This window comes from Phyllostomus discolor, chromosome 7 (genome assembly GCF_004126475.2).
Source record: "Phyllostomus discolor isolate MPI-MPIP mPhyDis1 chromosome 7, mPhyDis1.pri.v3, whole genome shotgun sequence".
Taxonomy (NCBI): domain Eukaryota; kingdom Metazoa; phylum Chordata; class Mammalia; order Chiroptera; family Phyllostomidae; genus Phyllostomus; species Phyllostomus discolor.
The window spans coordinates 128,711,960-128,855,471 of NC_040909.2; the positions used below are offsets into that span (position 1 = coordinate 128,711,960).

At 48.2% G+C, this 143,512-nt stretch overlaps 1 protein-coding gene across 1 annotated transcript; it reads left to right on the forward strand.

Annotated features, from left to right (window-relative positions):
- The first annotated feature begins 14,687 nt into the window (after positions 1-14,687).
- Positions 14,688-113,707, forward strand: FER1L6 (fer-1 like family member 6). Its single transcript, XM_028533829.2, has 40 exons — positions 14,688-14,795; positions 19,395-19,515; positions 22,139-22,193; positions 22,342-22,473; positions 25,923-25,985; positions 29,421-29,499; positions 30,708-30,864; positions 31,450-31,636; positions 32,622-32,814; positions 35,320-35,672; positions 40,465-40,573; positions 41,560-41,743; positions 46,515-46,635; positions 47,226-47,326; positions 50,563-50,653; positions 53,906-54,025; positions 55,455-55,607; positions 59,711-59,888; positions 62,284-62,408; positions 67,700-67,834; positions 70,714-70,863; positions 77,345-77,455; positions 77,709-77,870; positions 79,021-79,201; positions 80,167-80,384; positions 81,867-81,989; positions 83,441-83,480; positions 84,674-84,789; positions 85,809-85,940; positions 86,864-86,989; positions 90,204-90,331; positions 94,126-94,296; positions 98,644-98,804; positions 100,554-100,696; positions 102,932-103,020; positions 103,458-103,556; positions 106,284-106,525; positions 107,932-108,095; positions 111,471-111,571; positions 113,106-113,707. The coding sequence occupies exons 1-40, from the start codon at positions 14,723-14,725 to the stop codon at positions 113,287-113,289; spliced, it is 5,571 nt and encodes a 1,856-aa protein (XP_028389630.1). The 5' UTR covers positions 14,688-14,722; the 3' UTR covers positions 113,290-113,707.
- Positions 113,708-143,512: the final 29,805 nt, after the last annotated feature.

Sequence of the window (143,512 nt, forward strand, 5' to 3'; positions counted from 1 at the left end):
AAACAGAGATAGGGCGCTGCTGGGCGAACACTCAGACAGGGCATTTCCTGGGAGGCACCGCCCCTTGGGATGGGGCAGCCCGGTACCCACCCCACTGGGCCACAGCGTTCTGGGCCAGGAGCCTTTCTCCTCCGGAGACTAGTGCTGGGCGCCGTGCCTCCTCCCCCGCTGACCTGCCTCAGGTCTGAGGAATCAGTGAGTGTGAGTCCTTCTGGGCACGGCTGGGAGCCCTCGCTGGTCAAGGTGAGGCCCATTGCTCTGCTTCTTATTACTGAGTTTCCTCCGCACTCTCAGCTGCAGTCTGGGCTCCCAGCTGCCCATAGGGGGTGGGGCAGGGCCGGTAGCATGATGGGGGGAGGGGGAGCTGCTCCCCTTGTTCTTAGAGACCTGGGCCATCACACGGGTGAGGTCCCAGACAGTGAGCAGAGCACACAACACAGGGCGCAGTGTGGCTGTGGGCAAGTTCCCCAGCCTCTCTGAACGGCAGTGTTCAGCGTCTGAGAAGGTGGGCACTGCACAGGACCTCTTGTTAGGTGCTGGGAAACTGTGGCTCTGACCCACGTTTGCCAGGCAGCACGGACTGGAGGCCTGTCAGGCCAGAGCTCAATTGCAGCTTGTGGCCATGGGGCCTTAAGCAGGTTACTAACCTTTTAGACTTCAGCTCCCACATCCGTAAAAGAGATGGAAATGTCAGTGGCTACTGGGGTGGTTAAATGAAAAAAAAAATGTAGTGGAACCTTCAGGCCAATGCCTGTCTCATCCTGCATGCGCAATGAACAGCAGCTATTATGCCTGTCCCGGAGCACTTTGAAGACTGATAATTAAATAATTGAATGGATGAATATAGCGAATAAATTATCCATCATCCAATGAATAGCTCTTTGCTGGCTCCATCTCAGTGTGGTCTGGATGGACCGTGAGGGGGCCTGGCCGCGCCCCAGAGTGGCGGCTTTCTAGCCGGGCGACTTCGAGCACGTCGCCTAACTGTTCTGAGCCTCGATTTTCTTGTCTAAGGAATAATAGTAGCTGTTTTCTCTCATTTGCCAGGAGCTGCTCTAAGCGCTTTGCCTATATAAGCCCACTTAGTCCTTGATACTCTGTGAAGTAGGGGTTCGTGGATACCCGTCTTGCAGAGGAAACATGGGGGCGCAGGGAGGTTGTCCAGTTTGCTCCCGGGCACGTGATTACAAGTGGTATCACGGGGCCACAGTCGGACCCGTGCCCGAGTCTTACCCAGGGCACTCTGGAAATGCCACCATCTTCCTCCCCTCATGGGGTTTCTGTTGGGGTCCCACCTGCAGCTCAGTGCTCGGGGGAGGGTAGACCGGCTCACAGGTAGAACACACAGTCACCGTTGACATCCTCAGGTCTGGGCTGCATCCCGCTTCTGTTCAGTGCGGGCGGCTTACAGGGCTTTAAGCAGGTATGTGTATGGACACGTCGTGGTTACATGTAAGTTCAGTGTAGGGGCTCCTGCAGCTCTGGTGTTGCTGCGGCAGACTGGGGGTCAGTGAGGGTCCCCTCGCTGTGTGTGTGGAGTCGTCTCCCCCGAGAGTCCCCTGAGTCTGAGGCCCAGGACCAGCCCTGGCTTTGGAGCCTTTTCTTCGGTGTTTCCAAGTTGGGGGAAGGACAGAACGGGGCTGGGGCACCTCTGCGTGTTTGGGACTGCACACACCTGGGTCCTGAGTGGCAGCTGAGACCACATGGACAGTTGCCTCTGAGGCGTTCCGCAGGACGGGGCGAGCGTCCTCCTCCCACCCGACAGGCCCCAACTCCAGCGTCTGCAAAAGTAATTTCGGAGGAAACTGAGCAGAGGCCTCAAGAGCCTCTTGGCTGCGTGAGGGAGAGAGGGTTTGATGGGGCTCTGTCGTTTCTGAGACCCTGTATAAGTCTCACAGAAAAGGCTTCCTCGAGACGAGCTGCTTATCAAGCCTCCCCACACGGCCTTCTGAGTCAGGGTTGGTTGCGTGCATGATAGAGGGGCCCTCGGATTTACTCCTTCTGTGACGGACGTCGGTGAAAACTGGAGGAATGTGTTTCTGGTGGGGATTTTTTTATTTTACATTGAGATCGTGCCCGGGGTGTGGATGACTGGAAGCTGATTGTAATTGCAATGAGTTACCTCATTATATTTCAGGGTTGGACTGATGAGAGAGCTTTGTTTGATTTCACTAATTAAAGTTTTCACTCTCGGAAGTAATCAACTCCGAGTGAAGTAGATTTTTCCTCCTCTTGGCTGCAGAAGCCATTAAGGAACTCAAGCATGGAAAGGACATAAAATCCTTTGTGGGTCATATTTGAAACACCATAGCTTTTTTTTCTGTCAGTAGTGAACTACTTTTGCTCTTCATAGATGTGAATTTTCTTTCAGTTTTTTTCCCCGTTTTTATGTATACAGAGAAAAGTCACTTGGCTATCATATTTAAGCCCTTGGAGCATGTTATGTAATACCCAGGAGTTGGGAAGGAAAGCTCTGTTGAGGGAGAGAGGGAACTCTTAGATGAATGGGATTTAGGTGCCTGTTATCGGTGAGCCTGGCCTGAGTTGCAGGAGCTGGTGCTTGCTGAGGCCTCAGTAGTCCTACGGGGCGAGCACAGGACCAACAGGCACCCAGACGGCACAGCAATGTCAATAAATGGGTGTCTGACCTCGATACTTGGTCCATTTCCTACATTTCCCTGGGGCTCAGTTTCCCTATCTGTTGAAGGAATAGGTTGATCTTGATTAGTGGCTTTCAAGCTTAAAAAGTTCATTTATTACTTGAACTCCTCAATATATAAAACTGATGAGAATGGGTCCTCTTGTTGGGTTGAAGGGGTGGGGGGAAGGGTGGTGGTCATGTTGGGCTACCTTGTCATCTCCTCGGTCTTCCCTTCCTTCCTCTGATCCCTGAACCCATGAGCAGACACCTGGGCTTGAGGTCATGGATAACCCCTCCCATCGAGTATCTGAAATTCGTCTTGCAGCCCCTATTTCTGTTCAACCTCTTTTCTTTAGTCATTCTGCCGAAAATAGACATGGGAATCATGTCCTATTTCTTATTTCATCTCTTTTGGACCAAAATCGCATCATTCTATTATGATTCAGTCTGAACTCTTTTGCCTTGGAGACACTAACATAAGTTCTCCTTTCCCCTTGTTGCGTGTTTGGAGAGTATTCGTGGTCATCGGTCTATGGGGTTGCCAGGTAGTAAGCTCCTCGTCACTGGGAGCTAACGGGCCAGGGCTGCCTTGTCGGTTGACAGCGTTTTACGTATTTTATTAAACAAACACCTCTCGAATACCCAGCATGTGCAAAACAGTAAAGTGTATGCCACACCTGGCCTAATGGCGGAGAGACGGACACAAGCAATAGGTGAGGGCATGGCCTGCTTCGTTAGCTTGCGTTACAGACAAGTCACACTGTCTTTGACCATTCCGAGCAATTGCTTAAGCAACTTACAAGAATGTTCAGCTCGTCTTTTGTGAAGGCCTGCCTTCCTACTCTCAAGTTTCTCTGGAAGCACAAAGAGCAGTAGACAAAGGGACAAGATCATTCTATTTGTAGTCACAGATTTTGCTTCTGTCACTCAAAAATATATTTCATTGGAAAGGGTCCTTCTTTGACGAAGACTGGTCCTAGGGCTTCCACAAGCTATAACCCCCTGGTTTGAACTTGGATGCTCAGCCCTTATAGTATCAAGGCTACATTGAGTTGGGAGGGGCTTCCAACCTCGGCCATACCCTGGACCAGTGCTGGTCTTCTCCATAGCCATGGTATTGGCTTGGTTTTGGGCACCGACCACCAAACCAGACTCACTGATTTTCATGGTGAATCCCCCTGTCCCTCCATCACCATTCTGGGGTTCCTTGTTTTCTTTCCAGCCCATGAACCTCAGTCAGAGACAAACATCATCTATCAGAATATTTCTAATAACACTGCACCCAAAAGGGTCTCTATCCCTTTCCTCCAGGTAATGCCCAGGCCTCCATCCAGGTTTACCTGCTCCTCCCAGGCAGCCTCTGAGATCTGAGTAGTCAAGGGCATGTGGAGGCAGGATCTTTGCCAAGACACAAAAAGACCCCGTTCCCCTGAGATGTCTCACCTTATAGCTGCAGGACTAGGAGGCACTGGTCAAGCCACACGTCCTCGGGGAGCATCTGCTGCAGGGGCCTCGCTGGGCCTGTCTAGTCAGAGGAGCGACTGGCAACTTATGACTGACAGCCTAGTGATGTTTCGCCTGGCTAAGTACTCAGCTCAGACTACGAGAGGGGTCCCAGGTGTGACTGTTAGGGGAGAGTGGTGGGATTGTGGAGAGAAGGGGGTTGGATCCCTAGACAGGGAGAGGATGAAGTACCCCTGTTGAACCCTTAGTGACCTTCTGTTGCTCTTGAGGTAAAATGAAGTCCCTTTCCGGTGACTTGAGTGCCTGCACGATCTGCCGGCTGCCTGCTGCCTGCTGCCTGCTGCCCACCTCTCTGGCCCCATTGCTCTCCTCTCTTTCCCTCCCCTCTTTGCTCTGGCCATGCAGAGGGGCATGTTTTATACCGCATGCCTCCGGATTTCACACTTGCCCTCCCATCTTTCTAGAACTCTGGCAGAGTGGAGAGGGATGTTTGTGAATGCCATCTCAGGGGCTGGGCAGGAGAAGGTGTTCTCCAGGCCTGGCGGAGGGAACAGAATGGCGAAAGGCCCGTGTGACCCTTGTGCACGAGCCTGGTGCCACGTGGCAGAGACCTTCCAGAACATTTGAAATGCAGTCAATCCCGAGTTGCACCAAGCCCCTTCCAAGCCTGTTACCCACTGCTGTTCCAAGGCTTCCTGTCCCGCTATGTCCTACTGCTGGCCTTTTGCTGAAGAAATGCCCTCAATTTTATTCCCTTACAAAGTCAGGTAGCTGCTGAAACATTAGAGCTTTCTCTTGATTGAGTGTCAAACATCCAACTGAAGGTATACTTGAACCTCTATCTACTTTTTCAGAAAGGAGAAGGGAGGGAGAAAGAGAGAGAGAAAAATCAACATGTGGTTGTTTCTCACACACCCCTCACTGGGGACCTGGCCCTATAACCCAGGCATGTGCCCTGAATGGGAATTGAACCAGCAACCCTTTGGTTCACAGGCCAACACTCAATCCACTGAGTCACACCAGACAGGGCTTTATCTACTTTTTAAAAATGTGACTAAAGTAGCTGGGTAGTTAGAAAGTTAGTGGATTATTCATCTTCAGAGATATTCAAGCGATGATAATAATAGTTTGGAGTTAATGGAGATGTATGTAAAGGAACTCAAACATTAAATGGAGCAATGGATGATTTTAAAGACACTTTTCAGCTCTGGGATGTTTTGCATTTCAAGAAGATTAGGCAGAATGCACGGACTTTTACAATGTAGTTTATCTTGCTGTTTGGCACCTCAGAGAAACCTCACAGACGTGGAAAAACACCCACTACCATAGGGCCCTAAGGTATCTGTCCAAGCCAGAGGGGTTGTTTTCTCAGATCTGATTTTGCATCTCTCAGTATAGAAGGTTTGCTAGGATTTCCAGTTCTTGGAAAGACCCTTAATGTCATCAGAGGAAGCTTTGTTGAGTGTCTGTGTGTGTGCTGTCCCCCTTGTCCACTTAGCTAGTCTGAACTCTGTCTGTATCCATGAGTGGCCTGTCTTAGTCAATTTGAGCTGCTATGACAAAAAGATACCATAGACTGGGTGGCTTCAACACTAAATACCTATTTCTCATAGTTCTGGAGTCTGGGAAGTCCAGACACCAGAGGTGTCTGGTGACAGTCTGATGACTGTAATGAGAGTCTGATGAGAGCATACGGCAGAGAGAGAGAGAGAGAGAGAGAGAGAGAGAGAGAGAGAGAGAGAGAGAAAGAGAGAGCGCCAATCCTTTCATTCTCTTATAAAGGCAACTACCCCAATGTGAGGGCTCTACCTCCATGACCTCATCCAAACCCAATTTCCTCCCAAAGGTTTCCCCTTCAAGTACCATCACATTGGGGGATTAGGGCTTCAGCATATGGATTTTGGGGGACACAGACATTAAGTCCATAGCATGACCTAATCTCTCTAATTCAATTTCTCCTCTTTAAACTGAAACGAATATTGTCTTCGCTCAAGGTCGTTGTGGTCCTTCAATAAATGATCACATGTGAAGGGATTGAACACAGAGTAGTGTTCAATCCATGTTCATTCTTTCCACCCAGTGCTTCTCTGCTTCCCAGGATCTTATTCTTTCTTTAAGATCAAACTAGAGTGTCATCTCCTCTGGATGCTTTCCTTGGCCCTTCTTGACCCGAGTCAGGCATTCTTCCCTCTGTTTTCTGAAGCACTTCGCACCTGCCTGTGACAGCACTCCTCTCCCATGCTCATAACCACGCACCCACACCGTGAGCCCCTCCAAGGCCGAGGGCCTTGCTAGGTTTCTCTCGGTACCCCTGTGCCAGCACACAGATAAGCTCCATGTACTTTTGTTGAATCACCACCCAAGGGACTGGTGGTAGAGAAAGAACCGACCAATAAATAAGAGATATTTAGACATGATAAAGAGAAAGAGAAAGGAGGATGCATCAGGAAAGGGAGTGATTTTAAGAAACGGATGGAGAGGAAGCCTGGATGACAGCCAGATCTGATGCACCACTTAACAGAGGATAAATGGTTTATCAGGCCCCAGAGAGAATAATTTCCACGTTCTTCACAGCCCCGAGGTAACTATTAGGGCAAGGCTTAGCAACGGATGTTTTGAGTTATTCCCTTCTCTCATTATGCTCTCAGTCTTAGAAGGGCCTTAACTCTTTTCTGTCTGCTATGATACATTTTTAAAGAGAGACAAAGTACTTCCAGTGAATTCTTGTGGGGCTTTTTCTATGAATGCCCTATCTGTCCACCTATCTATCCAAGCGTCCAATAGTCATTGAGCCCTGCTATGTACCGGGCATTATGCTAGTTGCTGAAGGTATAGACATAAATAGGCATGGTCACTGCCTTCAAAAGCTCAGCATCTAATAAAGGAGAATGACCATTTTATACTGCTACAATCCATGTGATAAATGCTATCATAGAGATAAGAACCAAGTGCTAGTGAAATCCAGAAGAATGAGTGACTTGTTCCTATTTGCAAAACTGGAGAATCCATAACATAAATAAAGTAGTTGAGTTGGGCTTAGAATATAGGCTTGAGTGTTGACAGGTAGAGATGGGAGAGGTCACCTTCAGTGGAGGGCCTGGAGTGAGAAAGGGGTCATGGGCAGAAGACTGCGGTGAACTCAGGAGGAGCTGCCAGTGAAGCTGGAGTGCAGTGATCAGGGGGGTCGTGTGCTGGATGGGAGGGCGAGGCTGGGTTCTGGGGAGCCCCCCAAGGGACATTCGCAGAATGTTGATCCTGTTTTTCACTCTAATGAACATGTGTAGGACATAACACTTTAGTGTTCACAAGCAGAATGTTGCATTTTTTACCTCATTTGATCTTCACGACAGCCCTCTAAGGGAGACAGAACTTATGCTCCATTTTACAGATGAAGAAACAGAGGTGAAGAAAGGATAAGGATTTGCTCAAGATTACTTAATTAGCAGGTGGCTGAGCTGGTAGGCCAAGCCATGGCTTCAGATCCCAAAATCTATCCTTTTAAAGAATTAAACATTTTGGCCCTGGCTGGCATAGCTCAGTGGATTGAGTGCGGGCTGCGAACCAAAGTGTTGCAGGTTCGATTCCCAGTCAGGGTACATGCCTGGGTTGCAGGCCATGACCCCCAGCAACTGCACATTGATGTTTCTCTCTCTCTCTCTCTTTCTCTCTCCCTTTCCTCTCTAAAAATAAATAAATAAAATCTTTTAAAAAATTATAATTAAAAAAAAGAAAACACACACACACACAAAATTAAACATTTTGCTGAATTGCCACATATACACACAGCACACACAATCATAAATGTATGACTTAAAAATAATCACAAAGTAGAACTAGTAAATAATAATCTCTAAATCAGGTTGGGGAAGTTTGACATCTTCCCAATATTACACTTTCTCATTCATGATCATGGAATATCATTCCATTTATCTTATTTTCTAATTTCCAGGGTAGAGATCTTGCTTGTATTTCTTAGATTTATTCTTGAATTTTTGAACTTCTTGATGCTGTTGTAATATCTTTATTTACAGTTTCATTTTATAGTTTTTGGGTAGAGAGATGTGCAACTGAATTTTGTATATTGCCCTTGTGTCTTAATGCCTTGTTCAGTTCACTTATTCATTCAAATAGCCAAAGCGTGTTGGACCGAGGCCGTGTTGAATAGGAGGAGCGATCGTGCACATCCTCATCTCACTTTTTTTAATCCTGGGGGAAGTCTTTCAATATTTACTGTTGGTATCATGTTAACTCTGGGGCTCTCATAGATATTCTTTATCACGTTAAGGAAGTCCTCTGTCTCCTGGTTGGCAGATGTCTGCAGAACGGACACTAGTTTGCAGGGAGGAGGGGTGCAGAAAGGCCAGTTGGGCACTGCACTGAACTGGAACAGGAGCCGGGTGGAGGCAGCGGAAGAATTAAACTGGAACACGGGAGACGTGTCCTGGGATCTCGATTTCCCCGGTGCTCCTCCCTTGATCACTGCTCACCTCCCGGAAGTCTGAAAGGAGAGAAGAGCATTCACTATAAGTTGCCAAGGTTCTCTTTCTCTGGGTACCGCGAGAAGTGTCAGGATACTTGATGTTTCGCGATACAGGTGTGATCCAATTAATCTGGAAAAACACGAATGCTGTTATTATCCTCCTAGAGAGCCACAGTGAGCATCAGCTTATTAAAGGCTCAGAGAACACATTACAGGAAGGGTGGTTGCTTCGTTTAATTTCACACAAGATCTGTCTTCAATATCCATGGCAGCAAGAAATGAGGTTTGGGAGAAATTTCATCAGACCTTCCTTTTACCCATTATGGAGTTTAATGATTCTCACTTGCAACAAAATGTGCTATATATCAGTGTACTGGTGCTCCTAGGGCAATTACCGTACCCTTCTCTTTCCTGCATGTGTTTAAAACCCGTCAAGAAGCTGAGAACAAGGCGTCATCTTTATGGCTAGCACAGCTAGATGGGAGGAGGGGGGGATGGACTGGCTTGGCCTTTAAATACTTCACTGTGAATGAGACGGACTCGCCCACCCGGCTGCAGGGAGGGGAAGCCCTGCCTCTGTGGCTTCCTTCCACTCGGAAGTAGGGACAGAAAGCACAACAGGGATGCTCTGTGGGGAGGTGGACCTGGAGAAGTGAAGATGACGTGGGCATAGGAACCTTGCACCTTAACCTTAGCCAAGTGGAGTGTCAGTCAGTGGGTTTCATGTTCTGCCAACAGATAATGGGAAGAGAAAGGTTTGGGGAGTAAAGAAAAGCAAGGGGCTTAAAAGGGTGGGCGTTTGAAGACCTGTTTATGCTGAGACGCAGGGAGAGAGAGCTGCTCATTCCAAATGTTGGAAAGCTGTCTGTATTCTGTTTCGGCTTCAAGGTTGATTGTTTTGTCTTTAGGAGAACAGAGATCAGGACTCGGGTCAGCCTGGCTGTAAAGAGGATGGGAAAGGAAAACCAGACACTTTCTCAGGGTCCCAGGCAAGAGAATGTTTTGGCTTGGAGAGGATCCCGCAACCTTAATTGTATGGAGTCTTTGGCACCATCTGCCAGTATTGTTTCTCTATTTTCCTCGCCCCCAGCCAACCCGGTTGTGTGCTGACCTTAGCTGTAGAGGAAGGGGCATGGGATAGGAGGGAGGCCGGTGGTCAGAGGTTGAGAAGGGACCCCCACCCTTGGGAGATGGCATCAAGAGTGGGCACCTTCACTGGGCCGCAGGGCAGGGGAGATGCATGTGAGGGGAAAGCCCCCATTTTCAGGGGTCAGCCCCATAGTGGCGCCATCCTACGGCCTCACCCTTGAACATTCAGCAAAGATCTCAAAAGACTGGCTTACCCCGGGCTGGCTTTACACAATGTGGCTCTGAATCGTTCCTGAGTTATCCTTGAGGCAGAAGAACCCCAGGAGGAGGGTTCCTTAGCATCCTTGGAGGTGCATTTCCAATGCGTCTCAGCCAACCGTCTCAGGTGAATGTCAAGGCTCTCGGTGATAATCTGCTGAGTTGGTGACATTTGAATCTTCTTATGATGGCCAGTGTACAAAATGGGGACCTGATGGAGAAACACCCACGTACCTCAGTGAGGTAGCAGATTCCAACTTGCAGTGAGCGGGAGTGAACTGGTTGCATGAGATTGGGAGCCATTTATTGAGGCCACTGCCTGGGACACTGTGCACTCGGTTCCTCCAAGACTGGGCCGACCTTGTGCACAAGCAGAAAAGGCAACCAATTCTCTGGCCTCATTACCGGGATGGAGATTTTAAATGGAAGAGAAGTTGGGGTTGGACAATAAAGTGAATTCAGCCTACTGAAGTATATCCATCAAGTATTCAGAATGTCCTCAATGCCATTTTTCCTTTTGGCTATAAAATGATTTTTTTAACTTTTAAAAAATATAAGCCTTTTCTTTGAGAAGACAGCTCACTGTTGCTGAAGGCTTAACCTCAGGGGTTTGCAGCCTCGCTGCCTATTAGAATCACCTCGGGGACTCTCGAAAGCACCGAGCCTCAGCTCTGTGGCTGAACAATGAAATCAGGCTCCCCAGGAAGGGGCTGGCTGTGGTGTGGGGACAGCTGGGAAAGCTGCCCCATGTCAGTCCGATGTGCAGGCAAGGGGGGGCATCAGTGCCCTAAGGAAATAGGGTCCCAAACAGGTGAGTGGTGACGGGAAGATCACGGGGAGTGAGGAAGAAAAGTGGCAGGGTCTGGACAGAGGCAGGCAGCCGCACAGATGTTTATTTTTTTTTAAGATTTTATTTATTTATTTATAGAGAGGGAAGGGAGGGAGAAAGAAAGAGAGATAGAGAGAGAGACATCAATGTGCAGTTGCTGGTGGCTGTAGCCTGCAACCCAGGCATGTGCCCTGACTGGGAATCGAACCTGTGAAGCTTTGGTTCACAGCCCGTGCTCAATCCACTGAGCTACGCCAGGCAGGGCACAGATGTTTATTTTAACATTCCTCTGTCACAGCCCACCTTGAGGCTGTTTCTTTGTTTGGTGGTTTGCCTTTGACACGCGCATCCTAGTCTTAGGAGTAAGAGAAGCACACGGATGGGATATTTCCCAGAAGGCATTTGGGGACTTACTCAGGTCTCTTTAGGTACCTTCGAATGGTGCTGAAGCTTGCTTTTGTTTGGTTCTTAGAATAACCTGTTATATGCAAATTTATTGTTAGGATAAAGACATGTTATTAACCATATAATTAAACATAATTTATTTTTGTAAGTTTGTAAGCGTTTTCACGTGAATAAATTCACAAACCATCCAAAAATGTTTTCAAAGTACTGGGGATTGTGACTTGGTTTCGAGGGCGAGGTGCCCAGGCCACCTGTGTCCTGCGTCCTCTGAGGAGAGTAGGAGAGCAGCAGGGGCCAGGACTGGTCACCCCTGTGGACACAATTAACTTAGCATTTTGTCCTTTGGCTGGATACGCTTCCATTCCCCACTGAAGGCAGAAAAGGTGAGCCCGGCAGGGGAATTTGGTGACACAGTGGGAAGCCACAGGAGACCCGGCTTGCAAGCTATTTTCTGACCCCGGCTCCACTGAGCTTTGAATATAACGTTACAGTAGCTCTCCGTAGCTAATGGTAGTTGTGGAGCTCAGTGCTATGGTTCAGCATGGGGGTTCATGAAGTCACATAAATAACATCCCAGGGAGCAGAGGAGCCTGGAGCGGAGAGAAGCCCTGTGACCAGCCGGTGACAGAGTAAGAAAGGGTAGAGGAGACCCAAACCCCCATTTGTCCAGCTCCACTTTGCGTGTGCCGGGCAGGGAGGGCCCCGGGACTCCCCACGGAGCACCGCCACCTCCACAGACGTGCGGAGGCGAGTCTAACACGTGCACTGTCTGATGCTCTTGTTGTTTGGATGCAGATACCGGAGTCACGGTAGCTTTCAACCAGAGGAGACCAGGTTGGTATGGGGGTTTCTGTGTGTCTCTCCACTCACCCCGGGGTGGACCTGGGGGGAGATGCGGTAGACCCTAAGCCCGAGTCTCAGTCGTTTTGGGAGGATGGAGGGTTCCCACGCTGGAATCCTGGGCGGACTGGGGACGGGGGTGCGGTGGTGCCTGCCCTGCAGACTTACAGGTGAGTCTTCCTGGTTTACTGGCTGATGCCAACACCTGGGCTGGAAACCCCTGACAACCTCTTGTTTGTAAAACCTCTCATTTGTAAAAATCTGCCTGGTGACACGTTGTAGGAAGCCTAGGAGACAATGTATGTGAAATGGTGTTCCTGGCACGTAGTGAATTTCTATACGTTTGTTTAAAAATTTTACATGCGTTCAGGGACATAGTCTAACCCATTTCCTTGTCATCAACACTGCAATAACTTGTAGCATTTTACAAGCATCATTTCCTATTTTAATGTCGCCCTGCAAGTCGGGTCAGAAGCGCCCTTGTGCCGCCTGTGATGGAAACGTGCTCCTCTGGCCCCCACGTTCCAGCGGATTAAAGCCAGCCCCTGAGCTGAGTCTCGTGTCATCAGCTTGCCCGGCACGCCAGTGGCACGGTCGTTCTGGGCTGGTGGCTCTGTGTCCTCTGTGTGGTGGATGTCACGGGGCCCGGGAGGAGACATCAGGTTTTATCAAGAAGGCTTTGCACGCTGGGCTTCAGGCCGGGGGTGCTCCTGACGACTGACTTGGGTTCGGGCCAACAACCTCCTGTGCTTGTGAAACAAACATTAGCCCACCCAACACAGCCGGTCGTAAATCCTTGGGCAATCCCGAAGCGTGTCTCTGGGCCCCCAGAGCAGGGGTCCGAGCGGCACCCAGATCTGGCCTTCTTGGCGTGGGTCTTCTCCAAAGCAATTCCAGGTTTCTCAAAGTGACCCCAGGCATCGGGATCTTTTCGGCTTCCTTGGGGCCTCCAGTGGGCAGCAGGGCCAAGGGCTCTTGGTTTTGGAGACGCTGGAGCACCTGTCTGGAGGAGGTGGGTCGCCTCTCCCTGCTTCCTGCCTCGGCGGCAGCAGTTTCGGGCATGCCCCAGCGCCTCGCTCACCAGCTGCCCAGCGGGAGGCTCAGAACGCTGAGGCCGTGGATGGCCAAGATGTCCCTAAAGGAACCCGATGCCTCCCTCTGGCAGATGCTGCCATTTGTTAGGAGCGATGTCCTGTTTGAGGGGGGAAGTAGCTCTGCCTTTTCAAGTCGCCTGCAGGGACCGCTGGCCAGGCCCCCCCCCCCCCCCCCCGGGAACGTCTGCCTCTGCCCCCGAGAAGTGGTCGTGGTAGTGAGCCCTTGGGGACCGCGGTGGGAGATTCAGGGTTTGGAAGGCGCTGGCCGTGGGGCGACTTTCCTTGGAAAACAGGGTAGCAAGAACTACTACTGGAAGTTTTCTTTAAGAAATTTCAGGAAATGGTAAAGTGAGGGATGTCAAGTGACCTGTCCAAGGTTGCCAAGCTCACGCTAGGGTTGGAGCCCAGGCAGGCTGGCTGTGGAGCTCTTGACCGTGGCCTCTGTGCCCTACCCCTCCTCCTCGTCCTGGATGTGTAAGCAGAATGGAAGAGTCTGCTGGTCGGTCTGTTGGCCCGGGCCCTCTCCTCGCTTTGCTCCAGGATGGCAGAGATGGAGGTGGACAGGGTCCGAGCCTTTGCTGCTCTCTCCTCCCCGGCTCCTCCAGGTCTCCGCTGCTCTTTCACCCCCTACCTCCGTGGCTGCCCCCCCCCCCCCCCCCCCCGCCCCCAGCCGGCCAGCTCAAGGCCGGGACTTTTCCTCTGAACGGTGGCTTTCCGCCCCTCCATGCAGAGGCGGCTGCTCTTCATTCCGTCCCTCGGCCCCAGAAGGGGATTCTCCTGGGAGGTCAGCGGAGTGTTGGGATGCGTCTATTGTCTGTTAGAGACTGCGGACTAGGCCCTTTTCCAGAGATGGGAGGGAGGCTCCCAAACGGCTTCCAGCTCAGGGCTAATGATAGCAATAATAATAGTAGCTGGCCTTCGGGTCCTATACCCTGTGTTAGCTTATGTGTGCTTGTGGCGTGACCTCTGTGAGTTCAAAAGGGCCTCTTGACCTTGGGAATGGTCTGATAGCTGCCTCTGGAGAGGGTGTTCATGCTGCTCAGGGGAACCAGCAGGCCACCAGGTTAGAGCCTGGGCTGTGCAATCAGACAGCCCTGGGTTCCAGTGGTAGCTCTGACTCGTGATGCTGTGTGACCTCAGAAACGTTACTCACCCTCTCTGGGCCTTGGCTCCTCATGTGTCAGATGGATAGGGGAGGGTTGCTGATGGGCATTGTGAGTAAATATTGTCATTTATTTTGTGTGTGTACACAGGTGAGTGAAGAGAATTGGAGAAGTACTGGCTAGTGCTGTTAGTATTAGGGTTAGGCCTCATTTAAGTGCAGTTTCTTTTCTTTCTTTCTTTTTTAATGATTTCTGTTCCTGCGGGGTTTTCCTGGTCTCTAGACGAGTGGAACTAACTGCCTGGATCCCTGGGTGGGTCGTCCCGACCCCTGTCTTTCGGTGTCCGTCCTGGGTAGATGGGGAGGCTGGTCGGCTTCCAGGAGAACTCAGTGTGTGCGTGTGCATGTGTGTGCACGTGTGTGTATGTGCGTGTGGGGGGGCATTTTCTCCTAACATGTCTCAATGACTCAAAGTTACTGTGACTGTGTTTATGTTTTTCTTCATCTTTTCAGAAAGGGGATGTTTGGGAAGCTGAAGAAGAAGAAGAATAAAGCAGAGAAGGGGTTGATCCTAGCCAACAAGGCTGCCCAAGGTGAGGTTTCCATGGGGGTGGGGGCCTGACCACTGCCCTGGGGTCTGTGGGCCTCGGCGAGTGGACGGACCCCTCCTTGGCTGAGAACGCGGGTCGCTCTCCTTAGGGGTGAGGCGGGAAAGGTGCTGCCTGCTGGGTCTTCAGACTCTGCCAGTCACAGGTGTGGGCCAAGGCAACCTGCCCCGGGGGATGGCTGGCCGCCTGGTCTTTGGACCAAATGGGTGGAAGGGACCCATGAGGCAGCAGCAGCTGGATTCGAGCTCCTGTGTCTGTTCTGATGTGCTCTGTGGCCCAGGATGCGACACTCAGCGGCTCCGAGTCTCCGTGTCCCTTTGTCAAAGGGATGTGGCGTGGGTTGCTGGGCTGACCTAACACGGCCAGACAGAGCACTTATTCACTCAAACTAAAGGTGTCAGGGAGTGGGTGGGAGAGGCTTGGGGTCTTTCCTGGCGTCCTTGGAATTATGACACTATGGTAGGTCCGGGGGACACATGCTTGAATAAGGCACAGTCTCTTCCTTCAAGGACATTATGAAAAATAGTAGTTATGACACATTTAATGAGACCGGGATGCTTTCTACTTGACATTCATCATTCATTACTCTGACATGTAGATTCCTCTGCCCCTGGTTTACAGCAGAGGTTCAGAGAGGGCGAGTGGCTTGCCCAAAGCCACACAGCTAGGAAGTGGAGAAGCTGGCTCCTGAGCCCGGGCTCTCCCGCCCCCTCCAGCTGGGAGCCCTCACTGTGCAGGGGCAGGGGCAGAAGGAGCAAGCGGGCCGAGATTCAGGGCAGCCGACCACAGGTGTTCCGGGGGAGCTGGCTCCTGTGGCCCATTCCAACAGAGTCTCCAGCCCACAAAGCAAACAGGGCAGAGAGAATCAGCCCCCTCCTGCAAAGTCAACAGCACCCATCCTGCTGGCCGGGGGCCGCCCTGCGGGAGGCTGACCAAACAAAGGCCATAGAACGCACTGGTGTTTCCTTGTTGGGCTGGCCTGGGAGCTTAAGAAGACTTTTCTGCGTGAAATGTTTCAAGATTCTCAAAGCCTGTGACTCTTCTATTTGTGTATTTTGAGGCATACTTGGCTGTACGTTAATTTTATAGAATTCCAGTTACCTCAGCTTCTCTGTTGATTGGTTGCCCCACAGAGTTCTTTGGTACCTCCCACGGTCACCCGTTCATTCATCTGCTCTCAGGAAGTGATAGAATGTTTACTGAGGGCTGGGTGCTGGGCTGGGTGCTGTGCTGGGTGCTGTGTTGGGTCCTGGGTGTATAATGGTGAACACAGGGTAGTCTGGGGGGGACAGCTCTGTGTGGGACTCTTCTGCTGGCCCCTCCAGATCTACTGTGCACCCTTCTCCACCTGTTCTCTGTCCCAGGAGGCTAACTCCTCTGGATGCTCAACCCAGGTCCCTTCCCTCTGGGGCGCCCTGGGAGGGCGTCTGAGAGAGGGAGGAGCGTGAGGTCACGACTGGGGTTCCTCAGCTCAAGGCTGGGTGCTGCTCCTCATGGGGAAGCTGAGTGAAACATCCAGGTTCTGGTAGCTGCTCTCTCTCCTCACTTTGCGGGGGGGCCTCCATGGGGTAGCAGCTTGCAGCCGTGAGCCCCAGCGAGCCACAACCGTCTGTGGTTTTCCCACGCCCACGCCTTTGCAAAACAAGCTCTCAGGTGGCCCCGTTCTGGATGGGCCGTTTGCCATCTATCGGGGTCCTGATGCAGGAACTGCGTTGCAAGTTGAGAACAGCAGCGTCCAGAACATAGACAGTGGGCTGCATCAGAGGCTACAGACACCCTTTTTCGGTGCGGCCGGAGAGGGGTTCTCTGGGGAGGTACCATTTAGGCTGACACTTCAAGGGGGAGAAGCTGCGCACCAGGGGTCGGCAGGGAGCGGCAGCTGAGACTCAGACAGAGGGAGGCCTGTGGGGACAGATTCCAAACGGGAGAGAGTCTGTTTTCAGTTCCTGTCTAGCCTCATAGGAACTGAAACAGGCCTGCGAGGCCAGACAGCAGTGATGGCAGGACAGGGGGACAGGAGGGCTAGGAGGAGGAGGAGACGGAAGCCAGGCAGAGCAGCGAACTCCAGCTTTATTCTAAGTGCAGTGGAAAGCCCCGGAAGGGTTGTAAGAAGAGAAGCCACCTGAGGCGAGTTTTGTTCAGAAGGTCTCTCCGCATGCTCTGTGCCGAGTGGACTGGAGAGAGATGGTGGGAACTCAGTGAATGAATGAATGAATGCATGCATACGTGCCAGCCCTAGCAGAGGCGGACTGCCTTCCTCCCTCCCTCCTGGTCCGTGCCACCCTCCAGCAGGTGACTTAGGAGAGGGGTCCACGTTTTGTCGCGCCTTCCATCCTTGGCATCCAACCGAGCACAGTTGCTGGCATGTGGAGGTGCATAAGCATGTTCCCTGCTTACAGTTGGTCCCCATCCTTGAGGCCTCTGTTGCCAAGTGGAGGAGAAAGACTTAATTTTCTCTGGCTGCTGCCAGAGAGCAGCCAGGCGCTGGCATTTCGTCTGGCATCTCCGCCGGCTGCCTCGTCTGTTGTTTCCCTGGCGAGAGGAGAGTCCGAGGTGGCTGCGTTCATTCGGTCATCCTCTCTGTGAGTGCTGAGCGCCTGCACAGGCCCGTGTCCCCGAGCTCCTCTGGCCCGTGGGGTGCATTACCCCACCTGCTCTCTGGCTTGGCACTGTTTTTCCTGGTTGCTGATTAAAATAGGAGAACCAAAATACTTTAAAACTGGAAGATGTTTCGAGATGATTAAGTTGATGGGTTGGCAGGTCCCTGGAGCCCAGGGTTCTGAGAAAGAGCTTCAGGGCGTCTGTAGAGGGTGGGGGGGAGGCCCGTGGGAGGCCCCCTGCCTGGAATTTCACTCCCTGGCACCTAGACTGTGCCATGGTGTGCATGGACTTGTGTTATTTATTGAAGACTGGTATAAAATTACATTTGTGAAAGGGTTATGTTGCTTTTAAGAGGTTTAAAACCACTTTTCTTATCTAATCCTTTCATTGCATAGGCAAGGGGGAAAAAAGCCAAGAAATTCTGAGTGCCGTACCCCAGTCACCCGACTTGAAACCCACACAATGCATACTCACCGTGTTTCTAGCCAGTGCGGTGCTAGGGGCTGTCCGCAGTTTGTTTAATTTTCCTAATATCTTCAGGGTAGATAGCACTACCATTGCTTTGCTTTAGGGGCGAGGAAAACAGGGCTGAAAGAAGCTAAGTAAGTTGTCCCAAATCTTAGAGCCAGAAAGTGACAGAGCTGGGATTTGAACCCAGACCTTTTGGAGTCAGGCCTTTGCACTACACCGCGCAGAATCTCTTCGTGTCGGGGAGTGTTCCATCCCCTTTTTAGTTTTCACCAAAAACCTGGTTGAGACATGGTTCTCAAGATTTGCCACACAATAAAACGAGCTGGAGAATTAAAAAAAATCTGATATCTAGGCAACATTACAGATAAATTAAGTCAGAATCCTCTTGGTGGCGGGAGGGGGACATGTAAAGAATATGTTTGGAAATGTTCTTAACATGTGTGTATTAGTTTTCTATGGCTGCTGTAACAAATACCACCAACTGGGTGGCTTTGTTTTCCAGTGGAAACGGAGACCAGAAGTTCACCATCAGCCCTGGCTGGTGTGGGTCAGTAGATTGAGTGCCGGCCTGTGAACCAAAGGTCACCAGTTTGATTCCCAGTCAGGGCACCTGCCTGAGTTGTGGTCCAGGTCCCCAGTAGGGGGGCGCATGAGAGGCAACCACACATTAATGTTTCTCTCCTTCTTTCTCCTTCCCTTTCCCTCTCTCTAAAAATAAATAAATAAAAACCAAAGAAAAAGAGAAGTCCACCATCAGTGTCACTGGGACAAATCAAGATGTTGCAGGGCCCCGCTGCCTTTGGAGAACCCATTTCTTGCCCCTTCTGGCTTCCGGTGGCGGTGGCCGTCCAATCTCCACCTTGAGGTCACATTGCATTTTATTTTTGTCCCGCTGCCTTTCTCTTCCAAGGGTACCTGTGATTGCTCTAGGACCCACCTGTGTTAAGTATGCAGGATAATCTCCTTATTTCAAAGACGCTTTTTCTAAATAATGTCCCATCTACAGGTTCCAGGGACCAAGACCTGCTATCTTTGGGGAACATCATTCAGCCTACACCACCTTGCTACTCAAAATTGGCCCCCAGCTGACCTCGCTGTTAGAAAGCCCAGACCTGCAGAATCAGAATCTGCATTTTAAGGGTTTCCCAGGAGATCCTCACCCACATCAAATGTTGCCAATGAGATTCAGAGGGAATAAATTACTCATCTACCTCTCACTGTGGCAAGCTTATGACTTGAAAACACATCTTTTGATTCATACTGAAGTTTTCTTTCCATAATACTATGCATTTAAATACACTCTTTATTTGGGAAACAGAAGGTGCATATTCTTTTCGAGAATTAAGATATGTGTCTGGCTTTCTGTCAATAATGTGTTAAGTTTCATGCTAGCAAGGACTGTCTTCTGGTGGCCTTGTACCCTTCTGGCACAGCGCCGGACACAGAGTGGAGACTCAGGTCACCACTACCTGTGTACCTAACCGGGTTTTCTTCCTTTTTTGGCTTCTCTAGATGGTCAAGGTGAAGCTGAAGCACCGGAGGAGCGCCCTTCTCACCAGGACAGAGCGGGAGGAGATTTGATTTATGATGACACGTCTATCCCTCCTGTCCCCTCAGCAACTCCAAAGAGAAGGTAGGATGTGGGTGCGGGCACTGAGCACACACACTTGCTGAGCTCCTCCTCTGTGCCAGGCATGCATGCAGGCTCTGGGGGCGGAGACCAGCACCTCAGCACTGTCTGCAAGGAGCCAGCGGTCTAAGGAAGACAGAGTGTGTGTCCTCACCTCCAGCTTTGTCTGTGGCAGTGCCGGCCTCTTGATCCAGGGCAGCCTTTGGGGCCCAGCCAGGGCCCTGGCTCTACCCACTTCTGGCCTTAAATCCCCTGAATTTAGGTCTGAGTGTCCCTCATAGTTTGGGAATGACAGCCCCTACAGGAGACAGACTCAGGAGCTGTCCCTCACCTGCTCTTTAATTCATCGATACGCTAGGTATCTCAGCTCTGTGTCTGTCCCCAAGGAGAAGGTGCTTCTTCTCCTTGACAAAAAGTCAGAGCAAGCGGGCTTTCTGCATGCAATGTGCGGTATCAGTTAGCTATTGACACGCACCAATAACCCCCAAATTCCGTAGGTTCACAAAAGCGGCATTTATGATGGTTCATGAGTCTGTAAATTCGCTGGGTAGTTTTCCAAGTGCCAGGCAGTCACAGATACATGGGTTGTGTGTCTGTGGTCATTCGGCAGCTCTGCGGGTTTTAGTCTGGGGGTTGGCGGGTCGTGCGCTTGGCCCAGGTTTGCTTCAGCTGGGACCCCGGGCTCTCCTCCAAGTGGCATCAGATCCTCCGGCAGGCTGGTCTGTTCCCGTGGTGGTGATGGCAGTATTCTGAGAGGGAGTGGGAGTGCACAGGCCTAGTTTGGGAGTTGGCAAGTCAGTGCATTCTGTTGGCCAGCGCAGGCCACAACGCCAGCCCGCATCACGCTGAGTTTCACAGCAGAGAGCACGGACACAAGGGAGCCGACAGCCAGAGCCAGCAGTGCTTTCCATCCACCGCGGTTGTTTACGCCAGTTTCTTCTTCGTGGTAATTCCTCGTGCCACCCCATCTTCTGTCTCAATTGGTGCCTCTCGGTGTGGCAGACCCTGAGTTGTCACCACAACGCCATGGCAGGAAGGCAGTGTGTGTGTGTGAGGGGCAGAGGGCAGGTGGCCGATGGGAATCAGAGAAGGTGGTGCCGCAGAGGCCAGACGTTAAGTTGGCACAAACACACTGGCTGCAATATCTCCTTCCCCCTGCGTGGCCTCATGACAATGCCCAACGCCCAACCCCTGGGGTGGGGAGAGATTTCAATTATTTTTAAGTGGCTTTGAAGGGCTCACTCGCCACCTATTTCACCAGGTAATGGCACTGAATGGAGGAAGGCAGGACAAAGGGAAGTAAGGGGCCATAGGCTTTTATTTTCCCCTTGGCCAGAACATTCTCCATCAGTTCAAATTCTACCCACCGTCGGATGCTCAGTTCAGGTCCAGCCTCTGTAGGGACGTCTTTGCTGCTGACCCCGGCTCTCAGGAATGTCTCTCTTCTCTGAACTGTGGCGTTTTTTTTTTTTTTTCTGTGACACATTTTATACTCACCAGCTCTTTCTTTATGTGCTTTGCTTTGGTCCTGTCTCTTGAATACACTGCTAGCTTTTCGAGGGCTGCGGTGGTGGTTTTCATCCTTGTTTTTCCTCTGAGGAAATCGGAGAGCTTTCCCACAGCAAATGATTGATAGAAATTTGCCATTTTATTCACAAACACACACTTTGTGATATCTTCCCTCCCCTACACGCATTATCCCCTTGAATCTCCGAGTAGCAGGAATTATCATTTCCGCTCTCGGATGGGGAAGCTGGGGAGAACGAGCATTGTAATTCAAATCGGCGTGACTGCAAAGCCTTGAGATTTTTGCTCGTTTACTCTGTTCTCTACTGGACTCAAGGATCAGGAGGAATGGGATGGAGTCAGATGCAAGGTGGAATTGTTAGAAGACAAGAGAATGAATTTAGAAGGAACTCAGGTGCAGTTCATTTCCTGCCTGTGGCTGCTGCTTCGGGGACAGGATTCTTCACCCCTGTCTGCTGTTAGCCAGTCTCCGCACCCAGGTGTGGCACAGCTGTTTCCAATTCCTTACGACAGCCCAGATACAGGAAACCTTCCGGGATGTGAAATCTCATTGAGGCAGCATCTTGGTTCTTCCTTCCAATTTTCTCTTTTATCAGTTTTTTCAAATGCAATCTTGGAACTCAGAACCATTATATCTAAGGGAAATGACAAAGTAGTCCCACGGAAAGGATCAGGCAGGAGCCACAGTGCATCCTGAGGGAGACCCAGCTCTGCCACCACCTTGCTGAGAAGTTGCGGTGTCTTATTCTGTAAAATAAAAAATAAGGAGTACTGGCAATCACACGCACAATAAGAGTTGACGTGTATTCCTGCCAGGTCCTGGATTAAATGTTTACCTGCATTATATCTTTAAATTCTAGCAATCACCCCATGCGGTTAAGTGCTATATGATTAGCTCCACTTTTAGGAGGGGGAAACTGAGTCATGGAGCAGTTAAGTCACGTGTCCATTTATACTTCCCTCCCCCAGAGATGTAAATATGTAAAGAGGATATGTGACACAATATAAATAGAAGTACTAGGGAAATATGATCACAGCTGACGGATCTAAAATATGTTCCAACCCGATGAAACATATATGCTAAACTTTCTTACAATAGATCAAAACTGATGACTAAGATCCACGATGGGGAGGTCAGATCCCAAAATTATCAAGTAAGTGATTGACTCTTCCTACCAGCCCCGCCCTGCCCTCTCCGCTGGCTCCCTCCCCCCCCCCCCCCCCCGCCCCCTGCCGTGCTTCCTGTGTGACAGGAGAGCCAGGTCCCCAGCGCCTACGCCGCCTTGTCGCCTTGTGTCCTAGATCGCCATAACCATCACCGAGGCCCGCCAGCTGGTGGGCGAGAACATCGACCCGGTGGTGATCATTGAGGTTGGGGACGAGAAGAAGCAAAGCACAGTGAAGGAGGGAACCAACAGCCCATTTTACAATGAAGTAAGTCCCGCGGGCCACCAGCGTCCTCTCCCTGCGCTCTCCGCCGCTTCCCTCTGGTATGCCTGCGCCAAACAGAAACCCCGCGCCCCTCGTGTCTGCTTCCTAGCACGCACCTAGGCCTGCCGCAGACCCTCTGAGCCGCCTTAACAAACAGCCCCCATAAAGCTGAACAAAAAGATAAGGAGAAGGATAGGTGAGAAATTCCTATACATTTTAAATACATTACTATATTTTTAATAAGACCCATTTTCATATTTCTTGCAAGAGCATCTTCATCCGCTATAAGCTCTGGGTTTATATTAAAAAACGAGTTCGATATTGGTTCATGAGAAGGTATACATTCTTTTGCAGAACAGAGACCCTGGAAATTTAATTATTATGTTTGAAACAGGCATGCTCCGTGGGAAAGTGAAATAGGCATATTTTTTAAAGCAGTGTAAAAATTGTAAAGGAAACCATCAAAGAGGGATGTGAAGCTTCTAAATATTAAACACACAGACATTCTCTTTGGAAAGTAACAAGATTACACAGTATAAAAAACGTAAAAGATACCAAGAGCGTAAAATGATATTTGGTGAAAAATACGTGTCCCACTTATCTCTGATCCTTTTTTTTAAAACAGAATTTCTTTTTTTTTTTTTTTAAGATTTTATTTATTTATTTTTAGAGAGGGAAGGGAGGGAGAGAGAGAGAGAGAGAGAGAGAGAGAGAGAGAGAGAGAGAGAGAAACATCAATGTGCGGTTGCTGAGGGTCATGGCCTGCAACCCAGGCATGTACCCTGACTGGGAATTGAACCTGCGACACTTTGGTTCCCAGCCTGAGCTCAGTCCACTGAGCTACGCCAGCCAGCGGGTATCTCTGATCCTTAATTGCCGAGTCCTCCCGCCCCCTGAGGAAAGCCATTCTTGGCAGGCATTTGTATGTCCTTTCAGAGATGTTTCAAGTGTGCACAAGACAAACATTGTAACCAAATGGGAGCATGCTACACACTGTCCTGGCTGTTTTCACCAAACAGCGGGGACTGGCGATTCGTCTACATCGAGTCTACATCAGGGTGTGCGGTTCAGTCTCATTTTCTGCTGTTTGCTGTCGTTCCCCACTGCATCGATGTGCTGTAATTTACGAAGCCAGTCAACTTCTCATTGATGGATATTAAATTTGTTTCCGTCTTTGGCTACTACTTGTAATAATATTTATGTGGTGTAACTGGGACAAAGAGTACGTGCATGTGAAATCTTGACATCTCCAAATTGCCCTCCAGAGAGGTAACAAGTTACCCTCTAATCGTGTTCAAGAGTGCTCATTCTCCCTTAGACACCGTGAATTATCAAAAAAATGCTCCAAATTACCTTCCTGATGGGAGTGGAAGTTGAAGAGGAAGGCAGAGAGAGTGTGGCTAATGAACTCCATAGAAAGTGGGATTTGGGAAAATCCCATTAGAGCTGTTAGCTCCCTTCCTCTGCGCCCCCTCCTGCCTCTGAGCATTTACCAGGAGTTAGAGAGGCAGCTGTCGCCTTCCTGGTCCTCTCGCCACCCCTGTAACAGCTTTGGCACAGATGTGATGTGAACTAATGTGCGTGAAAACGATTTAATGCAAAGCTCTACAGATATGTCATTTATTATCATTCATATTTGCCTTATGCATACAAGTCCTGGGTCTAAAGGACATCAGCTTTGGCCTACATGTAATCGGTTGGAAATCAGATAAAAACGAAGAAGTGGAAGTAAAAACCTTTGTTACAGCTCCTGACCCTGATTTTCGAGCCCCAAGTGCACTAGATGTTGAAGGAGCTGGTTAGTTGGGCCTGGGGAGTGTTTCCCAGCTAGAGGAATGTGTGCGGGCTCCGAGGTCTCGGGCCCCTGTGTGCGGCAGTTGAGTCTGGAACGGGGAACTCAGCGGAAGGCAGTAACCTTTGGAACTAATTAATGTATTGGTCCAAAGGAACCCGCAGCACCTCGTATTTCAGGGAGTGAAGGACTTCATGTAAGTGAATTTTGCACATAAAAGAAACTCTGGCACAAAACTTTAAAAACGTTTGAGCATGTGTATATGAAAGACTTCCTAAAATGTCAGGCGTTTTTCTGTTTTTGAAGAGAGGACAAGGCTACGCTGCAGCCTTTCGTTGCCACCCGAGGACGGCCGTTGAAGGGCTCACTGTCCCTCGGGATGGCGTCGCCCAGTTTTCACATTTCGGTGTTTCTGTTTTGCCCTGATGTTGCCCGGACGCTTTTCTGGTATCAAAAACAGGCCGTCAGCGTGTCAGCGGTCCCTTCCCGCTTTCCTAGTGCTGTCGTGCTCATCGCCGGTGTCCTGGGTCGTTCCTCCATCCTGCAGCTAAAATAAAATAAATAAAATAATAAAATAAAATAAAATGAATGGAAGGAAGAAAGGAAGAAAGAGAGCAGAATAACTTCATAGTTCCACCTCTCCCATCACCCATCAGTTCTCAAAACAAAAAACCCATAAATAAAAAAAAAACTTCTCCAGTTTTCTGCACCTGAATGTCATATGCTCTCACACGTACAAGGTGCTCAGTAAAGTTTGGATAATGGAATGTCTAGTCACTGAGCCCCTTGTGGGACAGTCCCAGGGGAACCCAGCTTTGGTCCTAGGCCCAGCAGTAACTAGCTTTATGTCTCTAGGCCTGTCTCTCTCTTTCCTTTTTTAAAAGTTATTTTACTTTATTTTTATTTTTCAATCACAGCTGACATTCAGTCTTATTTTATATTAGTTTCAGGTGTGCAGTGTGGCGGTTAGCATTTATACAATCTACAAAGCAATCCCCTCAATAGCTCTGGCACCCACCTGACCCCAGACATAGTACAATGTTACCGGCTACTGCATTTTGCCGTGTATAATGCCCACTTCTTTGCCCACATTTTTGAGGGAAAAATAAGGATGAGCATTATACATGGGCAGCACCTAAACACGGGTGCATATTATCGACAGCAAAATATGGTATATTCCACACCGGGATGCTCTTTTCACCCATCATTCTATATAGGTCCATAAATAAAAGATTTGAGAATACCAAGGCCTGCAAAGGTGTGCAGAAGCGGCTGTTTTTCTGCGCTGCCAGTGGGAATGCAAAGTGACTTAGCTCCCTGGGAAAGAACCTTCACGCTGCCTACTAAATGTTTACATGCAGGCCCAGCATGGCCCAGCAACCCCACTTCTCATGTCCTTTCTAGAGGAAAACTCACGTATGTCCCGTGGGAAGGTGCAGGTGATGGCATTCTCTATTTTTTTTTATTTGAAAAAACAAAAAGGAAAACAAGTTAAATAACTTTCCATAGGGGGTGGCCCATCAATTGATGATATAAATTCATGCCATTGAGGACCACACGGCAGCTGGTTAGATCAATCCAGATTGAAATCTACTCCAGGGACAGGGTTCTGAAATGCAAGGCTGGGATGTATGGTCAGAATGAACTTTATGTTTTATAGTACTTTGTCTTCGACTTCATTGGGCCCCAAGTGCATCTTTTTGACAAGATCATCAAAATCTCAGTAAGTATACCATTGGTCGGGGGGCGGGGGGGGGGAGGGATTCCAGGCATCGGGAACCTTCTAGCGCAGCTCAGCCTGCTTAGGGGAGAACAGATTCAGGAGGGTGAGTCTGAGCTGGTGAGTCTGAAACCGAGAGCACAGAACTTGAAGTGACCAGAACAGGGGAGTTCAGGAAGGAGAACCTTTTCAAGAAAATCTATGCTTGTTGGAAGCAAGATATAACCCACTATCGGGCCATCACAAATTGAACTGTGCAGCTTACTAATGTGGGAATGAGAAAAATATGCTTCGAATGATGATGGATTGCCTTTTCCAGTTGGCTTCTGTCTTTTTAATGAAGCAAATGTTAATGTTTCTCTCTTAGATGGATATCTACATTGATGATAATTCCTCTCCTAGTTAGTAATACATAGAGAAATGGAAAGAGCGAATTCGGAAGGGACCAAATATATCATAGGATCAGAAGATGTGTATAATTTTGAGCAAGTGGTTACATTTGGCTTCTTAATAGTAGTTGCCTTTGAGTGTAGACCTCCAGACCTACCCATGGGGGCACTGAGTTGGCTGCACAGACCCTGCCTCAGCCCTGGCAGGTGAATTCCTACCTCCACAGATCACGTCTGAAAAGTAGAGACAGAGAGAACTTTCTGGTCCAGTCAGGTGACTTCTCCAGGTTGCCCCAACACCTGGAGGACAGCAATGGGAAGGGCAAATGCCCACGCTGGAGCTGTACTAGCCCACAGGAGAGAATGAGAACAGAATCACTCCCAACCTCACACCAGCGTAAGGGGCAGAGGTCAGTGGGCAACAGGCGGCATCTGTCTCACCGGTTTGAGAAATCGCAGCTTCTCGCACGGAGAGGGTAGTGAGGGTGTTCGCACCTGGAAAGGGTGGGGTGGGGGTTGCTGGTTACAGGCTCTCTTCCAGATGGCTCTCAAAGAACAGTATTCCTACTTTACGCACCAACGTAAGACGTGTGGAGAACGAGGGGATGTTTTTCTAACAGTGACACCAACTCTAATGAGAATTGCCAAGATGGTAAAACTTAGACTTCCTTGCCTTTCTTTATCATTTACTCATCTATATGTTAATATTATGTTACCTATGTGTATATATGTATATTTACATATAACATGTTATATACCAGTCTTGTATGAGGCTTAGTACTGGAAATTATGACATTATCTTTCCCAAGGCCACTTGAAGAATGTGACTCGTGAAGAATGAAAAGTCATCAAGAGCCAAACATTCTTCATGTTTAAATTTCAGGCACGATGACAAGTGGTGCAGAAGGTATTTCGGGACCTGGGACATTGCCCAGGACTTTGTTACATTGCACAGCTCAGGCAATGACTTGTTTGCGAGGCTGGCTTTGTAGCAGGCTCCCACGGGACTCTCGAGCTTCAAGATAAACAGTTAGTTGCTAGACTTTCATTCTGTGTCATTGACAAGGGTCATGCCTCCCTGTGGGGCAAGTGGGTTTTTAGACAGAGGATCAAAGCTGGTAGTGCCCATCTGTGGTCTTCTAACTTAGAAGAAGAGGATCTTTGGTCTCCATAAATGATCCTTTGGGACAGAGACCAAAGATATTAAAGGGAAAAATTCCCTTAAGGGGGGAGCATTTAATCCGAGCTTTCTGCTCATTCAGGAACTGTAAGTCAGCATGCCCAGAATAAATTCAACATGAAAGAAGAAGGAGGGGTTGCCCTAAGCAGGTTCCATTGGGACAGACCACTGTAGCAGACCCTGGTGGTGCCGAAGACCATCTTCCCTCTGTGGTGGTCCCAGGCACTCAGGGTCTCCCACACTCTGTGTGTCAGGTGCCCCAGGGTTCTGCTCACCTCATGCCTGCCTGCCCCAGTTGCTTGGCGCTCACCCCAGGTGGACGATCTGAGGAGGCCTCCTGTGTTATTTAAAGGTCTGTTTGGGGCTGTTGCGTCCCATCATGTCCACTGGGACCCAGATGCCTTTGACCTGAGAGTAGCTTGAGTCAGCCGTGTGATCTTGCTCGGGCCTTTGGGGAGCCACAGTAGCGACTGCAGCCCTGGAGGGGCTGGACTGAGCTTGGCGAGCATGGCCTTAAATAGCTGCTCGGCTCGGGCCAGCTGCCCCGGCTTCCCCTCGGTTCTCTAACGCCCTCGCAAAGTTCGGGCAAGGGAGAAAGAGTGGGAAGGGAGCTGGGAAGGGCTGTACGTCTTCATCCTTGACGGCAACTGAAGTTGTTTCTTCTTGCCTCTACCGAAGGAGCTGTGTGGAAGCTACAACAGTCTCCCATTCATTCATCATTCGACCAGTCAATCATTCATTAGTTCACTCAGAGATTATCAGATACCTATTGGGAACAAGTTCGTACGGTCGGCAGAAGAGAGTAGGAAGCTGTCCTGGATGCAAGGGATTCATAGGGTTTTATGATTAGGAGAGAATTTAGAGATCACCTCGTCTAACTTCCAGTCAGTGCAGGAATTCTCATCTACAACCTCCATCACATGAGGTTCTCGGGCTGTACTTGATTACACCCAGGGACAGGGTGGTCACTGCTTCTCGGAAAACCCATTCCACTGCTGGGGAGTTCTAACAATCGTCCTTACGGTGAGCTGAACTCTCTCTTCCTGTTGCTCAGGGGCCACACTGGAAACCCACCCCCTCTTCCAGATGGGGGTTTTCCAAGAGCCAAAGACATTCAAGTTACCATTGCCCTTCCTCCACATCCCCACTTTTCTCCTTTCTGGGTTAAAGGCTAAACTCCTCCTGACTCTTTAGCAGTGTCTCACATGATGTTGTTTCCGAACCCAGGGCCAGCTCTGACACTTTCCTTTAGAACTTAGCTCTTCTTATAGCATTAGCATCAAAATGCACCGCGGTAACCAGCCAGGCACTCTGCTGTCTTCTGATTAGACAAAATGTTGAGGGTGGCCATCTCCCTTGTCTGACTCTTGTACATGTCCAAAACTTCTCAAAGCAATATGTGATGAATTCATTGTCTGAGAAAGTTGTGAGCAAAATACTGTGGGAGGTTAGGGGAGAAAGGGAATACTTTTAGCGGTGGGAAATCAGGGAGGGCTGCTTGGAGGTGGCAACATTTGCTCTAGGCATTGAAGGATGAGTAGAGTTTCAACAGGTAAAGATGGGTGTTTAAGGGTTGGCTGCATTTTTGTTAAATGAACTTTTGTTTGTCAAATGCCGTTTAGGCAGTGGGATTTGTTAGGTGCCCTTCCGTAGAGGATTAGCTGAAAGCCTGCTAGGAGAAAGGGGTACCCCTGGATACCCTTTACAGCCCTGAGTTTTGGTGACCAAATATCACTGTGCTCGGAGGAGAGGAAAGGCCAGACAAGGCTCAAGACCTAGCGTGCGCTTTGAAGGGTCAGAAACCCATTTCGCAAGCTTGTCCTCAGAGAAACGTAGTTCCGCTGGACTCCCCGCTCCGTCTCGCCGCAGGTTCTGCACCACAAGCTGATAGGAAGCATACTGATCGGGGCCTTCAAAGTGGACCTGGGCACCGTGTACAACCAGCCTGGTAAGGAAGCTCCCAGAATCTCTCTCACGTGTCTCCCGCGGGCCCCGCCCAGAGGTCAGCTGGGTGGGCCGCTCACTGGTTCAGCCATCCGTTCCGCAACACGGAGCACCGGTCATAGGAAGGTGACTAAAGATACGGCTCTTTGTCTCAGTTTAGGAGCCAATGGTAAAATTATCTTATATGTCCATACTTCCGAGCAGTTTTTTTTTATTATCACAAACTCTGTCTAGTTTAGTGCTGTGAGACATCAGCAGTAAAGACAGGAAAGTATAGAAGTTAAGAATATGGACTCTGGAGCCAGACTGTCAGGGTTCAAATTCTACTCTGCACTTTCCTAGCTGTGCAACCTTGGGCAAGTGACTTCGCTTCTCTGTGCCTCCGTTTCCCCATCTTCAAAGATGGGGATAAAACAGTACTTTTCTTATCGGGGTTTGGGGGGATTAAGTTAGTAAATACATATAAAGTGCTTAGTGTAGGGCCCAGCGGAGAATAATGACTGTGGATATTGCGCGCCATAGAAGGATCTGCTATAATAATCATTATTATCCCTGATTTGTAAGAAATGAAACTCAGAGAAGTTAGGTGATTTGTCCAAGGTCAAGGTCTAATGAGTAATAAACCAACAACAAACATAGATATTCTCATGAAAGTCCTCTTCTCTTCAACTGGGATTTAAAGTCACGTGACCAAGGGTTCAGGTCATGTGAGTTTGAAGAAGCTCTACTGATTCGATTGGGATTGGCATGTACTCAGCTCCTCTACCATCTGCTGTCTGTATTGCCTGCTCTAACAAATTCTTTTTATGGATAAGCCAGAAGCATAGATTTTTTGTATGAGATTTCATGTTTGGACATACAGTGTAAGCCAAAACAAAAAACAAGAAAATCCATGAGCCACATTTACAGCCTGTGAAATAGTATGTGACTTCTGTGCTCCATTAATGTCATCCTATCCCATCAAAGCTAGAATCCTGGCTAGGGAGTTTCCACTGGGCTGAAGGCTGGTTACAGAAAATGATGGGGAACAGGATGGGAAGTAAAGGATAGGAGGGAAAAGGGGACGGGGGGCACCGTGAGACTTGGAAGTAGCCCAGATGAGCTACCCCCTCAGTGGAGTGTGGGGGACCCTGGGTATGGGAGGGGGAGCACTGGGTGGAGCTATTGGGTCCAGCCGCGCAGGGCATCTGAGCTATCAGGACGCTTTTACAGGTCATCAGTTCTGCGACAAGTGGGCCCTGCTCACAGACCCCGGTGACATCAGGACTGGCACGAAGGGGTACCTGAAGTGTGACATCAGCGTGATTGGGAAGGGCGACGTCTTAAAGACCAACCCGAAGACCCCCGATGCTGAGGAGCAAATAGAAAAGTGAGACCGATGCCTCCAGGACTCTGCGACGGAACTGATACATCCCTATTTCCACGTCTCTTTTCCTCCCCCTCTTTCCCCGAGAGCACATGAGAATGGCCAAGCACACGGCTTGTCCGCCTGGGGTTCTGCTCTGTCGGAGGCACCACGCTGTGCCTTACCCAAGGCGTAACTATCCGTCGGGCAATCAGATTCTCCGACAAGAAAATCCTGTCTTCCTGTAACAACCTATAACGACAAGCCATTGCTGAGCTCGCCTGACTTATTTGAATTTAGCTGATTTTCCTTTGAAGGAGTTATAATTTCCAGCACTGGTTTGTAAAATGGGAAGACAATGAACCTCTTCTAAGGTGCAGTGTGGGAGGCAGTGTTTATTGTATTCTCGTAGGACGCAAATGAGTTTGCGTTCGCTCTAATCATACCCTTCGCTGTCATTAAAGTAGGAAGAAAACTCATCTTAGCAACAGATCCTAATCATTTCAGATCTTGATCGTGCGTCAGGGTCCTTCTTTATGCTTCCAAACGGATTCCAGCTTTTCTTTCTATTCTTTAATTTTTGTTTGTTTGTTTTTGTGCCCCTCGAAGGAACCTTTTGATCCCTCAAGGCTTCCCGTCAGAGAGGCCCTGGGCCAGATTCTACGTGAGGCTGTACAGAGCAGAAGGGCTGCCCAAAATGAACTCCAGCATCATGGTGAATGTCACCAAAGCGTTTGTGGGTGACAGTAAGGACCTCGTGGATCCCTTCGTGGAGGTCTCCTTTGCTGGGCAGATGGTGAGGAACTGTTGTCACTAACAGTGATTGGCCTGGGACAGAACCCTGCCCTCGGCCTGGGGCATCTCTAGTCAAAGGAAATTAGGTGAAGAACACACTTAGGAAGTGCCTTGAGAAACAAAGCTAGCCACAGAGAGGCACGGAGTCACGTGGCAAGAAAGAAGGGGTGGGTTACTCACTCACTGTGCCCTGGAGATGACAGAGAGGAACTGCGGGGGACCATGGTCTAGGACCCAGGCCCTTACCCAGTCCCCAGGCCTGCAGAGTTACCACCCCCCTCCTCCCAGGCCGCTCCCCTGTCTGCCCAGGGAGTTCTTGTCCTGGTGAGCCCGGGCACCCCTGTTCCCAGCCACTCCCTGCTCAAGAGCCATTGACAGTGCCAGGGCCTGGGCACAGGGCCGGGGCTCCGTCCTGGGCGGCTGGACTTTGAAGCTTCAGCTGACACACGTATTGTCTCTGCCCTTAAACATATGTGTACCCTGGCCCCTCCACTCGGCGGGGTGACCCCTGGAGTATTTTTCATTGGAACTGCCTTGGCGGTCATGTAGGACATCACCTCCATTTCGTGGTGAGGAAACTGAGGCCCAGGCTGGGGAAATGGTTTGCACAGAGTCCTACTTTTGGAGAACAGTGAACTAGAGCCAGGGTCTAACTCTCATCGGCTGCCTTCCCGGAGGGGCATGGTGCAACTCCTGTTCATAGCCCAGGTGTGAGTTCCCCGCCCCACCGTCCCAGTGTGATGATGAGAACTTCCGGAGGGCAGAACCTGAGACCTACTCACCCAGCCCCCGATGCCTGGCGGGGTGTCTGGCGCAGAGTAGGACTTCAGTGATGTTCGCTGTGTGTGCCTGATTCTCACAGGTGTCGGGTGGAAGAAGGTGCATTGTCTTTAACAACTCGCTCCGTATTCCCAGTGGATTTGACGGGGTTTCTCGGGTCAGTCAAGGGCCTGATTCATTCCGCATCCTCCCGGCTCTGTTTCCAGGGGCGAACCACGGTGCAGAAGAACTGCGCCGATCCCGTGTGGCACGAGCAGGTGGTCTTCAAGGAGATGTTCCCTCCCTTGTGTCGGAGGGTGAAAATCCAGGTGTGGGATGAAGGCAGCATGAACGATGTAGCCCTGGCAACCCATTTCATAGACCTGAAGAAAATCTCCAATGAACAGGATGGAGATAAAGGTGAAGTCTCACCCGTCTCACTCGGACATAGGGCCTCAGAATGATTGATTTGGAGCCTGCATCCTTAAAACGGGGGGCTTGGGGCAGGCACTGTGTTAGGCCCCTCCCGTGTTCTGTGTGGTCTCTGGCTTCGGTCGGTTCAGGGCAGTGGGTGGACCCAGACTCTGGGAGCCAGGAGGCTGGGTCCCCATCCCAGGTCTTCCAAGAGCGTACCTGTGTGGCCTTGAGGCCGTCACTCCCTCTTCCTAGGCCTTAGATTTAAGTGTTTGGGGTGGATCGGAGGTGGGCAAACTATGGACCACGGGCCACATGTGGCCTGCCACATATTTTTGTGTGGCTCATAAGCTAAACATGGTTTTTACATGTTTAAGTGGTGCCCCCAAGTGACTCATGGGAGCAGGAAGCATGAGTAGTGCGGGGAGGCACTGCTTACAGCGCACTCAGAGGGCCCAGGAAGGAATAGAGTCCCAGCTCACCCACCGAGCCAGCCAGCCGGAAGAGCTTCTACCCAGGATAAAGCTCTTTCTTCACAAAACCAAAATCAGTAGGTGATGACTCTCTGAATATCCCAACAACCGCCCCCTTCCTTTAAATCCAAAGCAGTCTTTCTCTGCAGGACAAATGTGAGCTAACTGATGCATACATTTGTACATGTGTGTGCACATACGTACATACACATACGTACTGAAGGCTTGGCATAAGCAGAGGTCAAGGTTGCATTCTCGTGCCCCTCACAGAGCAGCACCGTTGGAAGGCCTTCATAAATATCTGTTGCTTAACTGTTCACACTGCGGAGGGGTTTGCACAGGATTGCTTAGTGCAGAGAGCACTCTCCGCCTGTCTACAGGATTTCTCAACTGGACGTGAACGTGTGTGACCCACAGCTTTCCAGGAACATCTTGGTGGCATTCAGGGAGATGTGTAACAGTGTTTAGAAAGTAGATCTTTCTGCTCTTTTTGACACAATACCTCTGCTTCTTACAGCTGACTCAACAGAAGGATGCACTCTAGACCCTGGGGCTGTGGGGGCAGGGCGAGGAAACATTTAGGCACAAGACTATTGATAGTAAATGGAAATATTTACTTGTCAACAATGGGGGACTTGTTAAGCAAATTATGCTACGTATGTTTACTAAGAATAATGGTTAATATTCTTCAGCTCTTCCTGAGGGCCTGCGTGAAGCACTTAATAGGTATGACCCCCTTTAATCCTGACAGGGGAGCTAAGTGCCACTAGCATCTTCATGTTGCAGTTGGGGAAATGGAGGCACAGGGAAGTTATCAAACCTGTCTGGCAAACTGGAACATTCTGTTGCCAAGGAGATGTTTGCATAGATGCTGTGTATTTTCCCAGACGCTAAGTATTAAGAAAGGAAAATACTTAGGCTAATAGTAAATTACAATCATGAGGTCTTTTCAGTTTTACGTTTAGAGCGGATCATAGAACGTCTCCTTCTCTCAGTCTCCACTGCCGTCACCCTAGGAGCCATCGACTTTAGTCTTTAGTTTTGGTGACGATGCAATCCCCAAGCCAGTTTGCCCACATCCATTCTCATACCTACTCACGCAGCAGCCAGACTGATCTTAAAACACACATCTGATGGCGTTTTATCTTTACTTGAGACCCTCTAAAACACACCCATGATTTCTAGCGTAAGGACCTCATCAAGGCTGCCAGACCCAGTCATTTCTCTAAACTGTCTCTCACAGCCAGCCCCTGTGCCTTCTCTTCCAGCATCTTCTGTCCCCAAGCTCCTTTCCGGAGGCACGTGCTGCTCCCTCTGCCTAGAAATGCCTCTCTTATCTCCCTTCTCTCTCTGCCTAGCTCCTCTCCAGGCTATGTCAGCCTGTTCTTTGTTCCTGCAGCACCGGGGATATCTCCTTCATAGTGCGCCTATAATGTCAATATTTGTTTAACGTTTGTATCTGCTTTGTTCTCCACTGAGCTCTGTGCTTAGAGCCTAGCATGGGGCCTCTGCATGTCAGGAGTCAGTAAACATCTGATGAAGGAACGAACAGTCAAGGATGCATAGCAACATTCATAATATTATTTCAACTGTGAGCGAGGATAAACATTTGCATGGAAGAGAGACTAGAGAGAAATGTAGCAAAATGGTACTTAGGGTTGTCTATGGTGATACAAATAACCTGTCAATATTTTCTCATCTCATCTGTGTATTCTACATTTCTTTTTTTATAGAAATGTTCTCCTTTTTTTAAAAAAAGATTTTATTTATTTATTTTTAGAGAGGGAAGGGAGGGGGAAAGAGAGAGAGAGAAACATCAATGTGTGGTTGCTGGGGGCCGTGGCCTGCAACCCAGGCATGTGCCCTGATTGGGAATTGAACCTGCGATGCTTTGGTTCACAGCCTGCGCTCAATCCACTGAGCTACACCAGTCAGGGCCATATTCTACATTTCTAAGTGAATGTGTACAGCTCTCATAAAGCAAGACATAATCCATTTGCGAGCATAAGCAGGCAACTAAAGTCTGGGATCTCTCTAGGCTTCCTGCCTACCTTCGGGCCCGCCTGGATTAACCTGTACGGCTCACCCAGGAACCACAGCCTGATGGACGACTACCAGGAACTGAATGAAGGCTTTGGAGAAGGCGTGTCATTCCGGGGCCGAATTTTGGTAGAAATCGCTGTGGAAATCCTCTCAGGAGGGGCACAGGAGTCTAAATTTTCCAAGGCGCTCAAGGACCTCAAGCTGTCTTCGAAAGACAAAGACTCGAAATCTTCCAAGGGCTCCAGTAAGGACAAGGGCGACAGAACTGATGATGCGAAACCCCAGCCGGCTTCGGACAAAACCAACTCCACTGATGTTGAAGTAGAACCTTTTGACGTACCCCCAGAGGTAAGTCGGGGCCCGGCTTCACCGCACGCACCTGGGAGGGGAGCCCGAAGCAGAGCGGCACCTGCGGCGGGTTCCCAGAGGCCTGCGGGGGTCTCACTCCCCCTGCAAATGTGGGCTGGCTCAGCCCCACTTTTCCGGGGCAGATCCTCTGCCTCTTCCCGCACACATCACAGCCATCTGCCCATGATAAATCTCTTCAGCGTCCCCCCCCCGCCCCAGACACAATCCCCATAGAAACCAAAGTCATGGAGAAACAGAAGTTCTCTGGAGGAGCTGGTGAGAGTGGGCGGTGGGGTGATCGACTGAACTGTGTCTGCGGCCCAGGGTTGCTTTAGCTTTGTTACTGTGCTCTGGATGCGAGGCCATGTGGGAGGAGGGATGAGAAGGAGCGAGAGTGGGCGGCAAGCTGGGACACGGGTGACGGACGAGACACCTGTTCCTCTGCCCCAAGCCCGTGGGGAGATCAACTCCAGGGAATGCTCGTCTCTGCTTGTTACTCAGCACCGAGCCCATTAGCATTTTCCAGCCTGGCTCCGTCGTAGGAAAGGGATCTGGGCTCCCAGGGGAGCACAGGTGGTGAATGACCTCTCAACTGTTCAGTTTCGCAACAGCCCTTGGTACTTTAAGCAAAGGGGAGAACTTCATGTTGTGTTGGCAGGAGGGGTGGGTGGGTGCCAGTTCTCGGCGTGGGGGATTCTGCCTCTGGGAGTATGTATCTCAGGTCACCCAGACAGTCTGTTCAGGTGGGGGAGGGAGGGGATGGCTGGCCTCCCAGAGCTGCCCATTCCTAGGAGAGACTAGGCAGGCTGATGGGTTGTAGCGTGGGTCCCTTTAGCCTCGGAGGGCCCGCTTATTTTTCCTGCTGGGATCTCATAAATCTTAAGAAACTGTGGGGGAGGGGTTGGAGCACATGGCTGAAAATCTCGGGGGCTGCTTTTATTCATGGCTCGGATAGTAATAACACCTCCTTGTGTTTCGGTTTACTCCTCAACAAAATGGGGTGGTAGTAGCCCCTCTGTGATAGGCATCTCCTGGGGGTAAGTGAGGGAGCTCCTGTAAAAACGGTCAGCGGGGTTCTTAGCACACCCAACAAACACATTCGCTGTTGTTACCGATGTTGCTATGGTTTGCTCCCGCCACCAGGGGGCAGCTGTTCAGAGCTCTCCACCCCCTTGTTGGTGACCTAGTTTGGGTGTTTTGCCCACCTCCCCAGCTCCCCCCTCTGAGATGATGTGTTGGGAGCTTTCTCTGGAAATGTGTGCTGTCAGCTTGTTGTTAACACTGACACTGCCTTGATGGGATTGTGTTTATGTGCATTTCTTCAGAGAGTGTGTCAACTTTGGAAACGTGACTTTTTGGGCTTTGCCAGAAATTGTGGGCAGTTGAGCAGCTCCCCAAGCGAATATCCCCTGTACATGACCTTGTGTCAGTCCCTTCTGCCGTCAGGACTGGCCGTCCTTCTCTGAACAGGGATTGCCAAGCAGAAAGGGGCTGGCAGAAGATTTCCTTAACCCAGGTCAGCATCCCCAAGACATTTGGCTGAGGTCATCTGAAAAAGCTAATTCCAGCAGAAAGCAGGAGTGGCGGGGAATTCATGTAGAGAGGGTGTGCATTGTTCTTCAGGGCCCAGGTGGGCCATGTCTGCTACTGTGTAGAAGGTGATAGGGGAGGGGGAAACTCCGGCATCATTCAAACCCTTCTCCCTCCTCCCTCCTCTCCTCCTCTTGGATTCATGTTTGTGGTCAGTGTTTTCTGCAAATTACCCCAGCATTTAGCAGTTTATAACAACACACATTGATTTTCCTTGTGGTGAGGAATTTGGGAATGACTTAGCTTAGTGGTTCTGGCTCAGAATCTCTATGAGGTTTCCATCAAAATGTTGGTAGGGCCCTGGCTACTGTGGCTCAGTGGGTTGAGTGCTGGCCTGTGAACCAAAAGGTCAATGGTTCGATTCCCAGGCAGGACACATACCTGGGTTGCAGGCCAGGTAGGGGGCACGTGAGAGGCAGCCAATTGAGGTGTCTCTCTCACGTTGATCTTTCTCCCTTCCCTTCTTTCTAAAAGTAAGTAAATAAAAATCTTTAAAAAAAATGTTGGTAGGGGCTGCAGCCCGTGGGAGGCTGGGCCGGAGCTGCTCACCTTCCAAGATGGCGCTCCGACACTGTCCAAAGGCCACCAACTGGGAAGCAGCAGAGTTGGGATTTAAAGAGGGTTTGTCCGGCTATGGAGCCTGCTGTCACCCTTCCAGGCCAGAGAGCCTACATTCCCTCCAGCTGTCTGAGTCATTTGTACCCTCCTCCCAGAGAGTACACCTGGCCTGCGGCGGGCGAGATAAGTGGCCGGTTTACAGCCGCGGATGCAGCGGCTGCAGGTGGGAGGGGTGTGTGCTCTGTGACTAAGGGCCCGCCCCGGGCCCCCACCCTGTCCAGTGTCTTCTGGTCCACAGAGACGGTTCCTGCTGCTGTGAGAACACAGGAGGCTCCTGTGGGAAGGAAGGGGTGACCTTCACCTAATGGTGTGGAAACCCTCTGGCTCTCTGAGCGTCAGGGTTTGTGGTTCTTGATTGAAAGGGGCTCTTAACCTCTGAGGCCACAGTTGCTTTAATCCTTAGAGGACTCTTATTGTTTTTTTCCATGGAATATAATAAATCCAGCCACAAAGCCAGGAAGCACAGACTACAGGCCTCTAGCTCATTCAGCCTCTTTGCTCAGAATGTGATGCTATGTCCCCATGTCCCAGCCTGTTCCATGTTAATAGGAGTCATTTGTAAATAGTTCTGTGTTATCTTGGGAAGGCTCCCGTCTTGGGACCTGTGGGAAAGGTTGGCGTGAGTAGAGCCATTTTTAAATGGAGTCAGGGGAACAGCTTCCTACGTCTTATTCCTTCCCTGAACCTTAGGAAAGTTTGAATTGGGCAAGATAACCTTTGGACTGGGCCAGAGCAGCACTGTCTTCCAAATGAATGTTTGCGGAACTAACAGGAAAGCAGACCCCCTTATCACAGGGACTGGGAAGGGTGGACATCCTTTAGTCTCAGTAACCAGCATGTACAGCTAGAGAGTAACTTAGGTTATTCACAGCAATAGAAATCCCTTTCTTCTGTGTATGCAATTATTTCCCTTCCCTTTGTCTTCAAAACCCTTGGCCTCCACCCTATAATTGGAACACTAGTTGGGTTTCTGCTTGAATGAGGCTTCCCAAAGTTGCAGTTCTTTTGGATCTCGAATAAGCACTTGTTGCCTCTCGTTTTGGCTTTTTATTTTTAGGTTAACACCTGCCACAGCCCAGTCTTTCAGAATGTGGGCAGTCTTTAACTTGCTGTGTGATCTTGGCAAGCCCCTGGCTCTCTCTGGGCTCCAGTTTATTCGGGTGAAAGGTGGAGGTTGGAGCAGATGAACTTGGGGGCCCTTTTCAATGTAAAAGCAATCTACATGGTCGTGCCTCTGGGGCCTGGACCCCTCAGGGCAGCAGCCACAGCGCACATAGCCCACGCTGGACGCACTTGACCGGCTGATACTTGTGTGAGTGCCTAACCCTCCACCCCTTTAATCTGGACTTTTTGTCATTTCTGGGAGTAGAGTCTGACTTTGAATCAAGCACCAAGACATTGATTTAACACATGTCAGAATTCAAAGAGGGCTGGGTTTTTGGTCAGAATACCTGGGAAGGTTACTGACTCAACCTCAAGCTTTAGTATCCTCAGTTTTCTTGTCTATACAATGGGAGCAATCCCAATGTTAACCTCCCAAGGTTGTTCAGAGGAACACCTATAATGCATGTGGCCCTCCTGTATAATCCATGCAACTATGCTCCAATGTAAGAGTTTAATCCTGAGACTCTGAGTATCTCATGTTTGGTTTTCTATTTTCTGAATGCCCGCCCACCAGCAGGTGAGCCCCTGTCTCTGGTTCACAGCAACATCTTAGAAAGATACAAACGCCAAGCTTATCCTTTAAAGTTAAAAGGATGTCCATCAGTAGACATTGGGTAAAGAAGATGTGGTTGTGTGTACAATGGAATATGATTTCTTGTAAAAAGGACTGGAATGTTACTATTTGTGACAACATGGATGGACCTAGGGGGTACCATGATAAGTAGAATAAGTCGGACAGAGAATGACAAAGACAAATACTATATGATTTCACTTTTATGTAGAATCCAAAGAATAAAATAAACAAACCAGCAAAATTAAAACACACTCCTAGATACAGAGGACAAACAGATTGTTTTTAGAGAGGAGGGGGGTCGGAAGGCTGGGTGGGAAAAGTGAAGGGATTAGGAAGCACAAATTGGCCGTTACCAAGCAGTTGTGGGCTGTGAACTGCAGCACGGGGAACGCAGTCAATAATATTGTAATAACTGTGCACGGTGCCAGGTGGGTGCTAGACTGGGCAGGGGGGTCTCTCTGTAAATTACATAAATCTCTAACCACTATGCTGTACCCCTGAAGCTAATATCAAATAATATTCAATGTCAACTGTAATCGAAACATTAAAAACATAAATGTCGAAAAAGACTTTTTATTGCAAGGCAGGAGCTCTGAAGGTGGAGACCACATCATTTTAGATAAATGGCTGAATGTTGAGTGTGTGCTTTGCAGGTCCTCGTTCCTGCTCGTCTGACTAGTGAGGAAATGAGGTGCCATTTCAGGCTGATGCTGAGACGCAAATGCCTGTAAATGACTCTGCACCAGGTTAGCCTCGGCCCCCTGGTGATCAACACACACACACACACACACACACACACACACACACACACCAGGCCTGTCTCACCCATGTCTTCTCTTTCTATAGATTGTACCAGAAAAATATGAGGAATTTTTACTCTTTGGAGCATTTTTTGAAGCTACCATGATTGACCGGAAGATTGGAGATAAACCCATCAGCTTCGAAGTTTCCATTGGTGAGTGCAGGCCAGCACAGTGCCTGGCACAGGGCCGGGGCCTTGCAGCCATTTCTGGAGTGAGTGAGTGAGTGAGTGAGTGAGTGAGGGCCTTACCTGTGAATGACAGTGCTCAGAAAACAACAGTTCCTTCCCACTCTTGTGTCACTGCATAAGGGATAGATTTATTTTCACACTTTAGAAAATATATTATTAAGGGTCCTGGCTGGTGTGGCTCAGTGGACTGAGTGCCAGCCTGCAAATCAAAGGGTTACTGGTTTGATTCCCAGTCTGGGCGCATGCCTGGGTTGTGGGCTAGGTCCCCAGTATGGGGTGCATGAGAGGCAACCACACGCTGATGTTTCTCTCCCTCTCTCCATCCCATCCCCACTCTAAAAATAAATAAATAAATATGTAAAAGTAGATAGATAGATAGATAGATATATAGTTTGGATTCAGACAGATTTGGGCTAGTCACCCTGGCTCCATTATCTGAGGCTCACTTAATTTCTCTGGGTCTCAGTTTCTCCATCTGTGAAACAGGAACGATGATACCTTCTCACAGAGCTGTTGCAAGGGTTCAGTGAGTCAGTGCAGGCAAAGGGCATGCATACAGTAGAAGCTGTTATTATAACCCCTGCAGTCTCCCTGGGCTGATGCGCAAACCCATTCTAAGAGAGGACATTCCCTCACAGAAGGCTTTGATCACATTTGGGAAGTTCTGCTTCAAAACTTCCCAAAAGTTTTGAAAGAAAGGGAGATGGAATCCGGTTAATTTGTAACTCTTTTTTTTTTCTTCCACAAATGAGAACATAGCATGGATGTCGATGTTGGCTCATTGTCATTGTCAATCTTCTTTTTGGTCTGACCAAGCTCTTCCCACCTGCATAATGAGATCTAATTGCTGGGCCCTGGGAGGACGTGAACTTGGGTTTCTTCTGTCAAGCAGCCTGGTGCTGCTTGCAGGCTGACACCTGGCCCTGCTCCCCCCGCTACTGCCTCTGCAGGTAATTTTGGGAACTTGATCGATGGAGGGTCCCATCACGGGAGCAAGAAGAAGTCGGCGGAGTCGGCTGAAGAAGACGCCCTTCCGCTGCTGCAGGAAGGAGAAAGGGGCGCAGCCCCCGAGGCGGCCGTCCCCATGGCCTCCACCACTCGCCCAGAGAAGCCCCTCGTGACGGAAGGGAACAGGTAGGAGGCACAGCAGACGCAGCGGTTCCCGCCGGTGGGAGTCCCACCGGTTTCCGGCAGGGTTCGTTTCAGTGCTTCCCTGAAACGGGAAGCATGGCTATTTTTTATTTCGGTGATGGGAGTAGGCACAAATCTGGGCGACACGGTAAGTACCGCTTTACCGAATGCTTAGTGACATGTCAACAACTCTCCAAATGACACATCGGTAACTCACGTCGGGGCAGAGCCACGAGGATGGTCGGCATGCCCAGATAGATCTGTAGCTCCCTTTATTCTAGAACGATGATGCGCAGTAGGGTAGGAAGGTCAGAATTTAGCATTTGAGTCCACATCCTATTAACAGTTGTTATATTCATCGGAGCTCTCTGCTGTTATGTAAACTCAGTTTACTGGCATTATTAAATACAGCATCTCTTATTTTGTTTTGCCACAGTCCAACTGAAGAACTAAAAAAACAAAACACAAAACAATTGCTAGCTGCCAGAAAAGACTATTTCAGAGAACCGTGGGGACACCTACGTGTATCCTCACTCACCTTGAATCCATATAAAATTTCAATGTGCTGAGAGAAGTAAGATGACAGAGTTCTGTTTTCAGAAGGGGGTTCAAGCACCAGCCAAGTGACTTGCGAGAAGGGAAGGCCACCCACAGTGAGGTCCTCTGTGTCTGAGCCCCGTGCTAGGAGTAAAAACGCCCCTGTCTGCATGATTTCCATAAGAGACCATTGTGTTTCTCACTGATGTGCCAGCAGCCTGGACCCGCCTCACCGGCCCGCTCCTCTCTCTGCTGCTCTATTCCATCCAGACTCTCGCTCCGGCATGGGCCATGGCTTTCTCACCTCGGTGAGGAAGACTCGGGCTCACCATCTCTTTCCCCAGGCGGCCTTCCTTCCTGAGCAGCAGCAGGCCCAGACCCCTCCCCTCGGGGGTCCCCATGCATCGTCCCCCAGGCTCACTGTCAGCACAGGCAACGTTGCTTCTCTCCCCGACTTTCCCAGCTCACGGGTGACCCCGCTGCCCTCCTAGTCCTCAGAGCTGCAAGGTTGTCAGTTGTTCTGCTGTCCCTCCCCGCCCACGTCCAGCCAGAGAGAAAGCCTGGCTGACTCTAGATCTTAAGTATTGCTTGTATCTGTTGCTGTGTCTTTCATCCTGGCAGTCGGCACCTTCTCCTGCATTATTCTAAAAACCTTTCACCTGCCTTGGATGTTCGAGAATTTACCAACCTGTCTATCTGAAGCAGTGGCTCCCCTCGCTGACACCATCCTTTGGCTGCCAGTGGCTTTCGGGACTAATGTCAGGGCCACGACTTGGTGTTTCAGTCCCCATCTGCTTTTCTACCTTCTCCTCCAGCCACCCCTCCCCACACCCCACTTCTTCTCCAGCCGTCTGGCGGCCCTGGCCGTCCCCCCGACTGCTGCTTCTGGTCCTTTCAAACCTGCCCTTCCCTGTGCCAGGCCACAGGTCCCCTTCAGAACCGCTGGCTCCCAGGGACCTTCAAGAGGAAGGTCAAGTTCCCTCTCCTGAATCTCCAGTCTGATTTGAACTTTATACTCACCTCCACCGAGCGCCACGGACACGGCAGGAAGACCTGCTCTCTGCCGGTCTGTCTCCCGGTTAGACCGGGAGCACTCTGAGGGCGGGGCCCACGTTACCCCTGTGCACCTGCGCGTCTCCGTGCTGACTCACATCCCCGGCTCCTGGCAGCCCCTGACTGTTTCAGAACGAGTCAAGGTGTTGCTCTCAGCAGGGTGGGCGCAGGGCACTCTGGAAGCACAGAGGGGGAGTGGGTGGCTGACTCTGCCTTGGGAGGAGGTGACGAGTTGGGGAAGGTCACAGAAAAGGTGACATCCTAAAGGGTGAGAAGGGGCTTAAGGGATTTGGAGAGAGTGTTTGGGATGAAGTAGGAAGGAGTAAGTGAAAAGCTGTTGCCCTCTTGTTTTTGAGCATACCCCACGTTTTCTAACGAGGTCCTGTCCCTCTCATGGACCACTCCCCCTCCCAGTGACCACCTTACCCCCTTTCCATGGGCCCTCTTCTTTGGGGCCTTTTCTGGCTCCCATGTAGCCACGCTTGGCTGTCTATCCTCCTTTACACACCCCCAAAAGAACCCCAAATCCCCCAGTCCCTTAGCTGCTTCTCTGTCCACTTTTAAAACTGAGAACGTCAATGGTGGATCCTGTAACGGGATCTGCCCCCCCTCCTCCGAGACTCCTCGGAAGTGCCCTGCGTCCTTTCACCGGGGCCAGGCAGCGAGAACCTCCCGTGCCTCACGGGACCAGCCTGTTCGTGACCACTGATGACCGTGTCAGGGGGTAGAGTGTGGGAAGGGCCAGGGAGCACAGCAGAGGTCCCCAGGCACCCTTGGATGCACTCACATGAGTGCTGGCCAGCTGGCTCGAGGAGACCAAAAGAAGTCATGTTGGTATTTTGGGGGCTTTCCGTGTATCTCTCAGTCACCGCATTGAGGTTCTGTCTGCACAATGGCAAGCCAGAGTAGCGGCAGCTGAATCAAAGGGGCCTATGTTTATAATAGACCTCTACATAGGTGCGCACACACAAACATGCATGCACATACATACAGTATTTTATATACTATACATACGCATATACACGATTTATTTGACTGTTGCTTCCATTAAAATACCACCTTGTAAGGGGTGGTTTAACGTGGCACTTAAAACACCACTGTGTGTGTGTTCGGGGCTTCCCGGTTTTGCAAAGCGCGTGCATTCACACATAATTTACGTGTTGGGCTGGAGCTCAGGAATGAGGCTGGAGCACAAGACACCTAACGATGGGTGATCATTTGATTCTCAGGATTCCAGGCCTACCCTCGCCCACAGTCAGAAGTCTGGTCGTGTGTCAGGGCAGCTGCTCAAACTGGCAATGTGGTGCCCTCCCACCTGCTGCCCTCCATCTGCACTGTAATTTACCTGAGAAGCCACAGCATCCTGGTCCCTGCAGACACAGTAAGGCCAGGAGGACCCTGGGAGCCAAAGGGACAAAGGCCTTGAACATCATTAGCACAAAATAATCCAAACCGAAGAAACCTTGAAACAAAGTACAACGCAAGAGGGAATTTACTCAGTCACAGGATTCTCAGTGGAGTCATTTTAAAAAGAGACAAAAGCAATTTTGATTCTAACCTCCCATTTTATTTTTTGTTTTCTTGCTGTAATAACAACCTTAGTTTCTGCCAAGAATTTATTTGGCTTCTCTGCTGAATGGACACCCGCTGGTTTATTTTCTGCAGAACAGATCACAGGGCGTGATCTCCAAAAGAAATCTGGGTTGAAGAGCTAAAAAAAAAAACAACAATCGTGCATTCTTTCAGGCTAACATTCTCTTTAGCTTTTTGGAATGTAAATGAAACAACTTTGCCTCCTCTTCCTCCTCCTCCTCCTTTGTTTCTCTCTCTCTCTCTGTCTCTCTCTCTGTCTCTCTCTCTCCCTCCCTCTCTCTCCCCCCTACCCCCATAAACATGTGACTGCAAGCACTGTCTATATTTATCACGGCCACCTGTCTGTCCCACCACACCCATTCCTAGAAATTTGCTTTGGCCTTTCCTCCACATTTTTTCACACAGACCTGGGCGTTTGTGGGAAAGTTGCAGGGGTGTGGGGGGAAGCCTAGTTAAACATGTAGCTGTCACGAGGCAGGGAACTTCACCTTTTTGCTACCACCTCTCCTACCCCAACGGCCTTCACTCTCATTCCTTGCCTCCTTGGGAACTAGAATTTACAAATTCGTTCCCTCTCTCCTGTCTTCAGTCTCATCCTGTTAACTGTCTTTTTCTCACCCACATGGAAGCGTACCCAACTGTCACCTCCAACATTCTCTGTAGCTCTACGTTTCCCCTTCTAGCTAATTCGACATCTCTCTTGTCCCTTCTTAGCCAACTGAGTCAGCTATATTATTAGCACTAATGCCTGGTAATGATACATATCAGATGGAGGGATAGATAGATGGGTGGGTGGATGGATGGATGGATGGATGGATGGATAGGTGGATGGATGGATGGGTGGATGGATAGGTGGATGGATGGATGGGTGGATGGGTGGGTGGATGGATGGATGGGTGAGTGGATGGGTGGGTGGATGGGTGGGTGGATGGGTGGGTGGATGGGTGGGTGGATGGATGGATGGATGGATGGATGGGTAGATGGATAGGTGGATGGGTGGATGGGTGGGTGGATGGATGGATGGATGGATGGGTGGGTGGATGGATGGATGGATGGATGGGTAGATGGGTGGATGAATGGGTGGATGAAAGAATGGCAAGCAAGCCATGGAATACTGAAGTTTAAGGCACATGCCTTAATCCTCCTTAATACTATTATTACCCTCCTACATTTCTCTGGAAATTTCAGCTTACAAAATACATCTGTTATTTTAAGTGATCCTTACCCATTGCCTAGCATATAGACATTAAAGGGAAATGTTAGTCGCCACCCCCCCACACACACACTTTCCTCTCTCAGTTAACAACCTACTTCCTTGAAGAAGGCTTACCTGATGAATCCTGCCCTCTGGTGATGATTTCTAAGCTTTGCCCTGGGTGTGATGGCAGTAGTTGTTAGTACCGTCCATTGTGGCCACATACCTGTTCCTTGGTTATTGTTCATGAGTCCCCAAGTATAGGCTAAGTGTGGAATTAATAGTTTGATAGTTTCGTCCACCCCATAGAGAACATACAAAACATGAGTAGGTGGCTAGAATTGCCTGAAAAATGCTGATTGCCAACTAATGTCCAGACCTAATGTATATTCACAGGAATTACAACTACTTGCCATTTGAGGCCAGGAAGCCCTGCGTCTACTTCACCAGTTCCTGGGGGGACCAGACGTTCAGGCTGTACTGGTCCAACATGCTGGAGAAGATGGCAGACTTGCTGGTAGGTGACTGCCTGCCAGGTGATGGATTGGAACATTGGGAAGCTGGAGGTAGAGAGATTTTTTCATCCACCCAGGAGAAGGTCTAGACCTCGGTTTAAATACAAATACATTGGGGTTGTTGCATTTGGAGGACACAGGCCTCTTCCACCACATGGACCCAGAGGAATGAGGATACATTTTGCAAAGTGCCTGGACTTTAAATCAGACTATCCGAATTCAGATCCCTGCTCTGCTTCTTACTGATGTAGGACCTAAGGCAGACTGTACTCCTGATCTCCACAGGGCAGGTGTTGACAGCTCTCTCACGACACTGGTGGAGCCTGGCTTCAACTAGTGTAAAATCCTGAGTCCCTCACATGGTGGACAATTTTCTACAAGATCAGGCCCAAATCCAGTGAAGAAAAGAAAGATGTAGAGTCAGCCTGCAGTAACATCTCCCAGTTCAGGCATGAGAAAACAGAGGAAATCTTCGTTTCTAAAATAAACAAAAAAATAGCTAAATACTGTTTCTGGGATGTTACAATGGGCATCTCCAGCACGAGGTCCCATTCCCATCAGTCCTCTCTCCACCTCCGTGGTCTGTTTCCAGGAGGAAAGCATAGAAGAGGTGAGAGCCTTGGTCAAGGTTTCGGAGGAAGCACCGGAGGAGAAGATGAAGACGGTGCTCGGCGACTTCATCAGTCAAAGCAGGTACCAGCTGCGTGTGGGTGCTGAGCTCGTATGGAGTCGGCTGTTAATTATCTTCGAAAATGGTCCATTTCACATGGATTCAGATGGGTTACACCCATCTTTATTTTGTTCGGGAACTTAGCGTGCACTAGAGGGATTACGGTTGCTTCCTGAGACATTAGCAACTGAAACATAAAGCAAAGGGAGAAAGAAAGGAGAGATCAGGACTTACTGCTGAGATGCTTTATGAAACAAGAAAAACGCCAGCAGTGCCCAGCATGGTTCTTTGCATCTGGTAGATGCTCCATAATTATACCAACAGTGAGGTGGATACGCTATATCAAATACTATTTAATAGAACTTGTCATATAACACATTAATAAGGAGCAATTAATGACTCTTTTTTTTTTTGGCCAGGAGGTGCACAATACAATCAAAGATGCAAAAGTAGTGTGTCAGCACTAAATACTGACTAACAAGTAACCTTCCAAGTTAGTGACTTAACACAGGATTTATGATCTCACAGCTTCCATGGGCACAGCGGGGTCCCTCGCCCCGAACCTCTCACAGACTGCCTTTGAGGCCTTGACCGAGTTCGCTCAAGGCTGGGCCAGGAAGGATTTGCTTCCAACAGCGCTCACTTGGTTACTTGCAGAATTCCGCTCTTCACAGACTGTTGGAGGGAGGACTTCCGGTCCTTTGTAGTGGACGGTTGGAAATTGGCCTGAAGTCCTTGCCCAGTGGGCGTCTCCAGCCTGCCTCTCCCGACATCGTGCAGTGGATGGACGGCACAAACTAGTACATAGGGGACAGCAAAATTCCGGTGTTCTGTTTTTTATTTTATTTTTTTAATTGTTGTTTAATTACAGTTGTTCCCATTTTTCCCCCATTGCTCTCCCCTGCCCTGCCTACCTACCTCCCACATTCAATCCCCGCCCCCCCCCCCCACACTGTTGTCCTTGACCTTGGATCCTTTATACGCTTTCCTTGACTTGGCCTTTCCCCTGCTTTCCCCTGCCATGGTGTTCTGCTTTTTCAGTTCTAGCTTTCCTGATATCTCAACTACCCAAGCATTTTTACTTCCAAAAAAAAAAAAAAAGGAAAGCAAACAAATAAATATGTAGTTTTTTTCTATTTGAATTTCTTTCTTGTTTTACACTGCAGAAGCAGTGTATATGTCAGTGCTACTCCTGCTGTGAGCTAAATGCCGCCCGCGGTTCCTTTTAAGCATCTTCAAAGAGCTTCACGAGCTCATATTTTTAGACACTGTTTCTGGGCAGATTAATAGCTCAATAGCTTTTCTATGTTGGGGGTTCCTGGGGGCAATGATCATTCCTCTTTCACGTCTGTAATCAACTTAAAAATATTCACAGGGGCCAGGCAGAGATGAAAATGTTAGTTTTGGATTTGGTAAACCTGGGTTGAGAAAGCAGCTTGGACCTGCGGCCAGGGCGGGCTTCCTGGTCCCCATAGCCCATTTGGGGTGGGGCAGCTGGCCTTTGGGGCTGTCCCCTGAGACAGACAGTTTGCTGCATGGAGGCGAGGAGGCTGCCCCCTGCTGGCAGCAGGCTGGGTCTGGAAGAGGAGTGACCAGAAACTCGTGCTGCGGTCATCTACCCCGATTTAGATGAGGAAATAAGCTGTTTCCCCTGCTGCGAGGAAGGCAGAGAGACAAGTCAGAAGTGCCCCTCACACCGCCCCGGGCTGGTCCGTCCTGGAGGTGGAACGGACCGAAATTCCTTGTGCCTCTAGGGGAGGTGGACGTCTGAAAACAAGACTCGCTCCTCAAAATATAATCCTTTTAATTCCTCTTAGAAATTAAGAGGAAATGTGACTGGACCAGAAATCCAAAGAGACTTTCCAGTGAGGCCCCCGTTGCCCACAGGCAGGGCTCTGGTGCAGGGCCTGCACTGGCAGGGGCGGCAGCCTGGACTTGCCCTGTCGTCTCTTTTGTAACGGACTTTTTTCATCATGGAAGCACTACAGGCCCATCTTACAGAAAAGGAAAAGTGCGGGAATGTAACCAGTAAAAGTTCCCTCAATTATTTCTCCAATCCCACTCCCCAGAGAGGAGTGTCAATTTTCCTCTTGTATTTTTTCCTGAGCACTGGCAAACATGTACATCCATAAAAATACTCTGTTTCTTCACGAAAGATAGCATGCACGTTGTTCAGCAGCTTGCCTTCTGGCCCAACGATACATCACGGGCATCTCTCTAGAGCAGGCTGTCCCTGTCACCCTCACTCGCTGCGTGTTGACTAGTCCCTGAGATTGGAGTTCTTGCCATCTCTTTGCCCCTGTAAATGATGCCCCAGTAAACAGCGCTTTGTAAACATATACTTACAAAACTGTTCAGGTATTTTTGAGGGACAGAATTCTGGTGAAAATTGGAATTAAGTTATGTAGACATTTAAACGTTGACAGGTGCTGTAAAATCTCTTCTGAAACACCCTAACAATGTACCTGCTCAAAGGATGGAGGAGAGTGACCGCCTCCCAGGTCTTCACCAGCCTGGACGACCATCATGCTTTTTTAACTTTTCTTACTGTTGTTCAAGTACGGTTGCCTCCATTCTCCCCCACCACCCCCCCACCCCAGCCATCCCCACCTCCTCCCCTTGATCCTACCCCCCCTTTGGTTTTGCCCTTGTGTCCTTTATGGATTTTTAATAGATGGAAATGGTATTGCATTTAAGTTATCTCTGATTAGGGCACTATCTCATTTCTCCATTTTAAAGCCATTTGTGTCTCTTCAGCTGCATTTGTAACTTTTACCATTTTCCTACTGAACACATTTTTAACTCCATTCCTCAAAATGACTATTGAGTTCTTTTTACAGTTTTAAGAAAACATGGAGACAGATCCCAGTATTGAGTCTAAGATATTTGCTTTACAAACAAATTTTCAGGCACCTTTGGTGTGTGTTAAACTTGTAAGATCAAGGCAAACCGATTTATTTTGTGTGTGTTGATATGGACTTGAACAGCAGTCACAGCAGATACGTACTGAAAGAAACTGGAAAAACGAACATCTGTCCTCCGGTGGGGTCTAGGCATCATTTTTTCCCAGATAAGAGAAAGAATCTCATTTTGTTGCTCAGAGGAGTCCGTGCATCACTGCTTAATCTGAAATGAAAAATCTTGGTTCTGTGACTTCATCGACTGTGCCATTATGTTGCAGAAAGTATATTTACAAATCTCAGGAATTATATAAATGAATTTTCCCTAAGTAGGTTTCAAAATTGTTGTTCTCTTCTAGTGCCTTTATCTCTGAAGCAGAGAAAAAGCCCAAGATGCCGAACCAAACTACTTTAGATAAGAAACGACTTACGCTCTGTTGGCAGGAGCTGGTATGTGAAAATCTATTTATACTTGGAAGAGAATTGAAACGTGCTTTAAAAATAACCCTCACGGATAAGGCATAGGTCAGAGGCTACCTGAGGATAAGGTGTTCAAGGTTATGCACTTGTGTGACATGGAGGCGTAAGTGAGAAGGAAATGTGACCTGCAAAGGAGCTAGCATTTACTGGATGTTTACAACAATGAGCTGGAAGCCCACCAGTCCTGTGTCCTAGCCTGCTGCATTTCCCCTTGTTCGTTTTCTTGGTATTTGTATTTTGTCAAAGGCTGTAGACTCTTTCCCTTGACCTTCTGTCTCATAAGCTGAGAGAGCAAAAACAACAACAAAGCAAATAACTATGCTTCCTCTTCTTGGTTTCCTCCCATTAAGAACAGAGTTGTAAGCATTTCTTGGAGTGGTGCGCATTTGCAATGGCACATGAATCAGCCACAAAAAAGAGTGAAATCGTGCCATCTGCAACAACATGGACTTAGAGGGCATTGTGCTAAGGGGAATAAGTCAGACAGAGACAAATGCCAGATGATTTCACTTACATGTGAAATCTAAAAAGCACAATAAATGAAGAAGCAGAACAGAAACAGGCTCATAGACACAGAGAACATTTTGGGGGTGGCGGGGAGGTGAATGAAAGAGGTGAAGGGATTAAGAGTTACAAACTGGTAGTTACAGAATAGTCACAGGGATACAAAGTACAGCATAAAAATGCAGTTAATATGGTAATAACTGTCCGTGGTGCCAGGTGGGTGTCAGACTTATTGGGGGTAATCATAAGTTATATAAATGTCTAATCATGGGGTTATACACCTGAAACTAATATAAAATTGTACACCAGCTATAATTTTAAAATAAAAAGTATTTTTTAAAAAGGTGGAAGGACTTCTTGAGAACGGGGATGTAGCTGGTACCCATCTCTGTCGTGGAGACCCCCCTGCACGGTGTGGGGTGCCCGATGGGTGCTCAGTCCCTGCAGAATGAGGGGTGACCGAGAAACGCCAGACCAAATCAGGCCCTGGCTTATCTCACCTCCTGCCTTCAGTCCAGCGATGGCTGCAAGGGACATTTTATAGGAGGTCGTGGTAATTCTGCAAAGAAAAATTACTCAGTGTCTGACTCACCAGGAATTGTTGAAAAATGTGAGTTGTATTCAGAGAGATTCAGTGATTTTTAAAGGTCACAGCTAGTTGCTCATCATCTTGAGACTCATACTCAAGTCTCAAAACTCCCGGTCCCTCCTTCTCTCCAGAAATGTAAGTGGAGGTTTGTGCACTCATGTCTGTGCCTTAGGGAGGCCCCCCCCCCCCCACTGTAGGGGGGATCTGCCTCCAGGCCAGTTCCTCAGCACCCTGACCGCCCTCCCTGTCTGTCAGCATCATCCCTGCCTGTCGCTCACAGAGCCCTGCTGTCTTCCCAGCGTTGGACAGTCCTCGGCCCGAGCGAGTTCATGGTTGCACTGTCTCTGTCGTGGTCCAGCCCTACCTCCTCATCTCCAGACCTGTATTTCCAGCCTCCCAGCAGGCATGCCCCTTGCTTGTCTCATAGCACCTCACACTCAAAAATGCACATGTCCTACTCACCTTCCCACCTACCCTGGCTCCGCATCCTGAATCGGCACTGCCCGCTACACTTGTTGCTCTGAAGAGAAGCCTGGGAATCCCCTTCAGATCCTTTCCTCTCACCCTAAACAGCCAGTCTGGCCCCAGGCCCTGTTGATTCTGCCCCTTAAGGGCTCTGGGACTTGTCCCACTTCTTCATTCCCCAGGATCACTGCCCAAAGTGAGCACCTTTGTGTCTCCATTGTGGACTGCTTTAGTAGTCTTGATTTAATCCCTCTTCCTAGCCATGACCACAACTGCTTTCTAAAACGCAAACCTGACCAGGGCCCTGTCGCTTTCAAAGATCACTGGCGATCTTAATCATTTGCAGGACAATGTCCAAATTTCTCAGAGGGGCAGGGCTGTCCACTCTCTCATTCTGACCTAGTACCCCAGCCTTATCTCCCATTACTCCCCTTCCAAACATCTACGCCCCCCCCCATTTTGGACCCTCAATTATTAGGTGATGTCTTATGTAATTGCTCCCTCTGTCTGACCCGTCATTTTTCTTCTTGGCAATTTATTGACTGGCTGGCTCACTTAACAGACATTTATTTTAACACCTGCCATGTGCCAGGAGAATGCCTGGTAAGAACAAGGCAGAGGAGGTCCCTGTCCTAGTGAGGTTCACACTTTAGTGGGGAAGACGGAGGTAAACGGGGAAGTAATAGATAAAGAAAATGACTAGAGGTTAGATAGTGAAGGAAATTCTTAAAGGCGCTGTAATGCCGTGGTGACATTTAAGCTGAGGCAAGAGAGGAAACCAGCTGTGCAGAGCCTGGGAAGAACATCTGAGGGAGAGGGAACCCCCAGCACCCCGGTCTAGAAGAATAAACCACACTCGGCGTGGTTCAGGGCAGCCCGGGGCCCACAGAGCGAAGCCCCGTGGGAGGAGCAGGGAGCAGGCAGGGCCAGCTCACACGGGGCCTTTGAAATCCCCGTGAAGTGTTTGAGACTCTTCCCTAAGTACACACATGCGGGCTGAGCGAAGGAATCAAAGTAAACACTCTTAGATGTTTCAATCACCCATACGGAGCTCCTTGGCAGAATTTCTCATCAGAATTTCTCAATGATGCCGCCTTGGTCTGCCAGCATCCGCCAGGCCTCTAGGAAGAGGTGGTGAGAAGCGTTAACTAAGGGCTTGGACTCTGGGCTCAGCTGGAGGTCAACTCCAGCTCACCTCTCAGAGCCGCATTACTCTATGGCCCCAGCTGTAGAATGGGAATAAGAGTACCTACTCTCGTTGCTAAGGTTGCTGTGGTGCCAGGAGGATTCATACAACAGTAAGAGCATTGTCCAGCCCAGAATAAGAGCTCAGTACATTTTAGCTATTTGTATAGTTGTCGCTAGTATCAGAAAACCTAGATTTGGACCTTGCCTACCAGAGCTATGGAACCCTGATAAACTTCTGACTTTTCTGAGCCTCAGCTTCTCATCTGTTTAAGGAAAGTGAGATGATATTCACGGCCTCTGCACTCCTATGAAATTTTTATTAAAGGAGCAGCATGCTCAGTGGGGGGGCCCCGAAACAGCCCCCATGAGTGGCTCACTGTGGAGCTCATGCGCACTTTCAGGACCCTCCAGCAACAGGGCAGTGCCTGATGTCCAGACTTCTAGAAAGATCTGCACTGATTCTTGTCTTGTTTTAGGAGGTGATGGCCAAGAAGGCCAAGGGGATCATTCAGCAGCAGAAGAAAAAGTTATCACTCAATGAAATGATCCATGAAGCCCAAAATTTTGTGGAAAAAATCCGCTTTCTTGTGGATGAGGTAATGAACTCCAACAGCAATCCTCATTTGGAAGGTCAGACTGGATGGCTTCCTGGCGGCATTTGAGTGTTTGACAAGGACGAGAGATGGAGCAGTGTCGTCTCCTGAACCCTGCAGGGCCGAGCAGGCGCCGTTGGTTGAGGGGTGAAAAATGAGATTTTAAAATTAAGCCAACTAGCTACAGCTTTGTTGCTGTTTTTAAAAAACAAAGCTTGAATATTCAGCAGAAATAAAAAGCATGTCCCTTAACGGACTCAAGAGAAGTCCTTAATGGACTCAAGAAAAGTCAAATTTGCACAGGATCCTTGATAAGTGTTCAACAGAGGATTTAAACTCACGGCCAGTAAAGGTTAAATCAGCTTTTCATTTTTAAGTTAGTTGTCACCAGTGTCTTCTGGGGATTTCTAGAATGATCTAACAGTGATATTTGCTTCTGTCAGACACAGGGCTTTGTGTGGGAAGGTTGCAGGAAGAGATACAGGTTTACTGCTTCTGTTGTTACCAAAAGTTGTATTTCTTGTAAATCAGCCATTCTCTGCAGGCGTAATAAACAGTGAGACAGGCAGTCATTCTAGCAGATGCAGGGACTTTAATAAACACCCAGAAGGCTCAAAGCAGGCATCAGGGCTTCAGGTCTGTGACTGACCAGCCCTGGGGCCAGGAAAATGTTTGCTTCCACATCGGGGGAGAAGGGATGCCCCAGGAGGATGCCACTTACACCGGGATGTCAACATACAGAGCAACCGCTTCCAGCCCAGCAAGGCTGCAGCCTAGTTTAGGACATTGCATTTCTCTTTTGTCTCGGTAGCTACGTGGGTTCGGAAATGTACATTTCCAGCTCTCATATCATAATAGGCCTCTTGGCAGGGATCTCTGCAATTCCTATGTTGACTAGCTCAATTCTAAAATCTCATTTTCTGTGCAATTTAGTCAAGTTTTTCCTGAATAGCCACTTAAAATGGAGCTAAAATGCTTGCAATCCTATTTTAGGTATAAAGTCCATGTGGAATTGTTTTCCCTTCCGAGAGTAAACGGAAAGACATTCATAGAATTTTTTAATTTGAATGTTCTGGAAATGTTACCTGGTTCTTAGGAGGCCCAATGCTTGAAGATAAATCACTATTACAAGATTGGGGTGGGGGGGGGGCGTGGAATCCATGGGAAAGTGTAGAAAATGTTTGTTCTACAGATGGAGAAAAGCAGGCCACTAAAGATGCCAAACCTTTGGTCCAATTTGCATATCGTTAAAGTACAGTGAGCATTTGGCAAATGGTGTTGACATGGATTGCTAATTCACGACCCAAAGCTTTCTCTTGTCAAAGAAGCTACATTTCACCGCTCGATTGCAGAGGTGTTTTAGGATCAGAGAACTGTGGGCATGCGCTTGTTAACCCCCGGCCCATCAGATCCACCCCCTCCACCCCTACAGCCGCAGCACACCATCCCCGACGTCTTCATCTGGATGCTCAGCAACAACAAGAGGGTCGCGTACGCCCGCATCGCCTCCAAAGACCTGCTCTACTCCCCCGTCAGGGAGCAGATGGGCAAGTACTGTGGAACCATCAAAACTCATTTCCTCAAAGTAAGTCTGCCCTATTTTTGACTCAAAGATGGGAAATCTCTGGGGTTTTTTCCCCCGGTTTGCTCAGCATTCGTAGTGTGTGTTCATATCTCTGACTCTTCCCCAAAGCTTTCAAAGGTCTAAAGAATACAGTTTAATCCATAACAGAATGCCAGGCTTAATACTTATTAACTGTGTGACCTTGAGTAAGTTATGATAGTTAGCATTTCTGCGTCTCCTGTTCTTCAGTCAAATGGGGGGGGGTGTTGAGGACCCCCCCCCATTTGACTGAATAAGTGGGTGCCTGCATATAAAGAACACAGAGCGTGCATCACCCAGAGTCATCACCCAGTGACCATGGGCATTCAGACAGATGGGCACCCCCCACCCAGAGGACATTCCTGGATTCTGTCCCCTTCGCACCCAGCGTACCTGGGGGTCCTTGTGCTGTTATCTGTCATGCGTGGAAAATGACTTGAACAATTCTGCCCCTGTAATGATTGTAACCGAAAAAGGACACTTTTTACCCAAGTTACTCATCACAAACATCAGGATTTTTCTTCCACTTGCTCCATCCAAGAAATTCTGGGGTCACAAGAAACATTTATTTGTCTTAAAAATAGCAAATCATTTTAGAAAGGCTCTATGCTAAAAATACGAGAAAATCAGCAGCATGCTGCTCGCCTCCTAAATACTTTGATGCATCCTGGCGTTATTTAAAACGAGAACAAAGAACAGAGTGCAAATGAAGCCAGAGGCTGCATAGCTGACTTCTTTATCTGTATTTTGCTTTCACCACCCAGATGGTCTCGGGTGATAGATAGCTTTGTAAATCCTGTTGAATTCAATTGTCCCGACAGGATGACACATCTCAATAAGATGACTCAGCAGAACTATCTTTAGTCCTGTTTTGATCATCACCCCATGCCTTTAACTCCCTTCCTGCCGACTGCGGGGATGCTCTTCTCCTCACTGAATCAGTCAATCTGAAAGAAAGGACGAGCCACACCAGGGAGACAAAGTCTTCGCACACCTGCCATCCACCCCTGTGTCTCAGCTGGGTGTCAGGAGGCGCAGTAAGACAAAGGAGGGCAATCTGAAACCTCCAGGCCAGAGGTGTCTCAAAGTTGGTTCCAGGGAACGACTGTGGTTCAAGTGGTTCTATAAACATTCCTTGTTCAAGCACCTCTGGGGGTTGTAGTTAGTCCATCCCTTGGAGTGCCACTCATGAAGGCTCTGAGAAGGCCTGCAGTCAGGGAACACCTTCAACAGCCCAGGCCTGCTGATCTGATTCGCCTAGGAGAGCTGTGCGTGAATTTTAGGAAGCCACCATTCTCAGGGGCCCAGTCTGGGGACTATTAATCTAGAGGAAATGAAGGTGCCTGCTTCTCCGGAGCTTGGCTAAATAATGGTAAATCTGTAATGGCAACCAGGGTTTGATGGTCCCTGGTTTCATGGTCTTCCTTTTTCTCTAATTTAAATATACTCGCAGTGCTACTAACAATGCTGGAACGGAATTCGTTGAGCTCAGCCCAATGCACCATCCCCCAAAACCAGTCTCCCGGTTCTGTCTCATGCCCACAACGCCCCTAGTGGCCAAAGGGCAGGAAAGGACATTCATTCATCACTAAAAGGAAACTTCCTGTGCACTCAGAGCCCAGCCGGAAGGTGACGCTCAGCCTTCCTTTCCTTTTCTCCTGGAGTCGCCTCTCTGTGCTGGTTTACCCGACGTTAACTCCAGACACCCCTTCTCATTCTCATTGCCATCCCTCTCCTGGCTTCTGCTCCGCACCGCCGGGTCAGTCTCTTCTTCTCAGGCCTCCAGTTTTCCATCCAGCTCTCCCCTGGATGCAGCAGGGAGTGAAACTGCTGCAGGACAGACAAACCTTGCTCTTACTAATACCGATGGACCAGCTTCAGCATCTTCCTCTCCCTTTTCTGACTGGCCAGGATTCCTCTTTGTTTTAGCCAGCTGGCGTTGGCCAGCCCCCCAAAGGAGGTGGGCGGGGCATGGGAGAGGTGAAGACTTTAGCTTTCTGTCTCACGCAGTTTTTATCCACGGGTGATCACAGTGTTTCAATGCACGTTTGCAGTCTTTCCTTATTTTTTCTCATTTGTTACCCCTGCCTTGCCAGGCTATTCTCAACAAATGTTGCCGGGGTCGGTCAGGCTAGAGCGGCTCATGAGAGAGAGCAGAGTGGGGAAGGGGGGAGGCGGGGAAGACACACCCAGGCTAGAAATGCCTGTGAAGTTAAAAATATTGTTACTATTATTATTATCAGAAAAAAATAGATAATTCAACAAATATTTACTGAGTACTTTCTGGGTGCCAAGCCCCCTTTTAGGCACTGGGGGCGGCACTGTGAACTGACAAAATTCCTGCACGTCTACAAATGGCAGAGGGGTTGCTTTTATTACAACAAAATAACCTTAGGCTCTCAATAAATATTTGTTTTATTAAACAAGTGCTTGATGCATCTTAGCTATTATTATTATTATTATCATTAAAGTGATGAACTGGGAATTATTTGTCTTACAAATTTGAGAACTGTAAGCTGCAGAGTGGTTGTCTTTACCGACAACAAAAGGACCATTTCTGCTATTTGTAAGCTGGATGAAGAACGCATCCCATCCCCTAAAGAATCAGATCCAAACCCCTCCACCTAACCAGCAGGTTTCCTCAGCCTCGTCTGGGTCATTGTCCGTCCCAGCTTGCTCTTTTCTGAAAGCTCTTAGCAGAACCAGCCCTGGCACAGAGCAAGCACCCACTCACTGAACATCGGCCCGTATTACACTGTGAGTTCCTGCCCCCGCATCTTTGTTCTGCACTTTCCTCTCCCCGGGGTGCCTTCTCCGCTGGCCCAGCTCCATAACACTGATTCAAGCCCAGGGAAATATACGAGTCTTAAAGAAAGGATGGAAGCATCTACCGCTTCTTTTCTGCTCCTGTAGCATTTTCTCTCTTACACTTGACTTTGCATTTGAGTAAATGAATGCAAGCTGACCTCCTTGTGTAGATGTGAGATCTTGGAGGGAGGCCAGGGCTGTGTCTTGGTCTTTGTGATGCCCTCCTGACCCCACCCCGTCAGCAGTTCCTAGAGGCACTTGTAGTAGTTGCTGAATTGAGTTGCTCACAATCCACTTAAGGCACGCACAGAGGAAGACCAGAAAGTGGACAACTATGCTCAGTTTCAGACTCAGGGGCTCCGCATTGGGTGCCTTGGAAAAGTCAGAGCAAGTTGTAGCCTCTTGTTGCAGGATTTTGTGAGTCTCTGGGAAAGAAGTGATGTAAAAGAAAGAGGACAGTACTGATTGAAAATCCTTAGAAATACTAAGAAAAGGCACTTAGAAGGGTCAAAAAATCTGCAGAGGTTGTCATCCTCAGAGCGAAGGCCTTGCCATCAACCCTGAATGCAGCCAGATCTGGAGCTGCGACTCCTTAGAGGGGACAAGGAGTCTCCTGACCCTGGCGATGGGGAAGGGAATTAGAAACCCCACTGCATGCGGAAGGGGTGAAGGAATGGGAGGTTTTAGTCTGGAAGAGAGAACATGGAAGGGCAGTAGGTTCCTCCAAGCACACGAAGGCCTGACCTGTGAAAGAAGTATCTGAGTTCTCCTGAATGAAGCAAAGGGGTAGAGGTGTGGCTGGACATGTGGGCTCTTGGAAGGTCTGGGGAGACAGATTCCAGCTCAGCAAGGAAAGAGGCAGGCGGTAGGGATTCAAAGTCCAGGGTCTAGGTCTGACGTCATCTCTCTTGGGTTTGAGTCCTGTCTCTGTCACTTAAAAGCTGAGGGTTCTTTGGGAACTTACCTAACCTCTCTGAGCAATGGGGGCAATGACTATACCTATCGGTTAGATTTACATGACCCAAGGCTCAGCAGCGCTTAACACAGTGCCTGTTGAAGCTTCAGGCCCCACTACACCTGAATCCGCCTCTGGAACTGTGCATTGTGGCAACTGGGGTCATTGGTCTCGTTTTGTTATAAGATGAGCTCCTGAGAACTGCTCTCCGAATACCCCCGGGCATGTCCCTAGGTACCCAGGAAGGACCTCACTTCCCAAAGAACAAGGCCCACGCTCGGCTCTCATTAATGCGGTGGGCTTCCTTGCAACCTTTCCGCAGCTCCCTGGAAAACGGGCCGCTGGCTGGTCGGTGCAAGCCAAAGTCGACGTGTACCTGTGGCTGGGCTCCAGCAGACACTCGGGCGCCATTCTGGACAACTTGCCAGCGGGCTATGAAGCAGAAGTGTCGTCCTCAGTGGCCGGCTCCAGCCACCCTCCAGCCAGCCTGGTCTACCAAGGTAGGAGGCGCACGGGCGAAGCGGGTCGCTGGGTGTCCCTGGTGGGCCCCCGAGAAAACAGGGAGGGGGGGACATGCGTGTGTTGTTTGTGCTTTATTTTAAGGTCAACTTATCTGCCTTCTTTTAATATAGCTTCTAAATTTTCTTCCTCACCTTCCAATGTCTGATCTAAAACAATCAAGTCAAGTCATTTAACACATCTCAAATGAACATCGATATTTTTCTGTTAGTGGAGAAAAAGTAACAGGCATTTCTTTGTAGGCAGACAGTATAGATTAAGTTTGAATTTTAAGCAAAAGGTGTGTTTTATATGAATGTCAGTGAGACCTTGTGTTGATGTGACCTGTAGAATTGAAGTAGATTTTTCCTTGTTTGTGGCCCTGGGGCTTTGGTCTAGCAACAGCCGTCATTTACACTTCCTGGTAAGGACCCAATGGAAACTGGTATCAGTAGGGTCTCTCATGTTTCTCTAGCTTGTGTCTTGGCTTGGTTGCTTTAAAATTTTATTTTTTTAAAATCCTCACCCAAGGATATGTTTATCGATTTTAGGGAGAGAGGAAAGGGGAGAGAGAGAAAGGGAGAGAGAGAACTATTGATGCGAGAGAGAAATATTGATCATTGTCTCCCATACATACCCCAGCTGGGGATGGAACCTGAAACCTAGGTATGTGCCTTGACTGGGAATCAAACCCACAGCCTTTTGGTGTATGGGGTGATGCTCCAACCAACTGAGCCAACCCAGCCAGGGTTTGGCTTGGCTGCTTTTAGAAATTCAGGTTGCCTTATGTAATCCTTTCTCCTTTGTAGACATTTTCTATGAATACCATCATGGTTACATTTCCATATAATTTTAAATGTTGTTGTAAGTATTAGTGCTCACAGCTGCATTTTGCTTCTGTTTCCAAATTGATTCGATTTGCAGGATCTCTTGCTGCTGAGTTCAGATAGCATAGAGCAGTTTTACCTTCACTTTGCCTGCAGCTGAGCTTTAAACTGAGCCCATGTTGGACACCGGGGAGGCCTGTCTACAGCCCAGGCTTCCTGTGTCACACAAGGCTCCTCCGATCTTGGATGACCTTGACTGCCAGGGGAGTCTAAGGGCCCAGTAGTTAGAGAAGAAAAGCTTCTGGAGATAGCACCTACCACATGCCAAGCATGGTGCCCTATGCTTTCTACGTAAGATCTACTTTATTTCTCACATCGACCCTGGGTGGTTTCTCCATGTTGCAGATGGACAAAGGGTGTATCAGAGATGCTTAGAAACTGCTCAAGACCACACAGCTAGTAACTGATAGGGCAAACAATCTCCAAACCTTGCTTTATTTCCACCGTCCCTGGATGTTTTCCATCCTGTCTTTAGCATTTTGTTTTTGGGTGAGAAACATCCCCTTCAGGTCATTTCTAGAGACACTACCTGTAGAGATCCAAGGTACCCGGACACATTTGCTGTCCCAGACACTGACAGTTCGGAGGAGAGAACAGAGCTTTCCCACAGTGCCCTGGTCCCCTGCAGCCTGTTTTCATGGGGCGGTCTGAGAGAATGCCTTGGCCGGGAGCTTCTCCACTCTCGCCTGGGCTTCCCCACTGAACCCCAGTCCGCTGCCACCCGCAGCCCTCTCTCTGCCCCCCACCCCGTCACACAGGCGTGCTCGCCCCTGCCTCTAGGGTCCCATGTCCGTGCGTATCTCCCTCAGATGCTCAGCCCTGGCCTCCCGTGACTGTGACTGCGACCTTTGTGTTATCTACTGCCCTCTCCCTGGAGCTCCCCAAGGGCAGGGGCTGCCTTAACGACTCAGAGCCCTTAGAGACCAGACCTGCACGTGGCACACAGTAGGTGCTCAAAATGACCTTGGCTGGCCGAATGGAAGAAGGGATGAATGGATGATTCAGGACTTTATTGAGACAAATCCATTTGTGGAGAAGTCCCTTTCTTACACACACACACACACACACACACACACACACCAGTGCAAACAGAGGAATTACTAGGAATTAAAATGTGGTATTTTTGGAAGAGAAGGCGATTTCGGAATCTGACAGAAATGAAATCCGGGCTCTGGCATTTTTTAGCTTTGTAGACTTGGAACAGTATTTTAGCCTTTTGGTGAGCCTTTTCCCTCATCTACCGACTGGAGATCATTATCTTTATCTCACGGGGTTGTTATGGAGATTAACCCCCACAGTGAAAGCACCAGGGAGAGTGCCTGGCTCCCACGTGCCTGTCAACATGGCCTCTTCGCAGTGTCCATTTCGGCCTCCGGCGCTGGGGGGCGCTGTGGTCTCCTCTGCCCGTCTCTGGATGAACCCACAGACTCACTTCACACACGGACACCCACGAGCACCCGCTGTTCCCCAAAGCCCACTAACGCCCGCGCTTTCCCCTGTGTGTCCGCAGACCGGCACATCTTTCAGCTGAGAGCGCACATGTACCAAGCCCGGGGCCTGATCGCGGCCGACAGCAACGGACTTTCAGACCCATTTGCCAAGGTCACGTTCCTTTCCCACTGCCAGACCACAAAGGTAACCAGGGAAGCCTTCCTGCTTCCTTCCTGCGTCCCACAGCAGGCCCCAGGGAAGAAAAGGCCTGGGCCCATTGCAAGTTCCCGTGTCTCTGGGTGTGTAGGTGTTTCAGACTGAAACCCTCGTGTGCAAGGAAGGACGGACATGGGGTCTGCCGTTCCAGCGCGATCCATGGTCCTGAAGCGAAGGGAGCAAGTTTCTCAGACCAAGGAAGGGCGGCAGGACAAGCAGACCCTGGCTCCTAGAGCTCCCCCTGCTGAAGGGCCAGGCACAAGGTCAGGTTGAGTGGGGGGTGAACACACAGGAGAACAGCACCCAGACACCCCGCAGGAGGCCCGTGGTCCAGTCCCTCTGAGGGGTCCTGGTGCCGGGGAAGGTTTTCCAGCTTTGCCGCCGGGAAGCCTAGACTTGGCACAGCCGCCTCGTGCTCGCCAGCTGGGAGACTTTGCTTACTCTCAACATCCCTGCCATTCGGCGTCTCTCTCTTCCGCCAAGTACGCCTTCCTTCCTGGTGGATGCCGTGAGGACTGCTGGGGACAGATGTGGACCAGTTTCCTCTGGGCTTTCCCCCCCTCTGGACCCTGAGTGCCGGAATGAGAAAAGGGCTCCTAATCACCGCAGGTCCCCTAGGCTTTCTCCTTCGGTCTGTCCTCTAGGGTTTACTCGGTTCTCTGTGGGTGCCCTGTTCTGAGAGAGGGAAGCTCCATAGAGGGTTGGGTTTGCCCATCTCGGAGGGGAGGACAGAGGACACAGGAGATGAGCAGAAGTTTCATTTTAGCGCTTCTACTTTCTAGCTGTACTTTACTCAGTAAACCTTGGTCTGTCGTCTTAAAACAGTGCTACTGTGAAGAAGAAAAAAGTTAAGGGAATAAATGATGGATGAGTGGTGGCCATTATGTCGGTTGATGTCAGAGGGCTGGCATTTCTTTCCAAAGTGAGGCCCGTCATCTGGGTGACGGGTGAGACCGAGTTTTGATTTATGGCATGCAGACTGAGATCATAACTGAACCAGCACAGAGGGTACTTCACCAGCTCCAGCCAGTGTCTGCTCTGTGCCCGGCCCCAGGCTGGGCTCAGGGGAGCCAGGGGACCCGCCCTTGCTCCTGAGTGGTGTGTGGTCTGGGCATGAGACAGGCAGGCCTCGGGACAGGCGAGTCAGCTAGACTGGGATGGACCCCATGGTGCTGGGCCTGCAAGGGGCGCTGAAGAGAGGGCTTAGCTCTGTCTGGAAGGGGAGCCGAGAGAGACCATGGAAGGAAGGCGCCTCTGCTCCCAGTGAATGAGCATGAGACCCAGGAGAGTGCAGAGTACTTTCTCCTTTCTGTCTTCAGAAGTAGCACATCAAGTGCAGTGATTAAAAGTCAAGACTCTGGAACCACATTACCTGGGTTCAAATCTGAGCTCTTCCAGTTATTGGCTGTGTGATCTTTTTTTTTTAAATTGTTCAGGTTTCCCTATTTTTTTAAGATTTTATTTATTTGTTTTTAGAGAGGGAAGGGAGGGAGAAAGAGAGAGAGAAACATCAATGTGAGGTTGCTGGGGGCCATGGCCTGCAACCCAGGCATGTGCCCTGACTGGGAATCGAACCTGCAACACTTTGGTTCACAGCCTGAGCTCCATCCACTGAGCTATGCCAGCCAGGGCAGCTGTGTGATCTTAAGCAAAACCCTCTCTGTCCTCAATGTCCTCATCTGTAACAGATGGACGATGACACTGATATCCTCTCACAGGGTGAAACATCCAGGACAGTGCTCTGCCTATCACAGCTTCTATGTGACTGCTTGTCATTATTGTCACTGAGGCTTCCCACCAGGCAAGGGTGGACCTCTGGGGCCCTCCTCTGGCAGCCACAGCTGTGGAATCCAGGTGCACAGAGGGGACCTCAGAGCCCCGGGTGCAGCAAGGGGTTTGAATGAGCTCCCTGGGCTGTCGTGTGATCACTGTTCTAGTCTGCATCTCCGCATAGTATCTTCATTTGATTTAGACCCATCTCTCAAAGGAATAAATGGCATTAGTTTCTCAACTACTCATTTGAAAAGGAAAACAAGCTCTACTGAGTTTGCTTCCATACTTTGAACTAAGTACCTAATTCTTGTTAATAATAACAGCTGCCATTGACTAGAAGCTCCCTATGTGCCAAGCATGATGCCCAAGCATTTTACACACATTGTTTGCTACACCTCATTGCAACCCCAAGAAGGATGTTGTTAGCATCCCCATTATGCAGACGAGGAGGGTCAGGCTTGGAGACCATAGAGGTAGAAGGTGGTAGAGCCATGAGGGATACCCAGGTCGGTCCAATTCCAAAGTCACTTTGCTTAACCTTTCTGCTTCCATTTTGGTAAGAAAGGGCTCCAGTTTCCCTCTCCTGCTCCAGGGTTGTGCGACCTTGGAGGGACTGGTCTGTGTGTGGCATGGCCCCTCTCCTACTCATTACGATGGGGAAAGCTAAGCTCGGGGTCATGCTGTGGTCATACCTGAGCTCCATCGGTTCACCTGGTAGCTCTCGCCTGAACTGGCCACGTGGAGCTCAGGGAAACAGTCTCCACAGGGCTGGTCCTGCAAACCAGTCCTCTATGAATGACTAGCGGGTACCAAATAGTTTAGAAGGGAACCCAGTTATTCCAGACGTCACTGGAGATGGACGTGGGACTTAGAAATCCTGTGGCGCCTGAAGGATAAAGGGAAAGGGAGAGAAAAGAAAGCTTTGGGGAAAGCAGGGGCCAGGGACTTGGTGGCTAAGAGGAAGTCTTAGAGGAGCAGAGGGGGGATCTTAGAGCGTGAAGAGCATGGAACCTAAGATTTCAAACAACCCCAGTGATGCTGTGTCCTGAGGACGTGGATGGTCTTTTGTCAGAAACAAGTACCCTAGTGAACCAAGACTGACACATAGTAGGTGTTCAGCAAATGTTTACTCATTTATAAAAAGTGTTGGTGGGGTGGGGTGGAGTGGGGTGGGTCATAAACACTTAGCACCTACTGCATTCCAGGTACTTAATATGCTTTGTCTCGAACAATGGTTATAACAACTCCGCGAGGCAGGTGCTAACCCCATTGAAATGAGGGAAACCGTGGAAGAGAGAGGCGGAGTCACCTGCCCAAGTTGAATGTAAGGCGCCCGTGAAATTGGAGTTCCCTTCCAGGGGCATCTGAGGTTAAAGCCATGCTCTGTCCAAGTTCCCTCAGTCCATTTTTAAAGTTTTAGCTAAATGGGACTATAATCTCCCAAATAATGTCATGGAACATGATCGCAATAAATAACTCTTTAAGGAAGCCCCAAAGAAATAAGCTATTGGTGGACACCTTGGCAGTAAAGTGGAAGAATGTATTGTTGTTTGAGTGAGGTGTACGGTACCTCTTGAAGGTAGCCGTGGTCCTTTCACTCACGCAAAGAACTCTGAGGGTGAGCCAGTGCCCTCCCATTCATTCATGTACATCTAGGTCCTGAATAAATGCGTGTTGAATGGATGAATGAATGCATGCATGCTGGCCTCTGGAGTCTTACCAAGTGGCATTTATAGCCCAAAGTGCCAAGGAAGATATCAAAACATTTCTGTAGGAAAGATACTGTAAGGATCATACATTGCTTTGGTATCACACCGTACGGGTGAATGTTGAAAAATAGATCACATTTCTATTTTTAAAAGCAGCATGAAGCCACGTGGTGCTTTGTGATGTTAGTCACTGACATGAGCCAGCTTCGTGTTGCAACTCCCTAACTCCTGCTTGAGCCTACTCCTCATAGGCTGCTTGAAACAATGCTTTGTCCAACAAGTTAAGGTTTTTCTCTGAAAGGTTATGTCAAAAAATGTTACTGTGTTCGAGGCATAAAATATCCCATGAGCAGAAAAACAACAAAAGAAGGAAACTGTGAAGTACACACTGTATTTATGACTCAGAGAAAGGAGAGCAATGAAAAATCCCTTCGTGACCAAGGTGCCAATGATTCATGCGGTGTCTAGAGGCGCACTTGATGTAGAACTCTAACGTGACCATTTTATTTGGGCTTTGGAACCGGGGCAGTTAATCCAGGCCCGATCTCTCTCTCTGATCCCTCCCGGAGTGAACGGTGAGAAGGAAAGGTGCGGTGCAGAGGCGGCATGGAAATGTCCCCAGGACCCCGCAGTCTCTCTGCCGGGTTCACTGTGAAATCACCCATTTGCCCGTGCAGCTTGGAGAAGGGGAAGATAAGTCTGTGGCCTCTTCCCAGGAGCGGCCTTGCACAATAGGGGGCAGTTTCCGTCCAGGTGCAGAATCCAGCCATTCTGCAAACCACCTGCAAACTGCCCTCAGCTCTCTGAAACTCATGTGCTCCCAAACACCCAATTAAACAGAGCAGAGGATGCAAACCTGGCTATAACCTCCCTTCTGAAGGTACCACCTGAAGGGCCTGGCAGGGGGGCTATGAGCCACTTCCAGGCGAGCTGCTCATGGTTCTGTACCAACTATGCAGGCTGTGGTCCTTCTTTGTCCTTTGGTTTCTCCATCTGAGTAATGGGTACAGCCAACTACCAAGACCACAGTTTGCTAAGGCCGAAAGAATGATGCCATGCAAAATGGTAAGGATTATTTTGAAGATGCTGGTTTCTTCAATGCAGTCAAATAAATATCCACACTACAATAGAATTCTGTAAAAGGGATATTAGACTTAAATCCCACTTTAGAGTATTCGATGACAAATTGTATTTGCTCACAAGTGGAGAATCACCAGATATCCCCCACCCTCGGTTTGCCCCTCCATAAAATAGAGATAACATTAGCATCTACTTGGTGAGATGAACGAGTTAGCAGCCTGGGGCTTTGGTACCAGACATCCTGGTTGAATCTCAGTGCTGCCACTTGCTGGCTCTGGACAAGTGAGCCTCTGTTTCCTGGTGTAGAACTGACTAGACAGCTATACGCACCTCCCAGAATTGTGCAGTTTGCACACAACAATGCATGTAGAGTGCAGCAGCCGGCACGTAGTAAGTGCTCAGTAAAGGGTAGCTGGTCTGATCATCACAGCACTAGCGTGAGGACTGAGTTGAAATGATGTATGCAGCACACAGGGTATTGAACACTGGAGGGGTTCTTTCGGGATAAGTGCCTGCAGGGCAGGGAAGGTTCTCATCCCCTAGTATCCAGTACGTAGTAGGGCACCGGTTTACATTGCCCCTCGAATGTTGAACGAGTGAGCAGCGACGACTAGAAAGTGTTCTCTTTGCCCTTCCAAAGTAACTGCTGAACATACCTCAGAAGCCCTGCACCCCAGTTGAAGGATCTGTTGCTTTTCTTTCGGCCCCACCTTCCAGATCATTTCCCAGACTCTCTCCCCGACCTGGAACCAGATGCTGCTGTTCAATGACCTGGTGCTGCACGGAAACCATAAGGAGCTGGCGGAGGCCCCGCCTCTGGTGGTGGTGGAGCTGTATGACAGTGACGCGGTGGTAAGTGTCCCGGGACAATGCTGCCTGTGCCTCGCACTAACTTACTTCGTTGACACAGCCTGTTAATGCTCAGGATCTGGATGTGCTTGGTGGCCTACCTGGCCTGGGGAGAAACGATGCATTACGGAACCAGGGAAATGGGCAATGACCGTTTGCTGCATTCACTAAAGGGCTTTTCACCTAGGCTTCCATTTAGACTGCAGTTAAAATGGGATCTGGGTCACAGAACTCCAGCTGACATACCCGGCTTCAGGAACAGGTACTTTATAAAGCATCCCCCGCTTGTGCCCAGCCCCCAGCCACTTCCCTGTCCTACTTCTGCTTAGTGAAAGTGCCCATGCCTTTTGAGAACTGGAGGTGTTTACTGATTTTGCCTTGGCTGAGTGGCAATGGAAGGCCATTGTCACCGATCCAGCCTTTGTAACTGGGTTGTTTTTTTCTGGGTTGTTGCTTCTGAATCCTGAAACGCTTTCTTCTCTATCCCATTTCTGTTGTGATGTGAACTAAACCTCTTTCTCTCCAAAGAAATCTGTGTTCTGAAATGTTAAATAGATTAAGAAGCTTACTGAGATTTATTTTGTGCTAATTACAAATCAAATCTCTTTTTACATTAGGAAGTCTGAAATGAAAAGCAAAAGTTTAGTTATTTTCTCCGATGTCTCTATCTACCCCCTCGGGAAGTTGCAGGAGCACGAGTGTATTCAGTGCAACAGTTTTCCAAAAAGCCTGCCCTCAGCTCCCTCCTCTGCTCCCCCCAGAGCATCCGGGCAGCTCTGACCCCACCCAAGGTCAGGTGGAAGTTAGGGTGGGGAAAATTGTAGGAGGTGAGTAGGTGCCTTGGAGAGCACAAATCTCCCTCTTGTTTCCTAGAGAGGGAAATAGAGACCCAGAAAGGTCAAATGCCTTGTTCAAGGTCACAGCCAGCTGGAGGCAGAGCCTCTGGTGTCCACTCTTTGCTGCACACGTGGGTGTGGCTGGTGTGGCTGTATCCCTTTAGAGACACATGTCATTCTCCTCCATCTCTGCCTCTTTCTCTGTGTCCCCCCCCCCGCCCCCTCCGGGTGCCATTCCGCCAGTTGTAAGCTGGAGCCAGATGTATGTATTTACGGAATGTGAGTTCTCCTCTTGGGCATGAAGTATAGGTTTTCTGTCGAAACAGCCATAACATAAGCACCTTTTCCATTTTGTTCCTAGCAACATGGCTCTAATACTGAGTATTTTTTATTTGAAAACCATAACAACAATCAAACATCTTTGAAAGCTCCTCCTAAACTAACCGGCTCCATGCATTTCCCTTGCTTGTCCTTTGCCTTTCGGACCCCTGCTAGGTCTCCATGCCCGGACCGCAGGTCCCACCCCACGCCAAAACCTTCCCAGAAAAACAAGCTCACATCCTCACATCTAACAGAAGAGGAAATGAAGGAGCGAGAGAAAATTATGAAGGCTTTGTACTTTCTTCCTGAAGAGACACATATGAACTGCAGCTATGCTGAGCCCACAGCCCTGCGGTGACAGTCAGATCCTGAGGTTCTGACTCTGCCAGACACGTGGTTCCAGTCCGGAGCTTTCTCTCCTTACACAGTGCCTTGCGCCCGCATTCCTCATTAGGGTCTGCTGGCTGCGTAGGAAATGAGTTTATTTTGGGCGAATTTCTTTTTTGGGTTTATATGGACTCTTTTGTCTCCAGGACTAATTTTAATTATTCCCAGCTAGATCACAGACAAAATGAGTCCACGGCACATCCCTGCCTTTACCCAGGCTGGGAACGGGCCTGACCCTACTGGGGGATGCCAGCAGGCAGCTTTGTTTCTGAGGTTGACCACACCAAACCTCATTTCCAGCTCACCCAAGCTTCCTGCTGCAGCCAGGAGTGCAAGTGCTGGTCCATGAGTCCAAAGGCAACGAAGCCAAGCGACTGCTGCAGCCCAGCCTCAGCCAGAAGGGAGGGTGGGTGCTGTCCTTGGCCTTCAGACGTCACTAATTCAGCAGCTCTCACTCAATAAGTATGTAATGAGTACCTGCCCTGTGCCAGGGGACACAGCAGAGAATAAAACAGGCAACACTGTCTGTATGGAGCTTACATTCTAGGGGTTTCTGGGATAACAGCCAGTAAAGCAGCCCCATGCCCTAGCTGTGTGCTGCTCCTGGGGCCCATGGAGCCATGCTCCTGGGAGCAGGTGTGGGGAAGAGGCGGAAGGTGATGCCATCGAATAGTTCTTAAACTTAGGGACCACCTCCATTTATACATACAAAATATTTTAACACCCGCCCTTACTACCCAGAAAGATAGGGTAGAATTGTCCTGTCACTTAAACATACTGACCTTTATCACCGTCACCATCATCATCATGATCATCATCCTCTTACTGTGTGTCGAGCACTCATTGTGTACCAGTCACCGAGCAAAGCACACGCATCACTCTATCAACCCCCACGGCCTTCTTCATCGGCAGTGGTTTTAACCCCTTTGAAGCTATAAGACCCCAAAAAGGTTGAGTAGTGCCCAAGGCCATAGGGTGGCCAACTCCAAAGCTCACGTTCCGGCCTCAACAGTTTCCTGCCGTGGAGAGCTTTCGGAATGTTTGTTGCCACCTCATTTCTTCTCTTCCCCTTCAGGTCTACCCTAGATGATTATTTTAACTTGAATCCACTGAGCTCTATATGCTGAGGAGAGAGATAATCCCTAAGATAGTCTTGGGCCCGGAAGTCCCCAGAGTCCCCTGGGAGCCCACGCCGTGGAAAGGGATGAGAGGACAGTAGCAAGAGGGAGTCACCAAGGCTGACAGTCCTGTGAAGGTTGTTTACAGAATGGTCCTGGTGCAGGCCAGAACCAGGTAGGTGGCCATCGGGGTCAGAAATTCCTTTTGTTTCTGCCGCAGGGAAAGCCAGAGTACTTGGGCGCCACCGTGGCTGCTCCTGTGGTGAAGCTGGCGGACCAGGACTATGAGGCGCCCAGGCTGAGCTATCACCCCATCTTTTGTGGGAACCTCTCTGGAGGGGACCTCCTTGCCGTGTTTGAGCTGTTACAGGTGAGTGAAGCAGAAGTGACAGCTGTGCCGGTCATCGTCTGTCTGGTCTACCTGGCCAGAGACGCAGCCTCGCGGGAGGTGCACTCCCGTGAGAGACTGTGCCCGGCCCCTCCCTGCTGTCCTGGGCCTCCTTCTGGGGATCCGGGAGGTGCCACTTAGGAACACAGGCTATTCCTACAACCCCCGCGATACAAGTTAGAATCCCAGGATGAAATACCCTCATGGGTTTAGCCAACAATGCTCGTGCAAGTCCTTGAGCTTCCTACAGACCAAGAGAGGACAGCAAAGAGGAAGGGAGCAAAGATTTGTGGGACTTATCTTGTGCCTGGCGTTGTGTTTGCTGCCTTGTGTACCTCTCATCACACTAGACCTCCCTCAGCCCTATCAAGACGGGTGTCATGATTCCCATTCTACAGATGGTAAACTGAGGATCAATGCAATTGACTGGCCTGCCTGATCATGCGGCTAGCTGGTGACTGGGCTGAGAGCTGAACTTAGACCTTTAAAGATTTTTGCTCCCTACACTGTTCCACAGTGTCCCAAAGACAAAGAGCTCTTAATCTGTCCCATTGGAGGTAGGGTAATTTGTAAGCATGTGTCTTTTTTTTTAATTTTTTAAAAATATTTTATTTATTTATTTCTAGAGAGAGAAGGGAGAGAGAAAGAGAGAGAAACATCAATGTGCGGTTGCTGGGGGTCATGGCCTGCAACCTAGGCATGTGCCCTGACTGGGAATTGAACCTGTGATACTTTGGTTCACAGCCCGAGCTCAATCCACTGAGCTATGCCAGCCAGGGCAGCACATGTCTTAAAAGACTTTTTCAGAAAACAAGGGCAGGAAACTCGGGCAGGGAAGCTGAGACTCTCGAGTCTGGCTGTCCAGCGGAGGACCCAATGGGACACAGAGAGGACCTCGAGGACCAGTGACTGGGTGGGCCTCTATCAGAGAGAGCTCCCCCCCGACGATGCCACTCTCTGAGGGCAGGTGGCACTTCACCTATGGGTGAGACCAATCCCTCTACGGGGAATCCGGTTCTTCAGAAATTTCAATATCTAAAAACTTCTCCCTGAGTAGAGAAACTAGAAGACAAGCGTTCCTAACACTCAGAGCACAGGTGAGAGTGAAGGCGGTGGGAGGGATGCCGGGGTACAGAGCCCACTCCCATCACTGCTTAGAGTGCGACCTTGGGTGAGCTCCTCAGCCTCTCTGCGTGTCACCTGCAAGGTGGGCGTGGGAGTCCCCCTAAAGTCCCCGACATGAAATGAGGACTCAGTAAATACTGCCTGTTTTATTAGCAGTAATACCACTATGATATGGGACATTAAAGCAAAATATAGTGAAAAGAGCCCTGGCTGTGGAGCTCAGTTGGTCAGAGCATCATCCTGATACACCAAGGTTGCCAGTGTGATCCCTAGTCAGGGCACATACAAGAATCAACCAACAAATGCATAAATAAGTGCAAGAACAAATCAGTGTTTTTCTCTGTCTCACTTCCCCTCTCTCTCTCAAATCAATCAATAAACAATTTTTAAAAGATTTTATTTATTCACTTTTAAACAGGGGAAGGGAGGGAGAAAGAGAGAGAGGGAAACATCAGTGTGTGGTTACCTCTTGTGTGGCCCCCACTGGGGACCTGGCCCGCAACCCAGGCATGTGCCCTGACTGGGAATCGACCCTGGGACTCTTTGGCTCACAGCCTGCACTCAATCCATTGAGCTATGCCAGCCAGGGCTCAATAAATAAAATCTTTAAAAAATACAGTGAAAAGGAAGTTTAAGAAATGCTTTACATTACATATTCCAAAAACATGTTTTATTTTCATTTTTAAAGTTACTTTCCATGTACGGCACATGGTCCTTGTTTTCCTTAGCAATGTGAAAGTTTCATTCTTTCAAACAAAACTGTACCTAATGACAACGTTTACTGGGCGATAGTACAGGCGGTAAAAGCAGTAGAGGGGTGGCTGGCGTGGGAAGCTAAATCTTGCCAGGGTTCCCACTTTACATGTCAGAAAGCTGAGGCTCGTTTTGTTGGTTTGTTCCTTTTTGTTTTATATTCCACCCATGAATGAAATCGTTCAGTTTCTGTCCTCTTCCCTCTGACTTGCTTCACTCAGGATGACACTCTCAAGCTCCATCCATGTTGTTGCAGGTGGCAATGTTCCATGTGTTTATGGCTGAGGGGTGTTCCATTGGATAGATGTACCACCTCTTCTTTATCCAATCACCTGTCCAGGACACCTGGCTGGTTTTCATGCCTTGGCTATTGTGAAGAAAGCTGCAGTGAACATAGGGGGATGTACATCTTTACAAATAAGTGTTTTTATATTTTTAGGGAAATACCCAAAAGAGGGATTGCCAGACCATATGGTAGTTCTATAAAAAAGAAGGAAACTAGACTTCGGGTGGGAAGCATGCCATAGAGTACTTGTGTCAAATTATATCTTGTGTATAAATTTAATTTTTAAGAAAAGGAAGCTGAAAAGCTGAGGCTCGAGGTTAACGGAATTGGATTCGGGCCGCCACTCTTGTCATTACACGAGGCTTCCTGAGGTGCTGTGAGTGTGAGCCCCCTAACCTGTCGGCGAGGGGCTGGGCCTGCTGCTCCCTCTCTCCACCCCTCCGTCGGTCTCTCCTCCCTGCTCACTCCCTCCACGCTGGGCTTCCTGACAGCTGAGCTAATAGGGAAAGCGTTGTCAGAGGCAAGCCACCTAAGAGATAAAATTCATTAGGGTTCCATTAGGACTTCTCATTTCATTACTGGTTCACAGCGTAATTTAATCATCAGCACAGCTGCCCGAGCATGTGGGTCTCGTACATGCTGAGAGACGGGCGCTGGAAAATGCCTTCACTGGTCCCCAGCTGCTCTCCCTGTTCATCTGTGGGTGGCCCCCCCAGCCTCTGCACCTCCTGTCCCGAGACAATGCCCTGTCTCGGAGGAAGGATTCAGAACGTTGCTTTCTCAGTGCCCCAGACTGCATTTGGCATGTCTGCTTCCCTTCCCTGCCCAAGCGGGCTGCCTCCTCCCCACCCTGTCGTCCCAGTCCTGGCTCAGACCCCGCTGTTCTTCCAGAATCTCTGCCGTGAAAGCTCAGACTCAGCTTTAATGCTTCGCTCTGTGTCTCTATCCACAGCCAGGCCCAGCCGGTGCTGAGACAGCTCCCATCCTTCCTGTCCTCACGACTCCGCTTCTGCTCGGGATTGTTGCATTGGCCTCCTCCCTGCCCTTTTCTTGTTCGCTGCACCCTCCATGCCCCTCCCAGAGCACAAGTTGCACCACACCGCTCTCTCCTTCCAAAATCATCCATGGCTCCCTGCTTCTTATTATCTCCAAAACGTTCCCCAAAGTCTGCTGTTAGTAACACCAAACACAGTCCCTCCAAATAAGCGAAAAGGAAACTCGGGAACTGCTTCATAGTGTATCCCCCCTGGGGCCTGGAAATGCCCATCACCACAGTGAAGACTCTGAGAAGATCTAACCTTTTCCAAAGGTTTTTGACCATGAAACTTTGTGGGTTTATTTATTTTTATTTTTGCATAATTCTTTATAACTCATGAAAGGAGAGATCTGGCCCATAGGAGAATGCCAAATTTCCATAGGTTGGCCTTTAAACTCTCCCAAAATCTGTCTTCAAGCTGCTTTTTCCGCTCCCATTTTATCCTGCTGCTCCATGCGCACGACGGCCTCTTTCTGCCGGCTGCTCCAAGTCCCCGGACCTCACCACCCAGATGTGCTCCTGTGCCTTCAGTCAGGCTGTTACCCCACTCGGGAATGTCTCCCCATGCTGCCCGCCTCAACCTCTGCATTCCATTTACCTGCTTAGGAAAAACATCATCTTCAATGTTCAGAACTAGAGATGCCTCCTCCAGGAAGCTCTCCCCACCCTCACCTCTGTCAAATTAAGTGTTTTCTTCCATCTGACAGCACAGAAATCAGCATTGCCTGATTTCTATTTAATTCTGTGCATGGTGAGGTCAGTTGTGTGCAGGCTTGTCATGCATGACCCTGAGAGTGGCAGCTCCTTAAATTTTGTTCCCTAGGTCCTATTCTGGCCGTGCAGCTGGACCTCCGTTGAGGCCCTGATATTTTGTCTTTCCTGGGATACTAGAGCAACCTGGCTTCTGGGGCAGTTTATCCTGCGCACCCTGAGTCTTAACATTCTGCCTTCGTAACAATTGCTTGTCTTCCCCAGGCCCCGTGCACTGAGTAACTTACACATCACGTAGTTTCGCATGCCAGCAGCTGACTCATTTCCCTGTGAAACCCTTTCGTCTTAGACGGGGGCAAAGTCACTGAATCTCCACCACGTGGTGAACTCCTCTGAGGCTTGTGCGGGACACTCTGGGCATCTCTGAGGCCCTCACAAACCAAAGCTTCGTCAGGGTGTTCCCCAGGCTGGCATTCCAGCAGCGCCAGGATGGGCAGACCAACATGTGGCAGGCACCTCCCTGTGCCTCCATCCCAGGGGTTCTGTGCCTCGCTCACCTCTTCACCGCCAGGCAGCGCGGGCCGTGCCCCCTCCTCATCCCTCAGCTCCTCTATCTGGTCTGGCTCGTTCTGCAGCTTCACTGGCATGGGCCCGTTTGGCATTCACGGTGTCTGCTTGCTGCCTGCCTTTTCCGAGGTTTCTTATAATTAAATTGACCACATCTGCCGCTGCCAACTAGACTACGTCTGTGAAAAAGAAACAGCACTGTGTTTGGGCTGTGCAGGTTTTGATGAGCAGCAATTAGGCTTTTGCGGACATATGGAGCGAACCTGTCAGTCAGCCAATAAGCATTTATCGAGGGACTGCAGGATGTGAACATCGCTGGAGGAGCTTGGAGACCGAAGTAAACAAACACTTCCTCTTAGCAAAGTCAGCGGGGCGAAGAACCTCCTTCTCCAAAGCCATGCTTAATACGTGCCAAGGGGCTTGAGGGATCATCTGGTGCAGCATCTGGGGCCCAGAGAGGGAAAGGGACTCATGCAGGGTCACACAGCAGAGCCTGGTGTCCAGGCTCAGTATGGATTTCTGGGCTAAGCTTCTAGAGAGGACACACTATGTGCCAAGGACACTGGCCGGGATCAAATCAGGGACAGGTTCCTGAAAGACAGACAGGTTGAGGCAGGTCTTGAAAGCAGTGTGGGGTGGCCTGCACGGTTAAGAGAGACCCTTTCCTCAGTAGACTTTCTGAGTCATGCGTGTGAGAGCTTAATAAAGCGTGATTGTTCTCCCACACCTTGGGTAACTTTAAATGCACAGGAAATGGCATCTTTTCATCCTTGGAGGTCTGCCTTCAAAAGGCTTCATTTTCTGTTGCACTGATTAAGATGTGGTTTCTATTTGATTAGGCAGGAATCTCTCGTAGCAGTGCAAAGTGCAGAGTAGTTAAGTCTCAGAGGGCCAGCTGCTGGTCAGAGCCGCCTCCCTGGTCCCCGGCTGGAGTTCCGATGCGTTTTATCAGGTTGTAAGGATCTGTCTTGTTTTTCCCTCCCCTCTCTCTTAACCTATCAACTCTGTGGCCACATCGTTAAGTGCTCACTAAATGAGGGTTGCTTTTGTGAATGGAGGCACTTGTCAATTCATGAATAATTCAGCGTGGTAAAATGCATCACCTTGGTCTCATTTTAAGCTGGAAACTTACTTTTGTTAAAATAATGACTCTCTTGTGGAGGAAAGGATTTTAATCAGTTGCATAATTTGGCTGATGGCAATAACAGGTGAATGAGGGGGAAAATAAAGCCACTCGGATTCACATGTCTCCCTGGGGTGGGACAGTCCCAGGAACATCCTCTCTGCCCCCCCTTGTCCACTTCCCATCAAGTACGAAGCCCAGCTACACATAAGACACACATGTTCTTCTCGCCACCCCCATCCCCACGGACACCCCCTGGTTCCAGCGTGCACCGTCCACTGCCTGGATCGTTGTCCCGCTTGTCTGTATTTGAACTACAGCCGGGAATTAGGGTGTTTCCATGATGAGACTGTCTTTCCACTAAAATGAAATCTGTCTGCTTATACATTCTTTCTAGTTGTGGGTCATTTTTTACTTTTCAATTATAGTCCATGGCAGTATTGCATTCATTTCAGGTATACAACATAGTGATTAGACGTTTATATAAGTTAGGACGTGGTCCCCCCAATAAGTCTAGTACCCACCTGGCAACCATACATAGTTACTGCAATATTATTAACTATATTCCCTGTGCCGTACTTGACATCCCTGAGGCTGTTCTTAAAACCACCACTTTGTACTTCTTAATCCCTTCAGAGCAAGAAAAACACCATGTGATTTCACTTGTAAATGGAGTCTTTAAAAACAAGATAAATGAACAAACAAAACAGAAGCAGGCTCACAGACACAGGGAATGAAGCGATAGGTGGGGGGCTGGGTGGGTAACAACTGTTTTCCGGATAAAGTGCTCGAGGAGGCGTGGCGCTGTTGGCCTTCCCTGCCTGCCCTGGGCGGTCTAACCCGCACTTGTTCTTTGTGGCAGGTCCCTTCGTCTGGGCTGCAAGGGCTCCCTCCCATTGACCCGCCGGATGTCACCCAGATCTACCCGGTCCCTGCCAGCATCCGGCCCGTGCTGAGTAAATACCGAGTGGAGGTACGGCGCCAGGAGGGGTTCAGTGGATTTCGAAGGCTAAAGGGCAGTGGTGCATTGCAATACGGTCTCACATTGTTTGAGGGGCATTGTGGGGTGGGGTGGAGACACGGTGGACCCGACAGGGCCCTTGAGTGACTGCACAGTCCTTTCCTGGAAGAACATACTGCTGTTCCCCCGGCATCACGCGGACTTGCGTGCTGGCTCCTCCTCCCCGGGGCTTTGAGTGACAGCTCTGCCGGTCCTCTCCTCTTAGGTTCTCTTCTGGGGCGTCCGAGAGATGAAGAAGGTGCAGCTGCTCTCGGTGGACCGTCCGCAGGTTCTCATCGAGTGTGCGGGACGAGGAGTCAAGTCCTGTGTGATCCAGAGCTACAAGAACAACCCAAACTTCAGCATCCAGGCCGACGCTTTCGAAGTGGTGCGGGCATCTCGTTTTCCCACCGGCCCATGCCCTTCCTTCCTACAGATTCACTTGGCTGGGGGAGGTGTTTTGGAGTTCCAGGGTACCCGCTAGCTGCAAGGAAGAACAGTCTAACTGAGTGAAAAGCCAGAAGTTCAGATTGAGATGAAACAGACTTTCGCTGCTAGTTGGTTTGGTTTTGAAAGGGTCCGGGTTTGATCACGCAGTAAACCAAGTCAGGTGAACAGTGGCTCCCAGTGAAGCCCCAGTTCATCACCGTCAGCATCACCTGGGGCCTTTGAGAAATGCACATTCCCAGGCCCTACCCCACACCTTCTGAATCACAAACTGTGGAGGGCTGGTCCCCAGTTAAGACAGCTCTGGCTGAACAAGCCCTTCAGAACATTCTAAAGTTAGAACCACGGGTCTAGAGGGTACCCTCACAAAACTCATTTTAGTGGTTAGATTAAAAGAATTATTTGTGCATAAAATGGCAGTAGTTTACACGTGAATTTATGCTTCTAAAGCAATTTTTTTTGGCTTCTGTGCTTTTGTTTCAATATGTCAACACCCTTTTTTGTGCTCTGATTGGAAGCGAAACGTGGAGTTTGCTTTGTGCAACACGGCCCGTGCCAACAGACGCATATGCTGCATCAGCAGAGGATGGAATTAAAGAAAGTGCCTCGTGTGTGCAAACATTTCACATCAAGCTTTGCTGAGTTTCGGGGGCCCCCGGGGAAACGAGTGGGCAGGGCACTGGCCCCTCACCCTCAGCTCCATTTTAAATGGCTCCCTGTTATATCCTGGTCCCGGGTAAACACCTGTTTGAGGTGAGAGTTCTTTCTCCTGGTGAGTGACGACAAAATAAGGTGATGAACAGCAGCTGCCATTTGGAAGTGTGTGACTTCTGCAGCACAAAGCTAGGATGCACTGTTCGTGCCACTCTTCACATTTTGGGTGATTTCTCCTTGGCTTGGGAAGGCGATGCTCCAGACTTCTGGCAGGCTGCAGGGGGGGCCTGGAACAGAGTGAGAAGGCAGGGACAGTGGGAGGAGGCGTGTCCAGCTGACTTTGGTCCTTCCTCCAGATAGGTCGGCAGGGCGCTGGCAGCCAGGCTAGACCCAGGCCAAGCCCCCACTGCATTCTGGCCTCTCCTCCCCACCCCCAGGAGCTGCCTGAGAATGAGCTGCTGCACCCGCCCCTGAGCATCTGCGTGGTGGACTGGAGAGCTTTCGGGAGGAGCACCCTGGTGGGCACCTACACCATCAACTGCTTGAAGCAGTTCTTGTGTAAATCCAGGGAGCGCCTCGCCCTCCCCTCACAGGTGGATGGAACCCAAGCTGGGCAAGGTAGGACGCTCCTCCGGGCTCCGGGGCTGCAGACAGCAAAGCCGTCTTCTGGGGGACCCGCACAAAGGGGCACCCACCCCCCATCGACTGGATTTTTCTGAAGAATTCACTCCTTCAGTCCCACCGCTACTTCTTTAGTTGTCAGGTTCTTACTTTAAGAATGACATCAGAGTCAACTCCTCTGAGAAGTCTTCCTTGACTCTTACTCGTGCTCCCTCCTCCCTCCACTCCCTGACATTCTTCTTGGCTTGACGCTACTTTCCTTTGGTCCACCTTCCCTCCCGGGTGCACCGAGCTGAGTTCATTGCACTTCTCAGTTGATGCTGTACTATTATCATGGGTCAGTTCAGAGCTCCTCACTATATCCCCTCCCCCCCCCATGCTTTATTCCCTGTCCCCACGCCCAGTCCCCTCCCCACTGTAGGTACCATACCACCAGTTCTTGTGCAGTGTAAATCCACGTAATTTGCACATAGGACATGGTGCTGTATAACCTTCATTGGGCTTCCTCCTCTTTTCATCAAAGCCGTGTTTTAACATCTGTCCGCGTTGCTCCGTGTATATTAGCTCGTTACCACTGCCAGCTGCTCCTGCTCCACTTGGCTCTTCCTTTTCCCTCGAATTAGACCCCTAGGCTGCCTTCAACTCCCCACTTCCACAAACAATGCTAGGGTAAATGGCCTCCAGTCATTCAAATTACTCTGAGGATCAATAATGAGTACAACCATGTATTGATTACCAATTAAGCAGCTAATGCCTTACATCCTGATCTCATTTATGACCACAGTGACCTGGGTATTTTCACTGTCATTTTATAAAGAAGGAAAATGAGGTTCAACGATACTGGGAACTTGTCATATTTGCATCTGGGACTGTCTGATCCCCAGTCTTGGGTCCCTGGAATAACCTCCCTGTACTGGAGCCCAGTTGCCTGACCAGCTGTGCCTTCATTTTGCTTATTTTAGACTTGCTGCTGGCCACTGAGCCCTCTGGGCCCCTCAGCTCCTCCCAGGAGCCCCCAACAGATCACATTTATGTGGATGTAGAGCCACCGGCCACAGCGGTGCCGGACCCTGCCCAGGTTCAGCTGGCTGGCCTGGTGGACGTCCCTGACTCGTCCCCTATGCTGGAGCCGGAACACACACCCACAGCCCAGGAGCCGCCAAAGGATGGGAGAGCTAAGGTCAGAATATAACCCCTCTTCATGCTTACAGGGCTCGTTAGAGTTTGTGCTAGAGGCTCTAATCCTCCCACCTACCAGCTGTGCAAACATGGGCAAGCCACTTCACCCTTCTAAGTATCGGTTTCCTCACCTGTAAAATGGGGATGTTGATGCCCCCTTTGCAGCATGGTTGATGGAATCAGACAAGGCAATGTATAAGAACTTAAAAGTGCTGGTCAAACCGGACAGTAATATCTAACTGAACAGGAACTTTTCTCAATGTATTAGCTTGGAAAGACAATGGTTCCCACGCCTAGGCCTGATTCACTGATATTTAGAACCTACTCTGTTCAAGGTTATATGGGACAAAAAGATGTGTTTTCTGGATTCCGAAGAGGAGTGAGACTTCTCCCCAGTCGGCTGAGATGCTGGGAGGGGAGATGGGCAAGTATTCAGAAAACCATAAGCCAAGGATGTGATTGATCTTCCTGTGTCATAAGTTTAAGTACCCTATTCTGGTGCATCAACTTACTTAAAGGAGAAGGCAGTTTTAAGAGAGTCCTAAGAGATCGTTTGCCCAGCAAATGGCAAAGGCTGAAATACAAAGCAGAGTAACAAAGATGAATGGATGTTTGCTCTGGCTGCTCACACCTCATCCAGACTTCATGTGCCCCTCGAGGGGTCCTCTCCCTCCCACCAGCACGACACTGGCCATTTTAGGTTAGAATTCTTCATTTAAGTGCTTGTTGCTACCATAAAACATGGGCCACATTAAGTCATAGTTTTTTAAGCATCTCTGTATTCCCTGCATTTGATAGAATGCCCGGCACCTTCATAAGTGGGGCCCCCGATTCGTCTGAGGGAGTTAACGGATACTGGGTACAGGGTGTGTCTTGCATGGATAGTCTCTGCCAAGAGGAAAACTGTCTTCTCCAACGAATAATGGCCTTTCTGCCGAACACGTCACTGTCTCTCCTACTCCCTTCACTTAGGTCGTAGGTATCATTTTTTTGCACCCATTCGAATCAGAAATGATGCTAAAGGAGGATTGTCTACATTATGTCACTTAATCCTCACAACAGTGAAGTAAGCAAGAACTATTGTCCCAAATTTATACTGATTGCTTAATGACTTACAACGCAGGCCTGTCTGAAGCAAATGCCCCGTCTACTACTACAGTATCATAAGCCTGTCTCCCCTCCTGAATTCTAAGCCTCCCAAATGTGGGGATTATGTCTAATTCCCGTTACATCCCCAAAGTCAAGCACAGTATCTTACATCTGTTCAACAAATATTTGCCGAATAAACAAATGAACGAACTGATTATTAAACTTTCATGCGTTGAAGTGGTACAGGGAGCTACACCCGCAACAACCTGCCAGCGTTTCCATCTGCCTCCCAGGCTGCACCTGTGTGTTCTGTTTTCAGGAAACCAGTCAACCGCCAGCCGATCCACACACATCCATGGGGTCTCACTAACAGTCCACCCTCGTCTTTTGCCAGGATGCCAGGAAATCTTGCCGGAGGTCTAGCAAAAGGAGAAAGAGGACCATAGCGGATGAATCTGCTGAGAACGTCATCGACTGGTGGTCCAAATACTATGCTTCCCTGAAGAAAGCACAGAAGGTAGACACTCCCTTGGCCATCACAGTCAAGGGGCTTGATAAGAAAGTCGTCTCTATGACCCCCCTTCCCCTCTTTTAAATTCCACTATAGGTAGGCTCTACTCAGGTGGGACTCTTGTTGACTGTAGAAGGGTTCAAACTTGCTGCATCCCCACCCTCTGGTTAGAGACGCCGGCTCTGTTGTAAACACTGGAAGGGCGTTCAGTTCAGTATGTCACCTGGGGAACCTGCCCAGCATCAGACTCAGGGAGGTCCAGCTAGGAGAAATGGGGTCTCTGCACAGGTGGGCATCAGTGATGGGGGCTTCAGGTCCACCTGGAGATACCCAGCTCAGATGGCCCCAGGTCTCCAGCAGGATTCTAAGTTCACGTGGGAAGCTATCCAGGTAAAGGCAGAGGTCTTGGCCTTAGCAAGTGGGACTAATCAGTGTGTTGCTAGCTCACTAGCATGGAAAATGGAAAGGATTGAGTGGTAAAGCTGGAGAATCAGTGGGAAGTGAGCCTGGAGATTCGACCAAAGCTCAGTGGCTGAATCTGGTAGGACATCTTATTCCTGAGTAAGATAGGAAAGGAAACTTAGTCAGATATCACTATATGTAATTGAACAGAAAGTCTTCTGATTCTTGAGTTTGGAAAAACCATGGTTTATTTATTTAGGATTGTCCATGAAGATTGGTATATAGTTAAATAAACAAATCGAATGTTAGTCCCTCACTCAGCCTCTCTCCTTTTGTTGCAATGGACAACGGACACACCGTTTCCGGGGAGTGCTCAGCCCTTTCTTCTTTCTCTGCTCACCTCCCCGGTCCCTGGGACCAACCCAACAGCCCAATACACCAGCAGGCAAACTCAGAGCTGCAGACTGAGGTGATCAGACCGAAGTGATGCCCCAGGGAGGCGGAAAAATAGTAGGAAGAGGGGTTGATTTGCAGCAGCTGAGAGAAGGCTGCACGTAAAGACAAGGGAGTCTACAGCTTGGTGACACTTTCCTTGGATGTGTGGGCACCTTTCTCGAGGGCAGGGCCTCTCACTGCCCTTGGATCTCAGGTGTTTACAGTGAGCCTTCCTTAGGGGGCCAACTTAGGGGCTGTTTAAATACTCTTAAAGTGGCATCTCTGCTCTGGCTGGCTCAGCTGGTTGGAATGCCTCAACTGGTTGGAGTGTCATCCTGTAACTGAAAGGTTGAGGATTTGAGCCTGATCAGGGCACATACCTAGGTTGTAGTTTCAATCCCTGGTCCAGACACATATGGGAGGCAACCAATCAATGTTTCTCTCTCTCCCTTCCTCTTTTCTCTAAAAGCAATGAGAAAATATCCTCAGGTGAGAATAAAAAAAATGACATCTCTGAGAACGCAGAGGATTGAGATAATTGAATTAGAACTCTTAGCAGTTAGTAGTAGTAAATGAGACATGACAGTGTCGATAATTTTGTCTCTCTGTCTCTCTCAAAGGAAAAGGAGAGAAATCGCAAAGAGAAAAATGGCGATACAGGTAAGTAGCTATGCTGGGGACATTTTAACATTGAAGAAGGCCATTTGCATGAGAGAATTATAAAACAGAAGCCACTTGAGGTCCGTTAGAGCCTCCCTTGTTTCCCAAGTGTGGAACCAATGTCCGGAAGATGCCAGCACCTTAAAAAGGTCATGTTGCTGATTTCAGCTGCACTTGGACCAGATCCCAGGCCTCCTGAATCCAGTTCAGTGATGAAACCAACCCTTTGGCTCACGCCCCTGCATTGACAGTCTCGATGTAGAAACAGCGGAGTAAAAATAGAAGTGAGTTGGGATGACAGGCCAGAGCCAACCTGATAAACTTTAACGGAGGTGACCTGGATTTAGCTTCCAAAACTCAGTTTACAAGCACTGGATGAATCTGGTTTGGCAGAAATCAAACGAAAGAGGCCTGGGATCAGAAATGACCTCCAATTCAAATCAAGCCAACAGAATGTCTTGGCCCAAAAACAACAGAAACACCAAGTGGCTAATTGCTGTTTCAAGTGACACCGATGGAAGGAAGGAAACCAGAGTCAGGCTCAGTTTCTTGGACCCCTCCTCATTAGCATATTTCATTCTAAGGCCATCTCATGACATAAAGAGTACTATCTTCATTTTGCAGATGGTGAAACAGGTCCAAAGAGATGGAGTAACTTGCCCAAGTTTACACAGCTAGAAAATAGCAGAGCTAGAAGTCTGCCTCAGGCGGTTTATTTCTAGAGCCTGCCCCTAAAAGACTGCTGAGTGCTCTCTCTAACTCTGTGCAAGACCCTTAACATATTTGAGTCTCAGGTTATTAAAATAGATGAACATCCAGTTCCTAAACAGATCTGAGAGGGAACGTAACTCAAAGCGTTGGAGTCGGTCCATTCTGGGTCTGTTCTTTGCTGGTTGGATGACTGGGCAAATTATTTCCCCATCTCTGTGCCTCATTTAAGGAATTCTTACATACAACAGGACAGGCCAGCAAAACTGGCCCCAGGGGACCTGCTGGCATTGTGTTCCTATGGGAGAGGCAATTCTTCTGGTTCTGTAGCGCACTATAAAAGTCCTACAGCAAAATGTTGTATTTCTTCTTGGAAAGAAGTGTCATGACACAGGCCAGAGCTAAAGGAAAGAGGGAGCTTGACTTTGTTTCTTCTCGTCTCAACAGCCATGAGGAGTCTAACAGTTTCCACTAAATATCCACAGAGGCAAAACCAGATGACGTCGTGGTGAATATAGAAGAAGGCCCAAAGAGGAAGAAAGACAAATTGCTCAAGAAGAAAGTCAAAGAAGATGACATCCCCAACCTGGCTGTCTTGAAGGTGTGTGGACACAGCCATCGCGCCCCTTGGATGGGGTGGGAGGCTCAGGAGGGGCTTGTTGGTGCTTTAGTCAACCCTAGCAGTGCCTTCGTCTGCACTAATTTACTTCATTATAATCACTGATGCAGAGATAGAAAGGTTATCAAGCACGTAAGCCACGGCAATGGAGCTTGCTCGTTTTCCACTTTCCACGTCTTCATATTAAAAAGGGGCATAACGTACACTGGTTAGCCTGGACCCAGCAAGGTAATTGACAGTGTACGAATTCCCCCTGGCTCACCTCTTGGAGCCTGACGTCACCTTGCGGATGTATACGCTCTCAAGATAGCAGGATTTTTAACTCGAACTAAAGTCAGTTCCGTCCGACCAATTTTAACATTAGCCAGAGACTATTAGCTAGAGGCATATGGATGGATATAAAAATTGGGAGTATGAACATTATGTATGTAGGTAACAGATTTAGGTAAGTCGTTTTGATAGAAAATTTGAATAAGTGATTTAATTATACTACCAATCCTAAAACTCAATTCAATTTTGCATTTCTAAAGTGTATATACAATTTCCCACTTGGAAAACTCATGTCTATATGTATTACAATAAAAACATATTTTATCACTTTATATGTGTTAATAATTAGATGCTTAATGAACATATATTGATTTGGTTGTCCTCAAAATATCATAGTCTATATCCAAAAACCAATGACATCAATTAGTTCTTAAAATGTTTGTCCTATTTATATTTTTATATTATATTTTAAAATTTTGGGTTTAGCTATACTTTTTGGAATTTCAGAGTTTATTAAAAAGGTTTTATAAATTTTAGAGAGATATTTAGATTCTGGAATGCTGAGTCAGTCGTATTTCTTATTTTGCTGAAGATAAATTAACAGCAGCCTCTAGCTTTTTCCAAGGGGTGTATACAAAGTCTGGCTTTGGAGAATCTTGGCATTTCTCATTAAATCAATCCTGGTCCTTTTTTCCTTTGTCTGAACATGCACTTCTCCCTTTTCCCTAAAGATATACGATGGCGACCTCGAGAGTGAGTTTAATAATTTTGAAGACTGGGTGAAAACCTTCGAGCTCTTCAGAGGGAAGTCTACTGAAGACGACCATGGCCTCGATGGGGACCGAGTCATAGGGAAGTTTAAGGCAAGTGCCCGAGTTAACTCTCTTATCTGGTTCTCCTGTCCACAGATATCAGGTGTGACTAGATTCTATTAATGGGATTGTGACATGGGACGTGTATAAGGAAAACCCTACACCTTTATACCAGGTCCTCCTGGAACCTCACAGGGCCCAGCGCCAGTCTTTTGAGAGATGTGGTGCATGGCCAGTGAAGCGGGTCAGAACTCAGTCCAGTGGAACATACGGAGAGAGAGTTGTTACATAAAAGAATCAGTAGATTTTACTTCGCTCTTCCCATCCCCAATCTACCAAATGTATAAATCATGCAAATCTACCAGATGGATGGTTAAACTAATCAAATAACACAAACCCTTCACCTGGCAGAGTGACAGTGTCAGCATCTCAAAGCAGTAGCTGACACTTAAAGAACCCACTGCATGCCAGGCCCTTTGTATGCAGTGTGGTGTGTCGGAAATAGCATGGGTGTTACAGTTTGCTGGTGTAGATTTTGAGCCTAGTTATAATACGAATTACTCTAGATTCATGATCTCGAGCAGTACTTGACCTCTCTAAGCCTTGGTCACAACATCTGAAAGTCGAAATACTGCAGGCAGGATTGAACGAGATAATAGGAGAAAGCATGAGCTCAGCAGCCACAGGTCAAAGGTGCTCAGTGTCCCATCTGACATTCCTACTCGGGTTCCTCACACAACAGCCCTGTGGGCAGGTGCAGCTGTGCCAATACCCACTCACTGACGGGCCATGAAGAAGCTCAGATGCAAGCAGGTTACATAAATTTCCTGCAGACACCCCCAGGGCAAGGGGCGTGCCAGCCCAGGTCCTGCTGGGCCCCTGACGGTGCTCGATTTCCCAGTGTTATGTCTTCAATGGTTTTTGGTGGGACATAGGACCATCTCATTTCAATGGGTCATGCTTTGTGGTTCCAGGGCTCTTTCTGCATTTACAAAAGCCCCGAGGATTCCAGCTCTGAGGACAGAGGACAGCTGAGAATCCAGCAAGGGATCCCACCCAACCACCCGGTCACAGTCCTGATCAGGGTGTACATTGTGGCGGTGAGCTATCCTCATCTACTCTGAGGGGCTGTCTTCGTCTGCTCGGGCTGCCTAACAAAACGCTACAAGCTGGGGAACTTCAACAACTGACATTCATATTCTCACAGTTGTGGGGGCTGGGAGTCCATGATCAGGGTGTCATTAGGGTCGGTTTCTAGGGAAGCCTCTTTCCCGGGCTTGTAGGTGGCCACTTTATGCTGTGTCCTCACATGGCCTTGCCTGTGTATGCACACCGGGCCGGGGTGGGGGGGAGGGGTGGGGAGAGAAAGAGAGAGAGAGAGAGTGTTCTGGTGTCACTTCATCTTCTTATAAGGCCACTAGTCTTAATGGATTAGGGCACCACTCTTAAGACTCCTTTAACCTTAATTACCTCCCTAATTGCTCTATCTCCAAATACTGCCCCCACTGGGGGTTAGGGCTTGCACATAGGAATTTTGAGAGGACACAATTCAGCCAACAACAAGGCATATGAAGCTTGGCTGGTGACTTGAACATTTATTGCTGGCTTCGCAGGATTTATGTGTGTAGTTTTATTTGCTCTCTGGTTCTGCCTGCTAACTGGGAAGAAAACCAAATAGGCTGGAAACAGGGAGCTCACAGGCCAGACTGTTAGAGAGACGAACAGGGCGGCTGCCACTATGGAATCCACCCTCCACCCCCTGCCATGTCGGGGCCTCGGCACCGTGGCAGGCAGAAATTTCATTGTGAATGTGTTTCTGAGAGAAATCTCCTCTGTCCTCCTGAGTATGAAAGCAGTACACTGTGATTGTGAAACTCTGGGGCCCGATGGCCAGGAAGCTCAAGGCCAAATCTGATTCTTAATCAAAGCAATTGTCTGCTGAACCTTTACAGTTCCTATATTTGTTTCACCTCCTGAACTTGGAGTTGATTATCATAATCTTATTTGATTGCGGTAGTCTAATTTTATATTAACTCTTTGCATACATTGCCTGCATCCTCTTTTTTGAATACATCAATGAAATAAATCAAAAATGAATTCTTTAACGCTAAGGGAGAAGTACATGTCTCCCTCTCCGTCATACCGTGCTCGTGTTTCATCATCATTGCCAGGCCCACCCCATGCTCGGTGTGTTCCACTCACCAGGGATGTTGAGATTGGACATCCTTGTAAGGAATCACTGGCTGTACTGGGTGGTCTATTCTAAACACCCACCCCCAGGATAGTTTAGGCTAACCTTTCCTACATTTTGTTCAGGAGGTCACTCATGTCTTGGGAAGTGTCTTGGGTGAAATGATTAATATGCATTTCTTAGAAACAGATCATGTGTACAAATACATTTGAGAATGGTGCATATAATATTTTTTTCCCTCCATCAACTGCCAAGGTTCATGGAGCTCATTAGAACATTTAAGGCTCTGAAAATCCAGAAGCAAAGAAATCTACTTACCTGTTGAATCTTCAAGAGCATGTCCTAAACACAATGCCCCACACGTTTTCTCCCTCTACTGAAAACCCTGCAGAGCTACAGTGTTATGGGACAGAGTTTGGGGGAGCCAGAAAGAGAGGGTACAAGCAGTTGGAAGAAAGGGAGAAAGTGTTTGGACTGCCTGGACTGGGAAAGGATCGTTATTTATGGATTCATCCAGCAAACGTCCGCAGCACACTTTTCTCTGTCCAGCACCCTTTGACAAAGGCCAGGAACGCAGGTTAGGCTGCGCTCAGGAGGCAGCGTGGAGGAGGGAGGGCTTGGGCGGGACCTGACGACAAGCAGGACTTGAACGAATGAAGAGTCAGGGAGTGATGGTCCTGGGTTGCAGGAAGTAGGATACAGTCACCACAATTGTGGACAGTCTGTGCTTTTCACGGGCATTTCTAGTACAACAATTGTGTGGTTTATTCTCTTACACTGTATGTAATCAATTAACTACATAATATGTTAATTTAAAGCCTCTTAATAAAACATCAATAAGTAAAAAAATAATGCTATTTAAAAGTTACATAAAGAAAAATCTTTCCACCTCTACAGTTCCACCCCCAGAAATAACTTACTTTTTATGTCTATGCAAAGAAGTCTTTATCTATTTTTACTTGTCCACAACTCCACCCAGGTATTTATTTGATGGAGCCCTGCTTGATACATTGCATATTGATTTTCTATTTTCTTTTCTTAGCTAGTGATATGACTTGGACGTTTTCCCATGTTAGCAGATACAGGTCTTCCTCATTCTTCTTAGTGGCCACTCAGTGTTTTCCTGAGTTAACGTCAGCATCCGATTACTCATTCGTTCAACAAATATTAAGACCATAGCCGAGGTCCCAGAGATAATATAATGAACAAGACAGGCAGTACCCTTGCTCTCCTGGAGACTACACACCAGCTGGAGGTGGCGGGGCACTAAGAACGGATTGCACATAAACAAGGGAACAGATAGATAAGATGAATGTCAGAGATAAGTGCTGCGTGGATGATTAGAACTGGGTGATGTGAGGAGGGTCAGTGGGGAAAGGACTATTTTGGATGAAGTTTCCCCTGAAGTTACTGACATGTAGCTTGTCTACAAACGTGGCTATTAAACAATGTGCTGATGAACACCCTTGGAAATGGAGCTTTCTGTGCTGCATGTGGGATTGGTTCGTGGACAGCGTTCTCCATGTTTTCAGTACCATTCCTCCCTGGCCCCCTACCCCAGCCTCCTCTTAGAAAGTGTTTTCTTGTGATGGTTTATTGCCCAGCTTGTCTGGGGTCAGACTTAACTCAACGAGTCAGTGCTAAATGCACAGAGAGGTCATGAATTCAGAACCCATTTCTTCTGTGAGGAGCCGTGCAGCAGCGGGTGGGGGTGGGGAGTGGTGGGGGTGGTTCATGCCATGATTTTACAGACAGACCTCAGAGTACCTAGAACCAGAACTCAGATCCGTGCCTTCTGCCTCCTGGTCCGGCATATTCCTCATTTCTCTGTGCCAAGTGCCGCTTTCCACTGGGGAGACCACTCCAGAGAAAGTGAACTTTGGCAAAGCTGGTAACTCTTCTTGTAACAGCAAAATCGAGAGGTTAACGTGCTGGTTTTTAACCTTGGCTGCATCCTCTGAATCATCAAGGGCACTTCTAAAACTCCCGGAGCCCAGGGCCAGTTACATCAGAGTACCTGAGGGTGGAACTCAGGCATATTTTTCTAAGACTCCCAGGTGAGCCCAGGGCGCGGCCAGTGTTGAGAACCGCGGGACCAAGGGGGTCTCCTCTCTTCCCCCCAGGCATTCAATCTCAGCCCCGCTGATCCGGATGGAAAATCAGATCCCTACATCGTGGTCAGACTTGGCAAAACGGAAATCAAAGACCGAGACAAATACATCCCCAAACAGCTGAACCCCGTATTTGGAAGGTCAGTGGCCATCTGGGTGGTGTTGCCTTGTCCTCTCTGCATTTGTGCCCGCTGTGTTTCTGGGGTGGGGGCTGCATTGTACACGTGCGTGGGTCTGAGTAAAGGGCGGCGGGGGTTCAGTGCTGACCTCTGCTTGTGATACTGGCCAACCAAACCTAACGTTGCGGAGAAAGGCCCAATTCTTCCCTTGGTCCCTTCCGGTATAAAGGGGCACAAGGTGATCTTCATGCCTGTGGTTTTCCAATAATGACTTTGCTAGGTTCAGCCTCCTGCATCTGGACAGAGAGGTTTCTTTTTTACAAACAAGTCAGCCAAGGCCCAGAGAGGTTTAGAGCTGTATGCCAGTTCACACAGCTCGTGAGTGCAAGAGAGAAGGGGCCAGACCTTTGGTCCTGTCTCCCACCGAAGGGACTTCCCCATCATATCATTTTGCCCCTCACTTGAGGTGACCCCTGAAGTAAAAAAAAAGTTGAACTGCATGCATCCCCCACATGTGCTTTGTTTCCTGCAAAGGGTTTTGAAAAGCCTTTCATCTGTGTCTGTTCAGGTGAAGCCGGCACTCCCCAGGTCACAGAAACCTACCACGCCCACTTGTCTTCTGACTTTGTGTTCCCTGCTTGGGCTAGTTAGTGCGCCCGGTCGCTGTTAACATGGGAGTCACGCAGGTGCAGGCTTCATTCTGCCACATACGGGCTGTGTGACTTCATGCAGGTGGCTCAACCTCTCTGATCCCAGCATTCCTCATCTGTAAAGCAACAACAGTGACACTGGACTCTCAGGAGCCTTTAGGAGACTGAATACACAGCACCTTGCACACCATCTGTGCTAACCCATAGGAGACAATCAAAACACACTCATTTTCTGTCTCCCTTTATAATCATCTTAGCAACGGATCCATTTTGAGCACATTTAATTTCTTTTTCTGAGTCACAAGAAGTTTGGGATGAAATCTCCATCAGCCTTATTCAAATTTATGTACACATTCGTGATCTCTTTGGACTCTCTGACATTTGATCAGTGCCAGACTCTCAAAACTTGACTGCTTCGGAGGAAATGAGGACATAAATGATTTGGCCTCTCCAGGTTTATGAGAATGATTAAAGTGACGCCAGGGAAACACACCCTTGCTTCCCTGATCCAGAGGTGACCTTTAGCGTTATCTGCCGTTTATGTAACTAGCACTTCATTCTGCCAAGTGCTTTGTAGTCACTTTTTATTAGCCATTCCCACCACAGTGCCCTGAAGTAGACTGGTTTTATTACCCCCGCTTGGGGCTGTGGCAGACAGGAGGAGGGGGTGACGGAATATTCTCTCCTGCCTCGGCACTGCGAAGAATCTTCCAGAAGCCTTCCACCTGTGGACGCTTTGTCGGATGGGCATTTAATGGTTACTTGGGACGGAAGTCGCTGGCTCAGTCTTGCAGAGCTCCAGCAGGAAGGGCGGTGCGCCCCTGGGCCTGACCTGAGGCCTGGGGACTCCTTCCATGGGACCTTATTCCTGTGTGAGAATGATGGCCATGGGCTGTGCCCCCTGACCTCTGGCACCCTGCCTGCCTTCCTGGCCTCATCTGCCCTTGTGGCCTCTGGCACAGGTTGACATGTTTGGGTGTTTATTGGCCATCTCCCAACTAGAGCATAAGCAGCACTGGAGCAGGGCCTTGGTCTAGTCTGTTCAACACCACGTCCACAGCACGAGGACAGGGCATGGCACAGAGCACACAGCCGATAAGTGTGGAATGAATGAGTGAATGCATGACTCATGAATGAATGAATGAACAGATGGATGAACAAACCTCCAGTCAGTTTCCAGTGGGACTTAAAGGGACCCTGTCACTTTGCATCAGCCTGAGGGGGGTACCTGTCTGCAGACCTTGGTGGTGCCCCATTTTCTTAACAACTGCAGTGCCTGGCATATAGTGCATGTGTAATGTCGTCAAGCAAACAAAGGCATAAACAAGAGAATACACACCAGAGCAGAAATATGCCACTGTTTCGGAAGGCTTAGAGGTATGAGATGCTCCAAAAAGGCTCAGGTTTGACCCAAGTCACGGTGCATTTTGTCATGGTGCATTCTCTCAAACCACCACTGTATCTGGAGATCCACACGAGTGGAGATAAGTGTAGTTTTTCCCGGGTGGGGGCGGGGGGGCTGAGAGTCCAGCCAGGGCGGTTCATTCTAATGACAGCTCCAGTGAAAATTGAGGAGAGGTTAATCTGGGAGCACACATCTTAGGGAAAGGAACAGAGCAATTGCAGCATCTGTCATGGTTGCCAGGGGCAATTAGCACTTAAGAAGAAGTCCTTTCTTGGTGGCAGCAGCCCTGTGACGACAACTCAACTCAGAGACAGGCAGCTGCAGGCTTCCTTGTGAGTTGCCTCGGGAATCAATGATGGTTTGGAATCCAAATCCTGGAGCCCCGGGGAGGCAATACAAAGTCTGTAGGTGGAGGACGCTAATCTCTCCCCACACAGCTTGTCCCTGGCCTGCTAGAGCTGCCTCAGCCAGTTACACATCCCGGAGCTGGGGAGCGTGCTTGCTTCTTTCTCTCTGGGGACGGCTAATTGGCTCGGGCTGTGCTGGGATTGCAGTTCCTGCCACGATGGAGGGAGTGGGAGTCAGGGCTGAGTGGACCAGTGGAGCTCGCAGGCAGCAGACGCGCAGGGGAATAGTGGACCCTCACTCTCCCTTCCCCACTGCCTCCTCTGTGTCCCGTGCTCCCAGGCCGCCCCACCTCGTCCCCCCGGGCAGCGAAGGTCAGGAACCTCGAGAGAAGCATTGGTGTGTCTTGATTTGGTTTGCAGAAGGACATTTCCCTAACGTGCAGGGGCTCACTGGAAATTTAAGCCTCATCTTCTCTAATGCTCTGTAGCTCGGATAATGCACTGTGGCAGGAAGTCCGATGGGGCCACTGCCCCTTTCAGCACCTGGCGCTGGTGTGGCCGCATGGGAAGAGCCAGAACTGAATGACGAGTCAGAAACTGGCACTTACAGTCATTAGTTGGAGTTATGCTCCTGGCCTAGTCGCTTGTGTCCTCTGGATTTTCATGTCCGTATCTGTAAAGTGGAGGAACTGGACATGGTGGCCCCTGAGGTCCCCGACAGATCAGGGAAACACGGGTTGTCTCCTGTCCACAGCGAAGTGCAGGCTCCAACAAGGCAGAGATGAGAAGGCGGGTCTCCTTTCTCGGGGGCTTCGGGCCCTGTAGAGACAGCATTCCGGCCCTGCACTCCCACGTCTCTATGATTTGTCCACCTTGCATAGGGCTTTCACTTACAACAAACTCAGCTGGCATTCCCTGCTAAAGCAAGAATGGAGGGGAAAGGAACGGCAATTTGGGGGCACCAGCTAAATGCCCAGAAGTACAACATGCATTTTATAAAAACAATGTTTTATAAAAACAACATTTAGCCACCGTACTGTCCTATAAAGAAGACATTTATCCCCATGTACACGGTAAGGAGGCCAAGGGGGATGAAGTAATTTTCCGAAGGTTTACAACTGGGAAGTTACTGATCTGAAACCAAGGTTGGAAATCAGTTTGAGACCAAAAACCCAAGGGTTTTCCTCTGCATCTAGCTGGTAACCTAGTTACAGACTGCAGCTGATGGCCGTGGAAAGAGATTATTGGCTACTGAAAAGTGGCAACAGAATTGGACATTGTTTGCATCTCAATGAAAAGTTAAACCAAATAAAATACCCACTAATTGTTGAGTTCCTGAGCACTTAGTGCATTTATATGAACTGTAGGCGCGGTAAATGGTTTTGACTCCCAAAGCCTCTCCTTGGACCGCAGGTCATTTGAGATCCAGGCCACGTTCCCAAAGGAGTCCCTGTTGTCCGTCCTGATCTACGACCACGACATGATCGGGACAGACGACCTCATCGGCGAGACCAGGATCGACCTGGAGAACCGCTTCTACAGCAAACACCGAGCCATCTGTGGCCTCCAGAGCCAGTACGAGATGTAAGTCCTTCCTCCGCAGGGACGCTGGCGGGGTCCCGAGGCTGTGGCCTCTGGTCATGCCTGCTCTAGGAGGGCCGGCCGAGGCTCAGCCTTAACATCTCCCACGGGCTCCGCGTCGGCAGGGCTGGGCTGATGAAGGTGCTCACTGCAGCGGAGGGTGGTTGGGGCTGGGGAGGCAGCACTAGGTTCTTCAAGAGACAGGAATTGTATGTGTTCACTCCATCTGCTGGGCCTGGTGGGCCGAGTTCCTCGATGGAAATGATGCCAGAAGGATGATTAATAGAGCACACATGCAAATATTGTAGTTAATTATAACTAACACTTTTAAAATACATATATTTTATTGATTAAGCTATTACAGTTGTCCCATTTTTCTTCCCCTTTAGTCCCCTCCACCCTACACACACCCTCCCACCTGCGTTCCCTGCCCCCTTCGTTCATGTCCACGGGTCATACATATAAGTTCTTTGGCTTCTACATTTCTTATAGTATTCTTAACCTCCCCCTGTCTGTTTTGTGCCTACCATTCATGCTACTTATTCCCTGTACCTTCCCCCTCCCTACTGATAACCTCCATGTGATCTCCATTTGTGTGATTCTGTTCCTGTTCTAGTTGTTTGTTTATTCATTTTTGTTTTTTTAGGTTTGGTTGTTGATAGCTGTGAGTTTCTTGTCATTTTACTGTTCATATTTTTTTGTCTTCTTTTTCTTAGATAAATCCCTTTAACATTTCATATAATAAGGGCTTGGTGGTGATGAACTCCTTTAACTTGACCTTATCTGGGAAGCACTTTATCTGCCCTTACATTCTAAATGAAAGCTTTGCTTAAAGTAATCTTGGATGTAGGTCCTTGCCTTTCATGATTTCAAATACTTCTTTCCAGCCCCTTCTTGCCTGTAAGGGTCCTGTTGAGAAATCAGCCTATAGTCTTATGGGAACTCCTTTGTAGGTGATGCTTCCCTTTTCTCTTGCTACTTTTAAGATTCTCTCTTCATGTTTAATTTTGGCTAATGTAATTATGATGTACCTTGGTGTGTGCTTCCTTGGGTCCAACTTCTTTGGGACTCTATGGACTTCCTGGAAGTTGATTTCCTTGGCCAGATTGGGGAAGCTCTTCATTGTTTTTTCAAATAAGTTTTCAATTTCTTGCTCTTCCTCTTCTCCTTCTGGCAGCCCTATGATTTGGATGTTGAAATGTTTAAAGTTGTCCCGCAGGTTCCTAAGCCTCTCCTCATTTTTTTTGAATTCTTCATTCTGTTCTGGTTGAATGTTTATTTCTTCCTTCTGGTCCAAAGTGTTGATTTGAGTCCGGGTTTCCTTCCCATCACTGTTGGTTCCCTGTACATATTCCTTGATCTCACTTTGCATAGCCTTCACTTTTTCCTCTATTTTGTAATCCTACTCAACCAATTCTGTGAGCATCCTGATTACCAGTGTTTTGAACTGTGCACCTGATAGTTTGGCTATCTCTTCATCACTTAGTTGTATTTTTTTCTGGAGCTTTGATCTATTCTTGAATTTGAGCCTTTTTTTTTTAGTCTGGACGCAGCTGTTACAAAGTAAGGGGTGGAGCCTTAGGTATTCGCCAGGGCGGGGCAACTCGCGTTACCGTGTTGTGGCGCTGTATGTGGGGGAGGGGTCTGAGAGGGAACAGTGCTGCTTGCTTGCTCTGGGCCAGCTTTCAGTCACTTTCCCCGCCACCCACAAGCAAATTGGGACCTTCTGGTGCTGATCCCCAGGTGAGTGGGTTTGTGTACATTCTAGGACCCTGTGGGTCTCTCCAACGCACTCTCCTGTGAGGCTGGAAGTTTCTCCCACTGCCGACTCAACCCCCACAGGTGTTTTCAGTCAGTGGTTTTGAGGCTTTATTTGCCTGGGCTGGAACCCTGGGTTGCCTGGTCTGTCTCCCTCCCCAGTTGTTCCTCCTGGTTTATCTGTACGTGAATGTGGGACCACCCAGTCTGCCAACCACCAGATGCCCACCCCGGTCCACCAGCCTTGGCCTTGCCGAGAGTCCTCTCCACCTGGCTGCCTGTCTCTGCCACTCCTACGGGTCTGGATGAATGTTTCTTTAACTCCTTGGTTGTCAGACTTCCATACAGTTCAGTTCTATCAGTTCTGGTTGTTTTTTGTTTTTAAATTTGTTGTTGTTGTTCTTTTGGCTATGCAAGGAGGCACAGTGTGTCAACTTACACCTTCATCTTGGCCAGAAGTCCCATATATTTTAATTATAACTAACACTTATGAGAACTTATGATACACCAAGCACTTCACATGGAGTATCTCCTTCGGTTGTCTCAAAACCCATTGATCTGTATCCCCAACCTAAAAATGAGAGAATAGTGGGCTGAACTCTCACTCTTTACAAAGACTTTAAATTCTGCTTAATTTGAAAATTTAGCCTACCAGCTTTATTTTTTAAAATATGTTGTATCTGATATCTTAAAAGGAATTAAAACCTTACAATTACAAATTTCAGCTAGGAAAGTATGAAAACATTAGATTTTCATGGTATACTTTTGCAAATGTTTTATTCTGAATATAATATATATTCATTGTGGAAATTTTAGGAAATACAGAAAGTACAAAATAATGATAAAAACTTTTTTACCCTGAGATAACTATGTAAAAAAAATTTATATGTTTCCTTTTAGTATTTTTTCTATGCTATTGCCCCCCAAAGTTTATACTCTGTGCAATTTTGTAAACTAGTCTTGCTAACCTTTATGTTACAAGCATTCTAGAATATCATTTAATAGTCTTCAAAATCATTATTTGAATAGCTCAGTAGTGTTCCATCAGGCGAATTTATTATAAAATGATATAACCAATTTGCCTTCATGAACTTCAAAGCATTTATGTTTTTCTTCTTTATGAGAAATATTGCTGCTGTCAGCAATCACACACAAAAGCCATTGCACATTTGTCTGGTCATCCACTCAGTATTCTTCTACAGCCGTGGACTGTTCCAGCGAGAGGAATGCACATTTCCAGGACTGTTAGTACCCATGTCCAACGGCTCCCCAGAAGGGCTGTCCCCTCTGGGACTCCCGTGAACAGAGTCCGATGGCCCGTTTCGCTCACAGCGCACATTTCAGCCAAGTCTCTGCCGCTGGCCTGCTCTTCCCTGAGCCCAGAGAGCCAGGTCCATGTCGGGACTCTAGTGAGGTGTTGGCATCAAGTACCCGAGATGGCATCACTCAGATAATGATCAGCTGAAGTCAGGGAAGGAAGCCATGGGCCAACGTGCTGCGTGCTTTGTTCAGAAGAATTTCCTGATTACCAGGAATTACCAGGGAGCAGAATCATTGAGTCAGAGAAGTTACAACCTTTGTTTCCTGAAAAGGTTTTGAAATAAGACAAAAGCACTTATGTCAGGGGAGGCCTGTGTGTAGCTCTGGGCATGGCTGGGATGGACTTCCCAGGACCATCCGTCATATCTCTGGTACAGTGTAGGACAACGGCCATGTTCCGATGGATTTAAATGCTCAGATGAGTTAAATGTGGATGAATTCTGTGTCCCAAAATGTGCACAGGAATCCAAGCTCATCTTGGTCGTGGCTCTCAGAGAGCACATCATTGCCAGTTATTAACTTATAAACAAACAACTAGTTGTTAAGGGATGAAGGGGTTGGAAGGATTTAGAAACTCAGCACCAGGAAAATCACTGACTAGAGACACATCTAGACTTTCTGCCTGGGTCATGAGTCTGCAGTACAGTCGGGGGCCTGGAAGCAGACAGGAAGGAAGAAACAGAGAAACTGAAAGGATGAGCTAGGCTCTCCTCTTAGAGTAACAGCCAAATGGCTACTCTGCTAGAAACAGAACAAAAACCAAACAACAACAAAAACCTGCAAAGAAATCCATGGAGACGGAAACAGCTTGGTGATTGCCAAAGGCGGCAGGGGGGGGGGGGGGGCAGGGAGGAGGAGTAACTGCTCACTGGGCACAGGGTTTTCTTTGGGGCCATGGAAAATTTTTGGATCTAGATAGAGGCAGTGGTTGCACAATATTGTCAGTGTTCTAAATGCCACCGAGATGCTCAACTTTAAGATGATTGCTTTTACTTCAATTTTTAAGGTACATTAAAAAAAACTACTGACAAAGGATTTTTATGTCAAGCTATTCAGAAGTCCTGCTTTTCATGCAAGCAGACATATGCAGAGGTATTGACCAGGAAAGAGAAAAAAATAAAACCTAAAACACCAGCCCAAATATATAGAATGGCATGTTGAATCAGAAGGAAACTGTAGATCATACTGAGGTGGCCCTTTGAACAGGGATGTTGAGTGTGTCCTTCCAGGGGAAGCCAGCCTCACCCCACCTGTCCTTTCTCTGCTTTTCAGAGAAGGATACAATGCCTGGAGAGATGCATCCAAACCCACTGAAATCCTCACCAAGCTTTGCAAAGACAACAAGCTGGATGGACCCTACTTTCGACCTGGGAAAATACAGATCGGGAACCAGGTCTTTTCTGGAAAGACAGTCTTCAGTGAAGAGGACACTGGTAACTCCCCTAGTGCAGCCTGCTGGCTTCACGCTTCTTCTGAGAAGTCTGCTTCTGGTGGTGCTTGTGGCTGGGGACAGTGGCCCTCTATTGTACATGTCATGCATGTTCATGGGAGAAAATATGGAAAAGTAAGGAGGATAATGAAAATCACCTATATTCCCCCAAATCAGAGATAAGCACCATGCAGCATGCTGGTATATTTCCCTTCAGTCTGTGTGTGCATGTGTGGTGCGTGCCATATACCCCATTTTTACAGACCTGTAAACGTACCAGGTACATTTTGTATCCTGCCTTTTCTATTTCCAATAGATGATGACAGTTCTTTGCGCTTTGAAATGATTATTGATGATATTCGCTTTATGGTGATGCCATTTACTCACATTGTGTCCACTTTTTGTCGTGACACTTGATGCTACCACCCACCTCCCTGTACGTATTCTTGCACATTTCTGGTGTTGCCACAGTAGAGATCCCATAAGTAGAACTGTCATGCCAAAAGGTAGGCAGGAACCTAAAAAACTGTTATGCACAAGACATCATTGGACACAACCCAAATTGCCCCCATAAATGTTATCCCGCCTCCCCTGCTGCAGCACCGAGCAGGGGGTTTTCCATGGGTGCGTCACAGCACCTGCCAGGAAGATCCCAGGGCGGCTTTGCTTTGGCACTGTCGTGTGATCCCACCATTCTGAGGCCAAGAGTTCTTTTTACCATGTCATTTTGGCCCCAGAAACTTCCTGGAGGCTCTTACAGGCAGAGTTCATTGACACGTAGCTAGTGTATTAATGACATATTGGTGAATTTATGTTGAGAAATAGTCTCTTTCACAATGTACTTTATTAAGCCAATTCAGTTCCTTGGTGAATGTGCAATATTTCATGATTAAACACATTTCTTTTGCCCACCAAAAATCTGAAATTATGTTCATCGAGATCAGTTTTTGATGGATTAAACTTCATGACAAAGATTTAGTCCCCTGATTACTTGTTTGTCCCTATCAACTTTTACTGATTGTAGTTACTACTATTGGGAGATTTCTTTTGTGGCCCTCCCCCTTTTAAAAAAAAGTTTAATTTTCTGTGTCAAATTCAGCCATTCTAAACTGTCAAGATTTGGTCCTTTCAACCATTTTTGCCTCAGAATGGTAAAATTTTTGTAAATAATGTTCCTACCAGTAGTTGTTATCATGAATTACTTTCTTTAGCAAAATGATGGATCAGAGAATCTTTTCTGTGAGCAGGAGTTGGCAGGAGGGAAATCCCAAGCAATAATGAGAAAAGACAGAAGTCTCCCATGAACACGTATTGTGCCCATTTCACCACCCTGTTTAGGGTCACCCTGATGCCCCGGGCCCTACCGCACTGCCATGTTAGCAACAGTTTTAATATCTCCAAGAAATGTTTCCCCTCCAGTACCTCGAAGCCCAGCTTGTGATTTGTAGACTCTAGAGAAATCTGATTCGAGGAACCCCGCACTCCAAGACCCCTGATGCTCTCTGGGTCTTCTTCTCAACCCATCTCATGTCTTACTCTCTAAATTTTCAGCCTCTTTTTCCTCCCTACTGTTCTACCCCCACCTCTTTCTGTTCTCGCTGTGTTCTTTTTCTCTTCTGCTGGATTCTCTTGCAGCTCATGATATTTAAAGAAACCTTTAGATGTGTTCAAAAATGCACCTGACTGCCCATCACTGTCCCCTTCCAGGAACACACAGCTGACAAGTCTCTTCATTTTTCTTTCTTCCATACAGATGAGACGGTGGAGTCTTATGAGCACTTGGCCCTCAAGGTTTTACACTCTTGGAGTGACATCCCAGAGGTGGGGTGCAGGCTGGTTCCTGAGCACATCGAAACCCGGCCGCTGTACCACAAGGACAAGCCAGGAATGGAGCAGGTAGTGGCCAAGACAGGTGTGGCCCCGATAGGAGGGTTCATCCCCGAGGACTGTGACTTTCCCCTTAGAAGTTAAGCTTATTCGCTTAGAATAATGGCTCTTAAAAGGGACAGATTTCACACACACACACACACACACACACACACACACACACACACACTCACTCTCTCTCTCTCTCTCTCTCTGCCCTACTCTGGGATACTTAACAATGTCTGGTTGTCTCAAGTAGGTAGAGGCGCTACTGACATCTCGTGGGTATAGGTCAGGATGCTCTTAAATATCCTATTCTGCACAGCTCCTCACAACAAAGAATCATTCAGCCCCAAATGCCAGTAATGTCAAGGTCAAGAAACTCTGCCCTGGAGTTAGTGTTGGACTTACTGCTTTTTCTTTTTTTTTTTTTTATGATTGGAGCTGTCAAAGTCTTTGGGGAGCATTCTGACATTTGAGAAACTTCAAAACTCATTGGCTATGTTCAAACCTTTGTCCAAATATCTTTTAAAACAAGCACATAGCTCACTGGATTTCCCGGAGAGGCAATAAATGGTGGCTAACCTTGAAGGACTGACAAGAAGAAGCTGTGTGGAAAAAAATAACTAGAAATTTGGGTTAGAACTTAGAAGGGAAGAGAAGATAAACTTTATTAAGAGCCTTTTATGTACTAGGTCCTTTACATAAATGATCTCACATAATTAGGATGATCATAGAATTGCTTCTCCAAACTGTGGTCATTTGGAGGGTGGAAGAGGTCACTATTAGTAATTATGCTGGTGCAATGGCTTTTCCTGGGCAGACAGGGCTGTGGGGGTCACCTCACTCTTATTCCTTATATAGTCATATTATATACTTACTATGATCCTGTTAAGGTGAGGACACTGAGATTCAGAGAGTTTAAATAACTTGCTCAAACTTAGCTGATAAGTAGAGCTGGACTTTAATACAGACAGTCCGAGTCCCTAGTCCTGTCCCTGCACTGGACTCACTCAGTGTGTACCTTGGGCAAAGCCATGAACTTGACTATAACGGGGCAGGAGAACCCAGCTGGCTCCCCTACCCCAGCAGAGTTGGGATACAAACCTAGTCATAGCACGGGCCAGGAAATGCCTTGGAAGGGTAAACCTTCCCCAGATGTAGAAGCTTATGGTTGTTTCCTAAATTCACAATGATGCTTGAAATTAAATAGTTACTGGTATCCTTCCTTTTTTCCGTCAGATGTGGCTTTTTGACTGAAGCTGAATGTCAGTATATCCTAAGAGAACAAATCATCCCACTTTTGTCTAGAACTGTAACCCTCCACTGAATTGTTCTTCTCTTCCCAATGATAAAGCTTCTCTCATATTGTCCCTTCCTTAGAAAGTCTTTATCTCTAACCAAAGCTCCCTCCCACTTCCCCCCATTTCATACATATGTTTCCTGCTCAAGTGGAAGTCCCACTTCCTTCTTATAAAATCACCCCTGACCACCCCAGCCCAGGCTTTCTTGCCTTAGAATGTATACAACAGAGCTGAATACGGAGTCTATCAGACCTCCCGACATAGGCTCCTAGCTCCCTTGCAACAGAATGAGGTATGATGTGTGGAGTTCAAGGCAATGAGAGGCCCTATTCTGCTGCTAATTAGCAGTAGGATTGCAGATCATTTCTTTGACTTCTCTACGCCTTAGTTGTTTTTTTTTTTTATGTGTAACAGAAATATGGCTAGGGTGAGCATTTAATGAAGCTAATGGATGTTAAGGTACATTGGAAACAATAAAGCATGCACTGCTAATGGATAGCATTATCATCTTCTTAAGCTTTGGGGATGTGTAAAAAGAGCAGTCTCTGTAGTCAACAGAGAAGGGTTGAATCCAGACTCTGCTGCATATTGTCTGTGTAACACGGGCAAGATGTTTGCTCATCAGCTACGTAGTAATAATATCATCTCCCCAGCGAGGATACTGGGGCAGTTCATGAGATAATGCTTATCAAGCACACAGCTCTTTGTCTACCACATAGCAGATGCTCAGTAAGAGTTCGCTTGCCCTTCTCCTGCTCTTAATATATGCCCTGACTAATTCTTACTTGACATGTAGGTTCTGCCTTTGTCAACAAATATTCTAAACATGCATAAAGCTACCGAGCTGTATCTAGTATCCACTTCTAGCAAAGAGATCTGTTAAAACCATGAATGGTCTATTGCCCATGGGGTACGCTCCCCCTCACCCCAAAGCTAAAGGAGGTCTTCATTTCTTAACAAGGGCCGCCTACAGATGTGGGTGGACATGTTTCCCAAAGATATGCCTCAGCCGGGACCTCCTGTTGACATTTCACCACGGCAACCCAAAGGGTAAGTCAGCTGCAGCCCAGCCACCAGGGGCAGAGATCATGGTGGCAGACTAAACGATCATGACATTTGATCTGGGTCTCGTGTGTCACATTGATCAACTGGCACCTGATACCTCACTTTCTACCTGGCCAATTACAGCACGGGGGAGTGTGGAGATTGGAAGGGTTGTCCCTGTTTTATGGTGGGGGCTGCTATGGAGCTTCAACATGCTGAAAAATGTGGGTGACTAGGTGGAGGATCTGCTCAGAAAAATTCAGGTCTTTGGTGATGCCAGCTGGGATGCTTGATTTTGAAGGAACCAAACCTTAAGTGTTGATATTTTTTAACTTGGTCAAGTTGAGGAGACTTACAGACTCAGAGCAATACCCGAATCTCATAAACACTCGTTGACTCAGTTTTTGCCGTTTTTAACCTAATGCTGCCCTCCCTTATTCCAGATATGAATTGAGAGTGACCATCTGGAACACTGAAGATGTTATTTTAGAGGATGAGAATATTTTCACAGGACAAAAGTCAAGTGATATTTATGTTAAAGGGTAAGGTCGTCAACAAACTCCCTCCTCCCTATCCTTTCTCTTTTTACCTCCTGAACCCCTAACCAAACCTAAGCCTCATGGAAGCTACTCCACCCACATCCCACAAAAGGAGTTCATCTCCCTCACCTTGTTTGGTAAGCTCACTTTTGTCAAATACTTGTCTTGTTTGATAATTTTGGTAGAACTGTTGTCTTATAAAATAGTTTTGTGAAGAAATCTTGCTATAGAAGCATCTCTTTAAATGAGATGTTATATACTTAGACTTTCTGAGTAACATTCAAAATACCATTACACCTGAAGGGAAGTGCTATCAGTGAAAGCTCAAGTGATAAGAAGATTGTAAAGCTCATACAAATGCTAAAACTTAGACCTTCCCATTTGCTGGCTCTACTGATAAAAATGATACCAACCTAGGACTCAGGGAACTAAGGATGTTATATCACTTACACATGGGCTATGACAGGCTTCCTTTTAGCCTCTAGTCAGGGAGAGAAATATGAGGGTAAAGAATCAGAAGCAAAAGTGACATAAACTTGTAGCTCAGATAAAAACTCATCTCAGCCTCATCTTGGTATCTCTTTGTCTTCCCCAGCCAACAAATCTTCCTCCTCATTGATGCCCCCATTTCTGGCATGCCATCGCATCTTGTCCATTTTATCTCCCAAAGAATTATCAGCGCAGTTCAGTTCTCTCCATCTTCACCATATCAGCACCACAGTCTTCTCCTCCATCATGTCTTGCTGGAGCTACTGAAACATCAACACAATATGAACTGGTCTCTCCATATTCACTCTTGCCTCCAAGAATTTGTTCTCTAAGTCGGAACATGAGATATCTTTTCAGAACATGATCTGATTATGTCAGTTGTGTACTTCCAACCCTTTAGTGGCACCCTGCTTTTTCTGGGCATGCATTCCAATACCTAATATGTCCTCAAATATCCCATATGACTAGCCCTGGCCTATCCCTCCAGCCTCATCTCCCTGGATCAATACTCCCCCTTGCTTTCTGCTCTCTGGTCCACTGAGCTCCTTTCCTTTCTTCCATAGGGCTTCTGCACATCTCTCTTTGGTGACTTCTGCCACCCCATCCAAATTCCTGTGTCCAAATCCCTTCTCGCCATGGCTGTAGCTCCAGGAAGTCAAGGACCATATATCTCTGCTCTCCATCACTTCCTTAGCATCTATTTCTCACTCATTTCCTCAGAGCAAGTACCACATATGTATTGCTTCAGTGAGCGCCATCTGTAGCTGAATACCTGCTGTTTGCTGTGTATGATGTGCACCCATATTTTTGGCCCAAACTTTCAGGGAAAAAATATCTTTCATTTTAATTTTTTTAAAGATTTTATTTATTTATTTATTTTCAGAGAAGGAAGGGAGGGAGAAAGAGAAAGAGAAACATCAATGTGCAGTTGTTGGAGGCCATGTCCTGCAACCCAGGCATATGCCCTGACCGGGAATTGAACCTGCAATGCTTTGGTTCACAGCCCACGCTCAATCCACTGAGCTATGCCAGCCAGGGCTTCATTTTAATTTTTTAATTCAATTATTTATGTATTCATATTTAGAAATAAAACCAATTATTGTATTCCAGTGTATTATTTTGCATATGGATATCGTTATTGCTTTCTAGAGTTATATTTTTAATGCATAAGCATAAATAATTAAAAACATTTACATAGATACTGAGTTAGTATTACCCATGTATAATGCGCATCCTTATTTTTCCCTCAAAAGTTTCGGCAAAAAAGTGTACATTATACCCAGCAAAATACAGTCACTGTGTCCATACCCCGAATAGTGCCACTTCCCTGAGGGGGAGTGGTCTTTACCCTCCCCTGCTCTGTTGGGGAGGGAGGTCTGCTTTCAGAAAACACGTGGTTTGGAATTATCAATTAGCTTATATAAAAAGTATCTATCTTTCTCAATAATTAATTCACCATGTAGTAGGGGATGTATATTAACTTTAGCTTACCTTACACTGGGTATAGAGGAGTAAAACCAGGAGATACTAAGATGAAATAACCATATAGATAATTTGGTGCACACAAAAGCACCTAGCAAATATTATCTCATGTAATTCCTGAGAACAACCCTATGAACTTGGTGCTGTCACTGCTTCCATGCTCCAGGTGAAAGGAAGGCACAGAGAGGTTAGGTAACTTATCCACAGCTGCACCGTTAGTAAGTGGTAGAGCCAGGATTGGAACCCAGGTGGGTGCAGGCAGCTCTCCTATCCCCCATGCCACACTGATGCAGGCCTGCTGGGTTTTTGAGACCTACAACCAGGGAAAAGAGGGCCAGTTACAGGTCTGATATCACAGGTCTAAATTAGGTCACTGTTAGAGGCCTCGACGTAGTGGGTGATCTTGTTGTAACACTCAGCTGCAGAGGTGGCACCCCTGACAAAGGGGGCTCTCAGGGTGAGAGGAGACCAATTCTACTTTGACGTGTCCTGAATTTTCCTTCTTTATTGCATGGGGCTTCTGGTCTACCCACAGGCAACTGAGTACATTTCCCCAGCCTGCCTTAGAATCTGTTTCTGTTTCAGACCCTTTATCTTTTATGTGCCCCTTTAGATCAGTGGAAACTTCTGACTCTAACTATTTCGTGACCTTAAAACCATAACCTACGACCACATTGGAACTAGCTCAATCCCTCTCGATTAGACTGGTGCCTGCACAACCTGCCCTGAGTGCTTCACTCTTCTTCTGCCTCCATCCAGGTGGATAAAGGGCTTGGAAGACGACAAGCAGGAGACGGACGTGCACTACAACTCCCTGACCGGCGAGGGGAACTTCAACTGGCGCTTCCTGTTTCCGTTTCAGTACCTGCCCCCTGAGAAGCAGATAGTCATCACCAAGAGGGAGAACATCTTTTCCTTGGAGAAGATGGAGTGTAAGGTGCCAGCCGTGTTGGTGCTCCAGGTGTGGGATTTTGAAAGGCTCTCCTCGGATGACTTCCTGGGTAAGCCGAGGGCTTCATCCAGCCGTATGAATGCTAGGGGTTGTGTCCCAGGTTTGGGGGAGCGTGGTCTGATTTAGCTACAAGGATAATAATTGCAGTGCTATTTAGGACAGTAAAACATTGGAAGCACTCCAAGGAGCCATTAATAGAGGATTAGGTGGATAAGTTATGGTGCCTTCGTATGGTGGAAGATACATATTCAAACAGATTTAAATGGATCTTTGCTCTTCCCCTGAGAAGCTGTTAAATTTGGGGCTAATTAGTGGTTTATCCTGTGCCTCAGTTCTCCTCAGTTGTGAAAGTGGGGGTAGTAATATTGCATATCTCAGAGCATGTTGGGAGCCGTATATGTGATAATATCATTTAACAGGTAAGCACGGTGCCTCATACACAGTAAGCACTCAATAAATGATAACCCTGCAGCCACAAACACAGTATAACATTTAATGAGTTGGGTAGATGTGCAAGATGCATTAAGTGAAAAATGAGTGCAGAAAAAACTCCCTTTCTGTAAAATATCTGTTTACATGTACAGGAGAAAGTGATAGTCAGAGTCAGTCAAGGAGAAAGGTGGATAATAAGGATAAGAACTAATCCATAGAGCAGTGGCCAACTGCTCTTTGGGGGACATAATTATGGACATTTTTTCTATTATTTTTTTTCTTATGGGCATGTTCTAAATATTCACAATTAGCAAATATTACTTGTGTAACAGGAAAAGGTTATTAGATATATAAAGCTCTGGCAGCCCTCATAGACATTCTCTGAGCCTGCCTAATATTTGTTTACTGAAAAATACAATACAGAGAGCCTACCGAGGTCTTAAAGAGTAGCTACAAAGACTGTGGGACCTAGTCCCTGACCTGGAGGGGTTTGGCGGACTCACAGAGGAAGGTGAGGTGGGAGAAGGGGGTTCTCCTAGGCTGATCTCTGCTGAGCAGGGGAAGGCTCAGGAGACAGGCACATGATTCAGACTGCAGTCAGAGGGCAGAGATGCCCAGCAGCAATGACACCCAATGCTGAGGCTTGAAGGTTTCATATTGTAGCTCTGCTCTTGTGCTTTGAGGGCACCAAATATGTCTTGATCATATTTGTATCCTGATACAAATATGTACCCCAATACCCAGTTCATGCTAGTGACCCAATATGGAGCTAATTGAATGACTGCTGAGGGATGGATGGATGGATGGATGATGGATGGATGGATGGAAGGATGATGGATGGATGGAAGGATGATGGATGGATGGATAAATGGGTGGATGAATGGATGATGGATGGATGGAAGGATGATGGATGGATGGATAAATGAGTGGATGAATGGATGAACAAATGAGTAGATGGGTGAATTAAGAATGGGGATTGATTTTAAAAGCCCTTCCGTAACTGTGATGGGCATCTCTTCACAGGCTCCCTGGAAATGAACCTCAATAGTTTCCCCCGGGCAGCCAAGTCCGCCAAAGCCTGTGATCTCACCAGGTTTGAAAATACAAGCGAGGAGAACAAGATCTCCATATTCCAGCAAAAGCGTGTGCGTGGCTGGTGGCCTTTCGCTAAAAGCAAAGAACTCACAGTAAGTGGCAGCTGTAGGAGATGGGGTGGGGGCAGGCAAGGAGCACCATGCTTTCTAAATGAGTCATTTTGCGAACTTCCAGTGAAGTGCTTTGCAGTAAAAATAACATAGAGCCCTTTAGGGCAAAGGTTCTGCTGAAGAGCAAGAACTCTGAACCCGTTACAAATGCATTAAGCCTGCCATATTTCAGTATGCTTGATTTAATAGCTGACTGTCAGAGTGGTTTTGTCCTTTTGGCTTGAATTTATGCCCCCGGCATTAGTTGTGTGTATTTTTTTAACATTTCTACAAATTATGCATCAAGTCTTGAATGATGTAAAATTTTACATTAATACCTTACCCCTTCATCTTCAAATACGAGACTCCATTTAAAAAGTGATCCAGCCTTTGGAAATGTCCTTGAGTGAGTGACAGAAGGGAGAGCCACTTGTCCCTGTCCCTGCACCGCCAGCTTGGTCCTACTGTGTGGCATGCGCTGTAGGAATTCTGACCTTTCACAAACACTGGGAAGAAAGTTTCTTTGCCCTTTTCTACAGTCTCTGTGAGGGAGGAGGCACAGCTTCAGTGATCGCTGAAGTTGAGAAAAGGGACTGAGTGGCATCGGTGGCCTCTTTTCTCTGCTGCTGACCTCCTCTGGGGCTGAGCATGCTCTCCGCTCTGCTCCTGTGCCCGGTGGCGGCAGCATGCCCAGGAAGCCAGTCTGGAGAGAGAACTATCCTCTCTCTCTCTCTCTCTCTCTCTCTCTCTCTCTGACTCTCTCTCTCTCTGCACTAGGGGCCTAGTGGGTGCCAGGCCAGGATTCCCTTTGCACTTGACTGGATGAATGGCAGCTGCCAGCCTGACTCCATGGTGTCTGGTTCTACTGTGTTTTCTGGGAGTTTTCTCTTCCCCACATTCTCTGTGCAATCCCCGCCGAGTGGAGGAACTGGGTAAAGAGAGTGAGACTCCAGGCGGGCTCGTTCTTTCCCATTCTCCTAAGGCCTTACTGAGGGTTTCCTGCGCGGCAGCCTCTGGTCTCAGTTGTGGCTCCACAGCTCAGCACAGATGAGATCCTCAGTCGGTGAACTGATTGGTGAGCGAATGGATTCAGGAATGAAGCGAGCATGGCCTTCACCCTCAGCCAGCTCAGAGTCTAGGGAGCAGACGGATGCGTTAATAATGCAGCCATGCATGAAGTAATCAAAGTGTCTGTCACCCAAAAGGAAGAGAGAGGAGGGAGGGCCCTAATCCACTCTGAGGGAGCTGAGGGGTCCAGCAGGGCTGCACATGAATTTTTCAAGAACAAAGGGTAATGAAAAGGTAAAAACCGCTCGCTAGCAGAGAAGACTCCGACAGCACCTGGATCCTGGTTTCTAAACACCCGTTCCCACTAAATGCAAGCGGCGTTGTTGGAGAAGTGACTGACTGCAGGTCCAGGGCAGAGAGACACGGGATGAGTTTGTCGTGACAGCTCATCGTGCCGGGACAGCCTGAACGTCCAAAAGGAAGGCGACTATGCTCTGTGGAGAGAGCCTTTTCCAAGTGTGGAATTGTTTCCTTAGTTCAGCTTCCCAGGAATGGAATCCCCAGGTCTGGAGCATGACTATGTTAGGTAATGCACACACATGTACATACATGCATGCATGTGTATGAGTAGGTGTATATATGTATGCACATGTGGGTCTAAGTGTATTCCTCTTCCTGAAGGCCCTTTAAGGAACACAGGTTAACCTGTGTTACCTTTATGGTTCTCATTACCTTTAGGGTAACACAGGTTGCCCTGAGTAACCTGCAGGTTACTTAGACCCACATGTATTGCCAGTGTTCGTCCCCACCGTTGATGAATGAGACTCTGCCTCCTCCCAGGCCAGTGAGAGCTGAGTGGTAGTAGCCAGAACCACTGCTGCAGAAGGCACGTCTGGCCCGAACACAGCCCCCTCTCAGCCTTCCCCCGCCTCAGTCTCTAGGCAGGTGAAGCTGGAAACCATGAATATTAATGACGTGTGCAGTAACAACAAATCTAGTCTTTTCAGGACCTTTTCTTCCTGCACAGGTGCCACTGGGTTAATAGATAGTCTCTCAAACTGTCCTTTTTTTATTTTCTTGCTCTGATTTAAATGTGCATTCGGAGGATATGATTAGCTTAAGGCCTTTCCCTGGTGCGTGGCTGCATACTGATGACTGAGACGGGACTCGGAACCCTCTGTGCAGAGAGGCACGGGGCGAGGCGCGGTGTTCATCAGAATGTGCCAGAAAGCACCTTCCCGTGCTGCCTTTCTGGTGCCCAATGAGCGCTTTGGGGCCACTCAGGCAGGGCAGGGAGGAAGGGACAGGCTCTTCATGCCATTAACTGATGACTCCTGCGTGCAGGGCAGGATTCGTTTTATCATCTCTGCTTTCCTTTTCTTCGCATCTGTTCGCCTCCGGGAAGTTGGGTCCTCGGGACATCTTTGGAATTTTTCTCTATGGGCAGGATATGGTTCTCATTAAGTTGTGTGTTTCTATCCATGAAACAGTGTCAGAGGTAGCAGCCATCACTTTTTAAGCGGTGACTGTTTACCAGGCACGGGGTTGAGTCCTGTATAAGTGCTACTTCATTTATTTTCCAAAGCAGCCTTATGGGATGCATGCGACTGACATCCCCACGAAAATGAGACCAATGAGGGAAGGTAACTGACCCGAGACACACAGCTAGTGAGTGGCGGAGCCTGGTTTCAGACATGGCTCTGTCTGCACCGCGTCCTATTCACTCAGTTCTTATGCTGCACTCTGCCACGCTATGCTATGCTATGCTATGCTACCCTGCGCCAGAATATTCCATAGGCTACCCAAGTTCAGCCCTTGGATGAATGTCAAAATGTTCTAATGCAAGAGCTATGGCGATAATTGTGGAGTTCCTCTGAAAGCTTTCAGAAAAGGCATATTTATTTATTGTTAAATAAATATCCGGCTCCTTGTCTTCCGCGAAAGGGGTCCCTCGGACGTGTGCAACAGCAGAGGGTAGAGTCTGGTATCAGAGGGCCTGAGAGCACACATCCTGACTTTATAACGCAGCTTAGCAAACCTCGTTCAATCTTGGCTTCCTCAGCCAGAAGTGATTACGAATTAAATAGTACGTGTGCCTGGGTCCACATGTGTCTGTGTACATGTGGGGCTCTCTCTCTCCACAAAACTCCACAGTACTGTAATGTCATTTCAGGGCTTGTATTGTTCATCCTAAAAAAAAATGGCTTCTCGCAGAGCCAAACGGGTCCCACCATTTCTCAAAATAAAGCAGCCTCCTCGTCAGAGCACTTCCCGGCAATCTCCCACATGATGACACTTTTCTGGAGGGTGGATGATGCCCCAGCAGGTCTCTGTGACCAGCAAGGAACTGAAGTCTCTATCTTTCTGCAGGGGAAGGTGGAAGCCGAGTTCCACCTGGTTACCGCAGAAGAAGCTGAGAAAAACCCCGTGGGGAAAGCACGAAAGGAGCCAGAGCCCCTGGCCAAGCCCAAGTGAGTGGCATCATCGGGGGGAGCGAGCGTCAGAAATGGGGAAGGCCCTCTGCGGCCCCCCTGTGGGAGGGTGGAGGCCCAGGCGTGTCCAACCTCTTGGCATCTCTGGGCCATACAATGGAAGAAGAGTTGTCTTGGGCCACACGTTAAATACATTGCAACACGTAATCACACACACACAAAAACCCCATAATGCTTTAAGTAAATGTATGATTTTCTGCTGGGCCGCTTTCACAGCCATCCTGGGTTGCAGGTGGCCCACAGGCCGCAGGTTGGACACCCTGCAAGGATCCCGCCAGGGGAACTGAGAAGCCAGGAGGCACCATCCAATCTACGTAGTTTTTTGTTTCTGTCATTGAAACTATTCTAAAAACAAGGCAGAGGCAAGTGGAGAGGGCATGTTTTCTGTAATACTACCACAAAAGCATTTCTGGAGTAATTTCATATATTTTCTTACTCATTTTTATGTGGATGTGAATTTCACATGATGTTTTGTCTACTCATTTAGTAATCTTACATACAAAATTGTGTCCATGTATCACTTATCCTATCCTGAAAAGTTTTGTTGTGTTCCCACAGTTGTCGTAATTAGGACTTTCTAATGGTTATGGGATAGTCCGTGGCCTTGATGCCCGCAGTTGAACTGGTTACCACCCCATGACTGAATACTTAAATTATATCTGCCTTTCTTCCATCATCACAATATGATGAAAAGGTCTCCTCTTTATGAATGATTACTTTAAAGTAAATTCCCAGGAGTGGAATTACTAGAAGGGTTACTGTATTCAATTTAATCCACGGTTACATATCAATATAAAAAAGTAAACATATACAGGTATGAAACATGCATACAAAATACCCTTCCAAATTCTATTTGTGCTCTCCCTCTATCTCTATTGTGCTCTCCCTCCCCAGCCCCCAAGTGTCTCAAGATAAGTGGTCCCTTCTCTGACTGTACCTTTCACCTACCACAGTGTCAGGAACTTACTGATTAATTCAAAACTACTTATTGAGCTCCCCCAGTGTGCAAAACCCTCTGAAGAACACTGAAGAAATGTAAGACATAAGCTCTGCCCCCCAAGAGCCTTCAGTGTGTTCAGGGACACACACAGGCTCATAGGATAGTTGACATACTGTATAAACAAATACGTTATGCTCAGAAAGGGGCCAAGTCAAGTGATAGGTAAGATAAGAATTTGAAATGAGGGGGCTCGTTATGGACTGGGTGGTCAGGGTGGGCTTCAGGGAAGAGGTGGGGCTTGAGCTGGCCAGTGTACAGACGGAGGGCCCTCAGACCTCTGTCTGGTTCTAACTAGACTCTTGCCCTCCACCAGACCAAACTGTAAATGACAAGAAATCATTATTGCCCCAAAGGATAGACTGTGTCTGTGTTAAGCCACCGTGGTCTACTTCTCCCGTTCTCAGGCTTCTCCTTGTGGAGAAGTGGGAGTCAGAAATACTTGCCGAGGTCTAGAGAATTCTGCAGGTGGACAGCAGGACCCCCTTCCCTGATTTCCTCTTGCTTCTCTTTCAGTCGCCCAGACACCTCCTTCTCCTGGTTCGTGAGCCCCTTCAAGTGCCTGTACCACCTCATCTGGAAGAATTACAAGAAGTACATCATCATTGCTTTCATTCTGATCATCCTCATCATCTTCCTGGTCCTCTTCATCTACACCTTGCCAGGAGCCATCAGCCGAAAGATCGTTGTGGGCTCATAGGGGGTCATGGAGGACCAGACCCTCCCTTTCTACTAATCCTCTCTTCTTCCTCACCTGTAAGCGTATGAGAACCTGTGCTCTGTGCAGGCATTGCACTGGGGGCTAATGGGATGAACCCAGAGGTCCAAGAACCAGTCCCTACGTGTAAGGACAGATCAGGTCTTCTTGGAGGAGATGGGAAGGGAGCAGTCCCTGCCATCACATTCAGAAGCTTGAGGTCATGTTTCACCTGTGGGCAGCATGAAATAATGACTCCTTCCCCTTGGGGTCATCAACGGGGACCTCATATGGACTTAAGTGAATGTTTTCTTTATGCAACTGATTTTATCCTGAGAAGTTTAATTCTGGGTCTGAGATTTTATTGGAAGTACTTTCTTTTAAATAAAAACTTGACAGCAAATAAACTGAACACATGTTACCAATTACGGGGTATGTAACCTGTCCCATATCTCTTAATCTTGTTTAATCCTTACAGTTTACAACATACATTCACTTATTCAGGCTACAAAACCAGCTTGGAGAAAACATCGTATTGGTCACCTAAAATAATTCATTGTTGAAATTCCTATCTAGAGAGGAGATGTTGCTGGTTTTTCATTAAAGTCAATGCTATGGAACTTGTGATCAGTAGTAACTGAGTTCTGGAGAAATCCATTTGGGTTTATGTTCCATGGGAATTTTGTGAACATCAAATATAATTTTGTGTCTGTGTGTAGGGTCAGGGGCAGGGCTCCAAGTACCAGTAAGAATTCTTTAGTCAGAGACGTACACCCCACCAAATATGGTGTTCCCACAGACACGATCTGAATGGCCACCCTTGGCACGATTCAACATTTAGTCTTACCACCTTTCTGGTAGATTCCATCATGACTTGAAAGCACAAATCAATTTCAAAAGCAGCCTGAAAAACCATATCTATGCACTTTGTCAGATTTCAAAGTGAACCTTTGATCTTCAAAGTAACACAGCCTGGATCTACTACTCCATCTAAAGCAGGGAGTAGACATGAGGGGCTGGGGTTGTCAGCTAGAACAAGGAAGCAAAGGACTTGGGACTTCCAGCCAAGATGGAGACATAGGTAGACATACTGTTCCATACTGTTCCTTCTCACACAACCAAAAGGAGGACAACAACAATTTAAAAACAAAAAACAACCAGAATTGACAGAAAATTGAACTGTATGGAAGTCCAACAACCAAGGAGTTAAAGAAGACACACTCATCCAGACCAGTAGGAGGGGCAGAGACAAATGTGCAGACAGCACTCGGGGCAAGGCGGCAGCTGGAGGATCCAGTACCTCGTTATGAAGTAGGGTGCGCAAGGCTGCAGCTGGCCGGCAAGGCTAGGCAGCGGCTGGTAGAGCAGGCAGTCCCACATTTGCATGCAGATAAACTGGGAGGAACAATTGGAGAGCGGAGACAGATCTTGCAACCCAGAGTCCAGTGCAGGGAAAGAAAGCCTCAAATCACCAACTGAAAACACCTGTGGGGATTGAGGCAGTGGGAGAAACTCCCAGCCTCACAGGAGAGTTTATTGGAGAGACCCACAGGATCCTAGAACATTCACAAGCCAACCCACCTGGGAATCAGCACCAGAAGGGTCCAATTTGCTTGTGGGAAGTGGGGGAAGTGACTGAAAATTGGCAGAGAGTGGAACAAGCGGCATTGTTCCCTCTCTGACTCCTTCCCCACATACAGCATCACAATGCAGCCAGGTGGATTACCCCACCCTGGTGAACACCAAAGTCTCCACCCCTCACTTGATAACAGGTGTGTCAAGACAAAAAAAAAAAAAAAAAAAAAAAGGCCCAAATGAGAAAACAGATCAGAGCTCCAGAAAAAAAGTACAACTAAGCGATGAAGAGATAGCCAATCTATCAGATGCACAGTTCAAGACACTGGTAATCAGGAAGCTCACAGAATTGGTTGAATTTGGTCACAAATCAGATGAAAAAATGAAGGCTACACTAAGTGAAATAAAGGAAAATGTACAGGGAACCAATAGTGATGGGAAGGAAACTGGGACTCAAATCAACAGTGTGGACCAGAAGGAAGAAAAAAAAACATACAACCAGAACAGAATGAAGAAATAAGAATTCAAAAAAATTGAGGAGAGGTTTAGGAACCTCTAGGACATCTTTAAACATTTCAACATCTAAATTATAGGGGTACCAGAAGGAGAAGAGGAAGAGCACCAAGTGAAAAAGTTATTTGAACAAATAGTAAAGGAGAACTTCCCCATTCTGGCAAAGGAAATGGACTTCCAGGATGTCCAGGAAGCTCAGAGAGTCCCAAAGAAGTGGGACCCAAGAAGTAACACACCAAGGCACATCATAATTACATTAGCCAAGATTAAAATTAAGGACAGAATCCTAGAAGCAGCAAGAGAAAAGGAGACAGTTACCTACAAAGGAGTTCCCATAAGACTGTCAGCCAATTTCTCAAAAGAGATCTTACAAGCAAGAAGGGGCTGGAAAGAAATATTTGAAATCATGAAAAGCAAGGACCTACATCCAAGATTACTCTCTCCAGCAAAGCTTTCATTTAGAATGGAAGGGCAGATAAAGTGCTTCTCAGATAAGGTCAAGTTGAAGGAGTTCATCATCACCAAGCCCTTATTATATGAAATGTTAAAGGGACTTATCTAAGAAAAAGAAGATAAAAAATATGAACAGTAAAATGACAGCAAACTCACAATTATTAACAACCACACCCAAAACAAAAACAAAAGCAAACTAAGCAAACAACTAGAACAGGAACAGAACCACAGAAATGGAGATCACATGGAGGGTTAGCAACAGGGGAGTGGGAGGGGGGGAGAGGAGGGAAAGGTACAGAGAATAAGTAGCATAAATGGTAGGTAGAAAATAGACAGGGGGAGGTGAAGAATAGTATAGGGAATGTAGAAGCCAAACAACTTATATGTACGACCCATGGACATGAACAAAGGGGGGAAATGGGAGTGGAAGGGGATGTGCAGTGTGGAAGGCAGTGAAGGAGGGAAAATGGGACAACTGTAATAGCATAATCAATAAAATATATTTTTAAAAAAAGGACTTGGAATGTTTAGTCTCAGACACTAATAAACTGTGGCCACCGTTTCTTCTTTTTATCATCAAGGGCCATTTGGTGGTATCACAGAGTCTTGATTAGGGTTCCTCTTTTGATGTCAGAAGTACTATGGCTATTGTTTTCTTTAAATAGCCTGGCACATAATATAACTTTTATCAAATAAAGGATGTTTCCTTCTGCATGGAAAGACATTCTAAAATGTTCCTGATTCATCAAAGAGAGATTAAAGCATGCTCTGTGTGATTTTAGGCTTAATGTTGTTCACTGGATTCTGGCCCTGGATCCTCACTCCCTGGTAACCATGATATCCTATTTTCCTGAAGTGCTAAAAGATAGAGCACTTATGGCATTGGCTGTGTCTCCTACTGGGATTAGTTACATAAACTGTGGAATAACATCCCCAATAATGATGTAGTCATAAACACTTGAGGGTCTGTAATATATACATGGAGGACATTGTAAGTTTTAAAAACTAGGTTAGAAAACTGTATGTATAACATGTAAAAAGAAAAAATATATATACATGCATAAATAATGATAAAATGTCTGAGGAATGAGCCAAAATGTTCACAGTGCTTATTTTTAAGTAGATGTATGTTTTTCCTTCTTGTTTTTCTGTTTCACCTAAAACTTCTGAAATAGAAATGTATTATTTTAATGTAAAAAATTAATAAATATGTTCATTGAAAAATATTTATGGGGTGTCTCCTATGTGCTGAGCATTGGGAATGCAACAGAGATAAGACAAATGTTGGCATAAATTCTGAATTCTAGTAGTTTCTTAAAATATTGTTTTATCTCCAAATTATGGTATGTTCAAGAAAAGCACTGGTAGGGCATATGTTTCATGCATGAAGTTTAAGAAAAAGCAGAACAGAGACTTCTGGCCAAGATGGAGGCATAGGTAAATACACTGTGCTCCTCATTCAACCAAAAGAACAACAATAAATTTAAAAACAAAGAAAACAGCCAGAACTGACAGAAAACTGAACTGTGTGGAAGTCTGACAACCAAGGAGTTAAAGAAGAAACATTCATCCAGACCGGTAGGAGGGGCAGAGAGGGGCAGCCGGGTGGAGAGGACTCACAGCAAGGTGATGGCTGGAGGACTGGGCGAGGTGGCAGCTAGGAGAGCAGGCAGATCCCGTTTGTGTGCAGATAAACTGGGGGAACAACTGGGGAGTGAGACAGACCACACAACCCAGGGTTCCAGCCCGGGGAAAGAAAGCCTCAAAACCTCTGATTGAAAACACCTGTGGGGGCTGAGGCGGCAGTGGGAGAAACTCCCAGCTTCACAGGAGCGTTCATTGGAGAGACCCACAGGGTCCTAGAACACACAAAAACCCACCCACCTGGGGATCAGCACCAGAAGGGCCTAATTTGCTAGTGGGTAGCGGGGAAAGTGACTGAAAGCTGGCCCAGAGCAGAGCAAGCAGCACTGTTCCCTCTCGGACCCCTCCCCCACATACAGAGCCACAACACAGCGAATACCTAATGCTCCACCCCTTACTATATAACAGGCATGCCAAGACTAAAAAAAAAAAAAGCTCAAATGAAAGAACAAATCAAAGCTCCAGAAAAAATACAACTAAGTGATGAAGAGATAGCCAAACTATCAGGTGCACAGTTCAAAACACTGGTAATCAGGATGCTCACAGAATTGGTTGAGTAGGATTACAAAATAGAGGAAAAAGTGAAGGCTATGAAAAGTGAAATAAAGGAAAATGTACAGGGAACCAACAGTAATGGGAAGAAAACTGGGACTCAAATCAATGCTTTGGACCAGAAGGAAGAAAGAAACATTCAACCGGAACAGAATGAAGAAATAAGAATTCAAAAAAATGAGGAGAGGCTGAGGAACCTCCAGGACAACTTTAAACATTCCAACATCCAAATCATAGTGCTGCCAGGAGAAGAGGAAGAACAAGAAATTGAAAACTTATTTGAAAAAACAATGAAGGAGAATTTTCCCAATCTGGCCAAGGAAATAGACTTCCAGCAAGTCCATAGAGTCCCAAAGAAGTTGGACCCAAGGAAGCACACACCAATGTACATCATAATTATGCTACCCAAGATTAAACATGAGGAGAGAATCTTAAAAGCAGCAAGAGAAAAGGGAAGAGTTACCTACGAAGGAGTTCCCATAAGACTGTCAGCTGATTTCTCAAAAGAAACCTTATAGGCAAGAAGGGGCTGGAAGAAAGTATTGAAGTCATGAAAGGCAAGGACCTACATCCCAGATTGCTCTATCCAGCAAAGCCAGCACTTAGAATGGAAGGGCAGATAAAGTGCTTCCCAGATAAGGTAAAGTTAAAGGAGTTCCATCATCACCAAACCCTTATTATATGAAATGTAAAAGGGACTTATCTAAGAAAAAGAAGATAAAAAATATGAACAGTAAAATGACAGCAAACTCACAACTATCAACAACCAAACCTAAACAAATACAAACTAAGCAAACAACTAGAACAGGAACAGAATCGCAGAAATGGAGATCACATGGAGGGTTATCAGCAGGGAAGGGGAGGGTGAGAATGGGGGAAATGTACAGGGAATAAGTAGCATGAATGGTAGGTACAAAATAGACATGGCGAGGTTAAGAATAGTACAGGTAATGTAGATGCCGAAGAACTTACATGTATGACCCATGGCCATGAACTGGGGGAGGGGGGTAATACAAGTGGGAGGGGGCATGCAGGGCAGAGAATAAAGGAGGGAAAATTGGACAACTGTAATGGCATAATCAATAAAATATATTTTAAAAGAAAGCTAAATCAAAAAAAGAAAAAGCAGAGCATACATCTGCAGTGTTGTTGAAAGGACCAGTGTTATTTTAGGAGAGATTGGGAGTAAGGTAATTTACTGCTTCCTGCTGGATGCTGGATGGTAGAATGACAGAGAAACTGTAGATAAAGCAATGCACCTGTTCGTATCCACGCTACAAACAAGCTACACATGGAAACCCCTTTAAAGTTAAATAGAGCTCATCTTTAACGTCCAAATGCTGGACAGCCTTGAGCACGAGTATTTGAAATACGTTCAGATCAGATGGCGTCATAAATGGGATCAGCAGAAAACGAGGATAATTTGGGAATCAGCTATGTCTTATGTTCTATACAGAGGTTATTGCTCGTGGCCTGTACCACATGTAAAAAAAAAAGTGCAATAATGTTCTAAGGCTCGTTTTGTAGCTCTGTCCCTAAAGATACTACAGTTTTAAAATAAAAATATTTAAAAACTCCTTTTCCAAGAAATGAGTTACAGTTCCTACTTGTATATTCTTAAATATAATGAATTTAAATTTATTCATTTGGCAGATTAAAGCTGTTTCAGAGTGGTTGTGTTTGTGTTTTACATTTGCATCCTTTCTCCCAAACTAAGCGAAACAAAATTAATACCAGCAACAGCAATATCACCAAACAACCACAGCGTGGGATACCCAACTCCATGTCTCCAGTAGTTGAACATCTGATACCTTTCTTGCTCTTTCCCTTAAAAGACACATAATTCCCAGCCAGGGTACATTCCTGGGTTGCAGGCCATAACCCCCAGCAACCGCACATTGATGTTTCTCTCTCTCTCTCTCTCTCTCTCCCCCTCCCTCCCTTCCCTCTCTAAAAATAAATAAATAAATAAAATCTTTAAAAAAAAAGACACATAAAGGGCAAATGCAAGGTTAACTTCACAGCCAGGGCCAGTTGGTGCTTGTTTATTCAACAGACAATTATTGCATTCCATCCTCATCCCAGGTGCTGGGATCAACACAGGGCACACAAAAGTACACAGTCGGGTAAAGTAAGTCACTGCTCTAATGGGGCATGGAGTTTGATAGAAAGAAGACATTAATCAAACGATCACACACATAGGTAATTGTAGTGTATGTGCTGAAGTGAGCACAGATTATAGACTGAAGGATGGAACAAGAGCTAAATAGTGGCCCTGGCTGGCGTAGCTCAGTGGATTGAGCGCGGGCTGCGAACCAAAGTGTCGCAGGTTCGATTCCCAGTCAGGGCACATGCCTGGGTTGCGGGCCATGATCCCCAGCAACCGCACATTGATGTTTCTCTCTCTCTCTCTATCTCCCTCCTTTCCCTCTCTAAAAATAAATAAAATCTTTAAAAAAAAGAGCTAGATAGTGAAAGCAGGAAGAACCTCTCAGGAAGGGCAGACAGGAAGGCCTCCTGGGGAAGCAAGGGTTGAAGGGAGGTGAAGGGGAAGGGAGAAGGATGGAGAGGAAGAAGAGCGCCCCAGATGGAGAAGCTAGCATGTGCAAAGGCCCTGAGGTGGGAGGGAGCGAAGTCTGTGGAGGGTCTGAAAGGGGTTGGGTATCAAGTGACAGGCAGAGGGTCCTGAAATGGGGCCGAAAAGTCATAGAAAGGCCACATCCTTAAGGGTTTGGGTCCTTAAAAGCAATGGCCAGCAAAGGGTTTTCAAGCCAAGGAGAGGCATGATCAGATTTTCATTTCACCTGGAGAACAGATCAGGTGTATTGTATTATAGTTCTCCCCATTAAGAGAGGATGGTTGTTTTTACTCAGTAATGATGGCAGAGGAGGGAAGTGGAGGGATCAGAGATTATCTCTTGAAGGCTGCAGGGTTTATAGAGGCTTGTGTGGCCTAAGGCAGCTAGCTTCACATCTCTGATCGAAACTTTCCTTGTTTGACACATGGGGAGGTTTGCACATATGGTGATGAAAATCCATGGTGTATTCTGGTACAAAGCTAACACATGGGTGGGTCTGTAGCATAGAGAGTTTGAGGGGATGGACTGAACCCAGAGCCATATTGTGAAGGGCTTTGAATGCCATGCTAAGAACGTTGGCCTTTACGCAGCAGAAAGTGGGGATCCCTGGGGGGGGTATGCAGGGAAGCTGTGCATCGGAGAGGTCGCTGTGCCTACAGCGCATGACGGATTGACGGGGGTGAGATCCAGAGATAGGGGACATTTTAGGAAGCAACGGCCAAGCTCTGGTCAGAGATGAGAACCTTTCAGGGTCATGGGCATGGAGATGGAGAGGAAGAGCCAGATTCCCAAATGTTGGTGAGGTTCCTCACCCCCCTGCACTCCCCATCCTCAGTACACAAGATGCCTGCCAGAGAAAACGGGGACGTTCGAATCCTGGCTCCACCACTTCTGTCCAGGCAGGTCAAGTAACCTCTCAAAGTCTTAATTTTTCTCACCTGCTCAGAAGGAATTATTACCTTCTTGGCAAGAGTTGTGGAGACAGGAGAAAAAGTATGTGAAGTGCCCAGCATGTGCCTGGCAGAAGGCAAGTCCTGAAAGGGTAATAGCTAGTGTCACGAGAGTCATCTCTACAGGCGGAATCAATAGGATGCGGAGTCTGACAGGATACGAGAAGCGAGGGATGCAGATCAGGCCTATGTTTTAGAAATGTTCTGGCACATGGACCAGGAAGGTTTTCAACCAGTAATGCTCCCAAGTGTAATTTTTTTTTTCTATTGATGCTATAACAGATCACAAAAGACTCTGTGGATTATGACAATGCAAATTTATCACACAGTTCGGTAGAAGTCCAACACAGATCTCACCAAACTAAAATCAAGGTGTCTACATGCTGCCTTCCCTTCCAGAGGCTCCACAAGAGAATCTGTATCCTGTCATTTGCCAGCTTCTGGAGGCCGCCTGCATCCCTTGGTTTGCAGCCCCTTCCTCCGTCTTCAAAGCCAACCAGCCTCATTGTCTCTCTCCGTGCCTTTCTCCATCAGTCACCTCTCCCTCTGACTATAGCTGGGTTGTTCTTGCTTTTGAGGATCCATGTGATTATATTGGGCTCACCTAGATAATCCATGATACTTTCCCTGTTTCAAGACACTTAACTTAATACTTAATCATATCCTCAGAGACTCTGCCTAGTGAATTAACAGTCACAGATTCTGGGATTAAGACATGGACTTTTTTTCTCAGAGGAAGGCATGATTCTGTCAACCACACTGAGTATCATCCCCTAGGTCTTGCAATTCAGCCCAATTTGGAAATCATTTCTGTAGAGCTTTGAAAGTTGGTGGGATGATGATGGTGCATGAAAGAAGGAGGCTCCACAGACATTTCTGTCTCGGAACAAGATGTTTCCATGACTTGTTCAGCCTCTCAACTGGTAATTGTCTCTGGAAACAAAAAGAAGGATCCATTCCATCCTTCCCCAACTCATTAAAATCTCCCCAGCACAGTGGGTGGGCAAGGCACGCCTCGGAGATGGCGATGAAAAGGCCTCTGGTTCACGGGTTTCCAGATCGGCCTCTGAAATTCAGCTTTCCTTTAGCACAGCAGTAGGTCCTCCCAAGACAAGAGAGAACGCTTGCTTGTCTCTGCTCTCCGCAGTTGGTAAAGGGCAATTTGAAAAGACAACACTCTGATTCTCCCTGAATCATTGTACTAGTGCAAAAACAGATATAATAACAGCGAACCTTGGGCAGAGACACCGAATAGCTATGTGACCTTGACCTAGTTACTCAACAACTCTGAACAGCATCTTTCTGATAAATAAAGATAATACCCATCTATGGGATTGTCTGTGTGCAGGCAGGTGTGGGGAAGGTGGTGGCCCTTTACTGGGGATGCAGGTAGACGAACATTCATAAAGTGCCTAGTTTGCTGTCTTCTATATCTTAGTATCCAAATTAATGATCACTTACTACTTAAGGAACAATTAGCCCTGGCTGGTGTGGCTCAGTGGATTGAGCGCAGACCTGTGAATCAGAGGGTCACCGGTTTGATTCCCAGTCAGGGCACATGCCTGGGTTGCAGGCCAGGAGCTTGGGGTGGGGCATGTGAGAGGCAACCACATATTGAAAAAAAAAAAGAAAGGAACAAACAATTAATGTTTGTTGCATGCTGTTGTAGATTACAAAGTAATACATATTTTTTTCTCGCTAATTCCCCCAACTATCTCATTTTGTAGACAAGAATAGAGGTCCAGGGATTTCTTCCAAGATTGCCCAGCTCCTTTGTAACAGACCAGAGATCCAAGTGAAGACCCCTCTCTCCAGCCCCTTTGCTCTCTCGTTCCCAGGAGGCTGTTGCTGACTGATTTAAGGCGTGTGGGGCTGCCTCCAGTCAGAAAATTCCCTAATGACATTTGAGGGCTCACCCATGCCTTCAGGATTCAGCCACAGCCCCTGGAATATTTAAGTGTGCCTCACACAACACTGTGGATGGACTTTTAAGTCTCTTTTACCGTGAACCATCACATGTAATGTTAGGAAAATATAACAGAAATCTTTCATTCATGTTACCCCAGAGCTTTTTGACATTCTTTTCTCCTTTTGTCACTTCTCATCATGAGACTCTCCCCACCCCAGTGCACTAAACAACCTCTGGAGTGTAGACTTTTAACCGAGCTCTTTATAAGTCAGACATAGATTTGGAACTTAGTTATGTGAAGAAGCGTGCAGACTAGACAGCACTTGATCACCCCAGAAGCTGCTGTTTGCATGCCTGGTATCTACTTTCACCTTTTTTCTCAGCCATGGAAGCTCCTCTACTGGAGGCAGCAATGTGCGGAGCTCAAGGAGAACACCTTTTGGTCTCTCTCGATTGGGGGTAGCCAAGGCTATGCGAGTATAGCTCAGGGGTAGGGCTCACAGGAAATTTCACTAAAGGGGCTTCACTCAGCTGACAGACTCATTATGCCTTTCCCTCTTCCTGTTTCATCCCACCTGAATTGTGGGTGTGATGGCTGGCACTCCATCAGTTATCCTGGACCATGAGGCAATCTTGACTCTGGAAGTCACCACAAAAAAAGAGTGGGGCAGAAAGATAGGACTGTAGGCTGCTTTGATCACAGGGGCCCTTCCTAGCAATGCTTAATTTTACAGGAAAAATAGAGCAATGAGTCTCCAACACTGACTATTGACTGCTTCCATTTGGAGGTGACACAAGACACTTTCACCCCCATTTCACTGACCCAAACAAGTCATGTGGGCAAGCCCAACTTCAAGAGAGCAGGAAACCACCATCCCCCATGTGCTCAGCAGGGGAGACTCAGAGGGTGGGAGATAATGGTAGTGCTTTCTACACAGCAGTATGACTATTCCCAACTTACAGATCACATAATTAAGTGCCCCAGAGAATTACTGGGAAGTTCTGCTTGGTTTTAAAGCTACTTTCTCTACTTATTCACAACAAAATAGCTACTACATTATAATATATTGGAGATAGACTATTTTCTCCCCAAAGAATCATCCAATTTCCTCTCTGTCCCCGTCTTTGTCATGTTTATGATGATTTAATGAAAATGCTTGCTAACTGTAAGCTGACTAATTTTTAGAACAACAGCAGAGTTCAGAGAGTGTGAATCATTTTTAAGGCTTTCCTGAGCTCTTTCCCCAGAACCCCTTACAGCTCTAAGAGTTCACTTGGGGCTCTTAGGAAATTCCCAAGTGGCTCTTTTCTTCCTGTCGCATTCAGGAAGCACTGTTGCAGTCTTAGCGGTTAGGATCCAGGCAGGTAGAGGCACCAGCAGGGGCCACTAAGTAGGAGTAAATTTGCATGGATGTCCATTTTAAAAATAAGCATCAGAAGTACTGATGTATGGTGCTCTGCTCACGTTGGTCCTCCCCACCAGCAGGGGGCTCCCTTTCCTCTGCCAAGTCCCAGTGCACTTACCCTCCCTGGTGATCCAGACACATTTAGCTGACTATGGAATCAGTATGTACTTGTCGTGAGGCCTCATTTATTCATCCTTGCACACTGTATTTCCTCAGGTCCTCTGACTGATGGCTAGAAATGGGATTGCAGTAAAGGTAATACCCCCAAACTGGGACTCTTTTGACCCAGTTCAGTTTGTAGGACCTCAGCCACCTAAAAAGTCTTATTCCCTTACAGAGTCCTAAAAGCTTTTACATAAAACCTTAAACCAGGACTAGGACAGTTCACCCACCACCATTTCACCTCCCGAGACAAGGACAGGAAGATATGTAGACACCAGTTACACTGGTGTGGCTGTGTGACCATTGTTGCCAATGACAGTTAAGAAGTCTGGTGGCTGGGGCTTTTGAAATGCTGTGATTTACCTGATGAGAGGAGTGGCACAGCTTTTTCCCTTTGTCTTATCCTTTGATTCCTTCTTGGAATGTAGGTGTGATGGCTGGAGGTGCAGCAGCCACCTCTCCACATGAAGACTGAAGCCAAAGCTGATGATACTGCATCAAGAAGCGTGCAGGAGTCTTAGTGCTACACTGGTCCCCTTCAGCCTTCCTTTTACAGGTGGGAGGGAGGGACCCTACCCTGTGAGTCAGGTTGTCTGTGGCCAGCAGTCAATAGAAATCCTAGCTGGTACAAAATGGCAAAGAACACATCTCCAAAATTACAGATGATCTTAAATTGCTTTTAAGGGAAAACACACCCATTGGAGTCTAACTGGTAGAGAAGAGGCAGGGACCAGCAGCTTCGGGAGCAGAGGCAGGACAGAAGTCTGCTTTGCACAGACCAGGGTTAAGAACCGGTCCCTTCCCCTCTTCCCAACATCAGCATCACACACACAACGGCAGAGGGCAGGGGCAGGTGCAAGAGTGAAACGAAAACTTCATTAAAACTCTTCAATAATTCAGCAACTTGGTCATTTGGTGAGCTGGCTTTCAGTAAATTAGCTTTCAGGGAATTGATTTTTCACAAAGCCTGTGTTTTCAGCTGGAACCATGGCCATCTCCCAGGGCTGCAAAACCTCCAACAATGGCTGCAAGCACCTCTGTGCCAGAGCTGGGCTGTGGCCAAGCTCACAGGAGACAGTGCCCGTCTCCCGTACATTGCCCTGGCGGGGAGCTGCTTTGTCCCAGAGCCCGACAGGGACCTCGGCAGAGCACCTTGTGGACATGCTAACTCTGTGGGACTTGGACACCAGCCGCTTGAGTGGGGCACAGAGAGAAACCCACAGGGATGCCTGGGTTTCACTTACGCTGAGCCTCCCCCCAAGGACTGGTGCGGAACAGGGAGGAAGGAAAATGAGAAGCGTGGTCCAGATCCACCCCGATGACCTTCAGATCACCCCGTGGTGGTGCTGCAGTTTTAAAGAAGTATCTGTTCCACCGCCGACCCCCCTTCTCAATCATAACCAACCGTTAAGTTCTTATCTGGATTTTCACAAAGCACAGGCTCTAATCTCCTCCTCCTCCTCCCCAAGCGCCTTCTCTGAATTAAAATGGGGATTTAATGTTATGTGCCGCACTTGAGCTGCATTGCCCACCTTTTGAACCAGCGTGGCTGAAGATACAATTTGGTCTGTTAGCTGCTTAACTGAGGAGAGAATCCTAAGAGAAGGATTTTTGGTCTCTGTTCAGCTACTTCCTGAATGCATGGCCTGACATGTCCCTAAGGAAGACTTGATTGTAAAGTGGAGCTGGGTGGCCCTTCCCCGCAAGCTTCAGAGTAACCCCAGGGGCGGGGCAGGGGAGTGCTTGATCAAAAACAGCGAGGGTGGGGCCGCTCTGCGCAGGGAAGGGTGTCTCCAAACATCTGCAACTGTGTATCAAGGGAGTGACCTATTGCCCCCAGAGCCCGAAACACTGAAACCAGTTCAACTAGAAAATGAGTCCATCCATCCATCCGTCCATGCATCCATTCATTTACTCCAAAAGTGTTTCTTGACCAACTCCATTACCTCTGTGTTTGGTGCTGGAGACCCAGAGATGAAAACGATAGTGTGGCCTGGGACCGAGGCGGAGACGAACCCTGTGCAATGATGCCGTGGGCGTCCAGATGGCCTTGCGCCCACTCCTCTCGGCTCTGGGCCTGGGACTGTAACAATGTGAGTCCGATCACTGCTGGGAGTGAAAAGCAAAGCTTCCAGCCACTTCTCCACTGGCGGCTGAATGGAAGCTCGCTTTTCTTACTTTTAACCCAAAGGAGAAATTAAGCACTTTAAAAAGGACAGAAGTCCTTCGGGGAAGAAACTGCACTCCGATCCAGAAAAGCCAGGCAGTAAACACTTGAACCAGCAGGGGGTAAAAAAGTCTTCCCTGATGAGCAGTCACTGAAGAGGCTTAAAATAAACCTTTCGAAAAGCTGAGCGAAAGTGGGTCTCATGTCCTCCGTTCCAGTGCATTGCAAACTCCATATCAAGCTCTGTCTCGGAGCAAAGAAAGAATTAAACACACACAGATGGTCACTCAGTCAGAGGACCCTCCACCCCCGGAGGACTTCACAGGTGGGCAGCACCCCCTGTACCATGGTACCGTGGCCTGCTGGACCACGGGACCATGGACCATGGACTGCTGGGAGGCCACTGGCTCCCCCAACTCCGCGTCCTGGCTCTGCCCCTCCGGCTCCCCTCCATCCCGCCCTCTGAGTTGCCGCTCAACTCCACTGTGAGTTCATTCTTTCAGCTGAAGGCACTGGCCCTGTCACCCACTCCAGGGGGTGGTAAAGATGGTCAAAATCAGGTGAATCAAGTTCCGGGGTTTTGCCAGAAGAAAGGAGTGAACAGTGAGTCATTGGGAACAGAGGAAACTTCTCCCGGGGTGTCTATCAAGAACCTGCTCTTTCCTGGGGGTCCTCAAACTTCGGGGTGCCCTGGAATCATCCGGAAGGCTTGGTGACGCAGGTCACTCCTCCACCCCCAACACATGCTGGATAAAAACATTTCAGGTTCAAGGTACGACCCTCAGCACTCTGAGGCTGATCCTCCACTGTCTCCTGTCATCTGATGTGATGGCTGAGGGGTTGGTGTCACCACGGTTCCCGCCCCTTCGCCCCTTCGGTGGTGATTGCTTCTCCTCCATGGTGGTGGCTGCGAACACTCTCTCTCCATTGGCTCATTCTCATGCACTGGCACACTGTGCCCAGGGCTGGGGTGGGGGTTTGTTTGGTTGGTTTTTAGGCCAGCTGGTCCTTTTGTTTTGGGTTTTTTGTTGTGGTTTTTTTTTTTCCCCCATTTTGAGAGCTCAAGTCTTTCTTCAGTTCTGGAAATGTCTCAGGCAAGAAATCTTCAAATGTTGCTCTCCAGCCTTTTTTTTTTAATCTTTTTTCATTCCTGCTGGAGATAGAGCGTATCTTCTTGTTCATTTCTCTCTCTTTCGTATCCTTTCCGTTTTCTGCTTCTTTATCTCTTCCCAGTTAATAGTACAGCTCACTGGCCAGCTCTTTGGCAATCTCCAGAAGGCTGTACTTATTAAAAGAACAAATCGACTGTCTATTCCTTCTTCATAATCACTGTTCTTGTTCGATAATGAATGGATTTGATTCATTCCTTTATCTTTTTGAGATTAGTAGTACCCCCTGCCCCTGTGTACACACTCTGATGGCTTAAGGCCCTTCTTGAGATCTGTCCCTGTGTCTGGTCTACAGAGGGTCCTCTGTCTTCCTTCAGTGTGCTGTCACACATTTTTGCTTTTTTATTTTTATTATTTCCTTGTGCTGTTTCAGTGAGGGCACTTTCCCCACGCTGGGCCCATCACATTGAGTGGGAAGAAGTCCCAGCCAAGGCTCTCAATCCCCCCCCATTCCCGACAGCCTCCAGGAGCCCATCTCAGAATGTCTCCGAAAGCCCAGAGGTCGATTTGCAAAATGCACATGGCTCTCGCTTAGGGAAATCTCACAGGTACCGTCTCTGTCATTTCTCTGTATTCAGGATGCGTAGTGTGTACATGATTTGGCTAGATACTTATTTTCCTCGTCTGGTGTCTTGGTTCAATCAGAAAAATCAGGTCCACAGCTTTCCCACTGGCCTGCACGTTCCACGGAGCAGGACTCAGGGCCGAGTTCCTCGTACCCATGCAGCAGCTACCACACAGGGCTGTGCCTGGTCTGTTTATTAACTGAATGAGCAATCCCGAGAAGAAGGCAGGGTGTCTGTGATTAAAGCTAGTTCTTGATGAGGACGCTGAGGGTCAGAGTCACTGCCACGTACCAGAGGCAGGGCCAGAACCCAGAATTTCTGACACTTGACCCAATTCAACCCATCCCAGGAGAAATAAGGCAATTTCTGTTGATGATTTACTAGCTAAACATTTCTGAGATCTATGGACTCTTTTGAACACACATAAAGTATTCACTAAGATGCTTACTAGATTGCTATGATTAAATGAAGTATTATGACTAATTATCCATTTTTAAATGTTTTTGCACTCATAGAACATCCTAGAATCAAATGACAGATTTAAGAATGCTTTCCCCAGAAAAATGCACATTTGTACACAAATGTGAAATTTTACCTCAGTTCCAAAGAGTTCCCAGAGTTCCTAAAACTGAGTTAAAGCCTTAAAAGTCTCTTTGAAAATCTTGACATTTTAGGCCTTAGAAGAGACCTTAAAGATCATGAATTTTAATTCCCCCCTTTCACAAAAAAATATACATAAAACTGAGGACCAGATGTAGGAAGTTCCTGGTAGGTCGATCTCGGAGTGGATGCCAAGCAGGCACGGGATGCCTGCTGGTTGGGAGCCCCCCACTCAGCTGGGAAAGAGACCCTCTGCCTCCCTCGGACAGACGTGACCTTTGCTCAGAAACATTCTCCCCTCCACTCTCACCTCCTTGAGCTTCCGGCTGCGCAAGGCACCCACCCAAAGTGGCACCGCTGGTTGGGAGAAGCCCTGGTCACGCAGTCCGAATCTCCTAAATCCTGGCCCTTTGCCCTTTGTGTCACCAGTTCTGTCCCCCTGAATCTCTCTGAACCTCGTTCTCCAGGCTCCCAGCCAACTTCTCTCCTTGCTTCCTTCCTTCTGGGTTCTATTTGCGTTGGCTCCTTTCTTATATTACATTATTTTTTTTAATTAAAAAAGATGAAAATTACAGTCCATAAAGTGATAAATAGTTAGATTAGGATGACGGAAACCAAAAATCACTTGTGTATTCCCAGTGTAATCAAACTCTTTCAAAGTAAATAAATAACTCACGACACATAACTCCTTCCACGCCCCAGAAGCAGCAACACAAATATGACGAGGCAAGACGACCACATGACGCTTTAACCACGTCCTGAAAATACCACTGGAGGGCTGGATAAACCTTGATTATGGTAAAATAAATTAAAATAAAAGCAAAGGATATTTGTCAGGAGATTCTGGTCCAGAGCAAAATTATGTTTCGCTGTTGGTAACACACTGTGATTAAACCAAATAAATTGACCCTTCCTGATAATCAAAATTGGTAACTGCCTCAGAAATGTAATTATATAATGACTGATGAAGGAGGTTCATTCCACAGAATTGATATAAAATATATATCAGACAAACAACAACAACAGAAGAAAGGAAAAGCCAGGGTCAGCCCCTGCCAGCCCCCTGCCCCCAGAACACACAAAAGAGAAGACAGTTCTGAGTGCTGGGCCACTGCTGGGGCTCAGGGTAGAGGGTTGACCCCCCCACCCCCACCCCCACCCCCACCCCAGTTACACTGCAGTTATGTAACACAGGCCAGGCTTCCAGATGAGGCCACGGCATTCCCCAACTGGTTTCTCTTGAAATAACGAAGCTAAGTTTCGCTTCCAGCAGTCACTGCCGAGACCATGTGGGACCTTCTTGCCGAGGACCGGGAGAAGACCTAGATACAGTGTTATGCAAAGATTGCCTACCGGCATGAGGAAGCTACCAAGGCAAAGCGCGTTTATTGGGCCAAGGTGTGGCAAAGCCGGGGAAGCGAGATGAGGAGACAGAGCACCTTTATTACTCAGACTCTCAATTCCAAAGCAAAAGCTGGGCCTAAGAGGCCGAGTAGAGCTCGTGGGGTTCCCACAGGACTGGAGGGGAATAAAATGAAGTTCATGATGCTCTGGGGAGGCAGGGCCTTGAGAGCTGTGCGAGGCTTTTACTTGGCTGGACAGTAGGAAGAGCTGCCCCCTAGGAGTAGCGGTGAATGGGAATAGAGGATTCCCCCAAGGACTGAAGCTTCTCGTAACTTCAACCCCTGATTTGAGAGGTAATCTGCCCTTAGCTTAGGTTAGGGCAGTTCCAACAGAGGAACAAAGACCAAATATGACATATAGAAAAGAAAAAGCAAAATGCCTAACTGATACCAGCCGTATAGATAATTATATTAAATAAAAATGGACTACGCACTTCAGTGAAAGGGCAGGGACTATCAACTGGATTAAAAAGAAAGATCCAACTATATGCTCTCTGTAAAAGATATACTTTAAATATGAAGGCACAGATATATTTAAAGCAGAGAGATTGAAAAGGGTTACACCATTAAAAAAAAACTAAGCATAAGAGATCTGGTGTGCTTTCTTTCTTTCTTTTCAGATTTCATTTATTTTTGGAGAGAGGGGATGGGAAGGGGAAAGAGAGAGTTGTCAATGTGTGGTTGACTCTCAACTGGCCCTCACTGGGGACCTGGCCTGCAACTCAGGCATGTGCCCTGCCTGGGAATTGAACCAGCGACCCCTTGGTTAGCAGCCTGTGCTCAATCCACTGAGCTACACCAGCCAGGGGTGGTATGCTTTTATTAATATCAGAGTCATTGTTAAGATAAAGAGTATTGCTAGAGATAAAAAGAAACACTTCTAAATAATAAAAAATATCAGTTCATTAAGATATAACAATCCAAAATGAGTATTGGCCTAATTATAAAGCTTCCAAATTCTTGAAGCAAAAACTGGTCAAACTAACAGAAAAAGAGAGAAATCCACAGTTCTATTACTGGGGTGGGGGTCTTGGGGAGATGTTTAAGGATACAAATTTGTACCTGGTAGATAAATAAATAAGCCATGGAGATCTTATCCTTGGCATAGTGGTTACAGTCCACATGCTGCTTACACATTTCGAAGTTGCTATAGTCAAGATCTTCATTGTTCTCACCTCCCCCAAAATAATTATGTGATGTAACACAGGCGCTAGCGAACGTTAGGTGGTAATCATATTGCAATATTTAAGTGCATCAAATCAACACATTGTACACCTTAAACTTCTACAATGTTATATCACAACTATGTCTCCATAAAAATAGGCTTTAAAATAAAGTATCCAATCTGCACCTTTACAAGTTAGACAAAGAAAAGCAATTAAACCCAGTGCACAAGGAAGAAAAATAATGACAAGATCAGGAGTCAGTGAAATAGTTAACAATAGAAAACAAACAATAACAATGTTAACAAAGCCAAAAACAACAAAGAGAAAACAGACAAAACAAAACGGCTAGTATTTGGAATAAAAGAGGGGAGGAGATGTTAAGATAAGGCAATATTATAAATAACTTTATGCCAATAACTTCAGCAACTAGATGAATTCTTTGGACCAAATACTATTATGTCTATTAAAGAAATTAAATTCATATGTTAAAAGTCCCCACGAAGCCAGACAGGGTTACCGATAAATCCCATGAAACACTGAAGGAAAGAATGGGAGCAGCACGTGTCAGATGGTTGAAAACACCAAGAAGCAGGTCGCTGGCCTTCACTATCAGGGCCGCCATGCACCTGAACCCCAGGCTCTGCCCCTTTCTTCAAAATTCCGAATTCCAGGCAAGAAATTTCATCTGCCCACCATGGGTCATATAGACACTTCTAGAAAAATCAAAGCACCCATGGCCAGTAAGGATGGGGATCCCGGGCAGTCAGATAACACTGCCCAGAGCCTGGGGACCAAGCCTGAGGACTGACTGACTGTGCCCCTCGAGCAAACGGGGTCCCCCGGGCCTCTCTGCACCTTTGGGAGCCTCGCCTGAGTAACAGTCACCTTCTGCAACTGGACGAACGTGGTCCAGGAGAGAAACACTACCGCCCAACTCCACCCCACCCCCACACACACAGTCTCATCGTCTGGCTCACACAGAAAACCAGCTCCCGTCACCATGAGGTCTGAGGTCAGCGAAGGAGAAGACGGAACACACGGAGTGGACAACCAGCGAACGAGCCCAGGGGGCACAACCCACAACGAGGGAGCCCGCCCTTGGACCCACCACCAGCTTTCCTTAGCCAGCCCCCAAGCTCCCACGCTCCTGGAACAGTCTCGCTCCCCACAGAAAAGCAGACAAAGAAACAGGCAAAAACAAGACCTTTGAGATCACTGCAACAGGCTCTGTATTATTAACTATCTCCCTTTTCCACATGGGAAAGGTCACAATTCGAAGGGGCAAAGGGACCTAACCATCGGACTACAGACCCAGGGCATCTTTCGTTGTACGATTCCTGCCTGCATAGTTGTATCACCTCAACAGATCAATTTCAGGTGGTCTGTTGGGTGCCAAGTAGATTAGGAAGGTCGGGTGCAGCCGTCAAAGAAGATTCTATTGCTTTTCTGTGCTGTTACATGCCCAGCTTGCCCGATAGTTGCTGTTTTGCCTGCCATCACTGCCCCCCGCACCCCCTTTTTTGGTGAGATTCGTTGTGTCTGCCAAAGTGGACACGAGAACAGAGACCACGCAGCAGAACTGCTCGGTTCACCCCAAGGTGACGGAAGAGGGCAACACACGCGTGTTTAGGCTGTTTTTTTTTTTTTTAAATAAAGCTGAGTGATTATTTCCTCTCAGAATAAAATTATGTAAATCCACTCTCCGCAAGGAGGGGAAAGATGGCTTCTGGAGAATGAGCTACACTAACTTTAGCTCCATTTGCATTTATTTGCAGAACGTGGACAACTTCAACTCGGAGCAGGGGAGGGAGGAGAGAAGCGGACCCGGCTCTGGGTCCCGAAGGGGGCGCAGGTCCGACTCTGCTGGCGAAAGCTCACGTTGGGTGCGACGCTGGCCACACGGCGGGCAGGCAGATGACATGCCTCCCCTCTTCCCTCCTTTCATCCATCCTTTCCGGGCCAGCCGACCCCTGACTTGAATGCCGGGTCTCGCCAGGGGCAGTGTGACTGGGGGACGGCATGAGGGTGGGCTCCTTGCTTTGGGCGCGCCACAGCCTCTTGGTTTCCTGTTCTTTTCTGTGAAACGGAGCACCCCTCGGTTCCCGTGGGGATCCCGGCTCAGCAGGCGTGTAAAGCCGACCCCGGTGGACTTCCAGGGATGGTGGCATGAGGTCACGGAGAGGGCAAGGTGGTCTCTGCCCACGGCTCCCAGCACAGAGCTCCAGAAACCCATGGAATGTCCTACACAATAAGAGCACTAGGGGCATTTTTTTTTTTTTTTTGGTTCTAATATTTGGTCTTTGACCCCAGTTCCTCACACAGGGTTCCTGAAACCCTTGTCCTTTCCTGGGTGGTAGGAGTGTCCATAGTTCTAACGTGGTAACTCTGGGCAGGCTCCTGGATCGGGGCTGGACCCCGGAAAGATTAGGTCACGATTAGAGGCTGGGGAGTGCCAGCCCCCCATTCTCCTGAGCAGGGAGAAGGGCTGACAATGAGGTTAGTGACTGATCGTGCCTGTATAAGGAAGCCTCCATAAAATCCCCCAAATATGGGCATCAAGGGGCTTCCAGGTTGGAGAGCACATGCATGTACCCGGAGGGTGACACGGCTCAACGCCACGGGGACAGACACTCGTGCACCGGGGACCCTCCCTGACCTTGCCCTAGTGTATCTCCTCATCCGGCTGTTCCTCTGTATCCCCCACCCTACCCTCCAATGAACTGGTAAATGGGAATGTTCCCCTGAGTTCTGTGAGCCTGAGGAGTGGTTCGTGGGAATCTGAGATTTGTAGCCAAGACAGATGGACGTCGGGGTCACCTCGGGACCTACGACGGGCCACTGGCACCGGGAGTGGGGGCAGTTTTGTGGGACAGAGCCCTTCACCTGGGGGGTCTGACACAGGTAGACAGGGTTTGACTTGAGTTAGATTGTGGGACAGCAGGTGTCATGGAGAATTGTGTGGTGTGGGGGAAAATCCCTTCACATTCGGTGAGCAAAGTGTCAGAAGTGAAGTGCTCTGTGTGAGTAGGAAAGAGGGACTCACAGGCGGTTGCCGTTCACGTGGCTGAGCCTCACTCGCCCTCCCGCTGTCCATCCACCCCCCGAGACTGTCATCCGTGGGCAGCTGCGTGGACGGGGTCAGTGGCTTGCTCACACTGAGGTTCTGCAAGGTGATGGGTTCCTGGAAAGTCTTTCTTACTTCAAGTTGTGTAAATCGAATGAAATGCAAAATGGACTCGGTACCCTTGTTATTTGTAAATAGATAAAGGAAACTCATAGTGAGTAATTTTATAAAGCAAAAACTCGGCTCTTCAATTCTCTGACGTATCATTTCAGGTTTCGACGTGGATGAACAGACCCCCCAGACAGAAAGAGACTGGGTGCTCTGTGTTTTCCTGGGAGGCTGTGGAGGCAGAGAAGAGAAAATGTGTCCATGTGTGGTCTCACACAGATTGAAATGAAACAAATAAAATACCCTGAGCTCTCAAAAAAAAAAAAATCACTTCTGTCTTTTTAATAGTGAACTTGTCAAAGTGGTTTAAAAGTATAGACAATATCTAAACTCAATTACTAAGGGTAAACCTCTCCTCTTTAAAAATCTCTTTCTTAGCCCTGGCTGGCATAGCTCAGTGGAGTGAGCATGGGCTGTGAACCAAAACATCGGAGGTTCAATTCCCATTCAGGGCACATGCCTGGGTTGCAGGCCACGGCCCCCAGCAACCACACATAGATGTTTCTCTCTCTCTCTCTCTCTCCCCTCTCTAAATATAAATAAAATCTTTAAAAAATCTATTTCTTCCATATTTCTACTCTTTAATGTAACTTTTTTTCCCTTTTGGAACAATAACCAGAAGCGGTATGGCATCACGCAGACTCGAAGGACAGGGAACTCGGAACTTGCGTCCCAGCTCTGGTGTTGAACCTCTCCGGCCTCTATCTCCCGTCTGTAAAATGGGGAACATGATCCCACCCGGTTGGCGGTGCTGTTGGTGCAAGTGGTGCGCTCAACGAGCATGACGATGCCCTGGGATCAGAACATATTTCGTTGTTATAAGAATGCCCTTTTACATGTGATTCCTGGGGCTGGGAGTAGGGAGGGGGCGGTCTCCCCACGCCTGTGAGTGACAGTCGCCGCGGGCCCCTATGTGCTCTGCTCACACGTAACCAGCCGACAGACTAAGGGGCACAAATGCGGCCTCAGTTCAGCAAATATGACACCCAGTCCCTTTTAAGAGTCCCAGGCTCTGCGTGTGACTCAGCTTCGAATCTTCGTGCTTCTGACCAGGCTCAGGCCTGCCCCAGGGAACAGTGGGGAAGCAGAGGCCGTCTCTCTGCTCTCTGCCATCTCAGGGTTCACCTGCTCCTGCTCCCAGGACGCCCTTCCTTCCTGGTCTGCCCCCAGGATCAGAGAAGGGGAGGCGGGGCCAAGGAGAGAGAAGAGGACAAAGGTCACTTACCAGGTGACTTTGTGCTCTCCGGTCTGGTCAGGGACAACGTCCCGGGGGTCCGAGCACCCCTCGATGCTCACTCTCACCCTCTTTATCAGTCTTCTCCCAACCGTCCACAACGTCAGACCAGGTGAGGGAGTCAGGAGATGAAAAAGGTTTTTCTCCATTTACACTGTAAACCCGGCACGCGGTGAGGTCTCTCTTACCACGTTCCCTCTCCTGGCCACCAGCATATCGATACCTTTGTGAAAACTGGGTCCAGAGAGTCTCCCCCTACCATCCTGTCACGTGAAGATTAGGAGCGGTACATCTCGTAAGGGACTGGCTTATAGTAGGTGCTCAGGAAGTCACTGGCACGGTGTATCCTCCGTAGTAATTTTTCCTCCCATCTGGCAGGGCTTCATGGGGAAACCTGAACAGGTGCCTGTTTCCATGCATCCGAATCCTTTCCTGAAAATGTTCTGTAGCCAACAAGCTTAGATCTCCCAAAGCCAAGCTCTTGTTAATTATTCAGCATCTGAGGAAGCGCCATCAGCGAAACCACACGCTTGACGATTGAAAACTCTGCTCGGAGACGACCCGGCCGGCGCTCCTCCAGGGCCTGCTGGTGCCGGTCCAGAACCAGAATTAACACAAAGGGCTCCGCCGCGGGTTTGCGTTTCCTTTTTAAAAAAGTGTCATTGTCTGCACGTCTACTTAAGAGTCTAAAATACGAATTTAAACAACAGTTTGGCAATCTCACTGGGTCTTCGGAGAAGACAGATAACCGTGCTAATTCTGGTTCTCTCCCCCCGCTGAGCTTGGCAAAGGAAGATCTGGGCGATTTTTCAGTGAACCACCCCAATCAAAACGCACGAGCCTTCCAGAAAATCTGAGACTGCTCACCACCCAGACGTGTGTCTGTGCACGTGGGTGTGGTGTGTCTGCATCCTGCCTGCCCTCCCCATGAGGCCGTGGGAGCTCAGGCTCCCCTGCTGAGGAAGCTGAGTGTGTTGTTCTCCGGCAACATCGTGGAATCGCAGCTGCTCTCCACCAGCTACAGTGCGGCTGATTCCCGCAGAGAGCAGAACCTCCTCGGAAGCCGGAGGTCGCTTTGGCAGGCGGAGGAAACGGAGGTGCAGATGCTGTCTTCGGATCTGGCCCTTTTGTATACCCAGTGGGGACCTGGGTAATTTCCTTAAGTGATTTGCCTCTGAAATCCACCTTCCTTTGTTACTTAGACTTCAGTCTCCCATCCCCTGCTCTCCCCGCAGGCCCGGACCTCTGCCCCCAGGCGGTGCTCACGGCAGCTGGCAGCCTTCTCGGCCTCTGCAGGTCCCCACTGCCCTGTGCAGCAGCACCCTGGTCCACCACCAGCATTAGGGTCGACTTACTGCACTCCTGCTGGGGCCCTCGTTCTCCCTCCATTGCTTGTTGTTTGATTCTGCCTTAGGCTTGCCATCTGCTTGCGTTACCCATCTGTTTTTGTGTATGGTCTACTTTTTCCATCAGAGGCCTCAACATATTAATCACAGTTGTTTTAAATTTCTGATCGGACAATTCCAGCATCTGTAATGTATCTGAGTCTGGTTCTGATGCTTACTTTGTCTCTTCAGACTGCGTTCTGTTTTATTTTGTTTTGTTTTGGCACTCCTTATAATTCTCTGCTGAGAGGCAGACATGCCGTGTTGAGTGATGGGAGCTACAGTAAATGGGCCTTTACTGTGCTGGTTTGTCTAGAAGTTGGCCTGTGCTCAGCATTTGCTCAAGCCGTGCATGCCGGAAGCTGCAGGCCCCTCTAGCACCCCTCTGCTTGTCTTCAGGTTTCCCTAAGAACTCCTGCTTACAGAGTCTGTCTGCGCCTGGCTGCCCTTGGAGCTCCACCCCACTGTCACCATGCTGGGGTCATGTGGAGCGACAGACGTCAGAAGGAGGGGAGGCCTCTGCAATCTCACTACACCTCAGGTATTCGGTGGGCCCGTGTCCCTGGGCTGTGACCTTCACCAGTGATTCTTAACCTCTCCCCGTCGCCCCAGAACCTCGGGTGAAACAGGAAGGGTCCAGGGGGCTGGAGTCTAACAAATGCGCCCCCCTCAGGTGGAGCAAGGGTCTGCTAAAGGCTTTTCTCTTTCTGGGTAGGCCTTTGCGTGTAGAATGCTCTGGCCTATTTCCAAATGGGTATTTTTCTCCTCCCTCTGCCAGAGCCATAAGGGGATAATTCTTGCTTTTCTCTGTGAGAAGTTGGTGGGGTTATTGGACATAAAGCCCATGGAAATGTGGCAACCCGCCCTTCGAAGACTGTGGCCCTCAGGATTTTCTCACTATGAAGCTAGTCCACACTCAGGTTTCAGAAATTCATTCAATTATCTGTGGTTGGATATAAAGGGTTTCTTCTCTCTGAATGAATTTATTCTATTCAAATAACACTGAAGTAAACATTCAAGCTAAATATTGGTCATATTCTTTTTTAAAAATCCTCACCTGAGAACATTTTCCTGTTTTCTTTTCATTGCTTTTTAGAGAGAGAGGAAGGGAGAGAGAGAAAAATCAATGTGAGAGAGAAACATCAGTTGGTTGTCTCCCATACACGCCCAGACCAGGGCTCGAACCTGCAACCTGGGTGTATGCCCAGACCAGGAATTCAACCCGCAACCCTTCAGTGACAGGATGATGCTCCAACCAACTGAGCCACACCAGTTGGGACTTTGTCACATTCTTAACCATTTCCTTCGACTGCATTTATGGACATCGCATTGCTAATTTAAAAGGTACATACAAGTTAAAGCTCCTACAAAGTGCAGCCGATTGCTCTCCAGGGGGCAGAAAGGTTGCAGCAAATTACGCAACCATCAGCAGCCCTCTGTGCCTTCGGTGTCACCGAGTATTTATTATTCTTTAAACTGACAATCCAGTAAGCTAAAAACACTATGCCACTTTCCCAAAATTACCTTTATTTACCTGTGAGACTCCTCATTTAGAGAGTAATTATAGGTGTCTGTGAGTATTAAACGTCTAGGCAGTAAGAGGGCAGAGGGGAAACGCTACCATCAGAAGTTGGGGAGGGTCCCCCAGGCAGACGAGAGACAGGGCAGGTGGCGCCACGGCAGCAGAGCGGCCAGGGGGCAGGACCATGGGTCCCCGGCCAGACTGGGACAGGCAGAGAATGGGGAAGCGGGAGGCAGCTCCCATCTTATCTGCCACCAGGTTTCCTCTGTCACGCAAGAGGTCATTTAACATCTCTGGCTTCCTAGAGCCTGTTTCCTAAAAAAGCCTCTGCCATCCATCAGAAATGTGCGGTTGTCATCACAGTGAATGAGCTGAAGGCATGTTTTAATTGTTCTATAAGTGCTAGCCTTATATATACATGAATCTGAGAGCCTGCGCACACACACGCACATGCACACACACACACACACACACACACGCACGCACAGCCCTCCTGGCCCGTTTGAATCCTCCTCTTCCCTGCCAGGCCCCAATCAGTCCCCATCCGACTATCATTAACTAATGCCACAGCCCGGCTATAATGGCAGGCACGTAGGCGGAGCACGAGATGATAGGGGTTGAACCTGGTCCAGAGGGTTGGTTTTCTTCACAGCTGTTCTCCTTAGGTTTCAGCCCCGAACATCTTGCTGCTCAACACGTTAACAATAATGACATCGACTTGCATTTGTCTCCAAAGGGTTTTTGACCCCAAGTCCTTGAAGGCGAGAGCTCCCCAGGTGCCTCACTTCCTCAGCCTGAATTAGTGGCCACCTCCCAGTCCTGGCTTTGTTTCAATTGGCTGAATTGGATACATCAAAGTACGTTTTATTGAGTTGTCTAGACTCTGGCATAAGGGAGATCTCCGTGCTGGGAATGGCTGGCATCCTAGGGTCATTAGCACCCAAGGCCATAAAAATACACTCACCTCTTCAGGCTGTTTCATATGGAGCCCTTAAGAGTTTATCAGAGCTGGTTGCTTCAGAGGTGCTCAGGGGCAATCGGATACTTGCAAGCCCGTGGACCTGAGACTTCACACCAAGACACGCTCACTCCTTGAAGTACTGCTATAGACTTGGGTCCTACAAACACAGTAATTTTCAGAGTTCCTTTTGTCCAGTTCCCATCAATGAAAGGAAAAGGCAAGGTGCATTTGTAATTGTGTGCCCTGCCTTATATGACCCACTCCTGGCATTTTGACTAGGCATCCATGAAAACAGAATACACCAGGGACAATTTTGGATGTTTGATGGCTGGAGTAACTGTACACAGAGTAGCTTCTGAGAGCTTCCAGGTCTGTTCTGAACCTTGTTTTCCCTTCACCACTCACCCTCCGTGCCAAGCACAGGAAGGCATGCTTCTGTCACCCTATGACCTCTAGCTCTGCCTGTCTGTGTTGCTGTGGCTGAGCTGGCACCGTTGGACAGCTGAAGGGTTCCTGAAGGCGTGACTACCTGCTGCTCAAACTTGGTGCCCGGGCATGGTGGGAGTTCAGGTTTTCTGATTCCTGCCCAGATAAGGCCAGCCCTGCCCAGCTGCTCCACTGGTGCGTGGTGCATGCTGAGGGTGCCCACCTGGGACCTGGCATATCTGTTTCTGTAAGAGAGGTGTGCCGGGCACTGAGGTATGCGCACACAGAGGTATGCAGCCCCACCACACTCTCCAACCGAGAAGGCCCCAGGGAGAGCTTTGCACTTGAGGTTATTGATCCCTAATCAGCTGTCATTTCCAAAGCTGGCACTACAGCCCCATCTGGCTCTTTGGACTGTTTTAACGGTTGCGACCCAGATGCCTCAGAAACGGAGGCTTCGTCCCATGACCTCCACCCTCACCAGGGTTGGGTCGTTTTATGGTTGCAGACACTAAAGTTCAGAGGGATCTGCCCAATGGTGGCATGACCAACGAATGTCCAGGGAGAGAGACTCCTCACGGGCATGTGTCACTGCGGCTCCCCAATCTCTGAACCTCTCGTCTACCCCTTAGTAAGTTTTCACATTATGAGCCCTGCAGTCCCCAAATACATCGCATTCCCACAATCCTTTGCAGCTCACCGCACACCTGTGACTTAGGTCCCACGAACTAGATGCATGCAAGGCCTGGGTCAGAGGCGGACACTCTATGGAGGAGAGGGCTGGGGAAGCAAATGGGCTGGCGATGTCCATGCACATGGGCGCTGCAATGGCGGTCGCCCCGGGGCCCTGTCCGCAGCAGGGCAGACCCAGTGACCCTGGGGAGCCTCACGGTGCTTTCCCCGAGGCAGCTCCCACACCGCCGGCCCTGCCTGTGCAGACTCACAGCTCTCTGCCACTTCCCGGTTTCTGGGACCCACTCATCCCTTTCAATAAATCCTTTCCTTGCTGAAAGGAGCAAGAGTTGGTCTTGTTATCTGCAACCAACAACCTGAGCAGTGCTAACTGGAACTCAGGATTTTTGATCCCTAAACTCAGGGCTCTTTTCCTTGACGCACACTGTCAGATATTAGCTTTAAGCTCCCATCTTACTGACTCTCTTCCTTTCTCCTGATAAGTAACTGGAAATAAAGAAAAGAGGGCACCTGGAAAGAGACCTTTGGACCCTGGGACCTCATTAGGATGGACAGCCCAGGTGGGCTGACAGAGAGGAGAATGGGGGACCTCGTTAGGGCACAGCAGGAGGAGACGTGGGGAGCAGAGAGACTTGGGAAGGAAAACGAAGAGAGAACTCATGTTTCCTAGCACCGACTTCATGCTGGAACACCTTATAAACAACACCAAGAACAACAACAACAAAATGTACCTAAGCTGGCTATCCATAGCGTTTCTTGTCTTCCCCGTTTCTAAGAAGGATTCTTTGTTCGACTCTTGAGTTCCTTTTGGAGGAGTGGGATTAAGGAATAAGCAAAAGAAATACGTCCGAGTTGCGCACAGAAGAAGGATGAGATACAGGACGTGGGAGAGGGGGGACTAACGGTGGGCAGGATGGGGGAGGGCGACAGAAAGAAACCGAAGAGAGAGGTGCTGTGATGAGTGGGACTTTGGGGGGGGGCAGTATTTTAAAGGGGCTTGGAAGACATGCTGGCGCTGCCTGCTACACCGTGGTTCCCTTCGCCTCCTCCTTCCAGAGGCTTCCGAGAGTCCCCCCATTATTCTTCAAGCATTTTGATGCGCATTTGTCACCCTTTTGGACGCATCACCATTCTGGGACCCGTCTCAGGAAGGAACAGATATGTTACCTCATTGAACTTTCAGTATTATCCTGTGAGGGGAGCACTATGATGATCCCCCTTTCTCAGTTTAAGGATCTGAGCACCAGGAGAGGTCCGATGGCCGATCCAACGTCACACAGCGCTCAGACCGGGATCTGAACCGAGACCGGACAGACCCCCTGCACGGAGGGAGGAAGGCAGAAGTGACACGTGTCAGCCTCCTGCACAGCCTGCCCCTTTCTCGCCCTGGGCGATCATGTGGGTCTGGGAGTTCTTGAGCTGGTGGAGAGACAGTCCTGCCAATGGCTTCGATCCCTACCTTAAAATGTAAAAGCTACAAAGTCCCACGCAACAACTATTCCAGAGACGCAAAGATAGAACCTCCAAAACTATAATCAAGAGCTAACCTGGGTAAGTTATTCAGAGAATAAAAATTAATCACACTGAAAAGAAAAATAGCCATGCAGTACCCCCCTGCTCTGCCCGAGGCACAAGAAGGCAATTAATTTAATATACACTTTTTAAATGTGTACACACAGCTACCTCACGGTTGTTTGCATCCACACAGACCAGAAGAGGATGACACTGGAGGAGGTCACCACTCTGTAATTATTTTAATCTAACGAGCTTGTAGTAGGGCCTGGCAGACACTGGTTGCTCTGTACTGTGCAAGAGCTTCACAGATGATGTTTCCTTTATCCTCACCGTACCCCTAAGCTGTTGGTACTACCCGTCGCATCTTACAAAGGATTCAGTGGGGCTCCCAAGGGTTAAGTGACCTGCTCAGTCACACAGCTTCTGGCTGTGTGGAGTGCCTGGG

What these genes read in the sequence shown, in the direction of transcription:
- FER1L6 (XM_028533829.2), top strand. Translation starts at nt 14,723, where the DNA reads ATGTTTGGGAAGCTGAAGAAGAAGAAGAATAAAGCAGAGAAGGGGTTG. An exon ending in CTGAACCCCGTATTTGGAAG is followed by an intron (nt 90,332 to 94,125) that starts GTCAGTGGCCAT and finishes CTTGGACCGCAG; the next exon opens with GTCATTTGAGATCCAGGCCA. An exon ending in CTCCAGAGCCAGTACGAGAT is followed by an intron (nt 94,297 to 98,643) that starts GTAAGTCCTTCC and finishes TCTGCTTTTCAG; the next exon opens with AGAAGGATACAATGCCTGGA.